Source organism: Coptis chinensis, chromosome 5 (genome assembly GCF_015680905.1).
Source record: "Coptis chinensis isolate HL-2020 chromosome 5, ASM1568090v1, whole genome shotgun sequence".
Classification (NCBI taxonomy): domain Eukaryota; kingdom Viridiplantae; phylum Streptophyta; class Magnoliopsida; order Ranunculales; family Ranunculaceae; genus Coptis; species Coptis chinensis.
This window is the reverse complement of record NC_141460.1, coordinates 8495942-8633466: the sequence shown is the minus strand read 5'-3', so window position 1 is coordinate 8633466 and position 137525 is coordinate 8495942. Positions and strand designations below refer to the sequence as shown.

The 137525-nt window shown below is 38.2% G+C and overlaps 3 protein-coding genes across 6 annotated transcripts; 2 read left to right on the top strand and 1 right to left on the bottom strand.

Annotated features, from left to right (window-relative positions):
- The first annotated feature begins 64364 nt into the window (after positions 1 to 64364).
- Positions 64365 to 75446, top strand: LOC147496527 (uncharacterized). 3 transcript variants are annotated; one of them, XM_086559526.1, is made up of 6 exons: positions 64365 to 64813; positions 64897 to 66436; positions 66534 to 66785; positions 67839 to 67919; positions 72288 to 72830; positions 75129 to 75446. In XM_086559526.1, exons 2-6 carry the CDS (start codon positions 65186 to 65188, stop codon positions 75183 to 75185), a joined length of 2184 nt encoding a protein of 727 aa, XP_086415652.1. In that variant the 5' UTR covers positions 64365 to 64813; positions 64897 to 65185; the 3' UTR covers positions 75186 to 75446. The 3 variants fall into 3 exon arrangements, with proteins under 3 accessions (XP_086415652.1, XP_086415650.1, XP_086415651.1); XM_086559524.1 differs by having other exon boundaries at positions 72105 to 72830; XM_086559525.1 differs by having other exon boundaries at positions 64367 to 64813; positions 72108 to 72830.
- An 18346-nt stretch (positions 75447 to 93792) lies between these two features.
- LOC147496526 (ribonuclease TUDOR 1-like) lies at positions 93793 to 94945 on the top strand. 2 transcript variants are annotated; one of them, XR_015196599.1, is made up of 4 exons: positions 93793 to 94205; positions 94329 to 94376; positions 94453 to 94623; positions 94722 to 94945. XR_015196599.1 is itself a non-coding variant. In XM_086562466.1 (4 exons), the coding sequence occupies exons 2-4, from the start codon at positions 94369 to 94371 to the stop codon at positions 94854 to 94856; spliced, it is 318 nt and encodes a 105-aa protein (XP_086418592.1). In that variant the 5' UTR covers positions 93795 to 94205; positions 94329 to 94368; the 3' UTR covers positions 94857 to 94945. The 2 variants fall into 2 exon arrangements, 1 of the variants encoding a protein (XP_086418592.1); XM_086562466.1 differs by having other exon boundaries at positions 93795 to 94205; positions 94329 to 94380.
- Positions 94946 to 102768: 7823 nt separating this feature from the next.
- On the bottom strand, positions 102769 to 106240 carry LOC147496525 (Ribosomal protein L13 family protein). Its single transcript, XM_086559523.1, has 5 exons — positions 105970 to 106240; positions 105772 to 105843; positions 105484 to 105650; positions 105269 to 105380; positions 102769 to 103393 (listed from the first exon to the last, which is right to left on the bottom strand). Exons 1-5 carry the CDS (start codon positions 106012 to 106014, stop codon positions 103169 to 103171), a joined length of 621 nt encoding a protein of 206 aa, XP_086415649.1. The 5' UTR covers positions 106015 to 106240; the 3' UTR covers positions 102769 to 103168.
- Between the last annotated feature and the right edge of the window lie 31285 nt (positions 106241 to 137525).

Here is a 137525-nt window from a genome sequence, read left to right as displayed (position 1 = left end):
TATATGGCTACTGCGCTACAAGACCTAGGAGCTAGTGTGAACTTACTTCCATATTACTTATTCAAACAACTAGGTCTTCATGAGCTTAAACCTACCACCATTGATAGGGTTATATACTAAAAGCATTACTTTTGTATTAACTCTAATTCTTCATATTTTGAATGAGAATCATATGGGAAAATGTTATGCATATTATATATGTTATTAGTTATATGCATGTGTCTAATACTTTATGTTGTAGATGATATGGTGTGTGGTGACACACAGAAAATCATATCATCAGTACCTTATAAAGTATAAGTAAATGTTCACAACCTAAATGGATTTGGACAAACCATTGGTACGGTTGTAGTATAATCTGGTATTAGTCTATCTTGACTATAGGATTACACTAGTACACTTTGTATGTATTGAACAGGACCAAGTGAGGTTGTTTCTCTTTATACTGACTATATAAGAGAACAAATGTCTCTATTATTATGGATGCTTATCCTCTTAATCCGGATATAATAACGGGCACTTACATGCATTGTACATTGCTTTAAATCATCAATGAATGAGATTCATTTGTGAATCAACAAACTTGATGGATTGGGTAATAACATTGTATGTAAGGTGTGTTGTTGGTTATAGAAGGAATCCGTGTCCCGCAAGAAGTCAGGCTGGCCCTTGAGGAGCTCATAAGGATTGTCATGTAAACCCTGCAGGTGGATTTGATCCGACATAACAATGAGGTTGAGTGGTACTACTCAAGGACATAAGAAGTTGATTAATGTAGTTGTCAGTAACTTGACTTAATCAACGGGCATTCGATATCTTAAACACGGGGAGATCAACGAGCATATAATATGGAGCCCATAAACGCTGACACGTAATTTAGGATTAGGGCGGTAGTGCAACAATAACCTTTAGTGGAATAAGCCATTTGTTGACGGACTTGGGCTGTGTGTTCTGGGCGAACATGGGAATCCCAAGCCCGTCAGGAGGCCCAACCCTAATTTCTCCTCATGGTCCCTGTTGTAGCCTATAAAAAGAAACCTCTTTTTCTGGCCATTTTTTTACACTTAGCTTTTAAGGTTTTACTCAAACAAAAACAGATCCAAAAATTCAGTTATAAGGTTGTGTGAGAGAGAGAGAGGCCAAGAGAGAAAGAAGAGGTTGGAAGATCGTTGCCCACACAACGTCCACTCTATGCATAGGAATACAATAGAAGATCAAGAGGCTATTGATTTCATAAAGCTTGGATTCTTAAAGATATCAAGAAGCTGATCTAAAAGGTAAATTTCTAACCAAACTGTGACACCCCTTATTCCACTGCGCGTAGGTGTTTCGTGGTTCATAGTAAATCATTCAGTGAAACCACAACGGTTCCTACAACTATGACTCTGCAGTTAGCTGATCGTTCCATTAAGTATCCAAAAGGCATTGTTGAAAACATCCTAGACTTTTACTATCCCGTCGATTTTGTCATTTTGGATACAGAAGTTGCATATGACTCCATTCCTATCATCTTAGGGCATCCGTTCCTATCAATAGCTAATGCTCTCATAAACTGTAGGGAATAGTCCATGATAATGTCCTTCGGAAATCTTTCAGTCGAGGTTAATGTGCTCAAGTTGATGAAACAAATTCCAGAACCTGACAATGATGGTAAGGTTAACCTGGTTGACAGCCTTGTACAAGACTATTTAACAAACTCTTTTCCTGACGATGAAGTACACCAATTTCATTCCTTTGGTGCCTTTGAATTGGATGTTAATGCTTATACACAGGAAGTATACACGTTATTAGAGTCAAAACCACTATTTGACCCTACTACCGTGCTGTCAAGCGACTTGGACGACCATCAATCTGTTTTCTCTATGGAAGACGACTTTCCTCAAGAATCTTTAATACCCACTCCTCCCACCCCTGACTTAAAGCATATTCCTTCAGATTTAAAATACGTATATCTTGATCCAGATGGTAGTCACCCAATTATCATATCATCACAATTGACTGACGATTAGGAATCCCGTTTAATTAATGTCATTCAAAAACACCGTTATGCTATTGGATGGTTTTTCAATGACATTAAGGGCATAGACCCTAGTGTGTGAACCCATCGCATATATCTTGAAGAAAATGCAAAGATGTCACGTGAACCGCAACGTCGTTTAAATCCCACCATGAAGGATGTGGTACGGGAGGAAGTTTTAAGGTTACTCGACAAAGATATTATTTACCCTATCTCTGATAGTGTTTGGGTGAGTCCAGTACATGTTGTTCCCAAGAAGTCTGGCATTACAGTTGTGTGAAATAATAAAGATGAATGCATCTTCGTTCGTATTCCAGTGAAGTGGCGAATATGCATTGACTATCTCAAACTTAATGCGGTCACTCGTAAGGATCACTTCCCACTTTCCTTCATCGACCAGATGCTTGAACGGTTAACGGGTCATGTATATTACTGTTTTCTTTATGGTTATTCAGGATATTTTCAAATAGTTATAGATCCTGCGGATCAAGAAAAAACAATGTTCACCTGTCCATTTGGTACATTTGCTTATAAACGAATGCCTTTTGGCCTTTGCAATGCTCCTGGTATATTCCAACGTTGTATGCTTCACATTTTCAGTGATATGGTTGAACGTTTTATGGAAGTCTTCATGGAAGATTTCTCAATATATGGTAATTCTTTTGATAGATGTCTATCAAATCTTGAAAAGGTTTTTGCACGTTCTGAAGAGAAAAATCTCGTTCTTAATTGGGAAAAATGCCATTTTATGGTTACAAAAGGAATAGTTCTAGGTCATATTGTTTCAAAGGACGGAATTGAAGTCGATAAAGCTAAGATTGAAAAAATTGCTTCCCTTCCTATACTAAAAACATTTCACGACATACGTGCATTTTTAGGACACGCAGGGTTCTATAGGAGATTTATTCAAGATTTCTCTAAGGTTGCTCACCCTTTAACAAATCTCCTGCTTAAAGATGTCGTATTTGACTTCACTTTCAATTGCAAACAAGCTTTTGAGACTTTAAAATCCGCCCTGACTACCGCTCCTATAATTCAACCACCTGATTGGTCTAAACCTTTTGAATTAATGTGTGACGCGAGTGATTATGCTATTGGAGCTGTCCTAGGTCAACGCCGAGATGATAAGCCAATTGTCATTTACCACGCTAGTAAAACTCTAAATGAAGCTCAACGTAACTATACCACCACTGAGAAGGAGTTTCTCGCAGTTGTATATGCCTTGGATAAGTTTCGTCCTTACTTAGTTGGTTTTTCCACAATAATCTACACTAATCATGCGGCACTTCGTTACCTATTAGCGAAAAAAGATGCAAAACAAAGGTTGATCCGGTGGATCCTCCTCTTGCAAGAGTTTACTCTAGAAATTAGAGATAAAAAAGGTTGAGAGAATGTGGTTGCAGACCATTTATCACGACTCGTCAATGATATCGATAATGATAACGAACCCATCTATGATTCATTTCCGAATGAACACTTGTATTCCATCTTTTCGTCTCTTTGGTACGCTGATATAGTAAACTACCTAATTACCGAGAAAGTCCCTTCATCGTGGTCTCGTACTGATCGAAAAAAGTTCTTATCCAATGTGAAATTTTATTTATGGGATGATCCCTACCTTTTCAAGTATTATTCCGGCCAACTGATCCGCCGTTGCATTCCCGACTGGGAACACAATGACGTGTTATCTTTCTGCCATGAACAATCTTGTGGTGGTCATTTCAGTGGTAAGAAAACTACGGCCAAGGTTCTACAATGTGGATTTTATTGGCCAGCACTGTTTAGAGATGCACACGAACATTACAAAGCATGCACCCACTGCCAGCAGCTAGGACGCATTACTCAACACAATATGATGCCCTTAAATCCAATTTTAATTGTAGAAATTTTTTATGTGTGGGGCATCGACTTCATGGGACCCTTTCCAAATTCTCATGGCTTTCTCTACATACTAGTAGTTGTTGACTACGTGTCAAAATGGATTGAGGGAATTGCATGTCGTGCGAATGATCATAAGACTGCCGTTTTGTTTGTAAAAGAAAATATTTTCTCTCGTTTTGGTGTTCCCAAAGCTATCATTAGTGATGGGGGAAAACATTTTTGTAATAAATTTTTTGAGTTGTTAGTAAAGAAATATGGAGTCACTCATAAGGTGCCAACTCCGTATCATCCTCAGACCAGTGGCCAAGTAGAAGTCTCTAATAGAGAGATTAAGTCCATTTTAGAAAAAACAGTTAATCCATCTAGGAAAGACTGGTCTCTCCGATTATCTGATGTTTTGTGGGCATATAGAATGGCTTTTAAGACACCTATAGGCATGTCTCTTTACCGCCTCGTTTTTGGAAAACCTTGTCATCTTCCGGTTGAACTTGAGCATCGTGCTCTATGGGCCATCAAAAGCCTAAATTATAATACCAATGCGGTAGGCGAGAAGTGAAAATTGCAATTGATAAAAGGTAAAAAGAATAGTTTTACCTATGCATAAGGCTACGAAACTATACGCAAGTAAAACTAAAACTAATTTCACGCTTAATATTCAAAGTTTTCTACTCTCGATACTATTGCAATATAGTTGGAATAGAAAGTTCGTTCCACTCCTAGTTCTTTTGAATTCACGTTAACTAAGATTATCAGTTCTATCAAAGTCAATGAGAGTACGAATTATATAATTATGCTAACAACGATGGGAAATAATGTAATCGAAATGTTCTAAATAATAAGATGACAATTAAAATACTAAGGTTCGAATCTAGATAAAGAATTAGGAGAATTTGATTCCACCTTAACTCAACTTAATTTACTAATGAAGAATTGTCGTAATCCGAATTGCAATACTTCTGCATAACAATTGGGTGTTTCTAATCCCTAATTGTTCATGGTAATCTTTACCAACTAACAACTAGCATGTGAAGCAATCAAACCCATTCTCATAGTGAACTAATTACTTTATAGAATGGAATAGAATATTACGAACTATTCTACGCTAATAATAATCAAGTTTTTATCAAGGCTTTTTCAAACCCCTCTAATGGAGGTTTTAGCCTTAAATCATTATACTATCATTTCTGACACAAGAACACATAGAACAACCCATTATTGAAGAAATGATTAACTTATAAATCTAATTGAACAATAATAATAATGATTCCAAATGAATTAAAACAAGATTTAAAACTAATTTAGAACTAAGATGATGATTAACTAATTATCAATGAAGGAAACTAATTATGAATTTAAGACAACTAAACTAAATAAGAATTGAATCAATAAATTGAATTGAAATGAAAAACTAATAATTTATTATAAAACTAAATATGATTCTAAATAATATTCATTTTTTGTTCTAACTAACCTATTGGAATGGAAAACTAATTATATCAAGTAAAAAAACTAGATCTCAAACAAGTTATTGGATAATGGCTCAGTAAAAAAAAACTAGATGCTTAAGAGCTAAGTCTTATGTCTTCAAATGGAGGAGACCAGATCCACTTTTTCGTGCATGGGTTGAGGAGCCCACTTTTGGGCCGAAAAATCGAGCCCAAAACCCAATTTCTTCAGTCCACATAGGGGTTTTCAGTTAGATTTGACTTCAACAGCCTTTTCGTCCACTTCTTCTACTCTGATTGGGTCAAGGCTTAGACCATTAGAAAGCTCGTTCTGAGCTGGTCGTTTTGACAAAAGGTTAGCCCAATTCCGAGGTCTGAATCCAAAGATACGGCTTCCAGAAGTTCTGCTGACTTTTGTGCGCTATTTCTGCCCGCATTGACTTTGACTTTTTTAGCTTTGACCGGGCTTTAAATGGGCTTTTTCTCCTTGGATCTTGGCCTTTAATGAAAGAACTTCTTAACAACCAACCCTTACTCCATTATCTCGCAAAAAGGGCGTATTTCTGCACATATTCGACTCCAATGCCTGAAATACATAAGAACACGACAACAGTACTAACACTTATTTATTAATCACATAATTGGTCAAAAAGCAATATTGTTAAAGGGTTAAAACTATAGTTTTGGGCTCTTATCAAACCACCCCCAAACAGTATTTTGCTTATCCTCAAGAAAATATGAGAAATTAGAATAAGTGACCAAAAATAGAGTTCTAACTAATCTCGTTTCACCGAGTGCGATTGCATTGACTATATGCAACAAGGCCTTAAACCACTAGGAATTCCCAAGTAGACGAGTTATAGCCTTGTGAGAGTTTTCCAGTGAAGGTACTCACAAACTTTATCTATACTACAACGACTAAGAAATAAAACTATTGTTTCCTTATTTATTGTCTCCATTATCTATACATCTCACTAGCAATGAATACAGAATAATCAAGTCGAAACCTAAGCTAATATATGCATAATAATCAATCATCTACGAATACACATATATACAATGAGTAATACTGTGAATGCATTAATAGGTTCATTTTTGAAACTTTGGAACAACTTCCTTAAGTAGGTCCTCACATAAATGTCAAGACAAAAACACTCTGATTTTTCCGCTCAAGTTTCGCTACTCTAGTGTACAGTGGTACACTTTACCTTACAATCTCAATGACACACAAGAAAACTGAAGTCGATCAAACACATCTGCCACTTACTATCACACTAACCTATTCCTAATTGAGCTAGAGGTCTTATTTAGGTGTTGCGGGGATTAGGTGATGGTTTAAGAATGAAGGAAATGGATATTCAAAAAGAACCAGTCTGAGATAATAGAGTCTTCATATTATGTAACTAGAGAAAACCTTGTTCTTTACTTTTGCTTCTATACTTTGTTTCCATCCTTAGTCATTTTTTTCTTTTTCTTTCGCTTTTGACTCCATTGATTCTGTTTTTAGAGTTCTATCTCTTTATTTATTATTTATTATTTTTTTATTTGGATGGAAACTTTCTTTTCTTATTTGAAGCGACTAACAAATTCTTGATTTCAAAGGTCTTTCCCTTTTCTATTCTTTATCTCTATTCTCAGACTCATTCAAAGAGTGGGTAGGCTAACTTTTATTTTTATTTTGTTTTGTAAAAGGGTAAAGGATTTGCGGTTCATGAAAGGCTAAGGAAAGGCTCAGAGGGGCGACTAGCGGCAAATAATTTCATAAGGTTTGAATTTCTGGCTATATCGATCCAAAGAGGGTCTAAATTCTCGCTTAGGATATGATATAGTGATCAAGCAAGTGGACGTGTGGTTTCTCTATCTGGATTTTACTTCTCCCTTGTATCATTTCTCAAATGTTTCACTCATATAAGGCTTTAGGCTATATTCTCACTGGATTTGTAGAATAAGTACTCTAGCCTAGATTTCATAAACTTACTGCCAAACAATCATAGATACTCATGTAATATATTTATAGAAAGATGCAAAAATTATTACCTACATATTAACCTAAGTTTCTAAAAACTATTCTAAAGCAAAAGCTAACGTGAAACTTCTAGATTATTAAGAGCAGAGAGAAAGAAAACAATACAAATATTCCTAAGTGTATAACATCACTTTTTATTTTTAATTTTTGAATTTTTGAATTTTTAAATTTTTTTATAGTAAACAAGTGCATATTGTACATATCTATATCCCAACAGATGCTTTAAATTACGCGTGTTTCTATGCTACCCCCAAACAAGAAGCATGCTTTGTCCTCAAAGTATTGAAATAAAAAGGGTAGAAAAATACTATGGAAACGCTTGAAATTTTGGAACATCTGCAAACCAAGGTTAAAACATACTATTATAAAAAAAGAAAAATAGACGCAACTCTTTATGAGTTCCACCCGTTATGGGGTTAACAAGAGTAAATTGCTTGGGACATAAACAGACACGAACTAAAATAAAAAACTTACCTTATCTCCATCGTTTAAGTGTCATCCTCCTCCTCATCCTCTTCATAGGAATGAGGCTCTTTTGCGTCCTGCCATGCTATGATAACTTGCCAAGCCCTTCGGCCGTGTGTCGTCCACCTGTGCTAACCTATCTAGTGTTACTCGGTCTGATGGGGTGTAAGGAGCAACCAAATGAGGTTGCACCTGCCATCCTGGCCAAGTCATAACGCGAAATGAATGAACCACGCAATTGGTGGGTCTCATAGTTTCAACCCTAACCCAATCTGTGAATTGGGTACAGAATACAGGTAAACAATCGCGCATGATGTGGCAAACCAAAACAGGCATAAGAAGATACTTATGCCTCATGCTATGGGCTCTCTTTAGACTAGCCACTAAAACTCTGGGAGTGTCATATAGGCGACATCCCTCAGCTAAAGCAAGGAAAACGTCACCAGCGGTACTATTTGCAGAAGTAAACTGCCACTCCCCTAAAATATTCATCAGGATGAATAACATTGTGGTGCCTACATTCAGGGACAGGCTACCAAGAGCTATGTTATATCGCCCTTGGTCCATTACACAAAACACCCCTCCCCCATAATACTCGTGGAAATATGCATAGTCATAGAGGTATGCATTATCAGTCATATATCGCCACGTGTGTGTAGGATTAGGCAAAGGCAATCTCGAAACCAAAGTTACCAAATTCCATGAATTCCATTGTATTATTATTATTAACTACTTGACAGAATTTTGTTCTCCATCTTGGTTACAATAGAAATTAACATTATTGTAGAAATAAGCGGTAAGCTGAGGTGAATACGAGTCATCGTCACTTACCAGTAGATGTCGCCATCCTAACTGCAAGATCCTGTCACAGAACCAACCTCCGTAGGTCTCGCTTCCCAACAAGTCTTTGAAAGACTGCTAAGGTATGATTGTAGGACATGTCATCACAAAACTACTCTCTAGAAGAACTGCAAACGACCTTGGAACAACCCTCAAAAAATTGAAATTTTTCGTGGCTACGAAGGTCAGTGCGCAGGTCGCGCTCAGAAATAACCTTGCTAGGGCACGAGTCACGCTCAGAGATAAATCGAGTTACAGGCATTTTAGCGCTAGGCGATCTCAGAATTGGTCTTGGTAGGGCACGGGTCGCGCTCCGTGTGTAAAGAACAGGGTGCAGTGAAAAACAAGAGGAAAAATTTGAGGTTTAAGGTGAGAGATGAAAGTGAGATGTGTGGGTTTTGAGTGTAAAATGAAGGAAGTATATATAGGGTTTTAGTTTCTAAAACGAATCGACAAGTTTCCAAAAAAAAATTTAAGGAAATTGCCGAAAATAAAATATTTCCAAAACCTAAAACGGAAACAACCTATATTCCTTATTCCAAAATAAGCCTAATATCTTTTAGATTGAATTTAGAATAGTAACTTCCTAACTCATTGAAATTTTATCCTACCACGATATCTAATCATAGCCATGTCAATATCTGCAACATTCCTAACAATCATCGAAATATTACTTCTAAAATGGTGGATCATAAAAAAAACAATGTTAAAAGAAATAATACCACCCCCAAACAATTCGGGAAGGTGGATTATCGCAAAAATCATCGCATGCGTTGAAAAGAACCAAATTAAATTAAAATCGAAATTCAAATAACAATTAACTAACGAATTCAAATTTAACTACTGAATTTAACAACTTAACATCCGAACTAATAAAAACAATTAAAAACAACATCGAAACAACAAATTTTTCTAAACAACTAGCCACAAGATGAAGATGAATCCTGAGATAAAGTTTGGGCCTGGGATGAAGATGGGTCTGAGCCATCCGTCTTTCGGTGACGACACTCATGCCTCTCAGACTCATCTGAAGCGAAACCCCCCAGGGGTGGCATGCATCGTAGAATTTCCACTCGGAACCGGCTCTGTGCCTCCATAAATGCCTTCATCTTGTCCCAACGCTCATCCTCGCGCTAGGCACGAGTCTCATAGTTATGATGTATGGTAGTCTGCCGAGTTCGGAGATCTTCATAGATAGTATTAAGAGAACGCATGCCACGATGAAGCACTAACATGCGTTCTACGTCAGAAGCGCACTTCTCCAGGGCATCGACATCAAAACATGCCATGTCCTCCTCATCATTCGAATCAACCTCTTCCGCAACTCTCTCTCCAGGCAACCTCCAAGTCTTCCAGATACATTGCGTGTAAATACTGGCATTTGAATGCGAGTTCAGCATAATCCGATCAGATTTCGGAGTAGCTCTCAAACTCATCATGATCTTTGTTATCAAAACAGGGAGAGGTGCAATACTCTTCCCAACTCCTCTAATCATATTTATCAAAAACTCGAGGATACAGAATTCATACTTCCTCTCCTAGAGTACCCATAGAATGTGAAAACAATTCAGACTGATGTCACTGACTTTCTCTTTCCTAATGACATTCCTACCAATCCACTGAGCTACAGCCACCTGGTTGGTTCGCAGAGACGACTGGTGAACACAATGCGAACTTGCATTGTAGTTTCCCTCCAAAATTGTCTCTTTCATCAAAGGCTCGATCCCAACAATTTGGGATTCCTGCAATGTGGCTACTAGATTGCGTCCTTCCTCTATGTCGAAAATACGAGATAACAAATTTCTATCCACTTCTCTCCTTGATTTATTCACCTTCACAAAAAATTTATTACCATCCAACTCCCTCGTCTTATAGAATTTTTGGACCAAATCATCGTGATAAAAGTCATTCGTTGAATACCACAAATGCGTCCAATCCCTACGAATCATCTCGTCACTGTAAAATAACACAAAGTGGTCGGCAGTAAAAGCTTGTTCCGGCAAAATTCTTCGTCTTTGAGCCATTGAAGTTTTTGAAATGATTTGTGGGATGAAGACAATGTAGGGAACGAGTTTGAATGGGATTCACTCACAAACTTGGAGTGGTGGTGGTGGTGGTTGTGAAAATTTATTATTTTGGTAATTTTTTTGTATTTTCGGTGGGTCAGTTGGTGTTGGATAATGGTGTAGAGTAGGACTTGCAATTTGGAGTGGGTTAAATTTTTTGGCGTGGTGGTATTTAGGTTTTTTTTTTTTCTTTTTTTGGTTAGGGTTTTGTGGGCGCTAATGGCGGAATTGGAATAGAAATCGCGAGCTGATTTTGGTTTGAGGAAGGAGACGCACGTGTGCCGCACATGCGTGCGAATTGTTTTGGGCCTAAGCCCAATTCAATTTTTGACATTTCCGATTTTATGCGTGCAAACTTCAAACTAAAATTGCTGATTCGCAATTTCTATTCCAATTTCGCCATTAGCGCCTACAAAACCCTAACTGTAATTAAATGATCTTGAGGAAATTCGGAGTGATGCCTATAATCTCTCGAAGTCCTTTAAAGCCAACATGAAAAGAGTGCATGACAAGCACATATTGAGAAAAGAATTCAAAATTGGTTAAAAAGTTTTGTTGTATAACTCAAGATTATACATTTTTTTAGGAAAATTAAAAACTCGATGGTCTGGTCCTTTCACTGTCTCTGCTGTCACCCCTTATGGGGCTACCTCTTTGAAAAATTTAAACGATAACAATGAATTTCAAGTAAATGGCCAACGCCTTAAACATTATCATGAGTTGCGTTCTCCAGATGTCGAAAAAACCCTTCTCCAAGATCCAGTCTACAGAGACTACTAGATTCGTTGGTGTACTTCCTTCCATATATTTAAAAAAGGGGAAGTACACCATTGGGGTAGCTGGGCCCTCTTCTATTTTCTTCTCTCAAATCTCCTAGAGTGTGTGGTTGCAAGCGCCAGAACCATAGTCCATAAAAACTATATTTCAGAACTGAGTATAAATGTCTTCTGATAATTGAGCAAACGTGCCTTCTGGTAAACAATGGGTACCTAAAATTTCCCCTCCTTCCTTCTCTTCCTCGTAAACTTCAGCTCATCATTTGGTGTAAATCTCACCCATCTCAAATAGGTAATAGTCGTAGTACTTTTGCTCGAAAACGACGTGCGCGACAGATGGGGTGGTGTATGCATTGTCAAACACCTTTTATGTCCAGGTCTTAAATTACTATCCGATATTTGCTGGTATAAGGTATATTTTTGTCTGACACCAACTGAGCAGGATAAACTTCGTCGTTGCCCCGTTGCTCCCACAGGTTGGGATTTGTCTTGAGGATCTGACTTTAAAAGACTCATATTCGTCTTGGGGATCTGACGTTAAAAGACTCACATTCGTTTTGAGGATCTGACGTTAAAAGACTCAACATGTATATACTCGTGTCTTTTAGTTTTCCCTTTGCACTAAGCATTGTGCACAAAGAGATTCGTGTTCAACATTGGATGTTCCCTAATTCGGATAGGTAATGGATTTCACCAGGCCAACCCCTAGCTGTTTGATATTTGATTTCATTTTGGGGCAGTTTAAGGCTATACCATATGTAATAAGGGTACTATTATTATTAGATCATTGCACAACGGTCAGGGATGGTACCGTCTTGCACCTTAGGCCCCCAAAGCATAAAGGTTAAGCCACAGTTTGGCTGGATTGGGTTCGCTCCAGAGCCGACATGACAGTTGCCTGATTATTGTATGTGGTGAGTCTTCTAGTTATCCGGTGTTGTTAACATGTTCATCTCCCCTTGTACATTTGTACATAAAAAAGAAGGTTGAGTTCTATTTTTACAGGACTCAACCCCTTAACACAATTATATAATCTTCTTCAACCTTTTCAAAAACAAGTTTGAATGTGCCCTTTCCATATTACATTGGATGACATTTTTAATGTCGATCATTTTGGCACCTTATTCGTTCCATTTGGAGTTGAAACGAATCGAGCTTTCAAATTGGAAGTTTCGGACATTTCAGGACATAATGGGAATTTCCGGATTTCATATAGGCTTGGGCCAAAAATTCAAAACCGACCCAAGTCACGTGCCCAGCCAATAAAACCTTCACGTGACCCATCCCATGCGTTAGCCTCTTCCATTTATTCCCCCTTAAAATCTGGATCTTGTTCCCATCTCAAAAACTCGCGTACGCGGTATGCATACCCTAAATTTTACTCTTGCCGGCGATCGAAACCTCACCAAATAAAAATCTTTTCCTACATCACCTTCTACTCACTTCGTTCAGCCCATATACACCCTCAGAGAACCGATTAGATCTCGTTATGGCCGAAAATCAACGAATCACAGTTGAACGAAATTTCAAAAATCTATATGATGCCGGCATGTTTCACCCATATTTTGATGCGGAAATTGCAAGTAGGGAGTGGGAGTATCTATTTCACCTAATTCCGGAACACTATTCCTAAGATTTAGTGTTGAAGTTCTATAACAATGGTGGTTTCCGGGGAAATGAGTTTTGGATTACGGCGGATTGGATGGAACGTGAACTCATGTTGGAATTGTTGTCAGTTATAATGAATATTCCGATCAACTCCGATAGTCCAACCCTGCTGATATCGGAGTATCTGAACACTATGGAATTGATGTTTGACACGTTACTCGAGGGAGAATACAATGATGGCCCGAGATTAAGGGTGGAATTTGAGCCGAGCAGCTCGGGCTCGGCTCGAGCTCATTTCTTTAACTATATGAGCCGAGCTCAAGCTCAAATTAAAGCTCGTGTAACAAATGAGTTTGATGAAGCTCGGCTCGTTTAACTCAAATAGTATATTTGTAGTGTAAAATGACCGAGCCACTCGGGCTCGACTTATTTAAGCTCGGCTCGAGCTCACTCATTTAACTATATGAGCCGAGCTAGAGCTCAATTGAAAGCTCATGTAATTAACAAGCTGAGCTTGAGCATGGTAAAGCTCGGCTCATTTAGCTCGAATTCCACCCTTACTCGAGATGCATGTACCAACACTCCCTTCGACAGAACCAACTGGCAGTCACGCAATGGCTGGCTTATAATGTGATTGGTACATCAAAGACGTCCGACGTCAACAAGACGTTCTTGCATTTGCTGTGGATCTTTCAGGAGAAGAAGGAAACATTTTGTATGATCCATTTCCTTGCCCATGTCCTTACCACTGCATCCGACAGGTCAGCTCCTCTTGCTATTCTTGTTACATAGATTATGATTAATTTAGGGTTCCATTCTGCTACTCCATTAATTCAAACAAGGTCCTTCAAAAAATTTAGGATTTTCGAGACTTGTGTCCTGGATCACTGGGAACCTATATCACGAGATGATGCTGAGCGTGATAATGTGCCTCCTCCTCTTTCACCTCCTAATTGTTTTAATGAGGATACCATGCGTAGAATCAATCATCCCATGGAAGTTTTGAGAACAATGAACACTGGCATACGCAACATGTTTACTCGCCAGGAGCGCATGGAAACTTCCATAGTTGTTTTTCAGCAACAGATGCAAACTTCCATGATTGATTTTCAGCAAGAGATGCGTAATCGTCAGAGCCGTTTCCAGCGCATGTTGCTGGCTAACCAGCATCAGTTTCAGGAACAAGTGGTTCAGTCTTTAGGAAACATACAAAACCAGTTATCTCACTCAGGAGTTCGCAGTGCCCGTCGTTGTCGGCACCCTGGTTCATCTTCAGCTAATCCTAAAGATTCACAGTAGCAGCTTCCTTCTTTCAGTTTGAAAATGACTTGGTCATTTGTTTCCCTTACGTATTGCATTTTATTTTTCTAGTCATTTAAAACGGTATGTCGATTAATTTCTCATAATTTTGTATCTCCAGACGGATTAAATGAGAAATTATTTATGTTATGAGATCATTGTCTACCTACTATAAATATATTAGTTTGTTCCTTTATGCATTGGGCCTAATCTTTAAGACCAATTGACTGATTCAAATAGTAACTCCATCGGATTTATTCACTAGGCCCAACGGTCAGATACCCCAACGGTCAGATATCCACAAACGGTCAAATTTTCACCTATAAAATCCGACACTCCTCATCAATCTTCACTCATCCCATCCTCTCACTCTCCACAACTTACTCTTCACAAATTCTCATCTTCTTCAACATAATGGATCCGATCGAGAAATTCAAAAAGGAGTAACGGGATGGGGCATTCACAGTCGTCCTGATAACAATATTTATTGTTGTGATACTGTTAATCATGCACAACATCCTCCAGAATATCTAGATCTATGTAACCTACATCTCTATTTCCTTATGTCGTTACGTATATTAGTGTGGTGTGTTAAATAATTCTCAAACATTTGTACAGTTTACGTATTAAATGGAGAAGTCCCCTATTTAATATTTGTGTGTATTAGTTGTATTTTTACCTTATCATAAACTTAAAAAAATTATAAAAAACATAAAAACTAAATAAAATCAAAGACTCACATAAATAAATCAATCTTGACTCATTGTGTTCACTGAAAGTCATGTTACACGGTAGGCATAACACATGTCGCGCATGCAGCTCTATCATTCTATCCATCTTCAATTATTGAGGTTTGTTACATCAATTCAAAAATTACCTGTAAGTCTAACTATACTGTGGCTACTACACCTCCGTACGTTCTTATCTCTTTGCATACCTCAGTAACAGTCTTAGGGACGTTTTTTTTTTCAATACCCTATTTGACAACTTATGATAGAAAATATATGTTGGTCTAACTGCCATGTGAAACCTTCCTCCGTTTTTTCTAACATTGTGAACCCCTCAGTAATGGTTCTAGGAATCTGACATGAAAAGACCTACTATGGATACCCATAGTTTCTGTTACATAATTTTGCATAACAACAACACATGTTTCACTTGTGTTCCACATATTAATTCTGAATCTGGCTACACTTGCCATCCTGATTCGTACAGGCTCATATATTGGCTATAAATATCTTCTTTTGAGCCATCTTCATTTCACGCATTCTTCACTATCCTTCCCTCACTTATACTTTCAAATGGATCAACCGGATCAACCAAGAAAGATAGTGCCGGAGAAAAATTATTTGAATTTTTTTTATGATGGCCTGTTTTCTCCATATTTTGACACATAAATTGTACGTCGAGGATGGATGCCTCTTCTATATCATTTGGAAGCTGTTTATTCCAGAGAATTGGTTTTGATGTTCTACCAATTCAGCGGACATGAACGTGGTAAATTATGTTTCCATGCCCATGGACAACGATTTGAATTGACTAGGGAAATTATCTTCGACATACTTCAAATTCCAATGAATAACCCGGAGTTTCATATTCCATAGTCACCCTTTGATACTGTCAAACAACTACTACAGGCCACTGTATCTCGTGGCGAAGTCAGAAACAGACATCACGTTGTTCTTCAACGCTCTTTAAAACTAAATCAACGAGCTGTGCTCCACTGGTTAGGACACAATGTGGCAGGTACAACACCAACATCTGAAGTTACAAAACCTCAACTCCACCTACTTTGGATTATGTAGAATCAAAGGGATGACTTTTGCATAATCCAATATCTCTGGAACGCGATCACCAGGCCTAAAAAACGGTTAGCACCTCTGCTTACTCTAGTCACAAAAATTATGTTGCGTTGGGGTTATTCAGCTATTTATCCAGAAATACCTCTTCAAAAAGCGGGCCTTACTGTAATTCACACAGACTGCGCCGCTAGTTTTTAGACTCCAGATACTCTGACAGATGAACAAGAAGACCAAAGCTCATACTCTGAATATTTCTTTGATGAAAATGTCATGCAGAACATTTTTAATCCTATGGAAGACATTCATTTTCTTCACCACGGCATGCGGGAACTACACGCATGCTAGGAAATCATCATCAAAAGCCTTCTGGATTTCCAAGAACGTCAAGCAATGCACGATGTGGAACAAGAGGCAATCTTGGAAAATCACTCTCAGTCCTTAGAAAATCACGCTTTCCTAATGGAGAATCAAACTACGCTCTCTGCCAATCAGGGGGGTATTCAACTTTATCTCGGCCAACAAATTGATGAACTAAACAGTGTTGTGCACGATTTACGTCCCCGTAGCCATCATCATCGTTATTCTGGTCCCTGATCTTCTTCTAAAATAATAATAATAATAAATAATAATAATAATAATACTAATACTAATAATAAATAGATTATTAAGTAAGTTTTTTGTCGTGTGCTCTAATAATAAAAAAATTGTTGTTATCTTTGTGTCTTCTTTTGTAACCAATGCCTACTAGGATCGTCATAATTCAAGTTATTATTAATAGCCAATAATCAAATTTTAACTTGTTATTTTAAATTTGATTACAGGATAGGTCTATATTCTTCCATACTCTTTCATCCATCCAGTCAAACTTTATAGGACATTTCCTCACACTGATTGATAGTCTGCCAAGACTCTCTGCCTTCCCTCTCTCTGCTCCTAATGAATTTTCTTCATCAAGCATGGATTAACTTAAAATCATTCCTGAGTAATCCTTTCAGGCTATGATGGATTCCGATGCTTATGGCCTTCATTTTCGTGATTACATCGCTAACATTGGGTAGTCTTCCCTTGTTCTTCGACCGAACCAAACTTACTTTCTAAGTTTGGCTGCATATTTTTATGCCAATATGGGAGACACACCAAGTTGGGTTCACAATCCAAGTTGGTGGCACACACTATAACTTTTCTGAGCCAACGCTTGCCCTAACTTTGGATCTTCCATATCATAAGCCGACAACAACATGGCCATATATTATCCAGAACTCTACCCGTTCCTTTTCATGGCCTGCTTTTCGTACAACATACGGTGATGGTCTTGAAATTAAAGAAGAAGGAGCTGCACCTGGCAGATGGCTAGACATCACCATTCCATTAGCAAGCATGACCATGAACGTGGGGAATGTGATGCTGTTTATCCTTTTGAACATCATGGGATATTGACATTTTTCTACTGCCAATGATGCTGCCTATGTAGTATTCAATGCGCTTGCTCAAGGTCATATATTCTTTGATATCTTAAACTGTGTTATCTCTAATCTGAAAAGAGCCCGCACTATTCGGCATCAGTATCTACTTTTACCTGTAACCGCTTGCCGAATTATGAGGACACATTTCCCACAGTTTGCAGCTACTTTTCATGACTGGGTCACAGTAGATTCTATGTGCTTGGCAAATAGAATAATTCGTTCATTAAGGTTTTAGCAATGGCGACGTCCTTCAAGGTACCTGAGGCATGTTCGTTGTTACCCGAACGATGACAAAATGTTGGCATATCTGAACAAATCCGGAGAACAAACATGGAGCACCATTTGGCAAACCATTATCTTTTGGCGCGATGCTAAGAAAATGCATTTCACATGGGATGACGCCAGACCATCAAGACTGGCTGGTTGGTAAATTTGAGTAGGCCATTGTATATATATATCTAACTATATATAGTTGTGTTTAGTATGCTAGTGTTTTTATTTGTTTATCTCTGTATAATATATTATGTTATAATCACTTTCTATTCCAGCAATTCAGCCCTAATTTTTCTCATGGTTCTTAGGTAACTTATTTCTTTATCTATTGATACTTCAAGGACTAAGCATCATTCTGTTTGGGGGTGCTTTAAACCGGTAGCAAAAATTAGGCAACTTGTAGGCTGTATATAGTTTATATTTTCTTGTTAGTGAATGTACTTAGTGACAATGTTTTGTTTCCTTTTCAATGATGAAAATAGTCTAGAAATCTCACATTAGCCTTCGAATTAGGACTTGTTTTTAAGAAACGTAAGATAATATGTAACAATAGTTTTTACATCTTTTCATGAGTATTCATGCATTGAGTATCATCAATTGTACATAGCAATAAGTTTCTAGAACCCATGGTTAGTCTACTTAAATTATTAATTCTGTGCAAATCTAACCAAAAAACCTTGATATGTGAGATATGTGAGAAATAATACAGAGGAGTAGTTTTTCCGAATAGAGAAAATTATGCATCTACTTGATCACCATCTGAACCCTAGGCGAGAATTTAGGCCGTCTTTGGATCGACATAGCCAAAAATTCATACCTGTTACAAATTTTACTGATAGTCACTCCACTGAACATTTCATCAAACATTTCACTTTCACTAAAAATTCCTTACCCATCTATTAACCCTAAATAAAATAACCTACCTAAATGATGAGAATGAGAAATAGGATGGAATGTAGAAAAATAAAGAGAAAGATTTGTCCCAAATAAAAGTCAGTTACTTGCTTCAGTAGAATTATGTTTCTTATGCTTTTGAAAAAAAAAAATCAGATAAAAAGGAGTCTAAAGGCTTAAGAGCAAAGTAGGAAAACTCAGGTAGAAGCAGGAAAAGAAAACAAAGATTTCTCTAGTGTAAATATCATGAAGACATTATTCTCTCATACTTGTCATTTTTGATTTTCCATTCCCATTTTCTTATACACCACCACCTAAGCCCCACAATACCTAATAAAGACCTCTAGCTCAATTAAGAGTAAGATGGTGTGATAATAAGTAGTAGATGTGATTGATCGACCTTGGCTCATCTGACTGTCATCGAGTATGTGAGGAAACGTGTGCCTACTTCACACTGGAGTTAGCGAAACTTGAGTGGAAAAATTAAGAGTGAATTTGTGTCTCGACACATACCTGTGAGGACCTATTTAGGGACACTCTCCAAAGGATCCAGAAACGGCCCTGCTTGTACATTTCAATGTAAAGTTCACTGTATGCATGTTCATATGTAAATATTTTAATTATTGTATGCATATTAACTTGAGTTTCAAAGGAATTAATCCTCGTTTCCCGCTAAGGAGATATATAGATATCTGAGATTAATTTAGGAAACAAGCTTTTGTTACTGAATCGTTGTAGTATAGATGAAGTTTGTGAGTATCTTCTCTGAAAAACACTCATGAGGCTATAACTCGCCCACTAGGAAATTCCTAGTGGTTTAAGGCCTTATTGCATACGATCAATGCAACCACACTCTGCGAAATGAGAATTAGCTTAGGACTGCATATTTTTGACCACTTATCTGTATATATGTCTCTTCTTTGCTTGAGGACAAGCAAAGTGCTGTTTGGGGGTGGTGTGATAAACACCCAAAACTGTATTATAAAACCTCGTAGAGACGTAACATTTAAGTTAATTATATGCTTAATAATCAAGAAATAATCGTATTTTCGTGCTTTTGCAGGTTGGCGCAACCAACGTAAAAATAATGATAAAGCCAGTATTTAAGCACGAAATATGGAGTATACATAAAACTTTCCAATTAAACCCAAGCGAAGCCCAACAAATCTGGACTAAAGCCCAAAGACTCAAACAGGACAGAATCAAGTCAAAAATGGGATTACGTGCACAGAAGCATCAAGCTTCCGAAGCTTATATCTCTCGAACCAGGACTCCAAATTCGGCAAGTGAGTTGCTCAGACGATCAGTGTGACGAACTCTACACAAAGGTGGGAAGTTGTAAAAATGTCAAAAGACCGGTCTGCCACTAGACACAGCACGTGGACCCACTTTGTAGGCCCGCAAGAGTGGATGAGTCATCATGTCCTAAATCAAGCTCACAAGTCAAACAAATAATTGGCACCACATGACACCTTGCATATCATTAATTAGGAAGACTTGAATTTGGATTGTTGGAATAGTGATTATTTTGGCTTGATTTGGTTTTAGATAGGATTGAATTTAAGAGAGGAGGGGATTTTCAAGTGGGAGAAGGGAGAAAGCTATGATATGTATTGAAGGGGGCTGATTTTAGCATTTACTCCTTTGATTCCTTTTCATTCCTTGTCTTGTATTTTACTTTTACTTTTTGTTTTATGTTAGAAAGCTTGTAATAGTTTTAATGGTGGAACACTCTTAGTTTTTGGATAAAATTTCAATATTCCCTTAGGTAAATCAGTGTGTATTATTATTTTTCTTCTTCCCCTCTTACATTAGTATAGATAAATTTGTAGTCTTCCATTAATCCCATGATCATGAGCTAAAATCCTCTAAGGTGGAGGGTTAATGATGCTCATGTGAGGATTCTTATATGTCTTTTAGAAGTATGATTAACTGCTTAGAACTTAGGATCCATTTAGCACTCTACCCCAAAATGGTAGTGTCTGGCCAAACTTGAGGCTTGGAGGTTGAGAATGACTCGCGTGCGCCACCCTTTTCATGCCTGGGCTAGTCGCACGCGCGCGATCCTAATTGAGCTCATACTCCTCTATTTGACTGGAGTATGTTTTATGAGTCTAGGAGTTGAAATGGTATTTCAGAGATGAATATCAGTTCAACTCCTCATTCTAGTAAGATGGACTTAGAGATGAGTTCATCTCGCTAGGGATCGATTCTTAATCCGTTTGGGGTTTGTTAATTAACTCAAAACGGATTAGAAATTGTAGTAATCTGATTCTAGAAGGAATATAGTGAGACCTTGCATGAGTAGCATAAGCCTCTACCCTTTCTCTCTTTATTTAGTTTGTTAAATATCAACTTTGATTCGTTTTCGTGTCTTGCATGACAAGTGTCTGTTAGAAAGTGAAAGAAATCGAGACTTAGCATAAAAACCTTACTCATTAGTTTCCTAAAAGAGCAAACTAAAGCTTGGTAATGTATCCTAGAACTTAGGTTGGAATGAATCCCTACTCGAACTAGACAAACGACGAACCGTGTGTAAGGAAACATTGAGTTAGCACCGAAACGGATAAGGAAATTCAATTCTTTACACCGTAAGGTGCTATCATCATGTATCATCGCCTTTCAATATGTCTCCACTTGTTGAGAACAAACACCAAGAACACTAGCAAGCAACCTACAAAAAAACAAAATACTGCAAAAACCAACGAAAACAACTAAGAAGTAATGCCTAATTGGCATAGTATACAACGTACTATCACACTTTTTGCACTTTAAATATTGTACAATTTTCTATGCACTATAGTAAGCTTGTACTATTATTTTTGTTTCAAGTCACGATCATGTCTCAATTTCCATTCAACTAGTGTTGATGTGGCTTATACGTGTCATGTCCTTTGCTAACGTGCCATAGAGACTTTGTTGGTATCGCTACACAAGTTGAAAACATGTCATCACCTAACAAGATCAAATCTCCACCGTCCCATTTAATGGTTAAGATCTTATCTCACATCAAACTTAAGATTTAATCCAAACCATACAAAGAAAAATCATATTATTATGATCTAGTGGTCATTGCTTCATCTTCTTCCTATCCACCACCTCCACCAGCCACCACTGATCTTAGCCACCAGCATACCTAGAACATGATAGTCACAAATTGAAAACAATTTGGGTTTTCCTGGATTTGTTGTTTTTTTGAATTTGGATTGTTGATTTTGTGTAGCAGAGAAGAGAGAGCAATACTTTTGCAGAGAATGTGATGTTCCTAATCATAAAACGAATGAAAAAAAAAATTAAGAAGCGTAATAGATTTCTTCTCAAAGGTGACAAGCTTGCCTCTTGTAACATCACCACTTCGTCTGTGGATTCAAGGATTAAGACAAACTCTCAGATGTTAACTTAATTATTGTTTAGGTTTTGTTATTTGTGTTTAACTGTATATGATGGCTTGTTGCCTTTTCTTGATATTGAATTTGAAACAAGTCTGGCAAATTTACCTTCTGATGATGTTGTTATTTGGGTACCTAAATTAAAGCACCACTCCTTGCTCATCAATTCTACTCAATCACCGAGCAAATGACTTGATTTTTCACGGAAATGAAGGATGTGAACAAACCAAATTTAGTCTTAAAGATCAGCAAAATATGTAGTGAACATGCCTTCACTGTTCCTCAAGATGAATTAACAACAATTCACGTGTGTTTCACGTGCACTACGTACATACTATTGCCACACATTGGAATGGCCAGACAAGTGGTATACCTACTCTGGTGGCCATGCACGTCAATACTAAATAACCGGAAATGTTGTTAAGTATCAAAGTGCAAACTATTTGAAAGTACAATGTAGTTTAATGTTTAGGAAATTGTATAGTAGCTAAAGTGCAAAACTAGGAATAGTGCATTGTATACTATGGGTAACTATGCCTATTAAGCGAAGAAATAAAGACTACTATCTCCCTTAATATAATCAATTAAGACCTCCAAAAGTTTCCAACTAGCAATGACCAACAATGTGCATCCATAGCATCATAGGGGTTGAGCACCATCAGACAATTAAGAGATGTTCATGTTCTAAACATAACCCGGAGGAGCTGCACCAATAATAGTAATTGTGCCATGAAGAGCATTGGTAGGTTCCAAGTCGGACAAACCCAAAATCGCCACCAGTCCATCATCTAAATCAACCCCACTCGCCACCATGGAAGTATATCAATAACGTTGAAAACATTAGCATCAATAGTTTCAATCGAAAGTCGACAACACACAACATTTCTAATCAAAACTTTAATAACAATATTGACAACCGCAAAGAAACTTGAACTGATACCCATTGTTGCCTAGAGAAAAAACAACATTTTTTTCCCTTTTCTTCATTTTCAATATCTTATTTTATCATTTTCTTCTTATTTCCCTTCCACAAAACTCCAACAACTTGAATATCATAGACACCCATAGCCATCAACAAAAGAAATCATCTACTCACTTTTGTCATTAGAGGAATAAAGATTTGACTGGCCATTGTTCCAAGCAAAGAAAGGATATCTGTCCTCTTTTCCATATCGTCTCGATGAAGGAATCTAAGGGTGAACGCTTAAAGTCGAAGAATTTATCAAGCTGGAGACGTTCTTAGGAATGAATGAGTTCCAAAATCACAGTTTAAGGGAGGCTGTTGGAATTACTACATTGAGATTTAGTACCTGCATTGTTGCTAGATCTCAAATTAAGGGAGGTTGTTGGAATTAGTAATTTTAGATCAAGATATTTTGGTTAAATTAGAGTTGCAAGTTAATTAATTATAAAGTGGTGTGATTAGCAAATATGAGTTGCTATTAGGAACCAAGTTGATATTGACAATACAAGTAAGATTATAATTAGGTTATTGGGGGTATTAGAAGATGTCTAATTAGTAGCTTATTAGGAATTAGTAATTAGATAAGTTATATATATGTGTGAGTGTTGGGAAAAATGATACCAATCGATCCCCACTAAGATAGCTTGCACTTGGACAATCTACTACTCCAATAAAAATCTAAGTTTCACTACAACCAACAACCAACTCAACTTCCTAAGCAATCAACAACTATCACCAACATTAATAACAAAGCAAAGAAAGTAAAACATACCACAACACAAAATGTACCGTGCTTCGGCCAATAATGCCTACTTCCACAAGAGCTAATCCTTTTATAAGTGTGAGAAGGAAGATTACAATCACTCCTCTCAAGTCTCTCCACCTTACTAGATCTCTCTTCTCTCCTTACAAGCTTTTCTCTTTGCAAGGGTTTTCTCTCAATTTTGATTGCTCTCAAAATTGGGTTTCTATTTAAGACTTTGTTTTCCAAAACCTAACTTTTGGTTTTATAGTAATCTGAAATTTTGGCGCGTCTATGAAATTTCGGTTCCAAACGACATGCCCATGTCAAAATATCAAGTCCCGAACGACAAGGTGTGGTCAGGCTGATGTTGCTCCAGACGGTCTGTGCAGACCGTGGAGACTCAATTCCAGCAGAGTCAACTTCGAATGATGCGGTTGGGTCGTTCAAGCTTATTACCCCACGATGTAAGCAGACCGTTCAAAACTCGACTCCAGCAGCATCAAGTTCAAACGGGACAACTGGGTTGCTCACACTTCTTCTCAAATGGTGTGGTAAGGTTGTCCATCTCAATGATAAGGTACCACAAAAATCTCCCCCTCCCAAAACCATGAGGGGGTTACTCCACACATTTCCCGAATAAATAGGAGGAGTGTGCTATCATTTCGGTAGTAGCACAACAAACATCAAACTTACCTTTTGGTAAAACTTTGGTCATAATATCCGACCCGTTCTTGTCGGTACGGATCTTCTCAATACACAATTGCTTGTCTTCGAGAACTTCTCTAATTTAATGATAACGCACATGTATGTGCTTGGATCTAGAATGAAAACTCGGATTCTTGCTCAAATGGATGGCGCTCTAACTGTCATATAGAACTACAAACTGTTTCTGCTTTAGCCCTCGTTCATCGAAGAACCTCTTCATCCATAGCATCTCTTTGCAACACTCAGTGGCTGCAATATACTCGGCTTATATAGTGGAGAGGGCAACACACTTTTGCAACTTAGATTGCCAAGAAACTGCTCCCCCTGCAAAAGTAAATAGATAACCGGAGGTGGACTTAATAGAGTCAACATCACTTGCCATGTCTGCATCTGTGTAGCATTCAAGCAAGGTCTTACTCCCACCATAACACAAAAATGCTTTGGAAGTGCCTTTGAGATATCTCAATATCCACTTAACACCTTTTCAATGATCTTTACCCGGATTTGACATAAAACAACTTACAACACTAACGGCGAAAGCAATATCCGGTCTTGTAGACACCATTGCATATATTAAGCTGGCCACTACGGATCCATAAAGGAATCTTTTCCATTTGACTATGCTCATGCTCACCATTTGAACACATATCTTTGGTTATGTGGAACTGGCCACCAAGCGAACAACTGACTAGCTTCGCTTGATCCATGTTGCATCTCTTCAACACCTTCTCAATGTCGTAGCTTTCTTAAGAAAGTCACAACTTCCTACTTGTTTTGTCACGAGTGATCTGCATCCTAAGTATCTACTTTGCTTAGCCCAAATCCTTCATCTCAAAAAACTTACTCAAGTCTTTATTCAGCTTAGATATCTTGTTGATGTTCTGGCCAACTATCAACATATCATCCACATATAACAAGAGCACTATGAAATCCCCATCTAGAAATTTCTGAACAAACACACAATGATCGAAAACGGACTTCATGCAGCCATGCTTCACCATAAAGGAATCAAACTTTATTTACCACTATCTCGGTGCCAGCTTCAACCCATACAAACTCTTTCTTAGCTTGCATACCAGGTGCTCATTGCCTTTGACCTCAAACCCCTCTGGCTGGTCCATGTAGACATCTTCTTCAAGATCTCCATGAAGAAAAGTTATCTTGACATCCAGTTGCTCAACCTCTAGGTTCTTACATGCGGTCAAACTGAATACCACCCTGATAGAAGTCATCTTAACTACAGGAGAGAGAATTTCATCAAAATCAATACATTTCCTTTGATCGAATCCCTTCACAACAAGGCGAGCTTTGTGCCTTGGGTGTGGATTATTCTCACCATGCTTGACTTTGTAGATCCACTTATTTTTGAGAACTTTCCTTCCCTTTGGTTTCTCAACTAAGTCATAAGTATGATTCTTATGCAAAGAATCCATCTTATCATGCATGGCCTTCAACCACTTCTTTTTGTCTGTACCTTCAAGAGCCTCTTGATAGTACATAGGTTCTCCACTATTAGATAGTAAAACATACGTATGTGGTGGAAACCTGGTTGAAACTCGTCTCTCTTTGTCGGACCTCCTTACCCCATCTTCTTGTGGCTCAAGAGGATGCACTTTATCTTGCTCAGGTGGTGGTTCATGCACTTCATCTGCATCTTCTATATCAATAGCTTCTATCCCATCATGAGATATAGGATCATCATCATGAGTTTCAAACCCATGGTTCTCTGCATTCTTAATGCCTTCTGCACGTTCCACAGTAGTAACTTCTGGTTCTAAGTCAACAAGATCATAAATGAAAGCTTCTACCTTCTCACCATTCTCAAAGTCTATTATGGTTTGGTATTCCAATAACACAACATCTTGACTTCGGATTACCTTCTTGTTGATCGGATCATAAATTTTGTAGCCAAACTTCTCATCCACATAACTCAGAAAAATACATTGTTTGGCTTTGTCATCAAGCTTGGATCTCTCATCCTTGGGAATATGAATAAATGCCCTGCACCCAAATACCCTTAAATATCCATAATCAACATCTCTACCTGACCATACTCTCTCTGGATAATCACTATTCAGAGGCTTCGAAGGCGATAGGTTGATCACATGTACGGATGTGCGCATTGCTTATACCCAGTAACTTCTAGGTAACTTAGAGTAGGACAACATGCATCTCATCATCTCTACAATGGTCCGGCTCATCCTATCGGCTATACCATTGTGTTGCGGAGTCTACGGTTTGCTCATGACAAATCCCATGACTCTTGCAATACTCTTCAAACGGCCCAATGTACTCTTTCCCATTATCTAAGTGAATACACTTCAAAGGCTTCCCTGTCTCTTTTTTCACCATGCTATGGAAAGTCTTGAACACGCCAAGTACTTCATCTTTGGTCTTCAGACAATATGCCCATATCTTTCTTGACGCATCATCAATGAAAGTTAATAAGTACAAGGCTCCCCCGTGGGACTTTATTTTCATAGGACCACATAAGTCTGTGTGTGCTAGCTCAAGAACATTGTCCTTTCTATGAGAGGGGAATCTTTGGAAAGACAGCCTGTGTTGCTTTCCAACCAAACAATGAGTACATCTATTTAAAAGCATACCTTATATGTTTGGCAAGGCCTTTTGCTTGGCAAAAACTTCCATGCATTTTTCTCCCATATGACACAGTCTCTTATGGAAGAGTTCAGAGGAAGCTTCTTCTTGTGTCGCATTCAACTCTGTTTTACACAAACTAGCATGTGTCTTGTAAAGCGAGCAAGTTTTCTTCCCTTTGACTACTACAATGGAATCTCTACTCAGTTTCCATACCCTGTTACCAAACAAGTTTTGAAAGCCATCATCATATAACTTTCTAGTAGAAATTAGGCTTAGCCGAATGTCATGGGCATGTCTTACATCCATGAGTGTCAAGGTGTTGCCGACATTAGTTTCTACATGGACATCCCCAATGCCTATAATCTTCGAGACGCCATTGTTACCCATCTTTACCTCACCAAATTAACCAGAGCTATAGGTAGTGAAGAAACTCCTGTGTGGTATGACGTGATAGGATGCTCCTGTATCTATTACCCACTCTGTATCCTGACATAAGGTACTAACACAGCAATTACCACAATCTGACACAATTCCCAATAGATCATCGCCTACTAGTGTGGTAGTCTCTCGGCTTGTGCTCCGTTCCTCTTTACCATGTCTTCATGTACACATTATTCTTCTCATCCCTCTTTAGTGTTCTACACTCATACATGAAGTGACCCTTGGTGGCACAATAGTAACATTGTCTCTCTGCCTTAGGAGTTATAGTTTCACCCTTAGATTTGCTTCTGTTATCACCTCTAGAATGAGATGGTTTTCTGCTCTTACCTCTCCCCCGCTTATCTATGATAAAGATCTTTGAGTGAGAGGAGATTCTTCATGAACCCCTTCTTGTCTCCTCATTCAATAATGCCCCGGTAGCCATCTCCATGGAACTGATTCCATCCTTAGCGGCTCCGTTAAGAGAAACTACTAACGTCTCCCAATTGTCGGGTAGAGAGTTTAATAGGAACAAAGCCTCAACTTCGTCACCCATATCAATTTTCATCAAATGCAACTGATTGATGGTATTTTGTACTCCATTAAGATGCTCAGACATCGAAGAACCTTCTTTGTACCTCGTGTTAGCAAACTTCTTAATGAGTAGTACCTTGTTTCCGGTCGACTTCCTCTCATAGAGGTCTTTGAGTTTGTTCCACAAGCTAAAAGCAGTAGTCTCTTAGGACACATGGTGGAAGACACTATCGTCAATCCACTATCGAATGTACCCAATTGCTTTTCTGTCAAGCTTGCTCTACTCAGCCGCTGCTATTGCGTCTGGTTTTACTCCTTTATTCTCAATGGGTTGTGCCAAGTCCTTGCAATAGAGCAAGTCTTCCATATTGGCTTTCCAAATAGTGTAGTTAGCTCTATTCAGACTAGTCATATGAGTGTTTACAGAATAGTCCATCTCAACAAGCTATTTTAACTCAAACCGCCTCTCATAAATTTTATCTAACACCTTCTGGGAAAGGTTTGGATAACAACCTTGTTGAACTTAATCAAACCTGTCTCTGATACCACTTGTTGGGGAAAACGATACCAATCGATCCCCACTAAGATAACTTGCACTTGGACAATCTACTACTCCAATAAAAATCTAAGTTTCATTACAACCAACAACCAACTCAACTACCTAAGCAATCAATAACTATCACCAATAGTAATAATAAAGCAATGAAAGTAAAGCATACCACAACACAAGATGTACCATGGTTCAGCCAATAATGCCTACTTCCATAAGAGCTAATCCTTTTATAAGTGTGGGAAGAAATATTACAATCACTCCTCTCAAGTGTCTCCACCTTACTAGATATCTCTTCTTTCTTTACAAGCTTTTCTCTTTGAAAGAATTTTCTATCAATTTTGATTGCTCTCATAATTGGGTTTCTATTCAAGACTTGGTTTTCCAAAACTTAACTTTTGTTTTTATAGTAATCTAAAATTTCAGCGTGTCTACAAAATTTCGGTTCCAAACGACATGCCCATGTCGAAATATCAAGTCTCGAGCAACATGGTGTGGTCGGGCTGATGTTGCTCTAGACGGTCTGTGCAGACCATGGAGACTCAATTCCAGCAGAGTCAACTTTGAATGATGTGGCTAGGTTGTTCAAGCTTATTACCCCATGATGTGAGCAGACCATTCAAAACTCGATTCCAGCATCATCAAGTTCAAACGACACAATCGGGTCGCTCACACTTCTTCTCAAACGGTGTGGTGAGGTCGTCTAGCTCAATGGTGAGGGACCCCAACAGTGAGTGATTATAATTTAACATAAGAAGAAGTGAGAGAATAATAAGATAGATGTATCGGTATGAATTGAAGTGGTAAGTTATTTTGTTCATGAAGTTTAATATAAGTGGTTAAATTGATATAATAAAGTAAAATTTTGTGTGTTTGAATCAAAGTTTAGATTATACAGAGTGAGAATTAATTGGTCTGCAGATATCTAAATTAAATGAACCAAATCCAAGACCCGCTTCGCTCTATGCAATCTTCATTTAGGAAATGCATCACGATGTTGTTTACTAACAACACAATCTTCACAAACTTGAAAAGGATGATTAAATCACAGAAGACCAGTCACCACATTGTTTTGGTGGAAAGTGCCATTAAAAGTCAGATGCCCATATTGCTGGGGAAAACGATACTAATCGATCCCCACTAAGATAGTTTGTACTTGGACAATCTACTACTCCAATAAAAAAAAATATAATCTTTCACTACAACCAACAACCACAATCATAATCTATATATATATAACTATCACAAACAAGTAATAGAAATATGAAACAAATAAAATATACCACAACACAAAGATGTATTGTGGTTCGGCCAATGATGCCTACTTCCACAAGAGCTAATCCTTTTATAAGTATGGGAAGGAAGATTACAATCACTCCTCTCAAGTCTCTCCACCATACTAGATCACTCCTTTATCCTTACAAGCTTTTTTCTTTGTAAGGATTTTCTCTCAATTTTGAGTGCTCTCAAAATTGGGTTTCTATTCAAGACTTGGTTTTCCAAAAACCTAACTTCTATTTTTATAGTAAACTGCAATCTCGCAGTTACTGTAGAAAAATAGAAACTGACAAGTTTTGGCATGAGTGCGTGCGCACTCTCGACAAGGCCAATTCGAGCGCACGCGAGCCCTCTTATTTTCCCACCTCAAAAGTCTAGTAACTTTGTTTCGTGATAGGCTGAAAAAAAAAAAACAATCTTCTTTTTCAAGGCAAGGGCAAGGGTAAGGGCGCGCCTTGGTCATGACCAATCTGAGCACGCGCGCGCTCAGACTTCTTCACACGAACAGTACTGTTTCTCTCTTTCATCCTCATCTTCATGTGAGGGATAACTCCAACAATCTCCCCTTCCTAAATAGTGAGGGTGGATACCTCCATGCATTCCCAAATCAATAGGAAGAGTGTGCTACCATTCCGGCGGTAGCATAACAAACATCAAACTTACCATTCGGTAAGACTTTCGTCATCTTATCCAACCCGTTCTTGTCGGTATGGATCTTGTCAATACACAAATGCTTGTCTTCGAGAACTTCTCTAATTCAATGATAACGCACATGTATGTGCTTGGATCTAGAATGAAAACTCGGATTCTTGAACAAATGGATGGCGCTCTGACTGTCATATAGAACTACAAACTGTTTCTGCTTTAGCCGCTCAACGAAGAACCTCTTCATCCATAGCATCTCTTTGCAACACTCAATGGCTGCAATATACTCAGCTTCTGTAGTGGAGAGAGCAACACACTTTTGCAACTTAGAATGCCAAGAAACTACTCCCCCTGCAAAAGTAAATAGATAACCGGAGGTGGACTTCATAGAGTCAACATCACCTGCCATGCCTGTATATGTGCAACATTCAAGTAAGGTCTTACTCCCACCAAAACCCAAACACACTTTGGAAGTGCTCTTGAGATATCTTAATATTCATTTAACACCTTCCCAATGCACTTTGCCTGAATTTGACAAAAAATGGCTTACAACACCAACGGCGAAAGCAATATCCAATCTTGTACACACCATTGCATACATCAAGCTGCCCACTACGGATGCATAAAGAATCTTTTCCATTTGACTCTGCTCATGCTCACCCTTTGGACACATATCTTTGGTCATATGGAATTGGCTACGAAGCGGACAACTAACTGGCTTCGCTTTATCCATGTTGAATCTCTTCAACACCTTTTTAATGTAGCTTTCTTAAGAAAGCTATAACTTTGCACTCTTTCTGTTATGAGTGATCCGCATACCAAGTATCTGCTTTGCTTGACCCAAATCCTTCATCTCAAAAAACTTACTCAAATCTTTCTTTAGCTTGGATATCTTGTTGATGTTCTGGTCAACTATCAACATATCATCCATATACAACAAGAGCACTATGAAATCCCCATCTGGAAATTTCTGAACAAACACACAATGATCGGAAGCGGACTTCATGTAGCCATGCTTCACCATAAAGGAATCAAACTTTATGTACCACTATCTCGGTGCCAGCTTCAACCTATACAAACTATTTATCAGCTTGCATACTAGGTGCTCCTTGCCTTTGACCTCAAACCCCTCTGGCTAGTCCATGTAGACATCTTCTTCAAGGTCTCCATGAAGAAAATTTGTCTTGACATGTAGTTGCTCAACCTTTAGGTTCAAACTTGCGGTCAGACCTAATACCACCCTGATAGAAGTCATCTTAACTACAGGAGAGAAAATTCTATCAAAGTCAATACCTTTCTTTTGACTGAATCCCTTCACAACAAGACGAACTTTGTGCCTTGGATGTGGATTATTCTCTTCATGCTTGACTTTGTAGATCCACTTATTCTTGAGAACTTTTCTTGCTTTCGGTTTCTCAACCAAGTCATAAGTATGATTCTTATGCAAAGAATCCATCTTATCATGCATGGCCTTCAGCCACTTTTCTTTGTCTGTACATTCAAGAGTCTCTTGGTAGTACATAGGTTCTCCACCATTAAATTGTAAAACATACGTATGTGGTGGATACCTGGTTGAAGCTTGTCTCTCTCTGTCGGACCTCCTTATCCCATCTTCTTGTGCCTCAGGAGGATGCACATCTGCTTACTCAGGTGGTGGTTCATGCACTTCATCTGCATCTTTTATATCAATAGGTTCTATCCCATCATGAGCAATAGGATCATCATTATAAGCTTCAAACCCATGGTTTTCTGCATTCTCAATGCCTTCTACACGTTCCACAGTAGGAACTTCTAGTTATGAATCAACAAGATCATTAGTGAAAGCTTATAGCTTCTCACCATCCTCAAAGTCTGCTATGGTTTGATATTCTAAGAACACAGCATCTCGACTTCAAATTACCTTCTTGTTAATCGGATCATAAAGTTTGTAGCCAAACTTCTTATTCCCATAACCCAAAAAAATGCACTACTTAGCTTTGTCATCAAGCTTGAATCTCGCATCCTTGGGAATATGAACAAATGTCTTACACCAGAATACCCTCAAGTATCCATAATCAACATCTCTGCCTGACCATACTCTCTCTGGATAATCACTATTCAGAGGCTTCGAAAGCGATATGTTGATCACATGTACGGCTATGTGCATTGCTTCTACCCAGTAACTTCTAGGTAACTTAGAGTGAGACAACATGCATCTAATCCTCTCTATAATGGTCCGCTTCATCCTCTCGGCTATACCATTGTGTTGCGGTGACTTGGGAATGGTATGATCATGGCGAATCCCACGACTCCTGCAATCCTTTTCATATGGCCCAATGTACTCACCCCCATTATCTGAGCGAATACACTTCAAAGGCTTCCCTGTTTCTCTTTCCACCATGCTATGGAAAGTTTTCAATACTCCAAGTACTTCATCCTTGGTCTTCAGACTATATGCCCATATCTTTCTTGAAACATCATCAATGAAAGTCAAGAAGTACAAAGCTCCCCCGTGGGACTTTACTTTCATAGGACCACATAAGTCTATGTGTACTAGCTCAATTACATTATCCTTTCTGTGAAAGGGGAATCTTTGGAAAGACACCTTGTGTTGCTTTCCTACTAAATAGTGAGTACATCTATTTAAATGTGTACCTTTGATGTTTAGTAAGGCCTTTTGCTTGGCAAGAACTTCCATGCCTTTTTCTCCCATATGACACAGTCTCTTATGTTATAGTTCGGAGGAAGCTTCTTCTTGTGCCGCATTTAACTTTGTTTTACATAAACTAGCATGTGTCTTGTAAAGCGAGCAAGTTTATTTCCCTTTGGCTACTACAATGGAACATCTGCTCAGTTTCCATACCCTGTTACCAAACGAGTTTTGAAAACCATCATCATCTAACTTCCTAGTGGTAATTAGGCTTAGCCGAATGTCAGGGACATGTCTTACATCCTTGAGTGTCAAGGTTTAGTCGATATTGGTTTCTACATGAACATTCCCAATGCCTACAATCTTCGAGATGCCATTGTTACCCATTTTTACCTCACCAAATTCACAACAGCTGTAACGCCCGTATATGTAATCTGTATTTATTTATTTATTAATTTATTGTTTTTATTTAAAATTTGTTAGATTGGATTTGGGATATGTGGGCCTGATTTCTAGGCCCGAGTCTGTGTTGGGCTTAGGTTTCAAACCCAAGTATATATATTCATATTTTTCCAGAGAATATTGTTTTTTTGGATAAAAATAAAATAAAATGGAGGCAGAGAAAAAAAAAACTCGCTTGCTAGAGAGTTAGAGCGCAACAATTCGGACTATGAGGGATTGTGCGAGCAAGCTTGGGAATTTATTTTCTCGCATAGTCTTCTTCTATATTCTTTTTCGTGATAACAGAGAGGTGAGTAGTTTAGTTTTCTTTTTTTCTCGTCTATAGTCTATACAGAGATATACTTGTTTTTTCTTGTAGTACAATGTTTACGCTTATTTTTTCTCGCTATTTCAAATGCGTGATTTATTCTCGCTTGTTATTGTTAAAACCAGTTAGATTGTTGGATTGTTGAAAACTTTTAAGTGATTGTTCATGGAGGCGCGAGCCCCAAACACCGTCCTCTCCTTTATACTTTTGAACAGTGATACTGTGATACTGTGGATTTTTCTTTTCAACTGTTATTTGGTAGTATGTGTTGGTTGATTTATGTTTGGTTGTTGAGGTTTGATTGGGTGCTGGAGAGTGTGGTTGGAGCTTAGAACAAGCGTTAATGGAGGTGGAGATATCGATCCAGATTTGATGAAGGGTAGTGATTTAATGAATTGAGGTTTTCGCCTTTGTTAAAGTAGTTGGGATTTTCCCCTTGATCATTTTCAGTTCGGTTGGAGTGTCGGTGCGTGGAACTCGCGGTGGCTGGTGGTGGAGAAGAAGCCTGATGGAGAAGATGACCGCGAGTGTCCTCCAATACTACTGCGTGTAGTCTAACTAAGTTGTGTCCGGATACCTTAGTTGGGCTTTAGGCCGAACCAACTAGTTGTTTTGGAGGGCCGGTGGTGGCTGGTGGTGGAGGAAAGGCTACTGTTGAGGAAGAAGAAGAGAGGAAGACGACCTGTTGGTCAGTTGGGCTTGGGCCTAAACATTAGTTTGTTTGTTTGGGCCAAAAACTAATTAGTTTTCCTTGGGCCGGTTTCTAATTTTTGTTGTGGGCTTGAGTGTTTTGTTTAGATTGTTGGCTTAAGTTATTTTTGTAGACTTGTGGGCCGAAATAGACTTGTGTGTTTAAGTTATTTTAGATTGTAGGGTCAGGTTATAAAGGCTTGGGCCTTGGTTTTTGGGCTTTGTTTTGTTTAGTAGGATTAGGACCATGGGTTGAAGTGTTTTGCATACGGGTTTACGTCAGGACCTGTTGGACGAACACCGGTTTGGGACTGGTGACTATTGGGTTTGGCCCATTTGACTGTTGATCGTTGACTGTTGACTGCTTATTGTGTTACATTTTGATATATTAAATTCTATGGACTAATCCAATAGTAGCTTGTTGTGGAAGTTTGTATAAAATGTTCTGTCATTATCTAATAAAGATTTGACGTTGATATTGTGTATTTTTGACACGTGACGAGATAGAAATTTTAGGAGGCTGATAACCATAAAAAGATAGTCTTACTCACAGATAAAGCAATGAAACTCTAAACGCAAATAAAACTATAAACTAAACTGTTACTAGATTTATCAAAGATATTTGTTTTCTACTCTCGAATCTATTGACGTAGAGTTGGAATAGAATATTCGTTCCACTCCTAGTCCTTTAGCATTCAAGTTTTCTACAATTGACAACTCTATCCAAAGTCTAATGAGAGTAATGGTGGAATTTATACTACGATGTGAATTCAAATAACAAGCTACGAATAACGAAATGACAAAATGCTAAGAGTTGAATCTAGATAAAGAATTAGGGGAATTTGATTCCACCTTGAATCAAACTTAATAACCTAGCATAGAATTGTTGTAAACCAATTCTTACGTTCTTACGGTAAGAATTAGTCGTTCTAATCCCTAATTATACATGACATTTCTACCAATTCATAACTAGCATGTGAAGTCGTCCACCCATTCTCATGGTAAATAAGCGACCTTCTAAAGTATAATAGATTCTTACTACGATTCTATACTACACAATCAAGTTTTCATCAAGGTTTCATCAAACCCCTCTAATGGAGGTTTAGCCTTGATTCATCAAACTATCATTTCCCATTGAATTAAAACTAGACATAATATAAAGATTTGAACTTTACTAATTTTAACTAACAATACTTCAAATCTAATTAATAACTAAGAATTGAATAACAACAAGAATTGAAATTAGATCTACAAATTTAAATGACAAAAATCGAAATGATCAAGAACTACTATTTTATTTATCTAATCAATGAAGAACAATCATTCCAATAACTAATCTAAAACAATGTATGAAACTAATTAATTAACTAATTGAAATTCCAAAAACTAGATCTACAAGCTATTTTAATGGCTACTTTCTATTCTAAGCTATCTAACTATATTTTTCTTAAGAGCTAAGTCTTGTTTTATGTAAAGAAGGAGACCAGATCCACAATTTCGTGCATGGGATGAGGTCTCATGTTTTGGGCCGGAAAATCGAGCCCAAAGCCCAATTTCGTCAGCCCACAGAGCCCATTTCAGCTGGCTTTGACTTTAGCAGACTTTTCATCTACTTTTGCTCCTCTGATTGGGTCAAGTCTTAGACCATTGGAAAGCTCTTTCCGAGCCGGTCGTTTTGACATAAGTTAGGACCAAATCCGAGGCCTGAGTCCAAAGTTATGGTCTTCGGAAGTTCTGCTGACTTGTGCACTATTTCTGCCCGTGTTGACTTTTCAGCTTTTGACCGAGCTTCATAAAGGCTTTGTCTCCTTGAATCTTGGCCTTTATCACAGAACTTCTTAGCAACCAACCCTTTGCTCCTTTATATCGCCAAAGTGGCACATTTCTGCACATAATTGAGTTCCATGCCTGAAATACATAAAAGCACGTAAGTAGCATTAACTCTTATTTATTACTCGCATAATTGGTCTAAAAGTAGTATTATTAAGGGGTTAAAACTAAAGTTTTGGGCTCTTATCAAACCACCCCCAAACAGCATTTTGCTTGTCCTAAAGCAAATATGAGAAATTAGCATAAGTGACCAAAAATGGAGTTCTAACTAATCTCGTTTCGCCGAGTGCGATTGCATTGACCATATACAACAAGACCTTAAACCACTAGGAATTCCCTAGTGGACGAGTTATAGCCTCGTGAGAGTTTTCCAATGAAGGTACTCACAAACTTCATCTATACTATAACGACTCAGAAATAAAACTGTTGTTTCCTTATCTATGTCTCAATTATCTATACATCTCACTAGCAATGAATACAGAATAATCAAGTCAAAACCTAAGCTAATATATGCATAATAATCTATCATCTACGAATAAACATATTTACAATGAGTAATACTATGAGATGAACTAGCCGGTCCGTTTCTGAAAACTTGGAATAGCGTCCTTAGGTAGGTCCTCACATAAATGTCAAGACAAAAACCACTCTGATTTTTCCGTTCAAGTTTTGCTACTCCAGTGTGCAGTGGGCACACTTTACCATACAATCTCTATGACACACAAGGAAGCCGGAGTCGATCAAACACATCTGCCACTTACTATCAAACTAACATATTCCTAGTTGAGTTAGAGGTCTTTATTAGGTGTTGCGGGGATTAGGAGATGGTTTTAAGAAGGAAATGGATATTCAAAAAGGACAAGTCTGAGATAATAGAGTCTTCATTTTATGTAACTAGAGAAGACCTTGTTCCTTACTTTTGCTTCTACACTTTGTTTCTATCCTTAGCCATATTTTTATTTTATTTGGCTTTTGACTCCTTTGATTTTATTTTTTTTTAGAGTTCTAACTCTTTATTTTCTTTTTTTATTTATTTATTTATTTTTATTTTTATTTGGATGGAAACTTCCTTTTCTTATCTGAAGAGACTAACAAATTCTTGATTTCAAAAGTTCTTCTCTTTTCTATTCTTCATCTCTATTCTCAGACTTATTCAAAGAATTGGGTAGGTTGATTTTTTATTTTGTTTTGTTTTGTAACAGGGTAAAGGATTTGTGGTTTATGAAAGGCTAAAGAAAGGCTCAGAGAGGCGACTAGCGGAAAATAATTCATAGGTTTGAATTTCTGGCTATATCGATCCAAAGAGGGCCTAAATTCTCGCTTAGGATATGGTATAGTAATCAAGCAAGTGGACGTGTGATTTCTCTATTCGGATTTTACTTCTCCCTTGTGTCATTTATCAAATGTTCACACATATAAGGCTTTAGGCTATATTCTCACAGGATTTGTAGAATAAGTACTCTAGCCTAGATTTCAGAAACTTACTGCCAACAATCATAGATACTCATGTAACATATTTATAGATAGATGCAAGGATTATTACTTACATATTAGCCTAAGTTTCTAAAAACTAATCTAATGCAAAAGCTACGTGAGACTTCTAGATTATTGAGAGCATAGAGAAAGAAAACAATACCAATATTCCTAAGTGTATAGCATACTTTTTATTTATATCTTTAAATTTTTTGAATTTTTTAGCTAGAAAACAAGTGCATATTATACATATCTATATCTTAACAGATGCCTTAATTACACGTGTTTCTATGCCCCCCCCCCCAAACAAGAAGCATGCTTTGTCCTCAAAGTATTTTAAATAAAGAGGGTAGGAAAATACCATTGAAATGCGTGGAATTTTGGAACATCTGTAAAACAAGGTTATAACATACTAATATAGAAAAGAAAACTGACGCAACTTTATTAGAGTTCCACCCGTAATGGGGTTAATGAGAAACAAATTTGCTTGGGACATAAGTAGACACTAACGGAAACTAACATTTACCTGCACTCCCGTTTAAACATTTTCCTCCTCATCCTTAATGAAGAAATGAGGTTCCTTCGCATCCTGCCATTCCATGGTGATTTGCCAGGCTTCACGCCACTTATCGTCTACTATAGCTAACCTGTCAAGCGCCACTTGGTCGGATGGGGTGTAAGGCACAACCTAATGAGGTTGTATCCTCCACCCTTGCCAAGTTATTGCACGGAACGATCGTATAATACAATTGGTGGGTCTCACAATGTCGACCCCAACCCAATCCGTGAAACGGGCACAAAAAACAGGAAAGAAACATAGCAATATACGGCAAATTAAAACAGGCATAAGAAGGTACTCATGCCTCTTGGCATGGGCTCGGGCTAAACTAGACATTAAGGTCTGGGGAATATCATAGAGTGTACATCCCCCAGCTAAAGCAAAAAAAATATCACAAGTTTCGTCATTCACAGAAGAATAAAGTCATTCCCCTCTAATGTTAAGCATAATCCAAAACATAACAGTGCCCACGTTCATAGACAGGCTACCAAGGGGGACGTTATAATCCCCTTGGTCCTCTATCCTAAAGATTCCTGCCCCGTAATACTCATGCAAATCATCATAGTTATACATGTACATATTATCTACCAAATAGGCCCATGAGTTTTGTATTTCGGCCGGCATAGTAAGTCCAAGCACAAAGGCTATAAAGAACCTGGAAATTTCCATTGGTTCATCCTCGATGGTGATGGAGAACTATTGTTCTCCATCTGGTCTATCAAAGAACTTACAGTTATCATAAAAATAAGATGTAAGTGCGGGAGAATAAAGTTCATCAGGACTTACCAATAGTTGCTCCCATCCTGCTAGAATGATCACTTCGCGAAACCACGCACCATAGGTGTCACTTTGGAATAAATCTTCAAACTACTGTTCCGGTATGATACGAGGGAATGTCATCCCCAATAAACTTGCTGGAATAGATGCGAAGGATCCTGGAACAACCTTCGGAAAACTGGAAATTTCTGGTGCCCATTGTGGGTCGAGTATTGTGGTGGCTTCAAGGTACGCGCTGGGATGGGCGCTGGTCTTATACGGTGAATTTCGAAGTTCCGGGCACTTGGGCGCGAGGTGCTTCACTTTTAGCCCTAAGATGGGCGCTGGTTGCTCCGGATGAAAACTGGAATTCAGTGTTTTTGGCGCAGTGGCTTCAGTTTTGGATTTGGAGGCGCAGTCATTTCCAGGGGTAGAATTTCTCTAAGAGAGCTTAGGGCGCATGTGGCGCTCCACTGGGTCGCAGGTGCGCTCGGGAAGCTGTTAGGCCGAAGTGCGAAGGAAAAATAAGGTAAAGTGGGAATGAAACATGAGAGATGAATGTGAGATGTAGTTAGGGTTGTGAGTGTAGAATGAATGCAGTTTTTATAGGATTTAAGTTGCTAAAACGAATCGGGAAGTTACCAAAAAGTTTTAAGGCAATTGCCGGAAACAAAAAAAAAAATCCAAAACCGAAAACGGAAACAACCCATATTCTCTATTCCAAAACAAACCTAATATCTTTTAGGTTGAATTTAGGTTAGATACTGCCTAATTCATCAAGATTTCATCCTATCACAATATCTATTCATAGTGATGCCCATATCGGCAATATTCTCACCCCGTACTCCAACACAACTACTAAAATGGAGGAGCCTATAACAAATCATGGTAGAATAAATAATACCACCCCCAAACAATTCGGGAAGGTGGAATTAATGATAAACAATGCACAATTTGAAAAGAACCAAAGTATATTAAAATTGAAATTCAAATATAATTAACTACCGAATTTAAATTTAACTACTGAATTTAAACAACTTAATATCCGGACTAAGAAAAACAATAAAAAACAACTAACTAACATCAAAACCACATATTTTTAGAAAACCTAGCCACGTGATGAAGATGGATCCTAAGATGGAGATTGGGCCTGGGATGAAGAAGGACCCGAGCCATCCGTTCTTTGGCGACGACGCTCATGCCTCTCAGACTTATCTGAAACAGAACCCTCCAAGGGTGGCATGCGTCGTAGAATCTCTACTCAGAACAAACGCTGTGCTTCCATCTCAGCCTTTATTATTGTATACTGGGCTTGGTGACGCTGGTGGATAGTCTCCATGTTACACAAGATATCTTCCTGAACCTTTTCGAGTACTTCTAAACTCATCTGAAGGTTCGTTTGTTTATTTCGAACTATAATTTGCCTATCTCGTATATCTTCACAAATAGCATAAATGCAACGCATGCTAGTGTGCAACAATGACATGCGTTCTGAATCAGAAGTACACCTCTCCAAGGCATCTTCATCCAAATATGTCATGTCCTCCATTTCCTCATCCGAATCCACCACCCTATCCTCAGGCAACATCCAAGTCTTTTGGATACACTCCTTATAACTGGTTTCATTTGCATGCAATTTCAACATCCTCCGCTCAGTTTTTGGTTTATTCCCCCAAGACAATATTATCTTCGTAATTAAAATAGGAAATGGTGTGATACTCTTCCCAACTCCTCTAATCATATTTAGCAAAAACTCGAGGATACATAATTCATATCTCTTCTCTTGTAATATCTAGAGAACTTGCAGACATGTGAACCTGATGTCGCTCACTTTCTCCTTCCCAATGACATTCCTACCAATCCACTAAGCTACAGCCAGTTGGTTTGTTCGGAGAGATGACTGTCGAGCACAATGAGAAATCGTATTATATTGACCCTCCATGAGGGTGTCATTCATCAATGCAGGAACACCAGTATACTGGGATTCCTGCACGGTGGCTTCTATGTGGCGTCCAGGCGTAATGCCTAAAATTTCAGCCAACTTCTCTTTCGATAATTCTTCTCTCGAGTCCGGCCCACTTTCATGAAAATTTTCTGACCGTCCAACTCTCTCTTCTTATAAAACTGTTCGACCAAATCGGAGTGATAGAAATCATTTGTCGAGTACCACAACCGATTCCAACCCCTACTAATCATCTCATCACCGTAAAACGGCGCGAAGCGATCGGCCGTAAATGCTTGTTTCGGCAACAACCTTCGTCTTTGAGCCATTGATATCTTAGAACGATTTGGGGTTTAAAAGGACTGTGGGAATGGAGTTTAAGACTCCCTTACTAATAAAACAGTAGTGGTGGCGTGGCAGTTCGAGTTTCTTTTGGTTTTGGGTGATTTTAGGCGGTGGAAATTTTTGGGATTGGTGGAAGAGTGCTTTGGAGAAGATTCGAAGTTGGAATTGTATTATGGGCATGGGTGTATTGAGGTTTATTTTTATTTTTACTTCTGGTTAGGTTTTTGAATTTGGAAATGGCGGAATTGGAAAGAAATCACGATTCTGTTTGTTTTAGAGGAAGAAGACGCATGCGCGCGTGTTGGGCCCAAGCCCAAAATGATTTTTCGATTTTTGTCGATTTTTAGTGCAACTTCAAACTAAAATTTCCACTTCGTTACTGGTCCGATTTATGCGAATGAGATATGAAAATGATCAGGAGAGAATTTCCAATCTAATGATCCATAAAACACTCTATTCCGACCGTGGGTGATATATAAGAAGATGGAAAATGCCTCGAAGTGCGTGCATAACGTAAGTTATGCGAACGAATGAAATCTAACTTAATAGAAAATATCAACCCAAATCGAAATACGATTAAACAGTCTAAACAACATAAATAGAAAGTTTGACCAACAATGAAAGAAACCTGAACACACCATCCCCAAACAAATTTTAGACAACAGAGTTTAGAAAATTTGTTTTAACAATGGGTCTTTTAAAGTCAGATTCCCGAAACCTTTAACAATTAATTGGATATATTAATATCTATACCATCCAGTTTTCCATATATTAACAACCTAAAGAGTTGTGAGTTTTTCCATAAATAATTACCATGGAATGCACCCCCAAACAGAATCAAGCACCAAGATTTTTTACGATGCAACTTATTGACATGAAAGCAAAGTTTGATGGATCTAGAATGTAACCGCGCATGTACCTTATTTTTCACCTTTGAACGAGAGGGTTTCCAAGTGAATGATCGTGAGAAAATGGATGTTTGTGGAAGATATGGTGGATATGGAGGAATTTTAGATGTAAAGAATGGAAGGAATGAGTGGATATGGATATGAATGGTAAGTGAATGGTGGATCATGAAAGCAAAACTCATTCATAGTGTAGGTGGGAACTGTCTCAATTCTGAAAATGAAGGTGTCAAGTGCCTTTCCCTTAGGAATTATTTCTGTATTAAGAGGATTTATAAAATCATTAAGTACAGAAGAAACAAAAGGGTCAAGCGCAAACTCTAGGTTCCTTTGAAAGGGTGGAAGGTGGGGAATATTAGTGAGGGAAGATGAATGAGTGTCAGCTAGAGCTCTTAGGTCTAGATCATTAGAAGCCTTGAGATATGCCAGACATTCCTCAATAGGTGGGTCAAAAGAATCACTGGGATAGAGGGTGAAAAATTAATTTTCCGTCATAGCGTCAAGTGATAAAGGGATGTTGGCAGGGTGGGACTCGTGAGGTGGCAGGGAAGAGTTGCAAAGGAGTTGAAAGAAATCTTCCTCAATTTCCTCTACGTCCAAGGAGTATTTGTTGAAGTTGGAACTTCCAAAGGAAAGGAATTTGTGCATCTGGTCATTCGGAAATGTGGTTTTGAAATAATCATGAGCTAAGCTCTCGATCATGCTAACCTTTCCATCAATATTTGTATAAGGAAACTGTTTGATCGTCTTAAAAACGTTAACCGCAACGGAAAGATGGCCAAAAGACAAGGACATCGAACCATTGCGGCAGTTTATAAACGCGTTGGTAGTTGCCAAGAAAGGGCGGCCTAAAATGATTGGAACAGAATCGTTAACAACTTCTGTATCGAGGATAACAAAATCCGCAAGATAGTAGAAATCATGAACCTTAACCAGCACGTTTTCCACTACACCCTTAGAATACTTGATAGCCCTATCAGCTAGTTGCAACGTCATTGTTGTAGGTTGCATTTCATGTAGACCTATTTGTTTATATAAATAATAAGGGAGTAAATTAACACTCGCCCTGAGGTCTAATAAGGCAGTGGTCGTGTGAGTATCCCCTAAGGTACATTGTACAGTAGGACGATCAGGGTCCTTGTACTTACCTATTCCATTGTGTTCTGTTAAAGTTGGAAACTGTTCCATTAAAAAGGCGTCTTTAGCATGGTGAGGTAACTTTTTAATCGCTTCAAGGAAAGGTAAGTTTATCGTTAGATTTTTAAAAACTTTCCTAATCTCGTCAAAATTTGTATCCTTGTTTAACATAGCTAATTTCTGAGGAAACGATGGTTTCTCTCTATATTTAGCATATGAATCAACTGGATGTCTAACCTTTGCTTTCTGTTTCTTAGGTTGTGGTTTAACTGGTACCTCTACAGGGGTAAGATCTTCAGTTTCTGTTTCGGTATCTAGTATAATATCTAGTGTAGGGACTACTGGTGGGGTAACTATAGACATAGTTACTTTGTTATCCACCACTCTACCTGAATGGAGAGTGGTGATGGAATTTATCTCCCCTACGTTTGCATTTTCATTACTAGTATTACCATTTACCTCAAAGGCTGTGTTTGGTGTTTTCGGATTAGGTATTGCTTGTCTTGGAAACACACCTTTGGGTTGCACTTTCTCTTGAGCTAACTGCTGTAAGGAAAGTTGGATGACTTGTAAAATTTGTTGTTGAGATTGTATAAAGGTATCAAAATGATCCGGTTGTGGAGTAGTATTTGCTACTGGTTGTGTGACAGGAACTATGTCACGTTGATTATTAATGGGTGGATTTTGGTAGTTATTATTTACCGGAACGATACCTCTATTAGCATTATAATTATTATTAGTATAATTATTATAATTACCCTGGCCTTGTCCTTGTTGTGGTTGAGCTTGGTTGTTATAATTATAATTACCCTGACCTTGTTCTTGTCGTGGTTGACCTTGGTTGTAATTGTTTGTTTGCCTAACATTTGGGTTAAACAACCTTGGAGGTTGTTGATTATTCCGCCAACTGAAGTTGGGGTCGCCAAGCTGCGTTAGGTTTGCTAGTAATGGAACAAACGTTATCTTGTTGTGATTGTTGTTGCTCATAAGCGAAAGGACAATAGGAGTCAGGATGCTCTGGACTCAAACATAAATTATATGGATTGGAGTTGACATTTATAACGGGGATAGGCGTTTGTTGAACAGAAATAGCCTCTACTTTTTTAGTTAGAGATTCGATTAAATTTTTAATTTCCGGATCGGGTTTCATCTCAAACATACCGCGCCTTTACTGTTGTAGAAGAACTAGCGTTGCGGGAGATATCGTCACTACCCCCCAAGTTATTATTACGCTTAGTCTTATCTTCTAAAAATTTATAAGCCTCTGAGGCTCTTTTACTTAAGAAACTACCCCCATTCATTATGTTAAGGACTTCTTTATGGTGGTGTAGAAGTCCCTTGAAAAAGGCACGAACTAACGTGTCTTTTGCGAGGTTATGATGTGGACACTCTATAAGTAGATTGGTGAAACGATTCCAAGCCTCTAAAAATGATTCATGAGGATTCTATCGAAAGAAATGAATCTTGGAAAACATTTCATCGGTCTTCAGTGGTGGGTAAAAATGTTCCATGAATAGTTGAACAAGTTTAGCCCACGAGTCCACAGAATTCGGCGCTTGGGCAGTTAACCAAGACGCCGCCTTATTGGCTAAAATGAAGGGAAATACCTTTAGTTTAATTTGTTCAGCACCAATCGAAGGATGGTGAAATGTAGTAAGGACTTGGTCAATCCTATGCATGTGCTGATAAGGCTTTTCATGGTCTAACCCATGAAAAATGGGTAACAAATTAAATATATTCAGGGGAATTCGGAAATCCCCCACTGGGTCTGATAAAACGATGCAAGATTTAGGGCTATCGTTCAAGGCTTTGTAAAAGTCCGAGAGAGGAGACTCTCTTTCTTCAGCCATTATTTTAGGTGTGGTGTGTGGTATGCTAGCTAGAGGTGTAGTGAGTGGTATACTAGGAAGACTTGTTTGTTGCCGTTGTCGATTAATTACGTTAGGCATTTTTCTTCGGCCTGACCTTAATCTCATGCAAGGCTAAGACCAATCTTAATGAAACACAACAACACTCCAAACAATCATGATATGCTAGTATGAACCTCTAACAGAAGATGTGAGGTGTGGAAGAAAGGAGTACCTGAAAGCCTCCTTGCTTCGCTTATGAATAGCGTCTTGTTTACGCGTGCTCAGTGTATATAACAAGTTAGAACACTAAAAATCTTGAAGAACTGGAAGTTTGAATCAAACCTATGGAAATCAGGTAGTTTTAGCAGAGGGTGCGGTATTTCGAGAATAGGCCTAAAGGGCAGAAGTCGCAAGTTCCAAGTTAGCCCTTGGTATGGGCGTGTCTTTCGGGCTAAAAGTGGAATTATATGCCTGTGGGCGCAGGTTGGGCTCGTGGTTTGCCTTGGCGGTGGCAGTCGCCCAAAGATGGAATTCAGCGTTTGGCTAAGGTGCGCTCCAATTCCAATTTGCCCGAGGGCTGTCGTGCTTTCGAGTAATTTTTCCGAGGAAAATTTAATTCTTTGAAACGCATAAACCACGTGAAAATCAAACAAGGGTGGGTGGGTTATGGGACTTTGAAAAACTATCAATTCTAAAGAAAACAAGACTAAAGAGTACTAAGATGCGGCGCCATTTGATAACCATAAAAAGATAGTCTTACTCACAAATAAAGCGATGAAACTCTAAACGCAAGTAAAACTATAAACTAAACTGTTACTAGATTTATCAAAGATATTTGTTTTCTAATCTCGAATCTATTGACGCAGAGTTGGAATAGAAGATTCGTTCCACTCCTAGTCCTTCAGCATTCAAGTTTTCTACAATTGACGACTCTATCCAAAGTCTAATGAGAGTAATGGTGGAATTTATACTACGATGTGAATTCAAATAACAAGCTACGAATAACGAAATGACAAAATGCTAAGAGTTGAATCTAGATAAAGAATTAGGGGAATTTGATTCCACCTTGAATCCAACTTAATAACCTAGCATAGAATTGTTGTAAACCAATTCTTACGTTCTTACGGTAAGAATTAGTCGTTCTAATCCCTAATTATACATGACATTTCTACCAATTCATAACTAGCATGTGAAGTCGTCCACCCATTCTCATGGTAAATAAGCGACCTTCTAAAGTATAATAGATTCTTACTACGATTCTATACTACACAATCAAGTTTTCATCAAGGTTTCATCAAACCCCTCTAATGGAGGTTTAGCCTTGATTCATCAAACTATCATTTCCCATTGAATTAAAACTAGACATAATATAAAGATTTGAACTTTACTAATTTTAACTAACAATACTTCAAATCTAATTAATAACTAAGAATTGAATAACAACAAGAATTGAAATTAGATCTACAAATTTAAATGACAAAAATCGAAATGATCAAGAACTACTATTTTATTTATCTAATCAATGAAGAACAATCATTCCAATAACTAATCTAAAACAATGTATGAAACTAATTAATTAACTAATTGAAATTCTAAAAACTAGATCTACAAGCTATTTTAATGGCTACTTTCTATTCTAAGCTATCTAACTATATTTTTCTTAAGAGCTAAGTCTTATTTTATGTAAAGAAGGAAACCAGATATACAATTTCGTGCATGAGCTGAGGTCTCATGTTTTGGGCCGGAAAATCGAGCCCAAAGCCCAATTTCGTCAGTCCACAGAGCCCGTTTCAACTGGCTTTGACTTCTGCAGACTTTTCATCTACTTCTGCTCCTCTGATTGGTTCAAGGCTTAGACTATTGGAAAGCTCTTTCCGAGCCGGTCGTTTTGACGTAAGGTAGGCCCAAATCCGAGGCCTGAGTTCAAAGTTATGGTCTTCGAAAGTTCTGCTGACTTGTGCTTGTTTCTGCCTGTGTTGACTTTTCAGCTTTTGACCGGGCTTCATAAAGGCTTTGTCTCCTTGAAGCTTGGCCTTTATCACAGAACTTCTTAGCAACCAACTCTTTACTCCTTTATATCGCCAAAGTGGCACATTTCTACACATAATTGAGTTCAATGCCTGAAATACATAAAAGCACGTAATTAGCATTAACTCTTATTTATTACTCGCATAATTGGTCTAAAAGTAGTATTATTAAGGGGTTAAAACTACAATTTTGGGCTTTTATCAGAGACATAATATTCCTAAAATGCTATAAAAATGTTATGCTGTACATTTGGAGAAATTTGTGACATTATGTGGAATGTTGAAATTGTTGTTCTGCTAAATGAGATGATATGTTAGGATATCTATTAAATGCTATATTTTTGGAGAAATAATTGTAAACGCTCCATTATTATATCTGTGAGATGTTACTATGAGGTAGTATAATATTTATGGATATTTCTCACAGGATTGTGGCTTAATGCAATAATTTATTTTGCACGTGAACGAATTAAAGTTGTTATGAGATGTATTAAGATATTTCTAAATATTGTGGCTTAGTGCAATAATGTATTCGACATACACGTGATAAAGTGAAATGATTATGAGATACTAAGGTATGACACCTGAATAAATTATGTAATGAAAATCCTAGAACCTAGCCACCACAACTCATGTGATTTCGCCCTTGTGATGGGCGTATGTGATATGATTGGCTCTTCTGGCGTTTCAGTGAATCTGAATGGCCCTTCTGGCATAAGTAATTTGATTGGCCCTTCTGGCGTTTCAGTGAATTTGAATGACCCTTATGGCGTAGCCGAATAGTGGCTTGATTATTCCGTTCGCAAAAATTAGAACGAGTCGCGCGATATTTTATGCCGAATAGTGGCAGTACTCACATAATAACGGTCGTGTGAGGGTTACCTGGTATGTGATATCCCGCTTAGGGTAACTACGCACGGAGTGGTGCATTATGTGAGGGGAGGCATGTGGATGTACATGTTCGGCGTTGGGTAGCGATTGTGGTAGCCAAGAAAATTAGGTAAGACATAGAGACGACGTGATTCTAGAGATACTCGAAGAAACTCTAAACAATAATTGTGATGATATATCAAACTGTACGCTAAATCTATAATAAATGATTTATTGTGATTTAAGTTGCATTCACAATGGTTTTGCAGATGGGTGGATTGAATTGATTATTTATGCAAGTGTGACCCACTCTGTGATTTGGCTTACACCAGTGTAAGTATAAAGTAAGTTTTAGGTTTGGTTATTCTATTATTAGATACAGTTGATCTAGTACTGTTTGAAGTTAAGGCGCCTCAGTGGAGGAACTACCTGCCTTAATCATTATACTTAATGATGTTGTATTATTCGTTGGATGTTAAGACATCTCGGTGGAGGAACTAATTGCCGTATTTATTGGGTATATATATGTATTAGTATGATTTGTATTTTAAGGCTACTCATACCATATTTATAAAGATTATTTATGCTTGAATAATCGGGTGTGTTCATTAAATGAACATAGTTGATTTGCAGGATTTGCTTATTGGTTGCTTGTGGTGTGTGTCTCATTACAGGATATGTTTTGTTTTCCCTTGAGGTGCAATAGATTTTCAATTGAGACAATGTTTTTGTATTTTCAGTTGTAATTATAATTAAAGAGCTGTTGAAAGGAGATTTGTAACTTATCAGATTTGTGAATTTTTGTAATGAAGAGAACTTTTGTTTATTTAAAATTTTTTATTGGTTTCCAATTATTGGAATAGTAAAATGGATAATGAGTTTTTGGAAGTTGAGATCACAACTCGAAAGTCGAAGAGTCGGGAACAAATATTGTTTTTCCGATTTTGTCGAAAAATTCGGGGTATGACAGTTTGGTATCAGAGCATTTGGTTAGCTTAGACTTAGGTGAGTCTAAGTGATTCTCGGATCGTGGCTTATGGGTAGTGTTTAGAAAATATTATTTTCAAAACTATTTCTGCTAATCATTTTATTTTTTCACAAAGAAAAAAAAAATAGATACATAAATAAAGCGAGTCAATATTCTTCTTGATTTGTTTGTATGTGTAATGTGTATATTTATATTAGTTATTCCTGTGGAGTGAATATGAAATATTTTTTTATCCTTATCATATGAGGAGTAGTTACATTTGTTATATGTTAATTATTAACGGATTTTTTTTTTTTTTTTTTTGGAAAAAGTTAGGGGTTAAGGATGCCCCAACCTTTATTTGATCATGATCTCAAGTACAACTTACCCTCTTCATCCTCTTTGACCAAAACATGCAGACTTTGGTCTAAAGGGGGAATGAAATACAAAACACTATCGTCTATAGAATCACTAAGCTTAGATAAATAATCTGCGACTGATTCCCTTCAGTAAACATGTACAAAGTCCACCAATTCAAACTCGCCCATAATACGCTTTTATCCGGGCTACGCTTATTCCTCTCCGTCCAAGGTGGCTCCTCCTTCAAGTTTAGAATACGTCTGACACCCTCATGGAGTCGAATGTACATGCAGTCGCTTTTACTCCCAAATTGGGCAGCTCCTTGTAGTCCTCTCATAACTCCTAGCGGTTCGCCGGCTAATCGGAAGGAGATGTGGACGATCCAGTAAACCCAAAGAGGACCCTGCCATCTGCGTTTCGCATTAGCCCCCCATGCCCTGCCTTGCCGAGTTTCAGCGACCCATCGGTATTCAGCACCGGTACCTGATCATTCGGCTTTGACCCAAGCGCACCGCTGTTCCTCAACCGGGGTCGGTAGTTTCCTTCTATGCCTAGTCTTTCCAGCAGCACCCGCAGCGCATAGCTCTCCTTTATAGACTGCAGTGTTTTGCCAAGATAAACCTTCATATCATTTAGAATCTGCATGCTCAAGAAACTCAGTAATCTTTTCCTGCCTTTCTTTAGATGCCAGTTCCTCTCATTCCAAATCGCATGGACTGTTGCACACGTGAAGGCCCGCAGAATTTCATTTTGCATTGAGTTCGCTCTACATAGTCTCATTAAGAAGTACCACTCTTCATGCGATCTCTTCACCTGCCCAGACAAGCCCAAAGCTAGCTTTATCCTCGCCCAAACTTGCGTTAAGAACGCACAGTAAAAGAAAAAATGCGAAGAACATTCCGCGTGACCAGTGCATAAGCAACAGCTGGATACATTTATGACTTTCTTGAACATAAGTCGATTTTGGGTGGGCAGGGATCCAGAGAAGAGCTGCCATACAGTAAAAGAGTGTTTGGGCACCGATAACTTACCCCAAACAAGCTTGAACCATTTCACTTTTCCTCGAATATTCTTGAGCGAGAGATAAGCCGATGCAAGGGAGAAGCGACCAGTGCTTGTTGGAGTCCAGATGACTCGATCCTCTGCCAAAAAGTTGTTTACCTCCGTTTCCATGATACATTTTTTCAGTTCGCAGCTTGGTAATTGACAAATGGTATTTGACCAACTCCCATTTTCAATAATCGATCCAACACAAGCATCATCAGGAATAGAAGTCGCTAGCAGTTCCTTAGCTTGGGCGTTGAAGATCAAAGGGCCAGAACACCACGGATCATGCGAAGCTTCGTTTTAAACCATCGCAATCATCAGTATCTCACACTCTTCCGGGCAGCCTCCCCATTGCCTAAGGATGCCTCTCCACACCCAGGAACAGTCCTTGGGTTCTTTCATAGTCCAGAAATGTCCCCCCTTTATACGATGCTCCCATGTCCATTTCACCCACAAGCAGTCATATTTCTGAGCAATCTTGACAACGAGTCCACAGTATGCCGCTTTGTTCCAAGTTCTAGGATCTAGCAGCCCAAGCCCACCTTGGTCTTTGGCCACTCTCATGGTTTCATGACTCGCATGATGCATCTTCCTCTCCATGGAAGGTCCAGCCTAGATAAACCTGTTACATAGTTTTGCTACCTTATCCAGCACCGTTTTCGGCAAAACAAAGGTTTTCGCCCAATACGTTTGGAAAGAGGAGAGGACCGACTGAACAAGCTGCACCCTTCCTGCACGGCTAAGAGCTGCATTTTTCCAATTTGAAATTCTCCCCATTATTTTCACAATGAGTGGGAGGCATTCCTTAATACCCAATCTGGTGGCCGTGAGAGGTAAGCCGAGGTAGGAGACTGGAGGAGTAACCAGGGAGATTCCTAGAACTTCTGCAAGTTGTAGCCCTTCTTCCTCAGACATACTACCCGTGAGGAGGGTAGTTTTTGCATTACTGAGCTGTAGCCCTGTTGCATTAGAAAATGCGCCCAAAATTTCTTTTATCGCCAGAAGTGACTCCATATCACCTTTACAGAAGAGCATAACATCATCGGCAAAACAAAGGTGCGAGATACCAATCTTTCTACACTTGGAGTGAGCATGGATAGACTTAGACCTAAGCCCTTTTTGCAGCATAGCACTTAACACCTCCATCACAAGAACAAAAAGATACGGAGAGACCGGGTCACCTTGCCTTAGCCCTCGCTTTCCTTCAAAATATCCTTCAGGTGTCCCATTAACTAGAACGGAGTAAAACGGAGATGAGAAGCACATCTTCAGCCATTCGACAAACAACGGGGGGAACTTAAATCTCTGTAGGATCACCAAGAGGGAATTCCAGCTTATAGAGAGTCAGAGGCCTTCTTGATGTCGGCTTTATTGCACACCTCTTTGGTCCTCTCTTCCCGCCATAACCTCAAGAAAAGTTCATGAGCAAGCAACAAGTTATCCTGTATAGTCCTCCGGGCACAAAAGCCGATTGTGCACAAGAAATCAAAGAAGAAATACATAATTTCATTCGTTAGTGAGAACTTTAGATACACATTTGTAAATAATGTTGCAACATGCTATAGGTCTAAATGACTCAACACTAGAAGACATTCTCTTCTTCGGAAGAAGACTGAGGATTGTGGAGTTTATACCTCTAGGCATCTGCTTATGTTGGAAAATGTGCTGGATGGCTCTTATTACATCATTGCCAACAACATCCCAACACTTCTTGAAAAAGAAAGCGTTAAACCCATCAGGCCCCGGAGCTTTATTATCGTTCATATAAAAAAGAGCTTCTTTTATCTCTGCATCAGTGATAGGGGAAGCCAGCTGTAGACTAGTGCAATTATCCACTTCAGCGATACTAAGCTCATTCAAGATCGCTGACTTGTCACAAAAGCGGTGAGGTGGCCTGAGAAGGTCCTTGTAGTACTCAATAAACGCATCTTTCACCTCCATCTGGCCTTCTCTGAGATATCCCTCCTTGTCTTTTATACACCATACAACACTCCTAGACTTCTTCTCCTTTATAGCATTAAAGAAAAAAGCATTACATTTTTCCCCGAAACACAGCCACTCAATATTTGTCTTCTGATAAAGGTCCGCCTCCTCCATCTTGATCAAAAGACAAAGTTTGCCTGCAATGGCACTCTCTTGGCAGCATAACGAAGAATCTAGAGGGTTCACCTGTAGTCTCACTTGAAGATGTCTCAGCTCTTCTCTAGTTTCCTCCACAAGCCTATGGGCATCATAACAAAAAGAGCGAGCCCAGCCCCACGGAGGATGACCTTTAACGCTTTCAGCTTGCATGATAGCATGTACGGTGGGTTACCATGGTCTTGGATGTTCCAACATTGAGCAAGGGTAGGTGCAAAATCCTCACGAAGTCGCCAAAAATTACAAAACCGAAAAGGTGGTCGACTTCTAATTTTATTCGAAAAAGACATCACTATTGGGCGTGGTGGAAAACTCCCGAAGTTAGAAATTCCTTCGCCAGAAGCTATGGGTAAGGGGGAGGAGTTCACAAGACACCGATCCAGCTTTGACCATTTCCTGACTACCTCACCCCCATTGTTCCATGTATAGAAGCATCCTGTTGCAGTATGATCAAAAAGCCCCGAAGCATTTAAGCAATTTGCTAGTGGAGCTGTTTCCCTCTGGTGGACTGCCACATCCCCAATTCTTTCATGCGAGAAGAGAACATTATTCAGGTCCCCAATAACACACCACGGACCTTGAATTCCATGACTGAGAAACTTCAGCTCCTCCCAGAGGATCAGTCTCTCTGCATTGTTATTACTAGCATATATAACTGTCAAGGTAAACTGGAAATCATATTGTAAGATAGAGACCTTACAGTGAATAAATTGCGCCGTCTCCAGCTCTTTTGTAATCTCCATAACTACCGGATTCCATACAATCCAAACTCGACCACTATCATCGCTTGCATAGTTATGCATACTTTCCCACGAAGGACATACTATTCCCGATATAGCTAGGAATTTCTCTCGTTTTACCTTCGTTTCCAAAATTCCCATACAACTAATATTCTTCTTTCTACTAAACAAATTTAGCTGTCTAGCTTTTGTGTGGTCATTTAACCCTCGCACATTCCAGCTACACACTCTTATCATAATGAGAATCGGTGAGCTTTTTTCTCTTTCCTTGCCCTCGGCCTCTGTTTTACCTCTATTACTAGAAACCGCCGTGTTTGGTGTTGGTTGTCGTTTCTATTCTTCTTTTGGCTTCGAGTCTGTACTGACATAATAGCTGGTATAGGAGGAGGAGTCCTATCACCAAACAGCTCCGGTTACGCGTGATCGGAGATGTCGTCCTCAAGGTCTTCGCCTGCTGCAAGGTATTCAAACATACCCCCTTCACTGATAAACTGTAGAGCGAGAGTGTTATCTGGTAGCAAGTGATGTAACGACCTATCTTCATCCCCACTCTGTACCCTCACCACCTCGCGCATTTCGGTTTCGCCTCTTGTAGCCAAAGCCAGCCGCTACCACTACATTCAGAAACTCCGACCACCATCAATTGGTTATCCTGCCTTGTTTCACCCTGTGGCGCTGCGCCTCTTTGGGTTTGACAGTTAGCACCTTCATCGCGGATTCGCGGCAGCCGTGATTTACACCTGCAGTTAGGTCCACCACACCTACCTCTAACATTGGTCCAACAGCCCGAGTATCCACAACCGCTTCACCATGGCAGCATCTTCGCTCAAGTTCCTCATTGCTACTTGAATTGAATCACTACAAAGAAATTGCTCAGCGATCCCGCTACTTCTTGGTTCTCTTGGACGGTTTTCGATATCAATCCCTCTTGGCTGGGAGTCACTCCTCTTGTTCTTGTGGCTCTTATGGTTTCTCCACCATTACGCGAAACTGCCCTATGTCTCCATATCCTAGTTTGTCTACCCGAGCATTGGTCTGCTGAGTGCCCAAATTTATTACAGGTTGTGCAGGACTTCGGTTGCCATGGGTATTCCAGAGGTATAACAACCTCTCTGTTCCCTGCTTTCACTGTTATTACTTCCTTGTAATCATGGTACACTGGGAACTCAATGCAGAATCTAGCAAAAGATAGTCTTTTCCTTTTAGCTGTTGCATCATCCATAAACATAGGTGTGCCACCCACTAAGCTTGCGAGGTACAAAAGTCCATCGAAAGTCCACATTTCTTTCGGGACATCCATCAGCTTTACCCATAGAGGAATGGAGGCCACCTTGTTTTTGTAATTATCAACCTCCACTGTCCATGGCTTTACTACAAACACTCTGCCCGCAATAAAAATCGGACCTTCATCTAAAACCATTTGGCGATCCTCTGAGCTCGTAAAACTCATATAGAAAAGCTCTTTATCTGTGGTGATATCAAAGGACCCCTTCAATTTCCACTTTCTCTGCAACACTTCCTTTACCATCGGGAATGACAATCTTTTGTCCAGAAAATACCCAACCAAATACTCATCCCACTCCTTTTTACCTTGTTCCAGTAAATCCGACGGAAACTCAGCCACTCCATCAACATAGATCGGGGAGAAAGACTTAAAAGCTACTGTGGATTCAGAAGACCCAGACCGACCAAATAAGGGACCTCCAGGACGTGGTTTGAGGGACAGCTTGCCCATTTGAACTGGTCGCAGAAGCCATGAGAACAAGCTAGGCTTAAAACTGTCCCAGGAGAAAGAGAACCAGCACTAAGAATTGCCTCAGCGAACTCACACTATAGATAGCGGAGGATTTTACCTTTGAGGCTAAAAGCTATAAACTTCCACTAATAAACTACCACTGTATAGCAATGGAGGATTTTACTATTAGTGGAAAGCAAAACCAGGAAAAACTAGATAAGAAACCTACGAAAGTTCAGTTTTTACTCTATTTTTGGTAAGAAAAGGAGCACCAGATCAAAGCAGCAACCTATGTTATCTCACAACCTATCGCACCAAACACTGTCCCCATGACCTATATTAACGGATTTGATTAAAATGATATGTGTTGTTTTAATGTTGGTGTTCATTTTCACATAGAGTATGGATTAAGTACGACAACATGTCTGTGAACTTTGTATTTGAGTGTTATGTTATTATTCAAGAAACAATGAGATATTTAATCTATATGGAATGAGTTGCATTAACTGATAACTTTGTGACGTACTAAGTAAGGAACTAATTGCCTCTGTGTTGGAGAAACTATCTCACCTCACTTGTACACTTTTAATAGATGAATAATGTTGTAAAGTATAAGAGATTAATTTGTAGATGTGATTAGTTAGAAATAGAAAGAAAAAAAAAATTAAAAAAAAAAAAAATATATATATATATATATATTATTGTATTCCTTTTGAGATGTGTATACTTGTGTATGCACGCTTTCTTATATTATTGTATATAGATGAGTTATTTTTTTTTGCTAGGTATATAGATGAACTATTACCGTGTGTATATGATGATAATATTGTTCCACCAACATGACATGTGTAAAGTTGTTTTCCTAATGTCACGTTATTCATGATTAATTAAAATAATTGTGATAATTGTTATTCTTAAATTATATTGGAATTTATGTAGAGGATGTCTTAATATAATGATGATCTTACTTCAACAGCAAACAAATTTTTATTTTGTCTTCTAAGTGTGTTTCGTGGCTATAAATTATGACATGATTGATTAGTATTGTTACATTAGTTTCACATTCATTTTTGCATCTTCAAGTATTTTAAAACATATACCTTGATTTATTGTTCATAAATATTATATTGAGAATATAACTTGTTGTTGGAGATATATTAGATGTGGGTATATATTATCATAATTTTTTTAAATTCGTATTATACGGTAGCAAATCATTAATTATCATTGTATATGGAGATTAATTTTGAACTTTTTCACTGTTTAAAATAATTAGTAATAATAATAATAACAATGAACGTCGAGTATTTTCTTTTAATTGTTTTGTTTCAGTCTATATAATTTTGATGGATGGATATGAAAAATTGTTTTTGAATGTGTTATATTTGATATAGTTGCATTCCTGAATTAGGATTCGATGGTTGTTCTCATGTTCATGATTTATATAGTTTTAAATGATTTATTTTTGCTGGCTTGAATGAGAGTATTATATGTTTGATTGTTTATCTTCCTCTCATGTTGATGAATTATAGTTGCATGAAGTTGAGTTAGAGTTCATTAATATTTTGTTTGATAATGCAAAGAAATAATATTTGTAGATACAATAAAATAATAGAATAAAAAGGTTTCTGATAGCATGACTAAAGTAAATATAAAATTTTATTGTTTGAGGTTGTTACTATCCTGTGACATTTTAATAAATTTCACATGCATAATAATTAGTATAATTTATCCGTTCTCTAGAACTTTTGCCGATTATTAATTTTATTCTGATGGGATTAAAATGTGTTAGTGTGTCAAAGTTTTCTTATATTTTTAGATCCATGTTTTATCATAGTGAGTAGTCAGGAAATAAACTACAAATTATATATATGCATTTTGTTGTTTCAATTTTCTTATGAAATACGTAGTATGTCCGTTGCTTAGATTGTCATCCATGATAATAAGAGAAACTTGATTTGTCTGTTTAGTAAGGAAAAAAAATATACAATTTACTAATAAAAGAAAATAAATTTTGATATATGCATGAGAAGAAATTGATGTAAAATTGGATAATAGTGTTTTAATGCGTTATTGATGATGATACATTGGTGGTCTGAGTAGTGATCGTTATTGATTCATATTATTGTTTGTATTTTTAATTAGATGTTTCCCTTTCGATTTGACTCATATGAAATGGGAGTACACTTAATTAAAATGTTTGAGATTTTTATTGTAGTTTCAATGACATGAGTGACTTTTGTTTTGAGAGTATTAGGACACTAATCTTCTTTTGTGCATGATAATGAAAAACTCCCTAATGTTTTATGCATGGATGAACTTACCCCACATTATTGATTAGTTTAAGTAGAATATTATTTTTTTTCATAGAGATTGCTACGTATCAAGAAACTGCATGCTAATGAAAAACGATATATTTGTCTTGTGTTTAAGTGAAAGTAGTAATGATTTATTTTAATATAGACAGTTAAACTACAACAGATTTTGTAGTGGCATGAAGACATATATTCTGAAATTATTTAAAAATAATTAATATCAACGTTATCTTGTTTAAGTTTAATCTCTGTACATTCTTGTGTAGGTTCTAAGTTAATAACCAACGTTATTTGTTCGTATAACTTTACTTCCAAATCTTGGGACGAGATTCTTTTGAGATGTGTATAACTATAACGCCCGTATTTATAATCTCTATTTATTTATTTATTTAAAATTTGTTAGATTGGATTTGGGATATGTGGGCCTGATTTCTGGGCCCGAGTCTGTGTTGGGCTTAGGTTTCAAACCCAGGTATATATATTCATATTTTTCTAGAGAATCGGGTTTTTTTGGATAAAAATAAAATAAAATGGAGGCGGAGAAAAAAAACTCGCTTGCTAGAAAGTTGGAGCGCAACGATTCGGACTATGAGGGATTGTGCGAGCAAGCTTGGGAATCTGTTTTCTCGCGTAGTTTTCTTCTATATTCTTTTTTGCGATAATAGAGAGGTGAGTAGTTTAGTTTTCTTTTTTTCTCGTCTATAGTCTATATAGAGATAACAGTTTTACTATAGTACAATGTTTCTGCTTATTTTTTTCTTCTCTTTCTCGTCTGTAATTATTCTGCTTGTTATTGTTAAAACCGGTTAGATTGTTGGATTGTTGAAAACTCTTAAGTGACTGTTCATGGAGGCGCGAGCCCCAAACACCGTCCTTTCCTTTATACTTTTGAACAGTGATACTGTGATACTGTGGATTTTTCTTTTCAACTGTTATTTGGTAGTATGTGTTGGTTGATTTATGTTTGGTTGTTGAGGTTTGATTGGGTGCTAGAGAGTGTGGTTGGAGCTTGGAACAGACGTTAATGGAGGTGGAGATATCGATCCAGATTTGATGAAGGGTAGTGATTTAATGAATTGAGGTTTTCGCCTTTGTTAAAGTAGTTGGGGTTTTCCCCCTGATCATTTTCAGTTAGGTTGGAGTGCCGGTGGGTGGAACTCGCGGTGGCTGGTGGTGGAGAAGAAGCCTGATGGAGAAGATGACCGCGAGTGTCCTCCAATACTACTGCGTGTAGTCTAACTAAGTTGTGTCTGGATACCTTAGTTGGGCTTTAGGCCGAACCAACTAGTTGTTTTGGAGGGCCGGTGGTGGCTGGTGGTGGAGGAGAGGCTGCTGTTGAGGAAGAAGAAGAGAGGAAGACGACCTGTTGGTCGGTTAGGCTTGGGCCTAAACATTAGTTTGTTTGTTTGTGCCAAAAACTAATTAGTTTTCCTTGGGCCGGTTTCTAATTTTTGTTCTGAGCTTAAGTGTTTTGTTTAGATTGTGGGATTAAGTTATTTTTGTGGACTTGTGGGCCGAAACAAACTTGTGGGTTTAAGTTATTTTAGATTGTATGGTCAGGTTATAAAGGCTTGGGCCTTGGTTTTTGGGCTTTGTTTTGTTTAGTAGGATTAGGACTATGGGTTGAAGTATTTTGCATACGGGTTTGTATCAGGACCTGTTGGACGAACACCGGTTTGGGACTGGTGACTGTTGGGTTTGGCCTATTTGACTGTTGACTATTGACTATTGACTACTTATTGTGTTACATTTTGATATATTAAATTCTATGGACTAATCCAATAGTAGCTTGTTGTGGAAGTCTGTATAAACTGTTATGTTATTATCTAATAAAGATTTGACGGATATATTGTGTATTTTTGACACGTGACAAGATAGAAATTTTAGAAGGCATAATATTCTTAAAACGCTATAAAAATGTTATGCGGTACGATTGGAGAAATTTGTGACATTATGTGGAATGTTGAAATTGTTGTTTTGCTAAATGAGATAATATGTTAGGATATCTATTAAATGCAATATTTTTGGAGAAATAATTGTAAATGCTCTATTATTATATCTATGAGATGCTGCTATGAGGTAGTATAATATTTGTGGATATTTCCCACGGGATTGTGGCTTAGTGTAATAATTTATTTGGCACGTGAAAGAATTAAAGTTGTTATGAGATGTATTGAGATATTTCTAAATATTGTGGTTTAGTGCAATAATGTATTCGACATGCACGTGATAAAGTGAAATGGTTATGAGATATTAAGATATGACACCTAAATAAATTACGTAACGAAAATCCTATAACCTAGCTACCACAACTCATGTGATTTGGCCCTTGTGATGGGCGTATGTGATATGATTTGCCCTTCTGGCGTTTCAGTAAATCTGAATGGCCCTTCTGGCGTAGCCGAATAGTGGCTTGATTATTCCGTTCGCAAAAATTAGAATGAGACGCGCGATATTTTATGCCGAATAGTGGCGGTACCCATATAATAACGGTCGTGTGAGAGTTACCTAGTATGCGATATCCCGCTTAGGGTAACTACGCACGGAGTGGTGCATTATGTGAGGGGAGGCATGTGGATGTACATGTTCGGCATTGGGTAGCGATTGTGGTAGCCAGGGAAACTAGGTAAGACATAGAGAAGACGTGATTCTAAAGACACTCGAAGAAACTCTAAACAATGATTGTGATGATATATCAAAGTGTACGTTAAATCTTTGATAAATGATTTATTGTGATTTAAGTTGCATTCACAATGGTTTTGCAGATGGGTGGGTTGAATTGATTATTTATGCAAGTGTGACCCACTCTGTGATTTGGCTTACACTAGTGTAAGTATAAAGTAAGTTTTAGGTTTGGTTATTCTATTATTAGATACAGTTGATCTAGTAATGTTTGAAGTTAAGGCGCCTTAGTGGAGGAACTAAATGCCTTATTATTATTGAATTGGAAGCTAAGGCGCCTCAATGGAGGAACTACCTGCCTTAATTATTGTACTTAAGGATGTTGTATTATTCGTTAAATGTTAAGGTGCCTCGGTGGAGGAACTAACTGCCTTATTTATTGGGTATATATATGTATTAGTATGATTTGTATTTTAGGGCTACTCACACCAGCATTATTTATAATGCTAACCCGATTTGCATGTTTGTTTATCGGGTGTGTTCATTAAATGAACATAGTTGATAAGTCTTGACAGGATTAGTGTTGAAAAAGATTGGTTGTTGCTTGTGGTTTGCGCTAGCGTCTCATTACAAGATATATTTTGTTTTCCCTTGAGGTGCAATAGATTTTCAGTTGAGACAATGTTTTTGTATTTTTAGTTGTAATTATAATTAAAGAGTTGTTAAAAGTAGGTTTGTAACTTAATCAGATTTGTGAATTTTTGTAAGAAGATAACTTTTGTTTATTTAAATATTTTTATTGGTTTCCAATTATTGGAATAGTTAAATGGATAATGGGTTTTTGGAAGTTGAGAGTGCATCACACCTTGAAAGTCGAAGAGTTGGGAACAAATATTGTTTTTCCGATTTTGTCGAAATTCGGGGTGTGACAACAGCTGTAGGTAGTGAAGAATCCCTTGTGCAGTGTGATGTGATAGGATGCTCCTGTATCTATCACTCACTCTGTATCTTGGCATGAGGTACTAATACAGCACTCACCACAATCTTACACAATTCCCACTAGATCATCGTCTACTAATGTGGTAGTATCTCGGCTTATGTTTTCGTTCCTTTTTACCATGTCTTTATGTACACAGTTATTTTTCTCATCCCTCTTCAGTGTTCTACACTTATACCTGAACTGACCTTTGGTGGCACAATAGTAACATAGTCTCTCTGCCTTAGGAGTTTTAGCTTTACCCCTAGATTTGTTTTTGTCATCACCTCTAAAATGATATGGTTTTCTGCTTTTACCTCTCTCCCACTTCTCTGTGACAAGGATCTCTGAGTGAGAAGAGCTGCTTCGTGAGTCCCTTCTTGTCTCCTCATTCAACAATACCCTGGTAGCCATCTCTAATGATTCTTAGCGGCTCCATTAAGAGAAACTGCTAACGTCTTCCAATTGTCGGGTAGAGAGTTTAATAGGAACAAAGTCTCAACTTCGTCACCCATATTAATCTTCATCAAGTGCAAGTGATTGATGATATTTTGTACTTCATTAAGATATTCAAACATTGAAGAACCTTCTTTGTACTTCGTGTTAGCAAACTTCTTAATGAGGAGTACTTTGTCTCCGGTCGACTTCCTCTCATAGAGGTCTTCGAGTTTCTTCCTCTCATACCTTGTTGGGAAAAACTAGGGATGTCCAAACGGGTACCCAACCCGGCTTGAACCCGACTTTTCGAGTTTTGAACGGTTATCGGGTTATCCGAACCAAGACCAGTTTTCAGCGGGTCAGGTTCGGAGTCTGGTATTTTGTTGAGAAGTGTGATCAAACCCTATCCTAACCCTATATTTTGGGTACCCATTGGGCTCGGGTTCGGGTTTCAGGTAGGATAAAACCCGGTATAAATGAAGAAAGAAGACAATAAGAAAATTTATTTGAAATATATATCTACATTTTATTCCTTCTGCGGCTATTCACCAATCCTTTAAACAAAATAAAACTTCTAATGAACTTGGAAGTAATTGTCACATGTATTCGGATATAATTATTTGATATGATTTAAAAATAGATGAACTCGGAATGAACTATAGACACATGATCACGTGCAATTACTGAAAAAATTAGAAATCCCGATATAAATTTTTTCATAATCCAATATATTAAATAACTCATTATTGTAATCATGAATGAGATCATAATCTAAATATTTATCTAACTCATTCTTTTATATAAGATTTTATATGAGATTAGTAATATGCAATTGGAACCGGATTTGGGGTTCGGTTTTGGTTAAGGTTCGGTTTCGGGTTTTTTAGCCCTTTTAATGGGTTTAGGGCTAAATTATCGGGTTGGGCTCGGGTCGGTCCGTGTTTAAAGAGTGTGACCAAACCCTATCCTATTTATTTCGGTTTGGGTTCGAGTTCGGATTTTGTCGGGTTTGAGCAGGGTTCGGTGCGGGTATTTTGTTCGGGTTTTGGGCGGGTTTCAGGTTTCGGGCCAGATGGACATCCCTAGGAAAAACGATACCAATCGATCTCCATTAAGATAGTTTGTACTTGGACAATCTATTACTCCAATAAAAAATCTAATATTTCACTACAACCAATAACTACAATCATAATCTATGTATATAACTATCACAAACAAGTAATAGAAATATAAAATAAGTAAAACATATCACAACACAAAGTTGTACCGTGGTTTAGCCAATGATGCCTACTTCCACAAGAGCTAATATTTTTATAAGTATGGGAATGAAGATTACAATCACTCATCTCAAGTCTCTCTACCTTACTAGATTACTCATCTCTCCTTACAAGTTTTTCTCTTTACAAGAGTTTTCTCTCAATTTTGATTGGTCTCAAAATTGGGTTTCTATTCAAGACTTGGTTTTCCAAAAACCTAACTTCTGTTTTTATAGTAAACTGCAAATTCGCAGTTACTGTAGAAAAATATAAACTGACAAGTTTAGGCATGAGCACGTGTGCGCTCTCGGCAAGGCCAATTCGAGCGAGTGCGCTCTCTTATTTTCCCACCTCAAAAGTCCAGTAACTTTGTTCCATGATAGGTTGAAAAAAAAACAATCTTCTTTTTCACGGCAAGAGCGTAGGCGCGCCTTGGTCACGACCAATTTGAACGTGCACGCTTAAACTTCATCACACGAACAATATTGTTTCTCTCTTTCATCCTCATCTGCATGTGAGGGATAACTCCAACACATATCAAATATGTCATAGCCATATATGCATTATCTTTCACAATAGTGGAGAAACAATCGGGGCATATATATCATTTTTGATAAACAAACGAAAACATCATATTTGTTGTAATGTTCACCTGGGAAATAAAGCTTTTATTTGAATATTCTATACGACAACAACCATCTTTAATTATGGTTCAATTTCAGTTTTATAGCTCTCATCGAGAGGCATAATATGGATTATGAGTGTTGTACTTGGCACTGGTGGTAGATAGTGATAATTTTTCTCTGAGACATTCGAAATTAATCGATTTCTTCAAAGATTCAAAAGTAAAAAGTAAAAATTAGATATAAATTAGGTATCTCTATGAACTTCTATAGGAACCTTAAAAATTATTTGATTTTTGATTTTTGTAGATAAGCTCAAAATTTTCTATTAATGAGAAAAAGAAGGAAAGGAATGATGTACATGTTACATATGCTTGATATTGCTAAAAGCAATGACCAAACTTAATCGGTTGCTTTTTGACCAAGCAATTTTCAATATATTTGTAATATAAACCATGTCAAGATATATCCGATATATCCCATTTTTAGTTTATAGTTACATGCATGGTGGTTTATATATCCGTATATGACAGGTTCCAGACTAGTGAGGGTGGTGCCATGTTTAGCAATCATGACAATGGTAAAATCTGATCCCCTCAACATCCTCTTGTCGATTTCTCATATGCTTTTAAGTTCCCAGGGGGTTGTGATGATGTAGGCACAGATACATGAACACTTTTTTCCGAGTCTCTCTCTCACGCTCCACTGTATAGCAGTATACTAATTATATTTAATTTTATGTATTAATTATTTTATAATTTTATTAAATTCTCTCAATATATAAAGAGACTATTTCTGTATACATCACGTCCTTACCAAGTTCCGTGAACCAACAGGCAAACTGCAAATTACCCAATGTAAGTTATTATTATTATTATGTAATAGTTCGCGTGGGAGCAGCAAATGTCAGGTTGAAAGTTGTTCTGGTGTGAAAAAAGAGACACGCATCATGATGTGAACAGTGGCATGCCAGGGTAACTGAAATGGGGCCTTCCCTTTGGTTGTTTTTGCTAAACACACCCACAAGTAGCACAGCTTTTTTGAGGAAAAGGAAATAAAAAGAAACATCCTTTCAATAATTATTATTTTCTAATTTAATAATCAAAATACATCATCGATCGTGAATGGTGAGAATCTTTTCTTGATCACTCAATATATCAAATGATCATCTATGAATGCTGTTTTTTTTTTTTTTTTTGTGTTGTTTCAGGTATTCGGTAGATGAGAGTAATGGGAAAGAATTAGAGTGGGAAATTACATTAGTAGGTAGAGTAGACAAGTTAACCAATCAGGGAAAAATGAAGCTTTAAGTAGATTTAAGTTTAAGTTTTGGTTAGAGATTTTTATGGTTTTGGGTAATATGAATGGACTTCTTTGATTGTTAATGAAAATGTTGTGTGGGTTATAGCTGGACAAGGTTTGATTATAGGAACAAACTTAAGTTCTTGGACAATAAGATCATAAGATAAGATTTGGAAATAGTTGAGGAAATTTCAGTGATGGGATTGCCTCAAGTATCCTCCGCTGGAATTGGTGATGATGAAGTAGAGGCATCTTTGAGCACATTTGTGCAAAACCCACCAACATTTACTGGTTTGAGTAGTTGTGATTCAGGTGTGGATAATGAATTGAGCACGAGCACCCAGATGGAAGTGGATTTTCACCGGAAAACCACCTTGCAGATCACAGAAACTCTGGATGATTTGTTTAGTCGGAAGAGCACCGTTGATTCTATGTCTGTTAGTCCTCGAATGAGTATTTATTCCAAGGATAAATGTGGTTGGTCAGTTCCTAAAATGGGCCAAAGTATTCCAAATCCTGTTCCCAGGATTGTAGGGTTTGAAGCAGGTGGATCAAATTCTTTTGTTAACGGGTTACAGGGACTTACACCTAGTAGTGTTCATTTATCTGTAGTGACTGACACTAATGATAAGGAAACCGAGTCACAAGGTTCATTTGTTAGGAAGAGGTTGTTGTCCCCTTTGAATAATGTGCATTCTCCTAATCAATTTTGTGGTGGTCCTCTAGACCTTGTCGGGGGAAATGACCATACCGAGTCTCCTGTTTCAAGTGATAGTTTGAGTATTTCCATTAGGCAAGACCATAAGAAACCTAACATTGGTAACACAGACTATAACAAGACGCCGACCTGGTCATTGTCTAGCTGCACCAGATGGAATAGAGTTGATAACAGTAACACAAACTCCACTTATTTCACTGATGGCCCATTGCTTGAGAATGAAGTGCACCCATGCCACTGTCGTTCTTCCCACTCACCCACAATTGATTTTAATGGAAATACAAGTACTCGAAGAATTCAAACCGGGGATATAGTTACATCTCCAAAGAAAGTACCTACACTCTCATTGTCTCCTCTCAGGCCAAAGTTTTCTGATGGGATGAAAATCACAGGAGCAAACAGTGATGTCCGGAACAAAGTTGACGATGAATCTATAACCTCACTGAAGTCAGTTTATGGAGTCCCATGCATTTCATGTGCAAAGCAGGAAGAGGAGATTGTGACTACGAGCAAATCATTAGAAGATCTTGATTTCTTGCACACCCATTTTAATCCATGTACACCCGAAACTGCTAATAGTGTGGATCTGCATTTGTCTGATTCAGCTCCGACACGTCAATTCATAAGGTTGATTAGAAATGTAAGTGGGGGGTCTGTTAGGCGGTCTTTGGTTGGTTCTTTTGAAGAATCATTATTGTCAGGTCGGCTTTCATCTGGCAAAATTAATCAGGTTAGCATTTATTTTCTGGTTCCTAGTATACTACATAGGAGTACCTTCCATGTTTAGCTTGTAAGTAGCTATTTTTCTCGTTACTTTTTGTGTGCAGAGAATAGAAGGTTTTATAGCTGTTCTGAACGTTACCAGCGGGAGTTTCTCACCATCATCACGGAAAATTCCATTTGCAGTTACGAGTCTTGACGGAGATAGTTATTTACTGTATTATGCATCCATTGGTCTTGCTGGAAATTTGCCATCAAATAAGTGCAGAGGTGCAAAAGGGAAGAGAGTCCATAGCACTGATGATTCCCGAGCTGCACAGAGCAGGCTAAGGATCCCTATGAAAGGGCGGATACAACTGGTATGAAGCTTTCTTAGTTCTCAAAATTGATTGCTGATGTTGTAAGTTGGGTACATCAATTTAGGGTTAATATGTGAGTGTATGGCTGCATCAATGGATGGCCAAGTCCTGCGTTTCTGATTTTAACATTAACCTATTACGGTGTTCTTTTAGTTTCTTAACTCACATAAGAAATATCAGTTTGGCCTAGGAAATAAGAGAATTACTTCACTATGGCTTACCTCTCTGTTCTGCAAGTTGATTAATTCAACTACTTTTCTATGTTTGTTTATTAACTGTTCTATATCTTATGCAGACATTGTTTCATACCAGCATCTATGTTGCATCATCAGTTTACTTATGTCTTTTTGAGAAAAGACCTCTTAGCTGTATATGTGTTTGTTGTACTTGCAGGGCAATGAAATGAAATGATTGTCCAATGCTGAGACTTCTTTACAAATGGAATTGATATACACATGTTGTAGCTAAACTTATCGGATAGATGAGTATAGTGGGAAACAAACTTAGGGGAAAATATAGCCAAGACTTAAGACCCTTTTGGAACTTCATTAAAAACTTCATGACAAGTTCAATTGATGGTGCAAAAGAAGGAAAAAATAAAATAAAATAGAGCAAAAGGATTAATGAAGCTGGATTAGCATGCAAGCTTTGTATGTGGGTTATACCACAAAGTGCAAGAAGATTGTTTACAGTTTGAACAATGAAGATTATAATATATAGTTCCCTGTGCTAGATCTGATTTATGTTCTCCATCACTTGTACCTTTGGCGAATGGCCATGCTCATTCCAATGCCATGTGAAAATATCGTGGAATTTGAAGTGATTTGGTCAGTGTATATCATGGATATGATGTGCAGGTAATTTGACATCTTAACTTGTTAGGTTCAACATTAAAAGTCGAACTTCAATGCATGCACTGTCAAATGTACGATTGTTTCACTTATATTTGGGTCCTCACTAGTTCAGTTTTAGAACTCAGAGCACATGCTTTTAGGAATTTGGCCTAACCTAAAAACTGGCTTTGCCATTGACACATTTTATTGGTCTATTCAGGTCCTCAGCAACCCAGAAAAGACGCCTGTTCACACTTATTTTTGCAACTATGATCTGAGTGACATGCCTGCTGGTACCAAGGTTGGTTCAATAAAAAGTAAACATACTTTATTAGTAGCTTCTGTATCGATGAACATATTGACACACACATTGAGTTTTGACGAAAATAAATTGTTTATTCTTGAAGCTTAACAGTTGTCATACAGTCAGCACTTCAAGATAATTTGAAAAAAATATACCCTGTAGGAAATAACTCTGATGAGGATTCAGGTTAGAATGTCGGAGTGGGACATATACCCAAGGATTGATGGTTGCTTACCAACAGTTGTCTTTTTTTAAATAAAAAATAAGAAAATATTCTCCCTACATATAGACAAGAAGAGCTAGAACTGATAGGTCAAGGTACAAAATTTTCTACTGTGGGACTGATGTACTCTAAAAGGTTTTCCAGAATACCCTTGATTGATGGAAAATTAAGTTGTACCTGACATCGAGTCTACGCAGTAGATAAGGTTGGAAACCCGAAGCATCTATTAGATAATAAATTGAAAGACCTATAACTAGATTTCATTAAGAAACCTTGGAGCGAGATAATAACATTCCATTACATATTGTTTGTTCAACTTCCTAATTGTTCCTCTGAAAATTTAGTTTCCACTTACTTTAATGCTTGTTTCTGTTTAGTTTTAATATACATGATCCCAAGCCTGTGGGATGACGAGCCAAGAGCATAAAGAGAATGGGCTTGAGGCACAGCTGCCTAGGCTGACTTTTAGAACACTGCTAAAACGCTTTGGGAACTTGAGATCAAGCTTAAGATCCACAAGCATAATGTGCTTGTGGCAACACGAGCAAAACATTTAGAAACTTGAACCACAAGCAACATGAGCTGTGAGAATTGGATTGAGACTTATTGAGCCCATAGACTTGAGAATTTGAGTTCGAGGCATTTTAAGGCACAATAACCAAGAGTTAAGCTGAGACACATCAACCCACAAACAGAACCATGGCTTAAAGTATTGGTGTCAATAGCAAATCTTTTGGAGATCAAAAGGCATATGACTGAGCAACAACTGGGAACAAAGCTGATGTATCTTGTTGGCGGAAGCTTCAACAATGGATGAACATCAATAAGATTTAATAAAACAAACACCTAAATCTAGGGTTTCAACCTTCAAACATGAAGAACAATTCACAAAGAATTAATAATCAATAATAACCCACCTAACAATGAAGGCCTAGATGCTTTTATATAAGAAAATAACTACTAAACCTAATTGGAAACCAAATATAAAACCATCCTAAATCCTTATCCTAATTCAATTAGGAGACCAAATAAAATAGAAACTACTAATTAACTTCCATGCTCATGCATCAATCTCCCCCGCTTGAAACAAACTCGTCCTCGAGTTTGTTCTCTTGAAAATCTTCAAACCCGCAAAAGTTCATAATCGAATGCACGGCACCCTCCTTCGGGTTGCAGAAAATTCGTCCTCGAATTTTGGCTTTGTATTGGCTTTCAAACGGAATCAAGTACCACAATGCTATTATGGTGTAATTCGGGGAATAGTTGGTAGGCTTCCATTCATGATACAAGCACCAAAGGAACTTGTTCGTGAACCAAGAAATATTCTTTTCCTGAACCGACACAAAAGGGTCCACATACTGGTTGAAAGTAACTTCTGGAATTGGATCAAATAATTGGCGGGCTTGAGGCAAAAGTTCCTTGGTAGTGGACTGGTTCTCCTCATCAAAGATAGTAGTTTTCTGTGCTGGAAATTTCACATAACTGCCATTTTCCGCTTTTTCTATGCACATATATGCACTATAAGCAGTATGACCCAAGCATCATCGTCAACTCGTCTTTCACTAACAACAATGAGCAAGTTGTTCTGAACCTCACCCAAGTCTTGATGGCCATCGTCAGTTGGTAGGAAAATAGGACCTTTGGAAACATTACTTGGTTTTGCGGGTCTTATAGTTGAAACTATTTGTGCAGATAGTGGTGGCAGAATACCATGACAAACTTGGTGTAGTGGTGTACCATGACAAAGTGGGTGGGTGGTGGGGACTGGTGGTGGTGGGCTTGGTCTTCTTACCCTTTTCTCCTTCAACTAACTTTAGTTTTGGAAACACGATAACCTCGACAACATTAATGGATAGAATAGCAAGAGACAGTGGTGAGCATTGCTGCTGGTTTGAATTAACGTCCCCCACTGTCGGTTGCCGGCATTGATGTTGCTGATTTTGACAGAAAGGTGTTTGTTGTAACGGCTTGTCGTCATGGCCATGGGGATGCTGCAGTTCTGTTTCCATAAGACTGAAGGGAAACCTGTTGTTAAAACCAGAGTTCCAAAGAGAAAGTTCATTGAAACAATGACCAATTGGCGAAGCAACAGATGCGACGTCAGTCTGTTTAGCTGCTGGATGTTGACTTAGCAGATTTCCCGCTGACAATTTCTGCCTGCCCTGCTTGTCTTCTCCCAAATTTTCTGGCCTGTTCTCTTCTATTGCGCTCCCATATTCACTTTCTAGTGCTAAAAGATCAATATTGAGCTGGGGTGGTGAGCCTTGAACATGGGGTGATGGGCGGTGATAACTTAGACCATGTTGTAGGCTTGGAGCAACTAGTGGGGTGGGCTTGTCGCATAGGGTTTGAGGAATAGGTTGTGAGCAGGATGATAGGTAGGCGTTTTGAAACAAAAGGTGTTGACGTTGCCGTTCACTTTCATAGAATTGAGGTGGAGGAATTTCCCAAGAAGGTTCATCACAATGGCGAGGTTTTCTTACTTTAGATGACTTACTAAGTTGATCAAGAAGAGAAAGTGAAGGAGTTCGCTTGATCAACAAAGGTAAATTTTTTTTGTGGTGGTAGTAGTGACAATTTTAAAGGGGAAAAACTATCCCTCGTTGTGTGGTCAGAATCGAAATCATACATCGATTCGTGGGAGGAAAATTCGCATCCCTTCTCTGACTTGAATTTTCGTCGCAAACTAACAACCGTGATGGAGGAGGGGAAGGAGGTTCATACCTTCTAGAAGGAGTAAAACTTTCGCGGCGGCTGCAATCCATATCGTAAGTTCTCCCATAATTGTGATCGGTATGGTACTTCGACTCATGGAAACTTCGATGATCGGGCAGCGGCGTTGACTCTCTTCTACTTTTCCTACGATACTCCATGACAATTAACCAAGAAAATTGAAGATTTTTTTTCCACGCAGTGAACAGTATAACCGGTGGTGAACAGTGCTCCGGTGAATAGTACTCGTGAACAGTGTTTCTTGGGAAAAAAAAATTCTAAAAATCGATTGACTCTTGATACCAAATTTGATGTATCTTGTTGGCGGAAGCTTCAACAATGGATGAACATCAATAAGATTTAATAAAATTAACACCTAAATCTAGGGTTTGAACCTTCAAACATGAAGAACAATTCACAAAGAATTAATAATCAATAATAACCCACCTAACAATGAAGGCCTAGATGCCTTTATATAAGAAAACAACTACTAAACCTAATTGGAAACCAAATATAAAACCATCCTAAATCCTTATCCTAATTCAATTAGGAGACCAAATAAAATAGAAACTACTAATTAATTAACTAATTTAGAAACTACCATGCCCATGCATCAAAAGCCCTAGGGAAAACCAAGTCAGTTGCCCTTTTAATACATGTTAAGTCTCCTTGAGAAATTCCAAGGACTCAAATGCATGGAAAACTATCTATTTTCTGGGTCTATATTTTATATCAGATGAATGAAACTGTTTTTTTGGTCGTTATCAATTCCTGCTTTGGAAATTTAATTTAGTTATGGTGACTCTATCTAATATCACTTTTACTGTTGGTGTAGCGTGTTAGTTTAGGCGTGCTCATAGAGTCACAGGCATCCATATTTTAGTGAACTTAGATGTGCATTGTGAGCTATTTGAATGGGATTGTTGTGTACACCTTTAAATTATCTACAAGCTACAAGGATGTCCATTATTGAGTGTGCGGATAGTCATATTCTATCAGGCTTTAGTACATCTGGAGGTCTCTTGGTGACATCCGCTATAAGAAACATAATGTAATAATATTATCATCTGCTCAAGTTGATACATGAGCTAATCAATGAGGTTTGAAATTTGAATGAAATGATTACTGCATTGCTATAATATTTTCTGTTGGGGTTGCTATCTTTTAAATTTTGTATGTATTATCTTGCGGTTTAGCTCAGTACCAACCTTATAAATGACTTAGTTTCCCCCCTGTCCAAATGGAAGCAGACTTTTTTGAGGCAGAAGGTCACCTTAGCCTCTTCTGGAAAAACTTGTAAGCCACCTCCGAAAGGAGGAAGCAGAAATGTAGAATTGAAGAATGAGCCGGATAACGCTTCCGGTTCCTCATGTCCTACTGTTCAACTTACCGGGGTATCTGTTGATTCTGATGGAGTTGATGATTTCCAGAGAATGAGATCTCCAAACCAATGCTCTGAAGTACAAGGAATTGAAGGCTCTACTTCCATGGGTTATGTTAGTACTTGCGATACTCAGCAATTTCAGCTGCCAAATAGATTCCACGATAGAGAAATGATAAACCCCCCAGTCTTTTTACCTGGGATATGTCTTCAGCGACCGAATGGATTCAATCTTACTTCTCCTACAGAACATATGAGTGAATTTGACAACTGTGAATGCCAGAAAACAGTTCTGGAAAATGTCTACAACCAGATCGATACGTGTCATGAGAATGATAGGAAATCTTTCTGTAGATTTTCGAAGGTTAATGAAAATACAAGTGGTGCTGGTGTTCTGCGATATGCACTTCATCTTCGTTTTTTATGCCCTTCGAGGAGGAAAATGTCAAGATCAACGCAGAGGTGTAGATCTGATTCTTTATCAACTTCTCAAATGAATAATTTGGACATTGATGGTGAGCGCCGTTTCTACTTGTACAATGATCTAAGGGTTGTATTCCCTCAACGCCATTCAGATGCTGATGAGGGCAAGGTATGCCATTTCTGAGTTTTTTTTATATGCACTAAGTTATTAAAAAATATTTCGTGGAGTATTTGCAGCATTATTAAGTACTTTATTTGAACGAACTTACGTGTTTTCTTATCCGTACTTTGATGCTTTTATTGTTCTGTTGCCTTATATCATAGGTGCTAAGGTTTTAGTGTGAGTATAGTCATGTATGCATGTTGACCAGTTGCACTTTAAAACTTTTCCTAGGTCCATGCAATAGCGGTTCTTTTCGTAGATCTAGGATGGGAAATGGAACTTTCTCGATGATAACAGGAGTATCTGTAGCGTATGGGTGAAAGAGTTTTTGCTGCAGCTACCTAGTTTCACAACAGGAGTTATATTTATCGTTTTTCGGGTGAAACTGGATTTTCCTTCCTCCACATTTCCTTACTTTCTTGGCCTTCCATTTCCCCATACTCTCTCTTCTCTTTTCTAACCTTATTTTTCTCACTCGTTCTCTATTGCCATATAGCATTTTATCTGTTTTGTTTAGATCCATTAGCTATGCAACCTTCAGATTGTGTACGTTAGTGATTGTGTGAGAATATTGTCATGGGTAGATCTCACTTTGTGGTGTAGAACTTTTATGAGATTGGAATCATGCATAAATATATCTGTCCTCCCTCAAGCCTTCATCGGAAAGTTCACATAGGAAGGGGTGTGAGAATTCTCATGGGGCAAGTGAAAAATTAGAAGGACAATTCCTATCTTATCAATTTCTTTTGTTACTTGAATGAGATTTATCGAGGAATGTTCTCCCATGCATGAACTCGACTTACGATTTTGTAGTCATCCTGATTCTTCACCGGCCTTCACAGTGTGTGTTGGTCTTATGGTTGAACATTCAACTACTTATCTTCCTCTCATTCTAAGGTTGAGTGGTTGACAGACATGGGTGCTCCAGAGGACGAGGATCAGAGCAATTGAGGAATATATTGGTTCCATACCTGAAAGAATTAGTTTTCAGACTTCTGTGGTGATTTCAACCTTCTTCCACACCAAGTAAACATACTCCTAGGGTAATAGAAGGGGGCACGATGGGGCTGCAGAAGTCAGTACCTAGGCCTTATGGTTGAACATTCAACTGGTTATCATCATCTCGTTCTAAGGTTGAGTGGTTGACATAGGTGCTCCACGGGACGAGGATTAGTTAGAGCCATTAGGGAATATGCTGGTTCTGATATCTGAAAGAATTTCTTTTTAGGCTTTTGTAGTGACTTCTTCCTTCTTCCTTCTTCCTTCTTCCTAACCGCGTAGCATTCTCCAATGGTAATAAAGGATGAAATTTTAATCCGTACTTGCCATTTTCAGATGTTTGGTTGGAGGATGCATACCCGCAAAAAATCAGATGTGTAAAGCTATATTAAGAAAGTCTTATTTACTGCATTCCTCATATTATCTGGCAATTTGTAATGATAGAATGCCCTTTTTGCTATTGTCATCTACTCCATATCATAGATGTAGCGTTTGAAATATGAATGAGTCGATAAATAAAGAGATTTTTCTGTTCAAATTAGATTTGCGACAGATACAAATGGAAATGAATTGATAAGACATCCCTGGAAACAAAATTGTGATACTTAGATTATGGAGTCTTGTATGGGATATCTGTTGAGATGTTTAGTATTGACGGTAATGTTCAGCATGGGATATTGTAAAAAACCTTGCATAAAGGAGCTGTTTCTTATAAGTTCCTGGGACCGCTTAGTCGGCTTATATGTGATCATGCATGGGCTACCAATGTCCCATTTGAACTCATATACAATTATGCAAGGCTTTTGGTGTCCTATGTCGGACAACATGAATCATCTCAACAATATCAACATCGATTACTATGATAATAGGATCTGGTTTCGTTCCAAAGTAATGACTTCAGGCAAGTTTGGTACATCTGTTTCTCATGAGGAACAAAAGCCTTTTCACAGGAGATTCCTGGGCTATAAGAGGGCCAATCATATTTCTATCAGCAGCCAGTACATGTCATGCTATGTACTTTTCTATTCATCCTGCTCGAACTTTCTTGATGTTTGTTTCGTTTGTTTGTAATCACTTTTTCACTATGTTGTTGAAACATACATGTACTAACAAATTATTTACTATACTTCAAAATAGAACGGAGTAGTGTTAATGTCAATATTATTAATAGCAAGTGAAATTGCATTAAAGTCTGTTTTGAATTGTTTGTGCGGCCAAATCCCTTTTAAGATCTGTAGTCCGGTATCTTTTGTCCTCCCTATTGCTGAGTACTACTGTACTGAGGTTTTTGCTATTTAATTGCAGTTGAACGTGGAGTACCATTTTCCTGAAGATCCAAAATATTTTGACATTAGCAGCTAACAGGTCTTGTAAGATCTCGTTGCAGTGTGTCATCATTTTGTACATACACAAACATCCTGTCTTCATCATTTACCCTAATGAGGGAGCAGGCTTCCATCACCTGTAAAGATTTATATTTCGTCAATGGTCAATCAGGTCACTCCAGATACATCCTTCACTCTTAAGTTTTTAATAGCGGACTTGCATATACTTTGTAGAAGGGAAGGTTTGATTTCGTTTCATAAGAGTTTCTTAGATAAAATGGTGAATTAAGTTAAACAACTTAATTTCCTTGCTATTAGCTGCTTCAGGCTATTGTGAAAAGGAAACTATATGCTTTTGGAGCTATTTAGAAAAATAAAATAAGAGGTAGACCGTAATACTAAAATATGAGATTTAGAGATTTCAAGATCTAATTTTGGGCGTTGTGGTGAACAAAGTAGGGATCTTGCATTTGTATTACATTTCTCAACTTCATTAGTTTTTTTTTTTGCTAAATTCCTAAGCCTAGCTGGAGAATCTCAAAGTTTGCACTTCTTGATCCAGTGACTTTCCCTTTGAACTGGGAATTTTATGTATATTTGCACAAGGTACTAATTTTACATGAATAGGAAATCTTGCCACGATTAACCTGCAGGCTGCAGCCACATTTGTTTTCTCCAGAATGTTTTTCTGAACCTTATATAGTACGTCAGGTTGGTCCAGATTAAACTGTCATTTTGAGTCATAATCAGGCCACAATACGGCGATGTTTGGAGGGTTTGGTGTGGTGACGGTGGACCTTAGCCACGTTCTTATTCTACGTAGCTTAAAAACCACACCTAACAAGACTAGCAATTCTTGCTAACTTCTTGGTACTATCCATTCGCTTCCTCGAAGTGAAATATATGAGAGATGGAAACGGATTATTCCCTTAAAATCTTGAAGTGATAAATTAATACTCGTAACTTCGCAAGTACCTACCGTGAAGGCCTGAAAGTCTGAAACATACGTCGTGGGTTTGCTCGAAGTTCTAATTCTGGCTGGTATTGGTCTTAGATTTACATGATTGAGATCTTTTACTACAACGCGATTGGTTTGTAAGATCAGTTCAGGGTTTAGTCCTGGTCCAGTTCTAACTGAAGTCTAGGTCCCATGTTAGCCAGCCTCCTACCTGGGTTTTAATGAGGTTCACATATTTCAACCAGTGCAAAAAGCCCAAAATTATTGGGCTGAAACTTGAAACAAATGAGCGTCTGTTAGACCCTCATAATTTTAGTTTTTTTTCAATGCCTTAGAGCACCTCCAATCCAATTATAATTGGTAATTTGAATAATAAACAATATAAAATGTAAAGCTTATAATTGATCTTAATTACACCCGAATTATAAGGTTTGGCTTAATAAAATGACATTTGTATTATTTTTTCATGAATAAAATTTAAAAAATAAAAATAAAAACGTTATATACTTATATATCAAAATTTTAAATAGAATTTTAAAGAAATATATTCAGATTATACCCGTTTTAAAACAACGATATCGTTATTTTTACGTTAGCGTTTTATTGGACCGAATATTTAAAAATTATTGTTGAAAATCAATCTTAGGCAAATAAGTACCAAACTTTTGATCTTATGCCTCCAATGGGGGTAAACAATATAAAATGTAAAGTTTACACCCCTTAAATTTAAAAAACTCCTTCTAATAGAAGTTGTAAACTGTTGTGAATAGAACAATGCGGAAACAATGTTATCCACAACAAATAGATCAATCCTACACAAAGATTGATCTTTTTCTTTAGACAAGACTTCAACACCTTCCAAATAATATCTCAACACTTGTCAATGTCAATAAACAATCATATAAAGTAGAACAATTAATGTAAAAGAAGAATAAACCACAAGACAAGATATATCGTGGTTCGGCAATTTGTCTACGTCCACACTGCGAGTTCCAAACTTTACTAAATGTCCAGAGTAACAGATTACAAAATCTCTTAATTCACTCACAAAGAATGAACATTCAACTCACTAAGAATTGCTCTCTTACAATCTATCTCTTTCTTGGTTTTGGTTAGGTTAAGTTTTTATAGAAAAAACTTATATTTATCTTGTTTTCAAAACTTCCAAAACAAAAAGCGGTCGAATCGAAATCTTGAAAGCGGTGGGCCTTTGGCTATGCGAGCAAAAAAAGCGTGCACGCCTAAACAACCTGGAAGTCGCCAAAGAGAGGTGCGCGTGCGCGCCCTTGTCCAGGTATACATAGAGCGCGGGCGTGCCTAACACCAAGGAGAGAAAAAAATGTCTTTTTATCTACATTCTCCACCTCGGTGAGGTTTCAACACATAAAACTGAGCCGAATACATCCACCAAGATGTACTAGTCCCGAAACTTATAGTTAACTGCCCCGAAGGGCCATTCCCACAAAGGGCACTTTCAAGCTTGTAGGATTTGGAGCAAGTCCAAACAGTGTTGGAACTTAACTCTGGTGACAACCTTTAATTGTCAGCATATCAGCAGGATTGTCATGGGTGTCCACTTTCTCAAGTGCTACATCACCATCCTCAACGACATCCCGTATAAAGTGATAACGGAAATCAATATGCTTGGTCCGAGCATGATGAACCTGGTTCTTCACCAAATGAATAGCACTCTGACTATCACAATACAAAGCAATACTGTTCTGCTCAATACCCATATCATCCAGAAGACCTCGAAGCCATAGTGCCTCTTTCACTGCCACTGCCATATACTCTACCTCAGTAGTAGATAGAGCAAATGTAGCCTGTAGCATAGACCTCCAACTAACCGGTGCACCATGCATCATAAACACATAACCAGTAGTCGATCGTCGCCCATCTAGATCACCTGCATAATCTGAATCCACATACCCACTGACATAACAAGTGCCTCCACCATAAACTAATCCCACATCCAAGGTACCCTTCAAGTACCTCAATACCTATTTCACTGCTTCCTAATGTTGCTTCCCATGATTTGCCATATACCTGCTTACAACATTAATTGCCTGTGAAATGTTTGGGCATGTGCACACCATAACATACATCAAACTGCCCCACTGCACTTGCATAAGGAACATGAGCCATATGCTTTTGTTCCTCCATCGAATTAGGAGAGAACTTAGCTGAAAGCCTAAAATGCCTAGCCAAAGGAGTAGAAATCGATTTTGCATTCTCCATACCAAAATGAGAAATTACTTTCTGAAGGTATTTCTTCTGAGATACAACTATCCATCGTTTCTTCTTATCTTTGTCAATCTCCATGCCCAATATCTTCTTAAGTCCACCTAAGTCTTTTATCTCAAACTCAGAGCTAAGTTGAGATTTCAACTTGTCTATCTCCACCATACTTTTGGAAGCAATAAGCATGTCATCCACATAAAGCAGGAGATAGGTGAAGTCATCATTATCACGAAGCCTACGAAAGTAAACACAACAGTCATACTTACTTTGGGTGTACTCATGTTGCATCATGAACGTGTCAAAGCGCTTGTATCATTGCCTTGGCGATTGTTTTAAACCTTACAATGACCTATTCAACTTGCACACATGATCTTCTTTCTTAGCAACAACAAAACCCTTTAGGTTGTCTCATATAGATCTCTTCCTCCACGTCCCCATGCAAGAACGCTGTTTTCACATCAAGTTGCTCTAAGTCCAAGTCGAAGTGAGCAACTAAACTCAATAACACACGAATGGAAATATGTTTGACCACCGGAGAAAATACCTCATTGTAGTCGACTCCTTCCTTCTGTGAGAAACCCTTTGCTACCACTCTTGTCTTGTACCCAAGATTGTCGGTTCGGGGAAGGACCTCTTTCTTTCTGAACACCCATTTACTGCCGATAGTCCTTTTGCCCTTTGGCAATAAAACTAGGTCCCATGTGTGATTTTTATCAAGAGATTCCATCTCTTCTTGCATAGTAACTAACCAATCTCTGTAATGAGCATCTCTAACAGCTTCCTTGAAGCTATCTGGCTCATCATCTTCGATACTCAGTGCATATGCCACTAAATCCACCTGACCATAGTGTTTCACCGACTTCTCGTGCTCATACTTGTGCACTTCTTTAACTTGTCTTTTTGGCCTAGGGTCAGCCACTACAAGTTGTGGATGCTCATGCCTGTTATTGTGTGGCTCTATGATCCGGTACCTCATCATGAACCAACCAGGTCATCTTTGCAGTGATCGGACAACTCAAGGTTCGGTAGATGGTGTGAACTTCTATAGAGCTTCACCATTCTGCCCGGCTTTTTCTTTTCACATTAGACTTCGAAAGATAACATAGAAGTCTCATCAAAGGTAACATCTTTGCTGACCAGGAACTTGTGGTCTTCTAGACACCACAATATGTATCCCTTTACCCCATTTGCGAAACCTAAGAATATGGCCTTCTTAGCTCTAGGATATAGCTTGCTTTCCCTCACATGGTAGTAAGCAGTCGATCCAAACACTCTCAAAATACTATAATCAGCTGGGTTACCTGACCATACCTCATAAGGTGTCTTGCAGTCTATAGCTAGAACTGGTGACCTATTATACAGGTAACACGCCATGGACACTACATCTGCCCAATACTTTTTGCCTAGACTGACATTAGACAAAAAACATCTAGCTATATCAAGCAAGGTTCTATTCATCCTCTCTACCATTCCATTCCATTCTCAAATTCTGGCGTGCTCGACTATGCGATTAATGCGGCAATTCCATCTTTAGCACAAAACTCTTGGAAAGGCCTATAGGTATTCTTAGTACCATTGTCAAACCTTAGTGTCTTAACCTTCCTATCTGTGCGATTCTCAACCCTTGCCTTCCACTTCTTAAATGTCTCAAACACTTCGTCTTTCATTTTCATCATATACACCCACACATAGCGAGTATGATCATCAATGAATGAGACATAATAACGGTTATTCTTCCCATTAAACTTTTCTACTTCAAATCTTGCGTTTGACATCTTGGGACCCATTTTTCAAGTCACACACAATAACCCCAAAAATATTTTTCACTTGAGAATTTTATCGAACACTTTGTCTACGCAAATTTTAAGCACTATGGTTCTTTACCAAAACTCAAAATCCTAATCGTATACCCCGCTCCGATACCAATTGTTGTGAATAGAACAATGCGAAAACAGTATTATCCACAACAAATAGATCAACCCTACACAAGGATTGATCTTTCTCTTTAGACAAGACTTCAACACCCTCCAAGTAATATCCCAACACTTGTCAATGTCAATAAACAAGCATATAAAGTAGAACAATTAATGTAAAAGAAGAACAAACCATAAGACGAGATATATCGTGGTTCGGCAATTTGCCTACGTCCACACTGCGAGTTCCAAGCTTTACTAGATGTCCGAGTAACAGATTACAAGATCTCTCAATTCACTTACAAAGAATGAACACTCAACTCACTAAGAATTGCTCTCTTACAATCTCTCTCTTTCTTGGTTTTGGTTAGGTTAAGTTTTTACAGAAAAAACTTATATTTATACTGTTTTTGAAAACTTCCAAAACAAATTCATCATGCTGAAGCGGTGGAGCTGGGTGCTCCTTGGCAAAAAAAAGTCGAGCGTGTGCACACCTAAACAACCTGGAAGTCGCCAAAGAGAGGAGCGCGTGCGCGCCCTTGTCCAGGTATACATAGAGCGCGGGCGCGCCTAACACCAAGGAGAGAAAAAACATCTTTTTTCTCTACATAAACCGTAGTTAATAGACTAATAGCTAATAAAGGAAATGGGGAATTCCCCACCCAAATACAAATTGTTAAATAGCTCGGACGTTACTCCAAGTCACGTTTGAATTTAAAGTATGTCCAGACGTCACTCCAAGTGATCTCTCTATTTAGTTCTTAAGTGTTGATTTCTAGTTTTTAAACTCGGACGTCACTCCAAGTGACGTCCCTCTTTAAATTAAACTCAAACGTCACTCCAAGTGACGTCCAAGTTTTAAATATTTTTTTTTTAACATCTCTCCATTGTGAGCTAAAGAGTGTGGATATATATAGTCTATAAATTAATGTGTAAGTGGAGTTGTTAAATCCTAATGATACCTAGGTGGAGTCTATGTGGAGGTGTAATTTTACACCCCCCATTGGAGATGCCCTTAATAGCTACGGTAGTTAGTAAATAAAAAAAAAAAAAAAAAAACAAACAAACAGGTTCAGACGTTAAGTACTGCTATATTCGTAACAACTAAAAAGGAACTAAATTTCAGAATTTTTTGTGAAATTTTCACAAAATTTTTCGTTTTCGTTGGGAATAGAAACATTTCGATCCCTACATTTCATGTTTGCAAGTTTTCGAAGAAATTCCGACAAATCCAAAAACCGAAATTCATAATATTTCTACCCATGGCATATTTGGAATTTTGACTAATTTCAGAATCATGATTTTTGAAAAACCAAAATATTGATTGGAATTCCGATATTCCATTCGGAATCATGAAGGCTAACCTTACCATCCCTTTTGCATTTTCCTTTTTGATTTTTTGATTTTATTTTTTTTATGGGGGACATTTGATTATTGAGATATATCATATATGTCTATTTGAGAAGATTGTTCATTTTGAGAAAGTGACTATGGAACATGGATGTATGTATCATATAGGGTAATTTCCCAAGTACTAACCCATAATGTCAATGTGTTCCCAAGTAGTAACCACTCTCCAATTTTGACTTTTCAACCTAACTTTTGACACTTTTGCTCTTTTCATTATTTTCAACCAATGCCTACGTGGACCTGCAACACTCTCTCTCTCCTCTTTACCCACTGCGCATAACTCTATCATATTGTACCTGATGAGTTTGACTTTGCAGTGATGGACAACCGTTGGATCTTGATCAAGAAAACACGTTAATCAAAACATGTTGTAGTGGTTGCTATAATGGTAACTAATATTGTTGTCAATGATTTTTGTTTACATTTAACTTTTACCTCGTATTTTGAGCCAACCTCAAAAAATAAGGACAAAAGCTCAAAGTTTCTGTTTTTTTCTTGGTTGTTTCTTCCTCCTCCTCGTCATTGTCCCTCTATTTTTTGTATTTTTTAAGGTTTGACATGGAAAACATGACACATTCACATGATAAAGGTATAGTTTGTTGTTTTTAAGCTATCTAGGGCCTTGGGTCTACGGTTTTGTTTTCCACGTAGTTTAGTGTTTTGTTTGTTTGACGTTTCATCTTTCAAGGAAGAGGGTTTTGAAAACAGCTATGACGTCTCCATGCATCATGTTGATTCTGTTGATTCTAAAGTTGTGGTAGAATGTTGGTGGTTTTCATGTTGATTCTATATTTAATGTTGGGTTTAATATTAAGGCATTTAAGATGGATTCTGTCATAAATGTCCTAAAAGTGTTAGTTTAACCCGTTAATTTAACTGGTTTTGTGCTTAAATGTTTGAATTTACTTTTCAGTTTTTATGGTTTATGGTTAGGTACTTATTTGTAACCATCACTTTTTGGTTGTTTTTATTATACTTACTGGTTAGGTACTTATTTTGATGTTCTTATTCACTACAATGGGGAGATGAAAGCGGACAAGTATGGCTGGATGAAGTATGTTGGTGGCGAGGTGAAACTGAGAGTTCGTGATGGGGGTATTTCATTTGAAGGATTCATGAGTACCGTGGAAGGTGTGTCGTCGAGAAAAAGATCTACTTTTTCTATAAGATTCTTGATGAAGAAATCCCCGTGTCGAATTGATGAAGAAACAAATTATTTGAACATGATTATGAAACAAAGAAAGTCTCCAAGAAAAACAATGACGGTTTGGGTTATCAACGAAGTAGAAGTGGTAAGCAATGGACAACCTAGTGTTAAAAAGAAAGAAGTTGCTACTGAGTTGTTTAAGAAAGACGCAATTCAAGCAGTGTTTCTCCTGTCAAACACTATTTTTTAAAACAGAAAGACGCAATTCCAAGTAGTGTTTCTCCTATCAAACACTCTTTTTTAAAACAGAAAGACGCGATTCCAAGCAGTGCTTCTCCTATCAAACACTCTTTTCTGAAATAGAAGGAGCTAGCTCGTCAGAAGTGTCCTATCAACCAATTTAAAATTGTCGACGAAGCAATTGGTAAGTAATGCAGTTCCATTTGGTTAGGTCATTATTAGTGAGGGTGGGTACATGCTTTATTTCATGATAGTTATGAATCTTTGGTTTTCCAGAAAGTCCCCTTGACCAACCCTAGAGTGGGAGAGTGGGGACTCATCAATGGGAAGATGTGGAGATTCACGACGTCAAAGAACACATTCAACCTCACAGCTTGTCAACGTTCGAAAAGGTGATGGTAGGTGAGTCTTCGATATCAATGGGATATGTTGATAGATGATAGCTTACCTGTTGCTGATAGTGGTGTGGAACTTACTGAGTATTCATTGAAATATAGATATTTGGCCAGAGGGTGTTTCCTCTGAAGTTACACCTAAACCTTGGTCTGAGATAAAAACGGTCACACCGCCTTCTCCGTTTGTGGAAGGTACACACTATAACCTTGCAAGGTAACATATAGTTCGATTCTTTGCGATAGTGGGGAGCTAATTCGATAAAATCTGAGGGACGGTCAATGATGGTGATGAGCAAGATGGTGTACCAGATCTTAATCAACCTGATTATGATGACTTTGATTCCCAAAATCCATATGGTGATACAGAGGATATCCCTGAGGAATATAGAATTTCCATGAATCAAAATATTGACAATAATGAGGGTGATGATGATGAAGTTGAAATACTACATGAAGTTAGAGTAGTAAATGGTGGTAATCAAGATGATAATGATGAAGTTAGAGTAGTAAATGGTGGTAATCAAGATGATGATGATGAAGTTCAATTATTGGATGATGATTATGATATATGGTTGACTCCTAACCGTAGTCAAGAGTTTTTTTGGGGAGACACGCCTATGTCTGTTAATGATGAGGAAGGCCAAAGTGAACCTGATATGACTGTTGATGATGAGGAATGCCAAAATGAACCTGATATGACTGTTAATGATGAGGAAGGCCAAAGTGAACTTGATATTGAAATAGATGGAATGGTTGATGCTACGCTATTCGGTGCAGAAGATCTCAATTCAAAAGACTTACATCAAGGATATGATCCTCTTCGCTCTCCCCATAGTCCAGAAACACTAGCTAAAGTGGATGTAACTCCTCCTCATGTGACCCTGAAGTTTGTTCCTCCTAAAGTAGGACAACACTATCCTACTCGGGATGATCTTATAAAAGACATGAAGTTATACGTAATAGCAAACATGTTTGATTTACGTCGTGCGAGCACTTCTCCTGATAGGATTTATATGAAGTGTAAGTCTCCTAGTTGCACATTTCATTTGTTTGCAAAGCCGACCACTGGTTCTGATATATGGGTTATTATAACCTTCAGAGAAGCACATACATGTTCACAAGATAAAGCAATTGCAACTAATAAACAAGCTGATACAAAATGGGTTTCAGAAGTTGTGAAATCAAAACTTAGGGACAATATTGATATGGCTCCGAAACAGTTGCAGTTAGAGGTTAAGGGCGCACACCAGACAAATGTGTCGTATAAAGTTGCTTGGAAAGCAAAAGAAATTGCAATGCAGAAGGTAACTGCCTTAGCTATATCAGCAACTGATGAACGCAACGGTAGCAACAACTAACTTATGTTTGTTTGGCTTTTTTGCTTGCAGATAAGGGGAAGCTTCAGTCAGTCGTACCAAATGTTGTCAAATTATTGTAAAGAACTTAAAAGAGTGGATTCAGATTGTTTCACCGAGCTACAAACATCATCGGCCCCTGAGCACAAGTTTGAACATTTGTTTGTGAGTTACGTCGTTACTGTCCGAGCTTACAAAAGATGTCTTCGTCCATTGATTATGATTGATGACACTTTCATGACAGGTAGGTACAAGTCAATCATACTAACTGCTATCGCGGCTAATGGCGATAGCCACGTGTTTCCAATTGCATTTGCCATAGTCCCAAAGGAAAATAATGACCTTTGGGATTGGTTTTAGAAAAGTTAAGAGACCTTGTTGTTGGGGCCGGAGCAAAACTTTGTTCTTCTCTTTGATAGGCATGTAAGCATTCTTCAAGCCGTGCCTAAAATACTTCCTAATGCGGTCCATTGCTTTTGTGCACAACACATTTCAAACTGTATGACTAAGCAAGAGATAAAAGGGAAGGTGAAGAGAGTCTTTGAAACTTATGAGCAGTGCAGAATTTGTAAGACTTATGAGCCAAATTTACTGTGCCGACATCAAAGGTTATGCAAAGATTGTAAAGATTCCAAAAGAGTCATGGTGTTGTGCTTTTGCTCCAATGAGAAGGTATGACATTTGCTACACAAATCACATAGAGAGCTGGAACAAGATGATACTTCCAGAGAGAGCTATGCCAATGACATCTCTTGTCAATGGTATCAGGTTGAACATAATGAAACATTTTTATGATTACCGGGTGATGGCGTCAAAGCTGAAGGCAAAACTGACCAAATTAGCTGAGGAAGTGCTCATCTCGTCGAGATATACGAGTAGACGTTTCACAGCAACAAAGGCAAGTGAGCATGCTTACTATGTGCAATCACTGGACCGTACTGACACCGTAGACCTTTTGGAGAGGACTTGCACGTGTGGTTTCTTTCAGCAGGTTGGTCTTCCTTGTAGCCATGCTATGAAGGCAATCGATGACGGTAAGCTATGTGCATATGACTTTTGCTTGCATTGGTACACAAAATAAACGATGATGTATACATATAGAGAGAGAACTGGACACCATTAAGAGGAAAAAAACATTGGGTTTGGGTTTATGATGGCATCATCGTCCGTCCACCCATTGATGAGGTGATGCCCGGAAGACCACATAAAAAGAGAAAGCGCTCTAAAGGAGAGGGAGTCCCAGTGCAAAGAAGAAGGTGTACGCGTTATGGTGGTCTTGGACACAATAAGGCAACTTGCACGGTTGGCAGTGATGATGCTGAGTGGATTGATTTTTCAGCTGGGATTCCACCAGATTTTGAATATGAAGAGTACATATGATCTTCCTTTTAACCAATCACCAATAGTGGCAGCTTTGGTTTGTTTGTTTGTTTGATGTTAGTTTTAAATGGTTACCCTGTGGCTTTACTTCGGAGTTGATATTTTGGATAGTTTGGCTTTACTTTGGAGTTGATATTTTGGATAGTTTTGGCTTTACTTCGGAGTTGATATTTTGGATTTACTTCGGAGTTGATATTTTGGATAGTTTTGGTTGGCAATTTTGGTTTCATAATTAAGTTGGTTTATAATGAATGGACACCTTCTTGTAATATTAATATCAGTAACTATAATATAACACGGTCAGTCTTTAATGGATAGTTTCTTTACAAGTTGGCTAACATCATTAACACTGCCCTCTATTTTCATTTTAATAGGACCATCAATGGTGATTTGCAATTGGGTTTCCTTTGTCACCTTTGCTTCACTAGCAGGTGTTTTAGCCTTATGTGTCCCTTCACCTTCTAGATCTATCCATTTAAAACCCTTGCATGGATCGGCCCTGCATGAGAGAAACCTTCTTCCCAGGCTATGTGGCTTTGTACTTACACCATACCTTATATTCATACTTGAGCATAGCGGACAGTGCGTAGTTGCCCATGGACAGTTGATCTTCTAGTGTCCAGTTTCCCCACACTCAAAACATTTGCCATAGTTGGTTGATGATGAACCAACATTTGTATTATTCTTGGTAGAATCCTCACCCCCACCCATTTCGAACGAGAAAAACAAGAGAAAGAGAAATGGGATGGACTAAGGAAGGCAACCCTAGTTTGTACTTATAAAGGAAAAACACACTATTTTCCCACCCAAGTGGTATTGGCGCCAAACTATTCCCGCCCAAATATTTCCCACCTAAACTATACACAAATGTTTGATGAAACAAAATATTCCAATAACCATATTGCATTGTAGGAACTATCAGCAACAAATTCCATAAAAAATGCTTCACTAAAAACTTAACTTATCACTCCATGAAAGCATGAAGCAATGAATGACAAATTCCATCACAAATTCGTAGCTAACGGCACCACAAAATGATATTACCATACTAAAATTAGACAACTAAACACAAAATAGAAGAAGTTATCTGTTTCACTAAACAAAAAATAGAAGAAGTATCTATTTCACTAAACACAAAATAGAAGAAGTAGCATCCACCAAACTGTTTCATAGTGATTTCCCTACTCACATACCGACTTCTTTAGCATCCTCCAAACTCTTCTCCTTGCCTGCTTTTTGAAACTGGATTCAACCCATAATTAATTATATCCATTCCAATCCTCTTCCTTATTCGATGGGGTTGCATATCTATTTTGTTTACTTCCTCAGGTACACCCCTCAGAAGGCAGTCTAGATAAGTTAGGCAAAAGAGGCCACAACTATTTGTATCTGGTTGTTGAGTAACAGGCACAAACTCACGAGCCCAAGGGGCTCCCAAATCATGAGGTAACGATGGATTAGCACACCTCATGACATAAGTAAGACAAGTCTCTATAGCAAGTTGCTTATCAGAAACTTTCTTCAGACCAAGAGAATCATAGTTGTAGATTTTTCTCTTTCCAAAATTGTAGACTTCAAGAACCCAGTGGCTACCTTCAACTTGAAGAGGAATGATAAGACCCATTGCCCTGGATGGGTATGCTTGATATTTAATTCTTCCTTCATAAGGGTCTAAGTACTCTTTAACAACTTCATGTGGATGATACGCATCACTATCTACTCTGTCATCAGGAGTTGCACCACTAAAGGTTTGGTCTTCCATATTTTTCTTAAAGTTTGTATACTCTCTGTTCATGAATTTCTACATCAACAAAATCATGAAGTACTTCATCAGTAAGGTGAACTATACAAAACAAATTCCATCAACCAATGAGATACAACTTATAGAAAAGTATACATCCTCAATGATAGTATATGTTGCTTCTTTTGGAATGTCATTTTTCTTACAATGTTGGATGTACCACCTGATCAACAGCTTCACATATATGGTGATCACCTGAGTCATAGAATTTTAAACATTATTATGCAGAAGTTCTTTGATGGTTAATGTAAGATAATATGTTAGTTATTAATCTTGACCTCCCCATCTACCCACTCTCTTCCATGCAATGAATGGATGGGCGTAACCTTGAAATGGACTGGTTGTATCCAAACACTCTAACATCTAAACAATTTTGTGGACTCTGCAACCTTGTGAACATCTTCCAATTGTACTGTAGTACGAGGAGGTCACCTTTGGTGGTGGTTTTCTTGATAAATGTTTTGGCCAGAGCAGACTTGATTAGCTCATCACATTCCTGTCCAATTTTTTCTTCCCATGACTGACCTTGCATCCCTTGCCTTCTCTTCTTTCTTCTTTCGTGTGTTTCTTCAATTTTCTTTTCCATTTCACTTGCCATTTGACTCTGTATGCGCACCACATCAGGGACCACCATTTCCCCCTCCACAACATCATCATCATCTACATCATTATCATGTTCTCCCAACATCACATTATCATTTTTAGATTTCATAACAACAATAGATTCTTGGGTAGTTTCTTGTTGACTATCTACCTCAAAGGTTTGAGCGGTTGTGGGTGACAATACAGGCAAGTCAGTTATGTCACTACTGCAAGAAAGTAAAGCAGAAAATGTGACCTTCTCCATTTCTGAGTTCAGGACTTCTTCCCCATCAATATCAACATCATAATTGGAGGGAACATCAACATTAGGTGTAGGTAAGGGACCATCTCCAGCAGCAATGGCCAAGGGACTAATAAATGGCACATGCTCAACAACATCCATATTATGGTCTTCCACTAGGGGAAAGCCAACCACAGTATGGTTATTTAATCCCTCCCCTACATTTTCATCAACAGGCTCTCTCACACCTTCTTCCAGCATTTCATTGAATCCCTCCCCCACATTCTCATCAACAGGCTCTTTCACACCCTCTTCCAGCACTTCATTGAATCCCTCCCCCGTATTCTTATCAACAGGCTCTCCCACACCCTCTTCCTGCACTTCATTGCTCAAAGACTCCTGAACCACATTCTCTTGACATTTGTAGGTATTTACAACCCTCTCTTCAACCTCCTCAACAAAAATCTTTGGAGCACCCTCATCATTATCATAAGGGCCTTCATGTTCAGGTTCTTGGAAAAACCCATGTACATGGTTTTCCCCCATCACCTGGTCATCATGACGAGTCTTGGGTAACTCTTCACTAATATCTCTCAAAACATCAGTTCTGTTGCAACAAGATCAGTTTCACTACCCTCTCCCTCAGTCACTTCATTTTCATAGTCTTGAACAACATTTCTATCTTCTTCTTCCTCACCTAAACCAATCAAATTTCTTCTTCTTTTTGGTTTGTTAGCTTCCTTGCTCTTAACCTCCATGTCTTTTCTTTTCTCATTGACTTGACTTCTTTTCAAAATTGTTTGCCTTTTGCTAGCCTTTACAGCCTTTACTTTACTTAACCTTGGTGGCTGGACTCTCACTTGCTGCATACTCTATTTCTCTTCACCCTTCCTTCTTACCATTTTAAACCCCGCATTCACTCCTCTTTTTCTATTTTCTTCAACCTCATGTGAAAGATCAAATGTAACTTTCTTAGAGGATGATGACTTTCTCTTAAAAGGTGGGGATGATGACTTCCTCTTAGAAGGTGGGGATGATGACTTCCTCTTAGAAGGTGGGGTAGACATAGCTTCTTCCACAACAGCTTTAACTTTATTCTTAACAAATCGTGTAGTAGGTTTTTTGACAACAACATCAGCATTGGTGTAGATACAGCTTCTTCCCTTTGTTTTCTTTGTTCTTGGTCCCTTCACAACTCCCTGGGATGATGATGGTTCACCCAATCCACTTTTCTTCCCACCCTGTAAAACCCCTTACAGTATTGTCTCCATACCTGTCCTAATTTCAGACTTGATGTCATTCCGAGCCACCCTAACCTGTATTCAAAAGTTAGTTGAAGTAAACATTGCTGGTGTATCATAGAGTCCTATCTTATAAGTCCTATCTATCTTATGAGCACTAACATAAAGTTCCTGATATATCCAGTTTACAAACCTATTTTATCAGTTAACATAAAACTACCATAGAGTTTCTGATATATCAAGTTTAAGAACCTATCCTGTGAGTCAACACAAATGTAATATATACTTCCTGATATTTTCAGTTTAAGAACCTTTCTTATGAATGTAACAGATGTCAAATAATTAAAAATGCAATGCTGATGTATCCAGTTGCAAAATATAATTAACAATGTAGAGTTTATAATCAACAATGTAGAGTTTATGTCAAATAATAAATAATGCAGAGTTTCAATGATATGCTTACAATGTCTTTCAGTAGGTGTGCCTATCTCTGAAGCATCTCCTCTGAAACCGAAGCAGCGCTTTGTGTGGCCTGTTGGTTGAAAGCCACCTTCATTATATCTTCATTCATTTCTTCTTCTTTAATATCCAAAGTGTCAAAGGCAACAACCTTACCCTTAAGAGGCTCGAGCTTCTTCTTCCAAGTCTGGAGATGTAAGTTCTTGGGGGGCAACTGAACAACCCACTCAAGTATTCTTGGGAATTTACCATTCAATGCCCTACGAGCCCCAAGAGAGGGGATGTGAAGGTATGTCCAAATATCAAAACAAATAACACAACCATAAACTGCAAATGAGTCCTTCTCAGCTAACACATTTTTGTAAATATCATCCAAACAATATTCCAACATCTCAAAGCAAGGTGTGCCCCATGAAAACTGATCAAAAGCAGCTAGGTCCTCTACAAGATCAACATACCTTCCATCTACAGTCCTAGAAGATCCAGGAAGCACAACTTGGAGCAGCACATACAACCTATTGAGCCTAAATATATCATTTTTATCTTCACTACCACTGGATTTTGCCACCACTAAAGCATTTAATATTTCTGTCTCACTAACAGTGCTTCCTTTAAAAACCTAGCACGAAATTCCGATGTGTTGTTCTTCACATCAGTGGTGTAGAATGAGTTAGCAACAGAGTTTACACTAAGACCCATAATCAATGCAACATCACTCTTATTGAACACCAAATCTTTGTTACCAATCCGATAGCAAAGTCTACCAACTTTATGGCTAACTATGACACAAACTAGTGTAGTTGTTGCGTGCATGTTTTTTTGGATTTGCAAAAAACTTTGAAAACAGGAATTATCAAAATCCTCCCTTTCTTCCTTACTAAATCCACCAAATAATTTTTGCATTTTATCTAATAACATTCTACATGTCAGGTTAAGCTTCCTCATTTCTCCACCAATAACCATAAAGGAGGGTTATACTATGGAAATTGAAGTGAAACTAAAAATTAGGGTTTCCAAATTGAGGTTCACTAAGACAGTTTTTCCCCCTAATTCCCAATTAATTTCTTTAAGTTTCGGTTACTGTGACACGTACGTTCCAAGGTCATTTCCCTCCACGTGTCAAACTTCATTGGGTACCCAACTTCATTTCCCGCCAAAATACTGATGTCCATGTTGATTCCTCTATCAAATAAATAAACATATTCCAAACCTAGAACTATCAACAACTTTACTATACATTGTCTAAATAATTAATTCTAATAAGGTAAAAAAAAAAATCAATATAAAGATTAACATTCTACATGAAGATTTTTAGCATGTCAAAGCATGTTTGCCACTAAATATCATGAAATAAACATGGGTATTTGAAAAAAAAAGAAAAGAAAGGGGGTTTGATTGCCTTTAAATAAATAAAATGTCTTCTACAAATTGGGGACACATGTCAATCCTCAAATTTCCCGCCAAAATAATGATATTCATATTCCTCTATCTAATTAATAACTATATTGTGGCCTTAGGACTATCAGTAACTTTCTTGTACATTGATAATTAATTATGGGTACCCATTAATTATTCATTCAATCCATTTAGGGTCTATTTATGGGTTAATTTAGGGGTAATTTAGTCGAGTTGCAAGCCCGGAGTTGCATACTTGCATGTCCTATAATATGGCAACAAACGAATTACATTGGGTTTGACAAAAGGTCAAAATTCGCTCCATTTTCTAAATTAATTTGGTCTTACCTGTTCCTTCATTGTTTCTGTGTCATGATGACAATTTACGGTACATTAAGAAGGGTGAAAAGAAAACTAACCACCCCACATAATTACAATGCCTCGTTTCCCGCAAACATTTATCTTTAAAACCACTTCAAAATAACAGTGGGTAATAGTCATCTAAAATTTGATCTCTCTCACATTCTAATCTTCTTTCTGTTAGCAACAATCTACCAAAATTAAAACTTTTCTCTCCATCGTTTTTTATCAACATGCCTCTTCCTGGATTTCCTAACTGTTCAAGTGGTGAAAGCACTGATTACTCAAGTGACGAGGACGATAAAATGTGGGATAGTTATTCTAGTGATGACTACACTGATGAAGAAGAAGAAGAAGATGATGAAGAGATGTTTGACCCTTATTTTGATGAAGACCCTATTGATTATATGTGGGAAGACCAACATGATGATGATAGTTCTGATAGTTCCAGTTCTGGTGATGATGGCAATGATGAAGACGAGGAGGAAGATGAAGACGATGACTATGACGATGAAGATTAAGGGTTGTTATGTTTTGTGTTTATGTTTGGGTTTATGTTTTTGTCTTAGTTTCTGGTGCTTTTGCTATTTTTGTTGTTGATAGTTGTGGAACCATAACATGTCTTGTGGATGCTGTGTAGATTTTGTTTAGTTTTCATCTTTTGTTGATGGTTTAAGGGTTTAATACATGGGTTGGTTTAATTCATGATTTTTATCCTGTTATTTTTACAAGAATCTTATTATTTTTTACCATAATTCATATTTTTGTTGGTTCTTATTAATATCTCTACATTTTTCTTATTAAAAATATTTTTTTGATAATAAAAATAGTATATGAATAGTGTTAATGTAAACCGTCCATCTTAATGTACTACTAAAAAAAAGTCATATTATGACGGTTGTTTTTTATCTATCTTGACGGCTTTGCTAAAAACCGTCAAGATAGGCCTTTTAATAATATTTTTATGATGGAAATTGCAACATTATGTCGTGTACGACACAAGCGTCAAGAAAATATAATAATTTTATGACGGCTATTGCAATATTATTTCGTGTATGACACAAGCGTAAAAAAACTATAATAAATTTATGACGGCTATTGCAACATTATGTCGTATGTGACACAAACGTCAAGAAAATATAATAATTTTATGACAGCTATTGCAACATTATGTTGTGTATGACACAAGTGTCAAGAAAATATAATAAGTTTATGATGGCTATTGCAACATTACGTCGTGTATGACCTAACCGTCAAGAAAATATGTTGTTTTTTTTTGGTAATCTAAATATATATTTTATGACGACTGTTGCAACATTATGACGTGTATGACTCGTCACAAAAATATTATGATTTTATGACGGGGACCCAACATCATTAGAAAAGGTGAACCGTCGAGATTAAACAAACCTAGCACTGCCCCCAAAACTAAAGCGTCAAAAAGAGCCAACTCATTTTTTTCTTATTCAAAATATTGTGAAACAAAAGAAAAGGTTGAAATTTTAAACACTGAACCTCTCCCCTTATCGGTTTATACTCTTCAAACCTAATTCACCTCCTTCCTGTCCTGATAAACTTTACAGTTTCATCTACTCCTTTTGTTCCTCTCTCAAACTCTAACTAAAGATTGATCACGTACTCTAAAATAAGTTAGCAAATTGGCCAAGGAATCGAGAGATTCAGTCCACCAAACACATCCGATCTCTTGCTCAAGCCCAATTCCATTTTTTTTTCGATCAGTACCCATTTTCATCATTTTCCTCGCGAGTTAAGAAAATTTCATTATGCATACTAAGTGCATCCATCTGGTCGTTCATTTCCTTCATTTTCTCATTTACTTTTGGGAATTTTGAACTTGAATTGAAGACATCGCAATATACCTCCTTCCTTGTACTTGGAAAATGGTTGGATGCTCTGCTGAAGGTGTTGTTATCTCTTTGTAAGTGGTCTTGTTATATGTTTATTGTTTCTTGGAATGAATATATATTGATGGTTTTGACTGCAACATTTTTTTTTTGTCGGGAAATGGATAGTACGAGATTAATTTGGGTTTTTGCTGTAGATAAATTGTGAATTGGGAATTGGGAATCTAACGCCAGAGAATGAATTGGTTGGTGAGACATTGTAACCAAGTATCCCACATAATTTTCTACATAATCCTGACCAGCCTATTACTCAACATGTAGGGGCTGGCTAAATATTTGGATTGGAGTGCAAATATGATGGAAGAGGAGGCAAGACAGAAGCTAAAGACTGCTAAACTTCAAGCCAAGAAGGACCTGCTAAAATATTGGACAAACTATGTTCCACCCACCACAAATTCTAAAGCAATTCACGACCAAAACTTCACTGGAAAGGCAAGTGAATTTTTCAAGTATTGCCTTTAACAAGACATATGTGCATCCTATATTACTACTTATGCTTCTTGTCTCTGTTTATATCTTTTGGTTTCCAGGTGGTGGAAGTTGTAAGTGGAGACTGCATCATTGTTGCTGACGATGTTGTCCCATATGGTAGTCCATTAGCAGAACGGCGACTGAATCTCTTGAGTATATGGTCTCCCAAGATGGGTAATCATATATCCTCGTAGAGATGAAAAGCCTGCTCCTTATGCTCATGAAGCAAGGGAGTTCCTGCGGACACGCCTTATAAGCCGCCAGGTGTGCTACTATTTTCTCCATCTAAAATTCCACTATTAACTGTTTTAGTTTCGGTGTTCATGCTTTTTTTTTACTTTCTTTCATATTGATTTGCATATTTCAGGTAAACATTTCAATGGAATATTCTAGAAAAGTCAGCATGAATGATGGACCTGTACCTGTACCTGGATTAGCTGATTCTAGAGTTATGGACTTTGGATCCGTCTTCTTGGTCTCTCCATCCAAAGTTGAGGCTGATGAATCAACTCCTGCCTATCTGCATCAAGCAACCAAACACCAAGTGGAAACATTCTTTGAGTGGTGGTTTCTTGTGGCTTTTGGGACCTGTCATCGCACCGGGATTTTGAGGAACGTTCAAACTATTATGATGCCCTCCTAGCTGCCGAATCTCACGCGACTGCTGGGAAGAAAGGGATCCATTCGGCAAAGGATCCTCCAGTAATGCACATAACAGATTTGTTAACATTATGTATGTCTTTTGGTGGAGTCTTTCTATTTACAATAAGATCATGCTCACTCTGGCGTTAGATGCCCTGGCCGTTGCAGTAGATAAATTGGGAAATGGATAGTACGAGATTGTCATTGTGAATTTTTTTTGTGAACTATACCATTATTGGTTTTCTTTTCACTACTAAAAAAAGGACATATTATGACACATGCTTTTCATTTATCTTCTCTTTTCACTACTAAAAAAAGCCTATGTGCTTGGTGTAGCCTGATTAGTTATTATTTATAATAGATTAGTCTTGGACAGAGTAGTTAGCATAATAGCTAATGTTCTTAGGATGAACAGGGAGGGTTTAAGGTTGGGAGGTGCGATTTAGTCTGAAATTTGCAATATTTGAATGATCTCAGTCTTCTTAAGTGGGGTTCTTGCAAAACTTTTATTTCTTCAAGTGCTAGTTGCTTTGAGGCGGTCTCTAGGCCTAGAGTTAACTTGCCTAGGATCAAGTTTATGGTTCTAGTGACACAAGCAACTATGAACAGTATTTTGAAAAATGTATATGAACCTCAAGGAAGTCTGTCTCTGTGAGGCATGAGATGAGCGTCAGAGGCGCTTGAGGGTTAATGGAGGTAATGTTCTTGGGATGATTGTGGGTTCTAAAGTTGGTTAGGAGCAAGTTTTAGTTTCTCATTTATTTGCAATATGCATACGGATGTCGTCTTGGTACTTTTTAGTTGTGATTCCACTTTCCGCAAAACTTGGGTTTCTTCATGGATCTTTTTGTTGTTTTGAGAGGTCTCTAGGTTTAAGAGTTAAAATGGATACCTTGGTGGTTGTTGTCTTGGGCAAAGTAGTTACAATAGCTAATGCTCTTAGGATGGCTGTTGTAACTCTAACCCCAAATTGTTGAAAATTTTATCAATTGTCAGTGCATGGTTTGTTCTAGTTACCAATACTAATCAGTTCATTCATATTAGCTTGAAGTTTTCCCACCAGACATTTGAATTATGTAGAACACAGATTCAACACCATCAATGCATCTCTCCATAGGTCTAATTTCTTATTTTTTTTTTTTTCTTGGTAATTTTTACGTTCTTTCCTTTGCATATTAGGTAAAGGGTTATTTGTGTATACAGATTAGATATCCTACAGTGGTGTACGTTTGGGGCTTAACCAACATGATTATCTCTCATAGTAGCGTTGATCGTATCTTTTTCATTTAGTAGTTATATGATTATATTTTTAGTTTACTTATTAAACAAACTAACACATTATTTTTCATATTGTTTTTAGGTTATAAGTGAGATAGCATGGTAGCTCGATTAAGTTTGTTGATGGATCGGTTGATTAGCAATTTGTTAGATGGGTTATGTAAATTGCATTATATTGTTGGATTATGACTTGATTTTGAATCAAGTGTTTAAGTTATTTAATTTTTTTTGTTGTGAATAAATCATGTAATATGAACAAGTTCTTGGAATGATTTATGTTGGTAATAAAAGTATGATTCTTGTTTTCGTAATGGACTTGAGTTGTCAAGGTGTTTGAATGCATTGGGCTTACAGGAATTTCAAATTTACAGGAATTTTCAGATTTATAGGAAAAAAAAAAAAAAAAAAAAAAAAAAGCTATGACGGCTTCCAAAGAACTGTTATGTGGCATACCAATTCTTAACAGTTTTTAGTGTTAATTTCTTGACGCTTTTGTTTCTCAGGGTGACAATTAAATAAAAATAGTCATAAATGAAGGTTTAGTTTTTGACACTTTTTTTAATAAACTATGACGGTTAAGTAAAACATGTCATGCAAAAGGATCCAATTATGATGTTTATAAATGAATTTTTGTCATATTAAGTTCAAGCTTTGATGTCAGCTTCTCCAGAACCGTCATCAACTTTATGACGTTTTTTGTTAACTTTTATGATAGGCTCTATAATGACGGTTGTTTTTTAAACGAAAAAAATGTCATTAAACCTGTTTCATGATGGCTAAAAGCCGTCATCACAAGTCATTTTTTTAGTAGTGATGTTTACGAATCTCGATGTTTTCAAACCACAGATGCGTTCGTGACCGTTAATTTGCATCTCTTCATCTCTAAGATAATCTGTGGTATCTATCCACACACTCATCAAATCACTTCAAATCAGTTAAAATCACTAATTATTTACTAACAGTAGAGAGAGAGTGTTGTAGGTGATCCACGTGAGCATTGGTTGAAAATAAGGAGAAGGGCAAAGTGTCAAAAGTTAGGTTGAAAAGTCAAAATTGGAGAGTGGTTACTATTTGGGAAATTTCCTATCATATATGTCTTATTTTGGTCATTTTTGGTATATAGACATTTAAATTTGAAAGAATAGTTGTTACCCATATTTTTTATTTTTCTTGATGTATTCGTATATTTTCTCTTACTTTTTGAGAAAATTTCTCAAAAATTTATATATTTTCCGTTTTCTATGGTCACCAAAATAATAACTGAAAACGAAATTTAATTCCTTAATGTTGTGTAAGGTTAAATTTTGATAACAGTTTCAAGTTTCTAACTTAAGTACACATTTTGGAAATTTAGAAAACAGAAAATGAAAATTTTGCACCTCTCTACAAGACATATTTTTGTTTTGAAATAGCACCAGTGCAACTGATAATAAATGAGTTGTTTATTAGCATTTTTCTTTGAGTTTCCTTTCTATTTATAGCTTCCCATGAAAAACATTTCTCAAGTTCAGTGCTCCATACATAAAATGTTAAGTCGAAAGTGGAAAAAAATGGGCGAAGAGAATGTGGATGGGATGGGTCATAAGAAGATGTACTTGTGACATAAATCAACAGCTGGACCAAGTTACTTTAACAGTATAACCGTAGGTCAGATAAAGATAACGGATAAAGGGAGTTGGGAATGCAGAGAGCGCCAACCTAGTATTACCATTCAAGGATAAAGTGAAAAGAAATAGGTGGTTGCAAAAGCAGTAAAATCTTTTGGGCTTTTTGGCACAATATATATTGTTCAATATCAATCAACGATATACGTTTAGAGATGTGTACAATACTTGATGTACGTTAATATATATATAACTCACATCAGTGATCAGAACTAGTGATGGAGTACTTGGGTTCATGTGTTTACGTTCTAGTGAAAAGTAATGACTGTATTGGGATAAAGAGAGAGATGGAATATTTTCTGTTTTGAGGAAGTGAGTGATGATTGGAGGAGAGGTTTCTCCTGCCCAATCAGGAGAAGGATACGTGTCAGGAGTGCAGGTGCTCAGAGATATATAGCTTGAAAGAAGGAAGAAAAAGGTGATGATCAAATGAAATAATAAAGCACCACGTTGCATTGTTAGTTGGTACGCTCTGCAGCTGTCATGGATGGATGGATGTGTAAGTTTGCCCGTTTGAGGCCGTCCGACATAACACCACCTGCATTCAATCAAGAACTCTCACTCCTTGTCCTTTCTTTCTTCCGTTCCTGTATATTCCCCCTCACTTCCCTTTTCTACCCCCATGTCATACTAATTTTAACTACTCTCCTTTTTATCTTTCACTTTTATTATACTTACTCTATTACATTATTAATTGGGATTTCCTTTAAAATTTGATATTTAATTTGATAATCTCTCTTTCTAAGTACATTAGTGATTAGTTGATATATTATATTAGTGGTTAGAATTAATTTTGAACGCAAAGAAAGGATTTGAAGTATATATTGAGGTCACTTAATCAAGGGAGTTAGGATTATTTTCTAGGAGCAGCACCTAGCTTGGATGGAGCAGCAATAAAGTTAGACACACATGAATTTACACAACAAAGTGTGAAAAAAAGACAATGCAAAGAAAGGATAATTGTTTTCAGCTAGTATTAGGGGGTGTTTGGATCCTATTTATTTATTGCCAAAAAGTGTTTATTAGTGAAAAAATATTTTTTGAAAAAATAAATGTGTTTGGTTTCTATTTAAAAAAAAAATAGTTTTTCTTCCAAAAAACACTTTTTGATTCCAAAAAATTATTTTATGATAATTAGGTAAAACTTGTTTTTCAAGTTAAAAAACTATTTTTCTTTGAAAGAAACACTTTGAGTGCTAAAGGCAAATGAACTCTCCGGATGTTTTAGACTTTAGTGATTTATGCCACGATATGCCAAAATATATCGAGAAACATAGTGCGAAATCTGTTTTCATAAAATAGCTTTTAAGAAAAATCACAACCAAACATGTTTATTGAAAAACTGTTTTTAGAATAAATACTTTTTCATAAAAATGTTTTTTAAGAAAAAATGATTTTTTGAAAAAATGAGAACCAAACACCCACTTAAGTTTTAAAGTTTGAACTAAACCAATAATATATGCAAGAAAAATCAGTTGTTAGCTGGTTTGGGTTTGGGATTTTGGAATTTCAGAAATATAGAAAATCAAAATTCACAATATTTCAATTCATATCATATTTTGATTTGGATTAATTTTGAAATCATCAATATTTTGATTCTGGGTTGTTTTTTCTATTTAAAAATTAAAATATCTAATGGAATTGTATTCCGTTCGGAATTGTGAACACTCCAAAAATCAATTATATGCCATATGATCTATTTGGTAAAATAGTTAATTAAGTAGACAAATTAATAATTTAAAAAAGAAAATTCAAGAAAAAAAAAACACGTGACTTGATATTGGTGGTACGTAATAACCAGTAAATAACAGGCTTTAACACAAAAAATGTGAGAAGAGAAGTTTCACCATTTTGCTAGTGTACATCTAGATACCCTATAAGCTACTAGGGTCACTTGAGTAATTTGAGTTCACAACCAATCATATTACGTGATAGTTTTGGACAAAGAAGCATACCCCCCTTCATTCCCTTCTTCATAAACCCCTCTCTCAAGTCTCACCCTCAAACCCACACACACCTCCTCATTTTTTTTTCTCCTTTAATTTCTTTCAGTTCTGAGTTTTGCAAAGTTTGAAGTTTGAAGCAACATATTTCATCAATGGCAGATTCAGGTTATTACTATGAGTTCCTCAAACCATCATCAAAAACACCATTACTTCCACTACTAACATCTGAAGAAACTAGTCCAGAAAACCCAGTAGTGTCAAGGAGAAAGTTCTCTTGTCTCTATTGTAATAGAACATTCTTGACTTCACAAGCCTTGGGTGGTCACCAGAATGCCCATAAGCAAGAAAGAGCGGCTGCTCGAAGGGTAGGCTTCTTTGCAGCTGAGCAGTTTGCTGCTGGTCAAGGTCGTCTCTTCCACCCCAGCAACAGCAGCAGCAACAACAACAACCTGTTCACCCAACTACTCCACCACCCCCATTTCAGCATCAGCAACAATGGGTTCAGATGGACTCAGTAAGCCCACCACCTCAAATGTGTTATCAAGATCAGCAGTACTACTATTCTCTTGGTGTTCAAGCTCAACGGCACAATGACTACTCAGTTTCTCTCCCTTCATTTACATCCGAAGAAGAAGACAATGCTAATGGGGAGGACTTGGATCTCACTCTTCATCTTTGATCAATCATTAGTTTATCTATATTTAAATGCTAGCTTGTTTTAACAAACAATAGTGCTTATGTTGATGAGTTGATCTATTTAGTTGTTCTAGCTAGCTAGTTATGATGATCGAGGTTTAATAGTTGGAGACATAGAGATAGCTAGATGAGTAAGCTAGCTAGCTAATAGTTATAACTTGAGATGATGGAGTTTTCTATGTAGATGATGGATGGAGTTTATGATGCATGCTGATGATGTGTAGTCATGTTTGGGCTAATATCCGTAGATGAGAATATGAGATGAGATCATCATGAGTTCTAAATATAAATCTAGCTACTTTTTCTCCCTTTTATTTACGCCCTAGCTTATTTATTTGATTTGATTAGTTTCAGTACTTGATTGAAATATGCGTGTAGATGTGAAGTTCTTTTTTGTTCCTGATCCCAAGTATACTTTCGAAATGGGTAAAACCATTGTCCATTGGAACCACTTAATGAGCACAAATACCTGAAAAAATATCTTGATGTACATGGAATCGTTCAAGGGCATGAACAATATTCTGGAGCTGGAGACACCCAATGGTGAACCAAGAGTCCAAGATGGGGTGGGTGGTTTAACCCTGACCGAGTTTTAGATTTTACAAAAGGGTTTGATGATGTGGCAGTGTGGCAACATCCCTGCATGAGATTCGGTGAGTGATGGATCCCAAAACTACTCTGCTATATTGGTTAAAAATACCTAATTAAACCCATAATGGTTGATGCTTACCTTTATGAAAAAACCGAATTTAGGTTGTTGCATTTAGCTGATTCGAAATGATAATCCGTAGTCTTTAACATTTCACCATCTCGATTAGTTACGGTAGAAATGTCTAAATTGCAGTCTTAACTACATTATTTGAGAAGCTTCCATTCTTCCCCCCCAATCAAATTTCAAATATTTTATATATAGAATTGTGCATTCAGCAGATGAGGACTGCAATTTAGATAGATATGAAATAAAACTTGAGATAACTCAGAATGGTGCAGGCTAGCTTTGTACTCAAAGGGGACAGGTAATAATGTAATATGAAGATGCGAGAGAAAAATACTTATGGAGGAGAAAGAGAACCAAAATTAACAGACACCTGAACGGGTAAAGAATCCACAGTTTGGCATAATTGTTGAAGGCGGAGATTAGTCCATTTGAACTCAGCATGTCTGAATCAAAGCTTCCCCAAAGAAACTTTGCATGCTTCTAGGCAGGGGGATCCAGGATTGCCACTCAAGAGGGGCTGCTACAACTAACATACACTACAAATATTTTTTTGGGGAAATTATATAATATTTTTTTTTCGACAGAAAAATTGGGTGCCCCCCGCCCTCTGCTTCTAGCCTTCTAGGTGTATGTATATCTTCATTGTTCTCAAAGCGAAGTGTTGCATGTTCCTATCAAACGAGAGCCCAGGGTAACAAATTAGACATCATTTTCCGGCTCCTTTCCATACATGATACGTGATACCTCATTATTCTAGACAATTTGCAGTTTGTAATTTGTATATAATGTTGTTGAAACCCATTTTTTTTTTTTTTTTTTTTTCCCTTAATTTGACTGATTCCTCTGGTTAGGTAACTAAGAAGAAAGGAGAGTTTGCTTTCACTGGAACAAGAGAAACCCAGTGAAAGTCAATTGAAATTTGAATGTACCCTGATACAGGGGACACTTGCGTACATGTCCTGCATTCCTGCTACGAAGCGGCCTAATAGAATTTACTGACAATCAGAGATCTAATCAGCTAGGAACCAACTGTAACTTCTCCATTTGCCTGCTGCAACAAAAGAAGGCTTGAAGATGATTTTCTATCAAAAGGGAATTTCATAGAAAGTATTCTTCAAAAAGTGGAGACATAATTTCTGCGTCCCTAACTAAAATAATGGGGTTAAGAAAGTTTTCCTTAATTCCAGCACTGACAGGTGACAACCATGCCGATGAATAAAAGTGTTTCCCCGCCAGCCCATTGTAATTACAAAATTCGATTCCTCACTGAATCATCAGTTTTCTACAAAAAACTACCATCATTAACATTGAATTTCTGAGCATGAAACTAGAACTAGTGCACCACTTTTGCGATAATGTGACTCAAAATGCTTAAAGCAGCAGCTTAAGACCAACTGAAAACATCACGCATGACAAACATCTGCTCCTAAAATTATTTGCACATCTCAAAAACATAGAGAACTCAGCAAACCAAATCTTGCTGATCCTTAGAAAATAAATAGAACATGCAAAGTTGAAGGGAAACCGACACCAATTGGTGGAGCGAGCGTCAAGATCTTTCTTCATGTGGTTATTTCGTTGTTGATTTCTCTTTTTCTCCTAGCGATTTTACCACTATCACCCTTTTGTTGCTGATTTTCAGCCTTCTTTTGAGCTCGAATCATGGCTCGTCTTGCACGGGGACGCAACTCTCGCACGCTACGAGGCGGCATTATGTAAGGCTCAAGGGGTCTGTCATGAAAGGGGTGCTCATTGTCAACAAATATTCTCAATTTTCTATCTCTATCCTGCATTCACAGATAGGTATGGCACAGAATGAGTAATTAGATAACCTTCTTTGTATTGAAAAATCACAAACAATACATGTTGCAGAACTGGAACTCCTAATGTTATTTATGAACGGAAGTCTAGGGAGTACTAGTTAACATATATACAACAAAAGCATTGATCACAAAGAATGTAAAGTGACATCCTTATCCGTCTAAACATTAACATACTGATCCTGCAAAAGTGAGACGGTATAAGGACTTCATAGCCATGCCGACAAAAGTAGCTTAGTAGTACTATTAGGATTACTTCATGATTTTCACTAGGTGGATCAAATTTTTATCAGAATATGGACTAGAATACTTGTAAGGAGTGGGTTGTGATTTATTTCTTATTTTAGGGGTTTATTTCCGTGTAGTGGACACGTAGGACTCGCAGGAGTTTACACAAAATAAAGCTATTTGTGGACTGCTCTGTAATGTCTGTAGAGTATACTAACTCAAGGTAGGAAGTAACGAAACCTGTTATTTGTGAGTTCAGGAGCTGTGTTTCTACAGAAAGGGTTCTCTCTTCCGCAAGAGTTAGCATATAGTTAGGCTTCCCAACTGAATACTAAAGGAAAATGTCTCAGTTCCATGACTGAATAGGAACCATGGGCTGATTCCCATCACACAGGGCATGCATAGCGTACACAAGCCAATTGATTCACTATTGAGGTATAAATCTTGGTCCCACACTGCCACCACATGGTCGGACCATATCTCAAAAGTTACCAATAGGAGGACCTAGTCATTTAATCTGTCCATCAGTTTTTACCTATGTTACATGGACGCGCCATATTTTTAAAATAACCCATGTTGGATATGTAATTACGTATCCACGTGTCCGTGTCGGACACACACGGGCACATATTCTACGATATAACCTCAATTTGTAATATTTCACCGTATCAAACACTTCGTATACATGTCCGATACAGACGATATGGACACACATATCCATGTCGATGTAACTTAGGTTTTACCAATAACTAATCACCTCCATCATTTGCTCAAGCATTGGTTAATAATCTGACGGACAAGATTGGTTATTTAGTGTGAGTATGGGTACCACTATTAATCTAAGAAGTTAGGTACAGAATCATGTCAGCACAGAAATACCTTTATCACAGGTAAAATCTTTAAAAAAGTTCTCTGGACTTAAAACAAATTTAAAAATGTACAAATAACTGGATCTCATTTTATCCCCTTGCACTGAGCTAACTATTAAGTGTACTTCAACGCCAGTGATTTTAGCATTACTTATTTGTGGATGATTATCATCCAGCACTATTTTTAGTTTTAGGGACACCTCGCATTGCCAATACTCTTTCCTCTCATTTGTAAGTTTTACTTATTTCACTAGTAGAATAATTATTTAGTGATCCAGAATAGAAAAAGTAAAACAAGGATGCCAGATGAGTGATTTCAAAATTTAGGACTTCCTTGGAAATATTAGCATGCATCATAGGATGCATTACACTACTCCTAAACCATGTAATCTTGATACCCCATATTTACAGAAAGACATATCTGTTTGATACGACACATGGACATATTGAAGGTCATATACCTAATTTTTGGGTATATCTGTGTGTCCCCGTGTCGGATACCTTTTTCTTTCTGTCAGCAAGTATGCTAACCTTTTTTTTGGAAAAAGTAGTGGTAGTGTTACTCCAACGGCAATGAGTTTAGCGAATTGGTTAGAAGATATTCATCCATACTCATTATCACAAAAATAAATTAATGGCCCGAAATAGAATAAGTAAAGCAAAGTGATTATCATCAGTTACTGGGAATGACTCAACAAGTTTTATAACTTTTTTGAAAGAAAGCATGCAACGATATATCACTCACATCACGCAGTTTGTTTCTCGGAAGCATACGAAGGACTGCTTTGCGGATTACTTCGGTAGGATCCTTTGCCATCTGATCCTTTAAACTCCTTTCCTTAAGGTGCCCGATATAGCTGTAAGAAAATAACATGGAATAAATAAGAGCAAAGACCTAAAGTGCTTGGTCATCATATCCCAGTAAAACTGAAACACTTGACCATAAGTATCAATACTTGCCCAGTATGCCAGCGGTAGAACTTGTCAGTCAACTTCCTTCCTGTGACACAGATATCTTTTGCATTAAGCACAACACACATGTCTCCCTCTTCACGATGGGGTGTGTAAGTTGGTTTGTCTTTGCCTTGAATCACAGTAGATATTTGAGCTGCTAATCTCCCAAGGACCTAACGAATTAATATGATTAGTTAACATGTTTGGAGACCTTACATAACATTTCATTGCAAACATGACTACATAGTTAACAGTAACCCATATCTCAATCACCAAGAAAGAATGAATCCCAACCTGGCCTCTAGCATCAAACACTCGCCATCGCAGCCCTTCCAAGTTTATACGTCTCAGTCCCGCAAGTGCTGTCTACATTAAACACAGACAGAAAGATATTATTGGTGTTGAATGTTGAAAAATGTATAGGGTATTTCTACAAACAGTTGGTGTGCTACTGCTAAAGTTGGATACAATCATAGAAAAGAGAAAACTTACCTTCATGTTTCTTTTGAGAGTGCTAGCAGCAGCTGTGGTCGCCATTTTTTTTAACAGAAATGAGGTTTAGCCCAGAAATTATTGAAAGAAAATGGAGGGACTCGAATCAATTTTAGCCTTTTCTTAAACATAACTAAAACCTTAAATAAATCTCAGTATACTTCAAAATCTCTATGCCGACATATGTCGTTTCTATTTCTCGAATTACAAAATATATCTCAAATAGTACTTGACGGATGTATCCCATTCATAGTACAAAATATCAGGATATGAGTATTTATCGATACTCAATTTCTGGATATGTATCGTGGATATATCCTTCTCTTTGGGGATATTTGACATTGTTTCACATGCAAATATCGTAGATATATTTAAAATATCGATAAATATCATAGATATTGTAGATATTTCTTGATATATCATGATATATTATTTATATTTATTTGAAATATAATAGTAAATATTAAATAAAATTGTTATATACATAAAATATCTCCAAATATCACAAATATTGCAAATATCGTCAAAATATCATCGATATTTACAGTCGTATATATCTCTAAACATATCGTGATATTTATATATCTTTATCTGAAATCTAGATAGATATCCCAAAATATCACGATATATCGGGATATTTTGTACTATGCCTCCATTTATAATGCAAATTTGGAGATCGCCGTATATCATGTGATTATGTCTTTGGTAGTTTAAACTACAGGTAAACTTGGCAACCAAATTTTTGAAGTTGCAATTTCCACTGCCAAATGGATTTAACAATAGAAAATGTGAAATAGTGAACGAATTAATACATGCGACACTAATCGGGTAGTATACTCGGACATAGTATAAAATATTGTGATATATTGTGATAAATATCGAGAAATCAGAAATGGGCATGTAAATATCATAATATTTATTTGGATACATATTAATATAAATATTGGCGATATTTGTGGATATATCACGATATTTCTACAATATAACAAGTTTTTGTTTTAATCCACAATATTTTTGGATATAATTAGTGGTGATGGTGGCGATTGGAAAGAAAGTGGAGAGTTGATTGCAAACCGACGAACGAACTCTGACGTGATTGATTCTTTTGATGTTAATTGCCGATTAGGTTGGATGTTAACCCATGACCCAATAATAGAAGAATAGGTTGTTATTCTTCGTGACATTGATATTTCTCAGTGTTTCAGTAGTTTCTTGTATTGATGATAAATGCTTAGCTTGCAATGCCGTTGCGGTAAGTAACCCAACCATCTCTCTTTCTATAGTTTCAATGATTTAGAGGTTTTGATTATTAAATGATTTTGCTTTTCAAGGAAGAATTGGAGTTCGGACTTTCTAATGTAAGTGATCTTCTAATTAATTAATAGCTCCAACATTTTTGATGATTTGTTACACATTTGTCATTATTTGATGGAGTAAATATATTGCAATTGTAAAGGTGGATTTAGTTTTACCTTACAAATGTGGTTAGGAGGAGAATGGGTTTGGATGTTAGAAAGACCGAGTTCGTTGTTGAGCGAACTGCCTACGTATCAAGCTTTTACTTCTAGGGGGAGAGTTGAATCAGGTCTGGCGTAGTTCATGTAAGGGATATTTATAGCTGCTAAACATGGAAATCCATACAACACGTGTATTGACAAACACAAATGTAGGGTTCAGATTGAGAAGGAGTGTATGTATGGTGTTGGTAGGAATTCTGTAATGATGGGGAGTGGTTACGGTGGTTCGTATTTTGCGATAATGGAATGTGTAAGTATGACTTTGGTAATGATTGCTTCTAGAAGATAGGTGATGTCAAGAGATAGAACGTTCTGCGTGAGAATGAGCGAGTTAATCTACTTTGGAGCGATCTCGTAGATCATATGTTTGAGTTGATGGTGTGAGTTGCTCTAAAGCTAGTTCGGCGGATGAGGGCATGAGGTCGGTCTAGTATTTCCATTATGCTGGACTCGTGCTTGGTATTTTGGATGAGAATATCACTCCCTCACACAGCCCCCTCTCAGTAGGTCGTGTTGTACCTTGAAGCGACCTGCTAAGAGAGAACGATGGTGCGTGTTAAGCATGGGTGAGGAAGTGAACCGTCGTGAAAGGAAATACTGGCCTTGCTTCTGACGGCAGTTCTTGTTGTATGACGAAATGATATCAGACGATAGTTAGCACGTGGGATAATCTGAGTAGTTGTGAAGAGAAAAATCGCCGCCTCATTTTTCGAGATTTTGAAAAGATAGGTCTGTAGGGGGCGTGTCGTGTAGAGTATAGGGTGTAATCATGATATGTATCGGGAACTACACGATCGGTTGTATAAAACCAAATCTGGAAATCTGGAAAGTCATTTTTTGTTTCTCTTCCAGCAAAAAACGCAAGCTAGGGTTTCTCAGGTTAGTATTTCTGCCATTATTGCTCTTCATTTTTCTTCTGTGCTAGTGTTGTGTGTCTAGTAGCTAGGTCGACTTTAGCTATTCTTGTTTAGGTTTGGTATTTGTTAAGAAAAAGGAGATATCTGACTCTAATGATACTCGATCTGAGGAGATTCGAGAGGTGTCTTTGAGTTGTGGTGAAATGGAGGAAGAGGGGGAGATATCAGTGGGGTTTGATAGTGAGGATATGGAGGAGGATGTACGGTCTGAATCTATTGCTGATGTAGCTAGTACCTCAGGTCACGACGAGGGGTCGTCCTCTAGTGGGTTGCCCCTTAGGGCCATAAATAAGCATGCGATGAAAGCTTTCGCTAATCTAAGGGAAGCTTATGATATCCATGTGGGTGACCTGGAGATACACGAACTAGGAGAGAACATAAAGGTGTTTAGTGAGAAGTACACACCACTGAACCACGGGATAGTAGTCTGCGAGGGGCAGCTGAGGGCTGGTATGAGGATACCATTCTCGAAGCTGACTTGTAATTTTCTAAACTTTTGTTGGAAAGCGCCCTGCCAGTTTGTGGGTAATACCTGGCGGCTATTTAGGGTGTTCGACCTGCTGAATGTGAGTGATGAATACTGCATAGGGGTCGTTGACATTATTGAGCACTTCTCTGTAAAGCGATCACGCGCTTTTAACTTTAGCTTGCAAACGGTGACGAAAAAATCTAGCGTGTTGGATAGTGTAAGCAATGAAGATTGGGAGAGGATGCCTTTGTTGTTAGTTGGGAATTTCTGTGCTAGAGGATTTGGGGTGAATACTATGGTTTGTAACTTTTTGGGTGGGTAGGAGTGTATTGTTCTGTTGCTTTGATGTTACGATTGTTGATATTGTATTTGACCTGGTTCTATGTTGTTTTTGCAGAGCTCGTTATAAAAAAGCGAACTAAGCGGGGGGAGATAGAGAAGTTTGCGAAGTTGACTCGAGCTCAGAAATAGGAGAAACTGCCTCGAGGTCGCACACTACTTTGTGGAGCGAGGAGGTCATGTGATCAGGGAGAAGAGGAATAATCAGAAGAAAAGGGCTCGGGGCCACATTGTTCGTGAACCTTCTAGTGAAGCAGCGATGGAGAAGAATAAGAGTGATCTGGTGACGAGGGAGGAGAGGAACCGAAGCCATTCTGATCCTAAGCGACCCGCGGGAGGTGCTGGAGCCTCGGGGTCGAGTAGGCGACCTGAAAGGGGAGGGGGTTCTAGTAGCTCTCCCTTTAACTTGGAGGAGATCGAGTTTAACCCTCGTGAGCGAAGCAGCTCGCTGAAGAGGAAGGCTGATACGGCTGAGCAGAAAGCTGCTAAGGTTGCCAAGGCTGCGAGGCATGTGGTTGGTGACGGCTCCGGTGTTGGAGGCGTGTCTGGTGGTGAATGAGTTGGTTGTAATAAGAACAATCGTAGTTCCAGGTCGAGGCATGTCCCCGACTTGAGCATCTTGGATCTGGAGACCTTTGGGGTCGGTCAGAGCCAGTCACCAGTGCCTCAAGAGCACAACTTACCGGTAAGGTTGAAGGTCCCAAGTAAGGTGAGTGGGAAATCTGTTATGGCTGATGATGATTTGGATCGTTAAGTGGTGTATGTCGACGACCAGGGGGTGCAGCGAACAGTGAAGTGAACTGATGTGAGCTTCAAGTCAAGTAAGATTGTGGCTTGCATGGTTGATTACATGTCTCTGGATGGCAATCGTCAGGAATTGGACTCCAAGGGCCTTGCTGAGAATCTGAGGCGAATGGATCTAGCTCACTGTCTGGTAAGTGACAGTCTACAGATCTTGCTCGTTAATTCTTTATTGGAACATCAGTGATTGATTGTTGTTGTATGTGTGTGCTCATGTAGCTTGTGAGCGGATACAAGAAATTGAAGGAGATCACTCAGATATCTGAGTCGGATAGGGAGTCTGTGGCAAAATTGAGTGAGGAGTTGAAGAATGTCCAGGACGTGTATGCCCTTGATCACCAGGAGCTCGAGGACCTGAAGAAAGAGCATCAGAACGTTTGTTTGGGGAAGATCCTGATGAGCACCGAGATGGACGGAATGAAGTTGGAGCTTAATACTGCGAGGGCGGGGCTCAATGCTGTGAGGACGGAGCTTGATAGGGTGACTGGTTATGCCCATCATTGTAAAGACGTCGCAATAGGCTACTAAGGCATACAAGGAGCTGGATGCTGATTATGCCAAGCTGGAGGTAGAGTACAAAGCTTTCAAAGAGGAGCATGAACGCGGGGCTTCCAATACACCAGCGATACACGTACTGGGAGATGCATATGATGCTTTTATTTCCTCTGCACCAGTTCTAGAGGTCGTTGAGTCCCAAGTTGAAGAAGTCGTTCTGTTTTGCCTTTGGAAGTGAATGTTGCAAGTACCTCAATTGTTGCTGGTGATGAAACCATCACAGAAAAGGACCTGGCTCCTTTGTCTACTGAAAATTTATATGTTCTTTCTTGAAATGGAGAGTTGTGAGTGTTTTTACTTGTTTTGATCGTGTAAGTTGTGATACAATAGAGCTGGTTTCTTGGGGTAACCTGGGCAATTCGCCTTTCTTTTATGGTTGTTAAAATATTGAACGAACTGGCTTCCTAAATTATTCTGGGGAGCTTGTAGAGTGATGAATGGTGGCTAACCGAGTTGGATTTCCTGAGTAGACTCAACAACTCAGTTAGTAGACGAACTGAGGTTGGAGTTCGTTCTTTTGCTTTTATTAAATGCATGCTTCTTGTTTTTGCTTAATATCTTGATGCTGTGAATGTGATTTTGCTGCTTTTGTTGTACTTGCCTAGTTGTGTAAGCACCCCTGGTAAGGGTGGGTGAGGCTAAGTAGCCTGTGTTCTTGATTGAGCGTCCTGCTGCTTAATCGGTCCTAGTGCTATAGGATCAAATAGTAAGAGGTCTTAAGGCCCTGTAACCTGGGAGGTCGGGGGAACATCGTGTGCATATGAGGCGTTCTCCTTGTCGGGCGTTTGGTGAGAGAGGACCGTAGCACGTGCGTGGCACGTGTAGGAATGTGAACAGTTTGGAGATACAAAAATGATAGTTGCCAGGTGGCCTGTCATTTGGCTTCTCGATGTATTTATGATGTGCCTTGGGAAGGTACACCACTTGAACATAAAAAGAACTGTTGCGAGAAGTTCAAGGGTAATTGCTCTACCTCTTCTTCAAGTTGTTCTCCAAGGTACTTGTCCCTGTTCTTTGCTCATTGCAGGTAAGTTTCTTTCATTGTTTTCCCTTCCTTTTACATAAGAGGGGTTTGCCTTTGTGTTGGTTCGCTGAACATTGGGTTGTTTGTAGAATATATTATGGCCAGGCGACATGGAAGTGCTGCTGACGATGGAGGGGCGAGGGAAGCCTCCCCTCTCGTGATGAATGAGATAGAATTTGAGCCTCGTCGTCAATGCGACTGTGGCAAACGGAAGGCGGTTACTCCTGATACAAAGAGTATCAAACGATCTAAAGCTACAGGTCGCTCTACTAGAGGTATAGTGTTCAGGTCCCCTAGTCGTAGGGATGGGGCCGACCTGACCGCTGAGGAATGTGGCTTCCTGGGTCAGGGCCAAAGTGCTGCTGGTGAAAGCTCTGCGCGGCGTGTTGGTGACCTGGGGAGCGAGTTCTTCTACGTTGGGAAGATGGGGAAGAAGCGTATGGTCAAACGCTCTGACTGTAGCTTCCACTCGGCACCCATAGGTGCCTTCTAGAAGGGATTGTACTGGATGGTGATAAAGAAGAGCTTGTAGATGAAGATATGGAGCCGACTCTGAAAACCATGGACATGGCATGTTGTTTGGTAAGCTCTTCATCTGGTCTGGTTGCTTGTTGCTTTGTTGTCGAATATAACATTGATGTTCTATTTATAGTTCTTTGTTGGGTACGATAAGTTAAAGGATATCGTCCGATGTGCTGACAATGGTGAAAGTGATAAGGCCGAGCTGGTACGTATATAGGCTGTATGGGAGACTGACAAGAAGAAATTGAAGGCTATGATGAAAAAACATTCAGGACGCTTTAGATGAGAGGTCGGTTATGGTCAGCTCAATGATTGATCAAGGGAGAAGCCGGTCAGTAGTGACGTATTGAGTATGCCAAGCATTGTCGTATGCTGTTACCTAAAAAGCAAGGTATATATGACCGAGTGTATAAATATGCCATGTTGGAGGAGACGTACTTGCAGCTGAAAGAAGAGTGTGATCGCGGGGCTCTGGGTGCAAATGTACTTGTCATACCGAGAGATGCGAGGAACACGCTTCGACCAGTGCTGCTCCTACTGCGGTTGTCTGCTGTTGATAAACACATTACACCTGGTGTTGGACACATAGTTGATAGATGTTCTTCTTTGATGTAAGTTATGAAGTATTTTGACTACTTTGAGTATGTTCAGCTTTATGAGAGATCGCATAACAATAGAACTGGTGTCCTAGGCTTGCCTGGGTAGTCCAGTGTCCTAGGCTTGCCTGGGCGGTTCGTCTTTCATTAGTGTTACCAAGATACAGAACGAACTGGTTTCCACGTAAGTGGCAGTTCGATATTTTCAAAAGTTGAAATCAGACCGGTCTGGTTTTCTGGGTAGACCCAGCAGACCGGTGGATTTATGAATTGGTTTCCTGAGTTTGTTCAGGCAGTTCAAATTATGGATGTTATGGAATGCATGTAGTTTATTTTTGTCCCTCTGCTTGTACACATGGTTTGTCATTTAATCGTTATGGCCTAGGGTTGTAGGCCTACAACAAATAAGAAATGTAGAGGCTAAGAAGCCTGAGCTCGAGTGAGTGTGTTAGCTTAATAAAGCGTGCTACTCGTAGAGAGCATTCTTGTTGAGTTGATCCTAGAGTTGTAGGTCATCAACTAGTAAGAACTGGAGAGACTATGGAGCCTGGTAGGTCGAGTGAGCTTGTTAACTTGAGAAAGAGTGCTGCTCGTAGAGAGTGTTCTCGCTAATTTGATCATAAAGTTGTAGGTCATCAACTAGTAAGAACTATAGAGGTTATGGAGCCTAGTAGCTCGAGTGAGCGTGGTAACTTAAGAAAGCGTGTTGCTCGTAGAGAGTGTTCTTGCTGAGTTGAGCCTAGAGTTGTAGGTCGTCAACTAGTAAGAACTGTAGAGGCTATGGAGCCTGGTAGCTCGAGTGAGCGTGTTGCTCGTAGAGAGTGTTCTCGCTGAGTTGAGCCTAGAGTTGTAGGTCGTCAACTAGTAAGAGCTATAGAGGCTATGGAGCTTGGTAGCTCGAGTGAGCGTGGTAGCTTAAGAAAGTGTGTTGCTCGTAGAGAGCGTTCTCGCTGAGTTGAGCCTAGAGTTGTAGGTCGTCAACTAGTAAGAACTGTAGAGGCTATGGAGCCTGGTAGCTTAAGAAAGCGTGTTGCTCATAGAGAGCGTTCTCGCTGAGTTGAGCCTAGAGTTGTAGGTCATAAACTAATAAGAACTAGAGAGGCTATGGAGCCTGGTAGCACGAGTGAGCGTGGTAGCTTAAGAAAATGTGTTACTCGTGGAGACCGTTTGAACTCAGGGGAGTGTTTGTGGTTCGCATATATTGGTGTCTCTTGTAGAGCGAGTTCCGCATCCGTTGGTGAACTTGAACGGAGTAAGTTGTAATAATAAGCATAAGTAAAGTATACTTAGATTTGCAGTAAATAGAAATATGGGATGCAACACAATACACTTTTATTGATAAAATTTCTTTAAGAAATAAGTGTTCCAAGGACGTGGTAATGCTTTCCCCTCTTGGGTCTTAATCCAGTATGCTCCATTATCGATGACTCGCTCCACTATGTAAGGACCCTCCCATGTTGGTGCCAGGCCAGTTTAGAGTCATCTTGAGTCTTTTTCAGAACTAGGTCACCAGGTTAAAAAGATCGAGGATTGACTCGCTTATTATATGACTTCTTTAGAGTTTGATGATATGCAACCACTCTGATAGCTGCTAGGTCGCGGTGTTCTTCCAGTAAGTCAACCTCTCGAGCTAGAACAGAGTCATTCTACCCAGATTCGACGAAGTTCTGACCGGGTCGTTGTGACTGTCAGTTCAATAAGAATAACAGCCTCCGTGCCATAGCATAGTGAAAATGGCGACTCGCCTGTGCTAGAGCGAGTTGTTGTTCGGTGAGCCCATAAGATGTTCTCCAACTGATTCGGCCATTGACTTTTGTTCTTTTCAATCTTCTTCTTCAAATTTTCCAGAATTGCTTTGTTGCTGGTCTCTGCTTGGCCAATGCTCTGGGCGTACTGGGGAGTGGAAAATACATGAACGATCTTCCACTTGGCCAGAAACTCTTTGACTATTTTTCCCTTGAACTGGGAACCGTTGTCCATCACCAGTGTGTGTAGCAAGCCAAATCTAGTGATGATGTGTGTCCAGATGAAGTTTCTGACATATGATTCTTTAACATGAGCTAAGGGGACTGCTTCGACACACTTAGTAAAGTAATCAATTCCGGCCAAGATGAACCAAAAGCCAATGCTTATTTTGCGGGATGAATGGTCCCATAATATCTAAGCCCTATATGTGAAATGGCCAAGGGCTGGCGATGTTGATTAACTCGCGAGTTGGCTGGATGATATTATGGCCAAAAGTCTGGCATTTGATGCATTTACGTACGAACATTTTGGCATCGACCTACATTCGTGGCCAGAAGTATCCTTGGGAGATCGCTTTGTGAGCCAATGAGCGACCTCCAGCAAGGTTCCCGCCTTCGCCCTCATAGATTTCTGCAAAAATCAACTGACCTTGTTCTGGGCTTATACACCTTAAGTGAGGTCCGCTAGTAGACTTTCTGAATAGTTTGTTGTTGACTAGGCAGTAACGATGTGCCTGATATTGAACTTGCATGTCTAGCTTTGGTACGGTCTTCTGGGGTTGTACCATGTTAGATGTACTTTATGATGGGCTGCATCCATATTTGACTCATCTGACTGTTAGAGAGTAGGCACAGGTCGCTGATTTCCAGGATGTACTAAGCTTGGTAAGTAGGTCGGTCAATTACTTCGATGAGTAATTGTCTATGGGTGCAGTTCGGTGTTTGAGTAGCCAGATAAGCTAAACTGTCCGTGTGGCGGTTTTTGTCACGCAAGAAGTGGTATATGGTGGTTGTCTTAAAAGAAAGAAGTAATTGATAAACAACTAGCTTGAAGGTATTTAGAAAGGTTACCTTCATGGGTAGTGTACTCTTTAACAATCTGGCAAACAACCAGTTGCGAGTCACTAAAGACTTGAAGTTCCTGCACACCGAGTTGTAGCGCCATTCTGAGTCCCATGATTAGAGCCTCGTATTCCACCTCATTGTTAGAGGTCGCGAAGTCGATGCGAACTAATTTCTCAACCATAGTTCCATCTAGGAATACTAAGATGACTCTGAGTCCACTTCCTCCGGGGTTGCTAGAACCATCCACAAAGAGTGACCAGATGGACTTGTCCTATTTTTTAATAGATGGGATGTATGTTTATGGTTCCCAATTTAGGTCAACGACAGGAAAGTCTGCAATAACCTGTCCTTTCTAAGAAGTGCGTGGGACAAATTTGATGTGATGTTCCCCGAGCTCTTCTGCCCATACTGCCATGCGAGTTGTCTTGTTTTCTTTAAGAAGGATCTTCTTCAGTGGGAGATCGGTGAGTACTTTGATTGGATGTGCTTGAAAATAAGGCCTGAACTTCCTTGCAGAGTATAGCAATGCGAGTATTGCTCTTTCAATGTAAGAGTAGTTCTTTTCGGTTGGTGTTAATGTCTTACTTGTGAAGTAGATTAGCTTCTCGGAGTTGTTGTCCTCCTTGAAGAGAACCGAACTGATAGCAAAGTCAGACACCGCGAGGTAGATCCCCAACATTTCACCATCTGTTGGTTTTGCTAGGACGGGTGGTGTTGTCAAGTACTCTTTAAGAGTAGAGAACGCTTGGTGGCATTGGTCGCTCCATGAGAACTGTTCATTTTTTTTGAGAAGCTGTAAGAAAGGTCGGCATTTGTCTGATGCCCTTGATATGAATCGGTTGAGCGCTGCAACCATTCCTGATAGTTTATGTATTTGCTTTTTTGTCTTTCGATCGGGCATTTCCAAGAACGCTCGGATTTAGTCGAGATTAGCCTCGATCCCTCGTTGTGATACCTAATACCCATGAAACTTCCCGGAGGATGCTCCAAAAATGCATTTTTCGAGATTTAGCTTCATCTGAATTTGGCTTAATCTGGAGAACTCCTGCTCAAGGTTAGTGAGGTGGTCAACCGCTTTCTTGCTCTTGACCACCATGTCATCGATATAGACTTCCATGGTGACCCCCAACATGTCCTGGAACATGTCAATGACGAGCCGTTGGTAGGTCGCTCCTGCGTTCTTGAGGCCGAATGGGAGGACGTTGTAGCAGTAGATTCTCTGTTTTGTGATGAATGAAGTTTTCTCTTGATCTTCTTCGGTGAGTGAGATCTGGTTGTACCCACTGTATGCATCCATAAATGACAAGAGCTCATGGCCACAGGTCTGGTCCACAAGTCGGTCAATTCTAGGTAAAGGGAAGCTATCTTTAGGTGTTTCCTGGTTGACATTGGTGAAGTCGATGCAGAGGCGAACTGTGTCATTCTTTTTTGAAACTGCTACTATGTTAGCGATCCACTCTGGGTAATCAACCTTCCAGATGAAACCGACTTATTTGAGTTTGTCGATCTCATCATTAATTTCTTTTTGAAATCTTAGGGATAGCTTCCTAGGTCGCTGCCGAACTGCCCTAGCATTAGGGTTGACATTTAACCTATGACATGCAACACTAGGATCTATACTGGGTACATCGATATACGACCAAGCGAAAACATATTTAGTCAATGATAAAAAGTTTACAAGGTGTGCTTTGAGTGTGGAGTCAAGATTAGCCCCTACATAGACAAACTTGGGATCGTCTTCCGTTCCCAGGTTCACTCGCTCCTTTTCTTCGGTTTGAATTGCTGATTTTGAAGCTGAGGCGACCTCTATGGAGTTGGTCACGGGTGATGCTTTGTCAATTTGAGGACTAGAGGTCTTGGCAGCAAGAGTTGGGGCGACCTCTGTGGTTACAACAACAGGGGTTGATGCAACCTTTTTGATCATGACAACATGGGCTGGTGCAACCTCTGAAATCTTGACTGGTGGACTAACAGGAGCTGGGACGACCTCTGGGATCTTGACTGGTGGATTAACAGGAGCTAGGGGGTGACCTCTGGGGTCCTGATTAGTGTATTAACAGGAGCTGGGGCGACATCTAGGGTCCTGATTGGTGGATCAACTTTTTTGAGAAAGCCCCAAGCGTTCTCCTTTGGCATTTTGGACTTAACTTCAGCAATTAAATCTTTGGCTATCGTGTAACTGGTGGACTCGCTCTTGGTTTGGACAGAAGGGCCAGCGGATTTGCTTGCTGAGAGGATCTGGTTGTAGTGATAAGCCTCGAGCTGATTGCCGCGAAGCTCCATCATACCTCTAGGGCCAAGAAAGCGGAGTACTTGGTGGAGTGTTGAGGGTATTGCTTGCATTTGACGGATCTAGCAGCGTCCTAGGATGGCATTGTAGGATGAGTGGATGTCTAGAACGCTGAAATGCGTGTTGATGCTGACTTTGTCCTCCCTGGATCCAATGGAGGCTGGGAGTATGATGTCACCAATTGGGTCAGCTCGAGAGCCATTGAATCCATAGAGAGGGGAGATTGGATCTATGAAGACCGATCTGGGCAGGTTCATCTCTTTGATGGTATGATAGAACAAGATATCACATGAACTACTAGGGTCTATCAAAACACGTTTGACTGTCCAGTCGCTGATTTTGACGTAGACAACTAGGGCATCATTATGAGGGAGGCAAACCTTGTTGAGGTCGACCTCCGTGAAAGTTATGTCGCCTGTACTGTGACCTGAACTGCATGGTGCAGGTGCTACCTAAGAAGAGAACTGATAGACTTCCTGAAGAGTGCCTACGCGTCTCCTCTTTTCTCTAGTGGATGTGACAAAATCATCCTGGAACGTGATCATGTTGATCGTCCTGTCATTATCTCTGTTAGATGAGTGTTGACGGCGATCATGGTGGGAACGGTCGCTGGGGCGTCCTCTACTATAAGAGCGAGCTGGAGATCTACTACGCTCTCTGCAAGCCATGAGTTTATGGCGCAGATCGCCATCAGCAATATTGGTGTAATATTTGATATGTCCTGATTCGATGAGGTCTTGGAGGTAGTGCTTGAGCCCCTAGCACTCATCGGTCTCATGATATTTTGCTCGATAGAAGGCACAGTAAGGCTTGCCTAGACGATCTTCTGGATGTCACACAGCTCGCTTGATCTTCTCCAATATGTAACTGGGAGATCGGGTGAGGACAGCGAATTCACAACTATTGGGAGTCTTGTTTCCAGACTTCTGTCCTTGTTGCCTAGGTCGTTTCTTTGAAGGTGGGGCATTATTAGAGATCGCGGCCACTTCTTGTTCTTCTATTAAGCCTTGACGCTTCAGGCCTTCTTGCAACTTGATGTACTTGTGTACTTGAGCATACAACTCAGATAGAGTTTCTGGACGTTCTTTCAGGAGCGATCTGGAGAGCGCTGTATTGCGTACACGACAAACGTTGGTGAATGCTAATGTGGCAAATGACTCTTTGAGGCCGCTCTCCATGCAAAGTAGTTTGGTTTTGAACCGACCTAAGAAGGCGCGGATGGTTTCATCTTCGCCTAGTGAGAGCTGAAAAAGTGAATCTAGATCTACTTTCTTATGCCTATTATGGACGTACTTATTGATGAATAGATTGGTGAGATTCTCGAAGTTCTTTATCGAATCTGGTTCGAGTGAAAAGAACCAATCGAGAGCGCCATCTTGTAGGCTGGCAGGAAATAGACGACAGTGGAGATGATCGAACTCCTGGGCACTATAGAGTGCCAGGCTCTGAATGTAGCGAGCTACGTGTTGACCTGGACATGCGCTACCATCGTACATTGCAAAGTTTGGTTGGACAAAATCTGGAGGGGAAGGTTTACTGAGTACCTCAGCAGTGAAAGGGGATGCGCAGTACGTCTTTAGCATTTTTTGAACGATCTGAGTGGCGTCCTTCTTAAATGCACTCTGATCAATTCTTTGTGATAGCTCGTTGATCTGCTGGTTAACTTCATTGATACCGTCCTCTGCTATAGCGCCAGGTGGATTTTGCACGTCCACTTGTGCTCGCAAAGCAACATTCTCTTGCCTGAGTAGGGTGATGTACTCCTTCATTGTACCAAGTTGACTTGCTAAGCTTTGAATTTGAGCTTTGAGGCTTGCCATGCTTTGTGGGCTTGAGGATTTTTGTTTATGTGAAGTGGTTTCTCAAGAAATCGAGACCACAGTACGGCGCCAATGTAAATGTGTGATTTAGTTTTACCTTACAAATGTGGTTAGGAGGAGAATAGGTTTGGAACTTAGAAAGACCGAGTTGGTTGTTGAGCGAACTGCCTACGTATCAAGCTTTCACTTATGGAGGGAGAGTTAAATCAGGTCTGGCATAGTTCATGTAGGGGGTATTTATAGTTGCTGAACGTTGAGATCCATACAACACGTGTACTGACAAGCACAAATGTAGGGTTCAGATTGAAAAGGAGTGTATGTATGGTGTTGGTAGGAATTCTGTAATGATGGGGAGTGGTTACAGTGGTTCATATTTTGCGGTAATGGAATGTGTAAGTATGGCTTTGGTAATGATTGCTTCTAGAAGATAGGTGATGTCAAGAGATAGAACGTTTTGCGTGAGAATGAGCGAGTTGATCTACTTTGGAGCGATCTCGTAGATCATATGTTTGAGCTGATGGTGTGAGTCGCTCTGAAGCTAGTTCGGCGGATGAGGGCATGAGGTCGGTCTGGTATTTCTGTTTTGCTGGACACGTGCTTGATATTCTTGGATGAGAATATCACTCCCTCACAGCAATGTTGTAAATGTTTTTTCCTAAGCTTTCTTCATTTTGCTGATATTATTAGTTGTCGTGCATGTTTTTAGGAGAAACCAAGGAGCCATTTGGATTTAAGGAACCGGTTGAACTCGAAAGGTCAACGTGAGGGAAAGGTAATTGACTGCAGGTACAAAAATCTATTTCTCCTCTTTATATTTTACTATTGTAACATATGCTATGAATCTTTCTTGGTTTCTCCTAAAAACCAAAGATAAAGGAACAGGAAAGAAAAAAAAAACAGTACTGCCTTGGTTCTTGTCTTCGACCTCCTCTCTCTCACACCTCAATCTTATCTTTTTCCATGTCTTAAGAAGTAAATGATCATGGATTTTGTTGTGGGTGAAGAATACACATATTTTTCTGCTAGAATTGTGATTATTAATTAGTCTTTTTAGCATCTTCTATACAGCTATTACAAGATACAAAGTAGGGTTTTGGGTAGGGTCGGATTGGAGCTAAATGAAGGGAATTTCGGGAGTTTGATTTTATTTAAGAGCTAAAGGAGTTGAGGCAAGTAACTCTACCTTCAAATTGTTAAGTTTAATTGGAGTTTGTAGTTTAGAATGTGTAGAAATACATTGCATTAATTATTATTAATAATTGGTGTTGTTGATATTATATCTATAAATTAGAGAGTGTTTGTGCTTTGATTATCTTTGGTTGAATTTCGAATTTGTTAAGAATCTAACGATTGTGCATCTTGACATTTAGGGATTATAAAGTTGTTTAGTATGTAATTGACTTATTATTGTGTAACTTGGAGTTCTCAGTATAGTTGCATTAGTTAATGGTTTGAATGTGTTCTGCTGGATATGGATGTGAGAATAACTTAAGTATGGATGCTTATGGAATTTTATATAGCGGTACTCTAAGATATTAGTTAACTTTATTATTTGGATGTGTTTGTGTATTACTTTTATAAATATTCATTTGGTTGCTTGGTTGCTTCTCAGGGTTAATAATATACTAACCCATTGTAAACTCCACCTGTGATAATCAATATCATTGGTTTGATATTGATTCACTACTAATGATATGTTTGGTCTCGGTACTGTTTTTTTGAGCAATTATGCCTTAACCCAATTGATTTGATATTCGGGTCAGTGAATGTTATTTTGTTGTGTTGATAAATATATATAATATGGGATGTGATTCATTTTTCTATGGGATGATGGTTATTTGTCGAGTTTTGATATTTTAGTCATTTTATCGAACCGCCGAGATATGATATTGAATTGTCAAGTTATCATGTGGAACTGTCGGCTTATAATATTGAAATGTTATATTTTAGGAAGAACTACGTATGGCTTGATCCCTTAAAGGGTACGTAGGCAGCCACTCGGCACAGCCACTCTCAATAGGATTATTCGATTTTGGATATTTGATCATTGCTTTATTCCAGAATAGTATATGATTGATTATGCTAAGTGTGATAATGGATGTTCACGCGTTTACACTTGTAAGAATTAAATCTGAACGATTCAAGTTTAATGTTATATTTGTTTAGTTACAAAGAGAGTTTGATTATAATACTTCTGTGTTAAATATATACTCGTGATTATTGGTTAAGGGAAGGGTCTTCATGTTGAACCCATGTCGCTCAATGGGAGTTCGTTGAACCCCGAAAGTCGCATTATCGATCATGTTGAACCCATGGTGTTAGAGTGGCGGTAGAAGTGTACTACCATGCTGAACCCATTGTTGAACATGGCGATCGAATGCCTTGAGTAAATGGCAAATGACCACTTTTACCCTATGTTTATGAGAATGTGTTAACCAGACGATTCGTTATGACTTCATGATTGTTCTTCATATTTAACCCATGTGACTCAAGTGATGCTATGACCACGTTGAACCCATGGTGTTAGAATGGCAGTTGATGTACTTAACCATATTGAACCCATGATGTTAGCATGACGGTTAAGGCATGCAACCGTGTTGAACCCATTAAGCACATGGTGGTCGAACTTATTGAGTACATGACGAAAATTTATCATGACCTCACTGAATGCCCTTGGCGATATTGTAGCTCTTTATAAGAACTGTTGTTACTGTGTGATGATTTAGTTTATGGTGATTTGGTTTGTTGTTTAGTGCTTCTAGACTTATAGAAGTAACTCATAATAACTTATAATTATTCGCTTAGGAATCTCGAAGGATTCGGCTACGTAGGCAACTTTGTTTAAAGTGCGACCTCTATATTAAATATAATGTATCTTATTTTGATAAACTAGTTCGCAATAGAATGTATTTATTCACTAACGACATTATTTCAAATGCATAACTTTATTATACCGGTGTTGTGTTTTAATTTCATCTTTTTCAATCCTTGTCCTAAAATTTTAAAGATTAATTGGTAGATGTTATTTGTTGGACGCGTGGTTATTATTTGTAGGAGTTTGTTGGTTAGAAGTACTAAGAGGTTACTAAGGTCCATAGGTATTATCTTTGTACCTCTTTTACTTCTCTTTTAGAAAGTTTTATAGTAAGTGTTATTTGTTAAGGATGTAAACATTTTGATAACTATGGGACTCGAATGTATTACGTTTTTTGTAATGACTTTGTACGATGTGCTTGGATGATCTGACATTAGTCGAGACATTCAAGTACTAAGTCTCAGTGTTGCAGTGATCTCATTTTTGTACACTGGTTATTTAACTGCTCTGGCATTGGTTGAGATAGTTTAGTAGCTGAGTTGATCAATGAGATGTATATTATTTTGATTTTTAGGTTATGACAGGTTTTATGTTCATGAAATGTCAAAAATACAGAAGAGACTGTCGAAATTTTACCAGAAAAACCACGTATCATAGGTTTGTAATTGTTCGAGTTTTGGGGCATTACAAAATCCTTAGTGAGGCTAGTGTAGACCTATTGCCTATTTATTTTTGTTTTTTTTTTAAATTATAATATTCCACTAAATTAGAATAAGCATGAAATCTTTTGCATGGTACAGATCTTGCATGTTGTATAAGTAATTTTCATGGATTAACTGTGTTTGTATCTATGTATTATGTGTATAGTCTGGAGATATTGTAATTAAGTACTTTCGTATCATTATAGGTGAATTATGTAAAATGGCAAATTAGGGGGCTGAAATACAATAGATCCATAAGCTTGAAATGGAAGAGCGCTCAAATAATTGAAAGGGTGATGCTTCGAATCCTTTTGGATCCAATTTCTTTTTCATTCACTAATTTAATAATTTTAATATGCATTTGAATTTTCTGATTTTATATTAACAAAAACAATAGCATTTTCCTAACGCTATAAAAGTTTAATAGCATGAAAGAAATGCTATCGCCGTTTTGAGGCAAAAACGTTATGGAATCTATTACATTCTTAACAAACGCTACAAAAAACGCTATCACTTTGATAATGTTTTCAAACAAAACGCTATTTTAATTTGATAGCGTTTTGGACACAAACACTATCTTAAAAAGCATAGCATGGCCATAGATAGCATTTTGTAAATGTTATCAAGTAAAATTCATAACGTTTTTCCTATGCTATCTATGCACTTCTCTACAGTAGTGATTATAGAGCTGCCATGTATGCACACCCTCCTGGAGAAGACTCAGACGAGGATGACTACGAGTTCGAGATGGCTTAGCAACAATCTAGAAATGAGTACCAGAGGTTCTGCGAGGAGGGCTTGTGGGATATTTTATTGTATCTCATGCAGGGGCGGATGCAGGATTCTCTACCAAGGGGGGCTACAGGAACTAATTCACACTGCTATTTTTTTAAAGATTTTTTTTGGGTATAAATTATGAACAGTTACTGACCAACCTCTTTTTGTGTGCTTAGATGGTGTATGGATGATGTAGATAGATGATGATCGTTGAACAAAAGAGAAGCGTATCAAAACCTAATTATCCATCACTAAGTAAAGGATGAGTAGGGTATCGTTCCACTTTTAAGTGTATGTTATGTGAAGGACAGGGGAATTTGGGGTTTGAGGGATTAAAACTAATATTGTAGAGATTGTAGATTCTAATGCTAAACTAAGCTAAACTAACTAAACTATTGAGAATTTATAAGAGAGAGAATTCAAGAGATTAGAATCCACCAATACTTTTAATCTATGACCTTCGCTTCATGGTTGTTCTTACAAGTAGACTCACAATTAGGCAATCGAGCGAAAGTGCCGATGCCCTTTTGGATGAAACATCGTTAACAATTAACTCTACTTTAAGGTTGTTCTTATGTTTATGCTATTAATATCTTCTTTCCTTTTATGTAAGCTCGGGCAGCCATTCAATGTATTACCAAGAGCAACATCAAGGGAGTACTTCCTAATAGGGCAGCCATTTAATGAATCACCACTTAAGGCAAACACAAAGAATACTTCCCCTAGGCAGCCTTTCCCCGAGCTACCCCTTCTAAGGCAACACAAAGAATACTTCCCTAACTCTAAAGAATTACACTACTAGAAGAAAAGTAAAGAACACTAGCATGATATTAATATTGCAAAACATAAACCCTATTCTATACTTCCATCCCCCTGGTGTGGGCAATGGAACTAATAACTACAAACATAAAGAACTAACCTGATTGAAGAACACCATGAACCGGAAGAATCATTAAACCTTAAGATCTGGCTTCATCTCCTCCCTTGAAGGAGAAGATTAGCCTTCCATATAGAAGGAAGAAACGAAGAACGAAGAAGAAGAAGAGTTGAAGAACATAAGACTAGAAAGACTAATTTATTAAGACTCACTAGTTAAAACCGATCTTTTATTATTAATCTCTCTGCGCTCAAGTTTAGGAGACAAGAATATAAGTGAATTGGCCAATTACATGAGGCACTTAGGTCCTCTATTTATAGGGGTTACAATGAGTTCTAGAAGCATTCCAAACCGTCATTTGTTTCCTAATACAAATAGGTTTCTTTCGTGAGTCCCGACTTCGTCTTCAAAACTGAGAAGGAAATGGCTACAGTGTCGATTCATGCGTCTGGACGCATTATCCATGCGTCCCAGACTTAATCAATGCATCTGGATGCTCGATCTATGCGTCCCAGACGCAATCAATGCGTCTGGACGCTCGATCCATGCGTCCCAGACGCATAAGCTGATTTTCTCTCTTCTGCTCTATCCTTCTATCCTCTTTTGCGGGCTTTGGTCCAAGCAACGAATCCTTTGGCCTTGGGCTTCCAAATAGACTTTAAAATAGGTCCAAGTCGCATATTTAATAGCTCCAATTCCTTGGCCTTCTCCATGATTGTCCACGGACCTCCCATGTGATCATTAATGCTCAATTGCTTCGCTTTTACCCATTTTTTTCTAATATTCTACAAAACTCTCTTTTTTTCAATTGTAGAATCTTAAAACACAACTTATAAACACTATTAGTCCACTAAGATAGCTAAACAAGAGGCATAATCGAGGGTTAAATAGCACTTTTGAGCACTTATCACAACTCCCAACTAGCCTTTTGATAGTCTCTTAGCAAATAAGATAAAAATAGATAAGTGATCAAAATCACATCCTAATAACAAAAATAAAATCCTAACTCATTTTCAAGAGGCATCGCGATTGCATTTTTACCATATGCAACAAGGCTTTAAACCTTTAAGTTCCCCAAAAAGGACGAAGTTATAGTCTCGTGAGGGTTTTCGTGTGATATACCCACAAAATCAATCAATAGCATGTTTAAGAATGATAATATTTTTCAGAGAGAGAAATTCCTTACCCACTTAGTGCTTACCCCAATAGGCGGTCTCCATTGCTAACTACATTTCTGCAAAGACTCATAGATTATGATGGGAGATAGTAAAATTGACAAAATTCTCAATCAAGGCTTATGTGTGTACTTAGTCAATCTCCTATACTCTCCTATCCAAGAAACGGAATCCCTAGTTTACCATAGGTAGATAATCTCGACTTTCAATCCTCACCGGTCATACTTAAAAGAATCTCTCACAAGATGGTCTACTATTTTACCTCATGTATGTGGGGAAAAGAATAATGCATACCTAACATCCCACATACTACCTTGAAAAACAGACTTCCTCAATAAAATTAGTCTCATGGAAAGAATGTCAATCACATATGAAGTGTCGGGTCCTTCACTTTAGCATCCTCTCACCTATTCTAGACTTCGCACCCATCAGAATGATAAGTCATGGGTTGTAACTTGGCTTGGGTATTGGTTTATGAAGGAAAGGTAAAAAGGATTCTAAGGTTGTTTATGAAAACACTATGGTTTTGCTTATTTCTTTGGAAGATTTCTTCAAATTCAGATTGCAGAGAAAATTCTTCCTTTATCTTAGCTTTTCCATCCATTCTTTTTTTTTTTTTTTTTTTTTTTTTTTTTTTTAACTTAGTGGTATATCCTTGATTAGTACTAGATATGCTTGTTTTCCACTAGCTTCTTTCACTTTGAACGTAATGATGGGATTCATTGTATCTCCTGGTATTTCCTTGTAATCTTCCTTTTTGGTCTTTTTCTTCCTCCTTGTGCCCCTCAGATTCTCGTAAACATATGGGTATGGCTGATAAAGATTTTGGCTATACTTTTGTCCTGAGTTGGGTGAGGGAATAAAAAAAGGGTTTTATGAAAGAAAATGGTTTATTGTAAGGCTCAAAAAGGGTTTAACATGATGGTCCTACTAGGTGGGATAAATTTTGAATGGGTTCACTACTTGACTTATCAAGATGATACTGCTTTTTGAATAGACTACAAGACCTAATGGCTATCTCCCCAGCTTGATGTCACTTCGTGATTAACCAAATTAAAGAATAATGAGACTATATTACAACGACATAAAGAACTGAAAGATGATGAGTCACTAAGACTTGGATTTTTAAGTAAGAACTCTCCAAAAATGGGTATAAAGCTCAAGTCTCACGGGCTAAGTCTAAAAATTCTACTTCAGGTTTACTAGGGGTTTAAATCTCTCTTCTAGCAAAAGTACACAAAACAAAACCAAGTATTATGGTGGTGCCTTGATAAAGAATTCTATCAATAAGAACTATGTCCGAGCATAATAAATAGTCTAAGCGTAATGAAATCAATAATATCAACTATCTATCAAACTCAAGACTAAGTAGTATAGAATCTATATCCCGCACTCATCATTAAAATTCATTTTTCTCATGCTATACCGATAACAAAAAATATTTTTGTTTTTGAAAACTAATTTTCAAAATTCATTTCTCAAGTACACCCTCCCCTACTTATGCATGCATTGACCTCAATGTATAAAGAAGTAAATGAAATGGATGAGAAAAGGTAGGATATTACCATTGATGCCTAATATCGTAATTAGTTCAAGAAACAAATTTTTAGGTCATTTTACGTCAGATCCCCAAGACGTAATGTGAGTCTTTTAAAGTGAGATCCTCAAGACTAGAATTCCCATTCCAAAACTGATCTCTCAACAGCATGCTTACTTCCTATAGACATTTTATACTCGGTCTACTAGAGTTATGAGACTTTGACTCCGGCGCTTGCAACTCCCTCCCTCAAGGGGACAAAGTTATGAAAATCGAGGGTTTTATCGCTGGCACTTATACTAATGAGATCCTAAGGAGTCAAGCTTACGACGCTTGGCTTCCTCATGCAAAAAACTTAAACTAGACAGAGTAACAGGTTCAGCAAGACATAGAATGTAATCTTTAAGGTGTATAGGTAAGTTACCCCAATTTTCCGCTTCAACAGTGGTCTGATAAACCGGATCCTTGAGAAAAATGGCCTCCACGTCTCCAGTAGGTAACTCCAGAAAAGGCTTTAGTCGATGAGCATTGACTTTGAAACGAGTCCTTCTCTTTATGTCTTCTACTTCAATAGCTCCAAAAGGTGTGACATGTCTTACTATAAACGGTCCCGTCCATCTAGATCTCAGCTTTCCAGGGAAAATTTCTAGACGAGAGTTGTAGACCAGAACCTTCTGTCCAGGTTCAAATTCTCTCTTCAGAATTCTTCTATCATGTAATGCTTTAGTCTTATCCTTGTAAATCCTCGACTTATCATAAGCATCACTTCTCAATTCCTCTAATTCACTGATCTGAAGCTTCCTCCTTTCTCCTGCTTGATCTAGGTTGAAATTCATCTCTTTCACTGCCCAATAGGCTTTATGTTCTAACTCAACAGGTAGATGACACACTTTTCCATATACCAAGCGATATAGGCTTACATCCCTATGGGTGTTTTGAATCTTTGTTCAGATGCCCATAGTGTATCTTGGAGTCTAAGAGACCAGTCTTTCCTAGATGGATTTACTATCTTCTCCAGAATATTCTTGATTTCCCTATTCGAAACTTCTGCTTGACCATTAGTCTGAGGATGATATGGTAAAGCTAGCTTGTGAATTACTCCATACTTTGCCATAAGATTCCCAAATACACGGTTACAGAAGTGAGAACCGTTATCACTGATGATGGCTCTTGGTGTTCCAAATCTTGGTAGAATGTTCTTCTTCAGAAAGTCCACGACGACTTTATGATAGGCGGTCTTCGTAGGAACTGCTTCAATCCATTTTGAAACATAGTCCACAGCAAGTAGAATGTAGGTGTAACCAAAAGAAGGAGGAAATGGTCCCATGAAATCTATACCCCATACATCAAAGATTTCGAGATAAGGATCGGTTGTTGAGGCCACTCGAACCTTTTCGAGGTTTACCCAAAGAATTGGCATCTCGGACATGCTTTGCAATAAATATTTGCATCTTTAAAAAGAGTAGGCCAATAGAATCCAGCTTGTAATACCTTGTTCAGTGACGCGTTGCGGGCCAAAGTGTCCTCCGCAAGGTCGATCATGACAGAATGATAGAATGGATTCTCGCTCTAATTTCGGGATGCATCTTGAATAATTTGATCCAACACTTCTTGAATAAGTATGGATCATCCCAAAAATAATATTTGGCCTTTGAGTAGAATAAATCTTTTTCTTGCTTGCTCCAATGTGATGGTACCTTGTCGGTCACAAGATAATTTGCAATGTGGCTATACCATGGCATTTCGATATAATCAACAACCGCTCATCAGAAAAGTCTCACGTGATTTGTAAATTGTCTTCCGTGATTCTCCACTAGCAATCTAGAAAGGTGATCAAGAATCGACATTCTCTGTTCCTTTCTTATCACGTATCTCCAAATCAAATTCTTGTAAAAGTAGTATCCATCGGATCAACCTAGGCTTGGCATCCCGCTTAGCGAAAATGACGCAAGGCAAAGATGGTCGAGATAGACAATCACCTTTGAACCTATCAGATATTGTCGGAATTTGTCAAGAGAATAGACGACGGCTAAGAGTTCCTTCTCAGTGGTAGAATAATTAATCTGAGCTCCATTTAGAGTCTTGCTAGCATAGTAGATTGCATATGGCACTTTCTTGTCTCTTTGTCCTAGAACGGCTCCTATAGCATAATCAGATGCATCACACATGATTTCAAATGGCTGGCTCCAATCGGGCGCACGAATGATTGGTGCTGAAGTTAGTGCTTCCTTTAACTTCATAAAAGCTTCAACACATGATGTATCAAAATCAAAGACAATATCTTTCCCTAACAGATGTGACAGCAGTCTTGCAATTCTGCTGAAATCTTTGATAAATCGACGGTAGAATCCCGCGTGACCTAGGAAGGCACGGATATTTTGACAGTTCTCGGTTTGGGTAGATCCTTTATAATATCAATCTTCGCCGATCTACTAGAATTCCTTCCTTTGAAACTTGGTGACCTAGCACTATCCCTTCCTTTACCATGAAGTGACACTTTTCCCAGGTCAGAACTAAGTTGGTATCGCAACAACGTTTAAGGACTAAGGAGAGATGGTGTAGGCAATCCTCAAAAGATGATCCAAAACTGAAAAATCGTCCATAAAACTTCCATGTATTTCTCCACCATGTCGCCAAAAATACTCATCATGCATCGCTGAAAAGTGGCCGTTGCATTGCATAGACCAAAAGGCATACGACGGTAGGCTTAATGTTCGAATGGACATGTGAATGTGGTCTTTTTTGGTCCTCGTGGTGAATATGGATTTGAAAATATCCCGAGTAACCATCAAGAAAGTAGTAAGCTTGTCCAGCTAATCTTTCTAACATCCGATCGATAAATGGCAATGGAAAATGGTCTTTCCTCGACGCTTATTATTCACTCGTAATCGATGCAAACTCTCCATCCAAATTGAATCCTGGTTGGAATCAACTCATTGTTCTCGTTCTCGATCATCGTGGTTCCGGACTTCTTTGGCACAACTTGAACTGGACTAACCCATTGACTATCCGGAAATAGGGTAGATAATGCCGCGCCAAGGAGTTTGATGACCTCTTCTCTAACTACTTCCTTCATTTTCGGATTAAGCCTCCTCCGTGGTTGCTTAGAAGTCTTGGAATCCTCTTCCGGATGAATCCTATGTTGAACTATCATAGGGCTGATCCCCTTGATATCATCAATTGTCCAACCTATAGCCGACTTGTAGGTTCCTTTAAAAGTGCTACTAACTGGATTCTTGCTTCAAAGCCAAATATGATGCAATGACCATGGGTAGGTTCCCAAATCTCCCAAGAAAACATACTTGAGTGTAGGCGGTAAAGGCTTCAATTCTAGCTTAGGTGGCTCCTTCTTAAGCTCTTTTAGGTGGTCCATCAAGCATAGGTGATTCAAGCTTTTCTTTGATGTCATCCATGACGGTGATGAATCCAAAATCGCATTGATTGACTCAACACTAAGTTCCTCACAACTGAGTCCGCCGAGCTTTCAATAACTCGTCGCCAGGATATGAATGAGTCGATAATCCCGTGCTAACGCTTCAATCATGCATACCTCGATTCAAAGACATACTTCCCGCGGGTTGCCGTGAACATATGGAAAATATTGGTCTCGACTTTCATATTACCAAAGGATAACGCCATATTACCGCTTCGACAGCGGTTGATGAGTGCATTTGCGGTGGCCAAGAATGGTCCGCCTAGAATGATTGGTATCCGCCTACCGATGTAGGTTCTGCGGTCGAAAGTACTATGAAATCAACCGGATAATAGAAGTCTTCGATCTTGACTATGACGCCTTCAATGAGTCCTCTAGGTATCTTCATTGATCTATCTACCAACCGTAAAGTAACATCTTTGGTTTTAGATCCTTCAAGCCCAACTTCTCATAGAGACTAAATATGGTAGAAGATTCACACTAGCACCCAAATCTAATAAAGCTTGTTCCTCCAAAGAATCTCCATTCGCATGTAACAGTTTGACTTCCGTGATCTTTCGGCCACAACCGATAGATTTTGTAGGTAACGATGAACATCTTTGAGTGATAAAAGCTTCTTTTGGAATGTTGGTCTTCTTTACTAGATCTTTCGGGGAACTTGGCATATGAGGGAACTTGCTTGATGGGCAAATTTAAATGGGATATTAATCTGTAAATTCTGAAATACATCGCAAATCTCCTTGATCGGTCATCTTTTTCGGTATTCACTAGTTTCAAGGAAACGGTCTCGGGGATTCTTCAATATCGGTTCTCTTCTTTTCGCTTCGGGTCAGTTTGGTAACAAAATAGTGGTGACGACAGTGGAGTCACTCGTGATGGCTTCTTCTTACTTACTTTTACAGTAGTTCCTTCAACTTCTCTCAACAAGCATTACCGATTGGGTGGCACAACACTAGATATATCCGGAATGTTAGAATCGGGTGGGATGGTGGGGACATAAGTTACCTTAGGCTCCACGTAATCTTTTTCCCGGTTCATAGACAATCTTGTTATCAACTTTCTTGCCTCGACCTCGAGTGGTGATGAATTAACTTGGGCATTCGATTGAGTAATCTCCCGTGTTATCCACCGCAAGACACCTCTTCCTTTCGGATTTGGCTCCTACCGGCTTGGTAATGCTCCTTTTGATCTTTTCATCAAGGCGGCGGCGATTTGCCCTATCCGGCCTTGAATGACACTAAAGTTATTCTCCAACTTCCGGGTTCTTTGATTTGTCCGTTTTACTCATTGACAATGGTGGTGATAGCTTCTTCCATATGTGGGATAACCGCTTTGCTCGACCGAGGCGTAGGGGCAATATATCCACTCATAAGATCCGTACTAACTCTATTTTGTGTTGGCTTGGTATTCTTTGGTTCCGTATGACTGTTGATTTGTATGGTTCGGGCGGTTTTGGAACCGACATCGGTTATTCGAACCGATTTGATCGATTTGAAATCCCGGAGGAAAATTCTCCGATTTGTATTTTGTGGCTTCCAATAAATTCGTCCCCTCGATTGAACCGGGTTATTTCTTCCTAAAGAGTTGATACTACATGCCTCAAGCATTAGTATCCGATAGTACTTAACTTTCGTGGTATGGCCTTCATCGTAACATAGCTCACAAATGGTATAACAAGGCTTGGATGGCTGAGGTTTAGCTTGGAAATTGTTTGGTTTTGGAGGATTCATGGAGAACTGATCAAACTTCTTGTTCAGATTTTCAAGTCCCGTTGATAGGTTTTGCCATAATTGATAAAGATTGCTTGATTTGGGTCTTCTTGAATTTGGTTGCCAAATTTCTTCTAAGCACCCTCCACTCTAGCTACGCCCCGTCGCTTTGGTACTCCATTGTTGAGTGTCTTCAGCCTAAATTCTCGAGAAAGTTGTAGGCTTCCTCTCCATCCAATGATGTAAACTTACCTTGATGCATTGATCAGATCATCCGCTTGTTCATAGTAGAAAGTCCTCGAAAAAGAAAAATGAGCCCGTGTGCTCTTATCATAACCATGATGTGGACATGAGACTAGCAGATTATTGAATTTCTCCCGGCTTTGATGATATTCTTCACCACCTTCCCTTTGAAATTGTCGATGGCTTGCGCATGGCATCCGTTTTCCAGGGTGGGTAGAACTTGTTCATAAACTTTGTTCTCAACTTCTCCCAGCTTGTTGATTGAATTGATCGGCCGCGGCGCGGTTAACCATTCGGATGCTTTACCTTCGAAAGTGAGAGTGGAAAAAGAATTAACTTGATACTCTCATCCCCGATATTCTGGTTCTTGAAAGTTCGGAGGATCGATAGAAATTTGTTCATGTGAACAAAAGGTGAACATTATTCGAACCATTGAACTTTGGAAGCATAGAGATTACCGATGCTCTAAGTTCAAATTGATTAGCTTCGTCTGCGGAAAAAACAATTCTTTGGGTGGGTCTCCAATAATTGGCGAATAGAAATCTTCTTTCTTCTTCTCACAGGTTGTGCTTGCATGGGTGGGATAGCTTCGGGATTATTGGTGTCCAAAACACCTCCATCATTGCTTGCGGCCATCATCAGATCAATCTCGCTCTAGTATTCTTGTGAGTCGGTTGTTAAACCTTGTCCACTTTTGTGTTCTTTACGGACGATGATATAGACGACGGGGCATACACTAGAAAATTCTATGCAAAAATAACAAAAAACTATCCTACTATGCAACTATTCTAAATTATACTAGAATGTAAAACTACTTTTCTTCAACTGGGTTGGGCTTTGCAGCTAGTATCTCGCCCGTTTGTCTAAAAGTCGTCTCTTCTAGGGTTATGGTGAATCACTTGGATTGCTTAAGTACCTTGCCACGACGATAGTCCGTTTGTCAAGAGATTCGCACAAGAAACACTAGAGTTTGATTTTTCTTTGTGGTTGGCTTACAACTTCAATTGTTGAAAAGGTCCTAAATGCAATTATACTATAAAGCAATAAAACTAAACTATGATGCAACTATACTAAGAAAGCAATAAAAAGAATGAAGATTCGACTAACCTGGATGGTAGATCTTGTCTTCGAGATGTCCTTCAAGCTTCTTTCTTTCTTAAAAGGATGGATGATGCGGCTAAAATTACCTCAAGATCCAAAATTCTAATCTTGAAAGAAAACGTTAAACATAAACAACTTAAAGCGCCAGTGGCGCCATTTGACCATCCTCTTTTTGTGTGCTTAGATGGTGTATGGATGATGTAGATAGATGATGATCGTTGAACAAAAGCGAAGCGTATCAAAACCTAATTATCCCTCACTAAGTAAAGGATGAGTAGGTATCGTTCCACTTTTAAGTGTATATTATGTGAAGGACAGGGATTGGAAAGTGGGGTTTGAGGGATTAAAAACTAATATTTTAGAGATTGTAGATTCTAATGCTAAACTAAGCTAAACTAACTAAACTATTGAGAATTTATAAGAGAGAGAATTCAAGAGATTAGAATCCACCAATACTTTTAATCTATGACCTTCTGCTTCATGGTTGTTCTTACAAGTAGACTACAATTAGGCAATCGGCGAGTGCCGATGCCCTTTGGATGAAACATCGTTAACAATTAACTCTACTTAAGGTTGTTCTTATGTTTATGCTATTAATATCTTCTTTCCTTTTATGTAAGCTCGGGCAGCCATTCAATGTATTACCAAGAGCAACATCAAGGAGTACTTCCTAATAGGGCAGCCATTCAATGAATCACCACTTAAGGCAAACACAAAGAATACTTCCCCTAGGCAGCCACTCCCCGAAAGCTACCCTTCTAAGGCAACACAAAGAATACTTCCCTAACTCTAAAGAATTACACTACTAGAAGAAAAGTAAAGAACACTAGCATGATATTAATATTGCAAAACATAAACCCTATTCTATACTTCCATCCCCAAAGTGTGGGCAATGGAACTAATAACTACAAACATAAAGAACTAACCTCGATTGAAGAACACCATGAACCGTAAGAATCATTAAACCTTAAGATCGGGCTTCATCTCCTCCCTTGAAGGAGAAGATTAGCTTTCCATATAGAAGGAAGAACACGAAGAACGAGAAGAAGAAGAGTTGAAGAACATAAGACTAGAAAGACTAATTTATTAAGACTCAGCTAGTTAAAACCGATCTTTTATTATTAATCTCTCTCTGCGCCTCGAGACACAAGAATATAAGTGAATTGGCCAATTACATGAGGCACTTAGGTCCTCTATTTATAGGGGTTACAATGAGTTCTAGAAGCATTCCAAACCGTCATTTGTTTCCTAATACAAATAGGTTTCTTTCAGAGTCCGACTTCGTCTTCAAAACTGAGAAGGAATTGGCTACAGTGTCGATTCATGCGTCTGGACGCATTATCCATGCGTCCCAGACTTAATCAATGCGTCTGGATGCTCGATCTATGCGTCCCAGATGCAATCAATGCGTCTGGGACGATCGATCCATCGTCCCAGCACGATAAGCCGATTTTTCTCTTACGCTTCTATCCTTCTATCCCTTTGCGGCTTTGGTCCAAGCAACTAATCCTTTGGCCTTGGGCTTCCAAATAGACTTTAAAATAGGTCCAAGTCGATATTTAATAGCTCCAATTCCTTGGCCTTCTCCATGATTGTCCACGGACCTCCCATGTGATCATTAATGTCCGAATTGCTTCGCTTTTTTACCCATTTTCTCTAATATTCTACAAAACTCTCTTTTTCACCTGTAGAATCTTAAAACACAACTTATAAACACTATTAGTCCACTAAGATGGCTAAACAAGAGGCATAATCGAGGGTTAAATAGCACTTTTTGAGCACTTATCAGTTACCACTATAAAATTGTTTTTGAGCAAATACACCCCTGTGTCACCAACTCATAGATCCGCCCCTGATCTCATGTACTGTAATTTCATTTTGTGTAAAATCAAATATTTTATTTTATGTAGTGTAATTTTCTTTTATTTTATTTCATGTATTTTGTTGTGGAAGTAGATATGTAATGTTATTTATGTGTTTGTTGAATATCTTGGAAGTGGATATGTAACTTGTATATATGTAATATTTATTTTGTTGTTAAAGTGGAGTAGTGGAGTACATATCTTGGAAAGATTAAATATTTGAATTTATATTTGAAACTTAGAATATGAGTTTATAACGACATATAATGTCACACCCCAAATTTCCATAAAATTTAAAATAAGGAATTATCTAAGATATAAATATCTCAATCGTCACCCTATTCAATCATCTGAAAACTCAGGATGAAACGAAACCCTAATAACCCATTATGAAACACAATATCCAATTCAAACAACAACCAACTAACAGAAACCAACAACCTAAATCAACCCAAACAAATAACCCGACATAGTATTGTAACCCAAATAATAAATATACATCTACATAAAGTCGAAGAACAAAGGAATTACATTCAAATCCCTTAAAGAGAATTTTAAGAAAAACAAATGATACATTAACTCCATGAATTTAACGAGATCTAAAATTGTTTCTCTGAAGTTGTCTGTATTTATTTGTGATGATAATAAATCATAAGTATACTAATTATAATCGGCAAACACGACAATATATAATCATCCAACATAACATATATATTCACGGCATGCTATAAATATCATATTTCATCGCTACTCACGTAGAAATTTACACGTATACAAAATATCTACTCACCTCTGTTATGTTTATGAGCGTCGTGAAGGAATAAAAACTTGAGAATGAATAACGCCCCGTAACAATCGTCAGAAAGCAATCCCCATAATCTTTCTCTTTCTCTCTATTAAAAATCTCCGTGTAAACTCTTTTTTCTTTTTTTTTTCAAACCCCCCGAAAACAGGGATGAAAGTTTATCTCTTTACCTTTCCTATCTCCACTAATCTTTATCATTTTTATTTTTATCTATTATTTATTATTATTTTTATTATTATTATTATTATTATTATTATTATTATTATTATTATTTATTGTACTAGGAAAATAGAAAAAGCGGGGTGTTATAATATACACACCTTAAAGGAATCTCGTCCCGAGATTCTAGAAAAGAATGTAGATCAACCAAGCAAACACTATGCCAAACAATAAATCTTCATAGACTCTAAAGTTAACGGATTATATCCCAACAACTAAGCTTCAAGAAATAATTTAAAACATGCCAGCAAAATTAATTAAACACGTTATTTATAGCTTTCACCCAAAGGTCATAGTAAACAAATATCAGAAATGAGATATAAGTGTATACCCAAGTATACACACCTTAAAAGGAATACACATATATAATAATGTATAACCTTACATATGGACATATATAAATTAAAACCATGTAATGAGAAACACCACTTTATACAAAAATGCAGAAGACCAAAATCCAAAACGGGAACAAACCAACTTGAAAACAACAAGAAATCTTAACACCACAAAAACACTCATACTACCCATTACTACAATCCGAGGATCACCTAGACATTCTCATTCTAGGCTAACCTAAGCTCCGATACCAAACTATCATAGTATTTTAAATTTCTAGAAAATTTAAAATAGAGAATTATCTAA

Excerpts from the sequence above, each read along its gene's own strand:
- LOC147496527 (XM_086559524.1), top strand. The coding sequence starts at position 65,186 with ATGGGATTGCCTCAAGTATCCTCCGCTGGAATTGGTGATGATGAAGTA. Across the intron at positions 66,437-66,533 it reads CATCTGGCAAAATTAATCAG|AGAATAGAAGGTTTTATAGC; the intron begins GTTAGCATTTAT and ends TTTTGTGTGCAG. Across the intron at positions 72,831-75,128 it reads CAGATGCTGATGAGGGCAAG|TTGAACGTGGAGTACCATTT; the intron begins GTATGCCATTTC and ends ATTTAATTGCAG.
- LOC147496526 (XM_086562466.1), top strand. Across the intron at positions 94,624-94,721 it reads ACCAAAACTTCACTGGAAAG|GTGGTGGAAGTTGTAAGTGG; the intron begins GCAAGTGAATTT and ends TTTGGTTTCCAG.
- LOC147496525 (XM_086559523.1), bottom strand. The coding sequence starts at position 106,014 with ATGGCGACCACAGCTGCTGCTAGCACTCTCAAAAGAAACATGAAG. Across the intron at positions 105,844-105,969 it reads CTCTCAAAAGAAACATGAAG|ACAGCACTTGCGGGACTGAG; the intron begins GTAAGTTTTCTC and ends TGTTTAATGTAG. Across the intron at positions 105,651-105,771 it reads TGTTTGATGCTAGAGGCCAG|GTCCTTGGGAGATTAGCAGC; the intron begins GTTGGGATTCAT and ends TTAATTCGTTAG.